Consider the following 137475-nt stretch of genomic DNA (forward strand, 5'->3'; position numbering starts at 1 on the left):
CTGTGTAGCCCTGGCTGTCCTGGACTCACTTTGTAGACCAGGCTGGCCTCGAACTCACAGCAATCCGCCTGCCTCTGCCTCCTGAGTGCTGGGATTAAAGGCGTGCGCCACCACACCTGGCTTGTAACTCCAGTTCTTAGGAAACTGATACCCTTGGGCAAGATATGCATCCGGTGCATAGACAGACATGCAGGCAAAACACTCATACATGTAAAATAATAATGAAATAAACCTGGAAAGAAAGGCAAGCAGGAATGGCTACACTAATATTACAAAGTAGACTGGGCCAGATGAAGTTACCAGTATGCTGAGGAGCTCTGGGTAACCATTAAAGGCTCAGTGCACCACAAGCAGCAACTGTGACTAAGCAGGGCCAGAGGGCGTGGCTTCTTCAGCAACTGTAAATATGCAGGGAGAGGGCGTGGCTTCTTTACTATGAAGCCCAAGCAGCACAGGTGCTCAATCCTCCTAGCCCAGCCTCCCGAGCCTGCCTTAAAACACAACAAAAACGAGAGACATGGAGAAAGAGGAATACCTACCACAAAATACCCGCAGAAGCCCAGTAAAGTTTTATTGGGGGTGGGGTCAGCAAAATGACTCAGTGGGAGGCAGGGTTTGCCCTCAAGTCTGCTGATCTGGATTTGACCCGAGGGACCCATTTGGTGGAGGAGAAAACTGACTCCAGCAAGTTGAACTCTGACCTTTATATATGTAAGCACATGCATGGGTGCACAGTGGCAACTTTGACTTTAGTTACATACATGTAATCATTGCAGGAGACGGCGTAAAAAGTGCACTGGATCTCTGCCTCCTGTATAATATGCACCATGCTATAGCTACAATTAGCCACAGAATTGTTTGGAAAGGACTCACATATAACCAGAGAATTATCTTTTTGTATCCCGAGCCCTGAAATAGTTAGAAAACCTGTCAAATCGGTTGAGGAGGGGGACATTTTTTTTAATGTGCAATGATGAATACCACTCCCTCCCTCGGATCTCAGTCCGAATCACACCAGCTCTGCTAAGACATAGACTGCAGCTGAGACCTTAAACAGCAGGCGCTGGCTGTGCCTGGCACCAGCCCTGCTGCAGAGTGTGCTCACTTATCCACTCATTGCTTTTCCCAGACAGGGTCTCTCTGTGTAGCCCTGGCTGTCCTAGACTCACTTTATAGACCAGGCTGGCCTCGAACTCACAGCGATCCACCTGCCTCTGCCTCCCAAGTGCTGGGATTAAAGGTGTGTGCCACCTTGCCTGTCAAGACAGGGTTTCTCTGTGTAGCCCTGGCTGTCCTGGGCTAGCCCTCTAGACCAGGCTGAACTCAGAGATCCACCTGCCTCTGCTGCCTGAGTGCTGGCACCACCACTGCCCAGTGCAAATTGTACTTATAAGAACCCCAGTTTTATCCAAGGCTTCAAAGCAGTCCTTCATAGAGATTAATGGAAAGGAATGTATTACAGGCTGTTTTGTTTTGTAATTATTAAAGTGTAGGGAAGCCAGGTGCCATGAACAAGAGTCAGCAGAGAAAGACCTTAAAGAGTTCAGATACTGCCTTCCGGAAACAGAAAGCATTCAAGAGATGAAGTGCCAGGCATGCTGGTGCACGCCTGTAATCCCAGAACTCAGAAGACAGAAGCAGGTGGATCGCTGTGAGTTTGAGGCCAGCCTGGTCTACAAAGTGAGTCCAGGACAGTCAAGGCTACACAGCGAGACCCTGTCTCGAAAAACCAAAAAAAAAAAAAAAAAAAAAAAAAAAAAGAAAGAAAGAAAATACAGGATACATATAAACTGTAGAAGAGGCTGAGGGGTAAGAGACTGGGGTAAAAGCTGGGTTTTTTCCCACTCTGTCATCCCAGCACTCAGGAAGTAAAGATGGGAAGCCTCAGCTACATAATTTGGGACCAGCCTGAGCTACATGAGTTCTTGTCTTATAAAGGGGGAGGTGAGCCAGGGGGTGGCGCACGCCTGTAATCCCAGCACTCGGGAGGCAGAGGCAGGTCGATCGCTGTGAGTTCGAGGCCAGCCTGGTCTACAAAGTTCATCCAGGACAGCCAGGGCTACACAGAGAGACACTGTCTTAAAAAAAAAAAAAAAGGGAAAAAAAGGGCAGGGGAGTGGTGCAAGTGGTGGAATGTAAATTAATAAGAGAACACTTAGAAAAAATAAATCAACCTAAGGCTGTGAAAATGGCTCAGTGCGTAAGAGCACTTGCTGTGCACCCATTTGGAAAACCTAACGTGGCTTTTAGCAAGGACAAAGCCCAGGGGAACTCTACTTCAGGGGACATCCTCAGCCCCTCCCCCCTCAGCCTCTGAATCAAATGGTTTGATGGCCCCCTCCTTCCCTCCCTCCCTCTGGCCCTCTCTCTCTCTCACACACACACACCCCAGATGTCTATAGCCCTGGTGCTATGTGAGTGTCAAAGGACTAAACTAGAAAACAATAGAGCAGGCCCTCCGTGTCCTGTGGCCACTGTACACTGACAGGTGGTGCTCTGCCCCTGTCCATACTCTGTTTTGTTTTGTTTTGAGCATAAATATAATATATATACTTGTCAAAATGTAAAACATATGCTCTTAGATGCCTCAGGGATAAGAGCACTTGCTGTTCTTGCAGAGGACCTGGTTCGATTCCCAGAATTTACAGGGTGGCTCAAACTATAACTGTAGCTCCAGGGGACCACTGCTGTCTTCTGACCTTCACAGGCACTGGCACACATGGTGCACAGACATACATACATGCAGGCACAACACTCATGCTCATGAAATATGTGCATGCTGGTCTTCAAAAGGCACAGCTAAGAGAATGGGAGGGCCAGGCTGCTGACTAGGAAGCTGCTTCGATACAGACATCCTGTGAGAGCTGTGAAGGGCTCGCATAGCTCAGTGCTGCCTGAGCTGACGTGAACCGACCTCTCACCAAAGAAGGCATATATAGGCAGCTGACACTAGGTGAGAGGATGTTGACATCACAGTGAGCTACTAAAATGGTCACAACCCAAAAATGGGCAGAACCAGGACTTGGCAAAGATGTGGAAAAACTGGACCGAGCAGAGGTTAGTAAAACGGCCGGACATAAGACCAATACATACAAGTATCTTTCATTTCATTTCTATGTACTGGCAAAAATTAGCGCATGTGATTTTAAAAGTCAGGGCTGGGGATGTGTCTCAGTGAGAGAGCCTGTCCCAGCGTGGTCTGGACGAGCTCCCCTACACTACAAAAAGTGAGTATGTAAATAACGCGTAATCCAGTGCCACACACACACACACACACACACACACACACACACACACAAATGCGTGTGCCTTGATGATAGTGAAACTTGGGAAATAAGCATGAGGAGGAGCTGCAGCTATCGGAGCCCCCCCGTCGTGCTGCTGGGAGCACAGAATGGGGACGCTGCTCTGGAGGACAGTTGCAGGTTGGGAGTTCCTCCAAAAGTGATCAGCTTTGAGATGTGCACAGAATCCACACAAGAACCTCCCACAGGTGTTTATAGCAGTAAAAGATGGTAGCCACTGATCATATTTTAGCTTTGACATACAGTCTGACAATACAGCCCTGGAATTCTCTGTAGAGTATGCTAGACTTGAACTCAGAGACCGGCCTGCCTCTGCTCCTCAGTGCTAGGATTTAATTACATGCCACTCACTATACCTAGCATTTGTTTATTCAAAAAAGGTATGAACCATCATGTCCAGCTTTTTATTATTTTTATTTTATTTTATTGTGGTTTTGAGCAGGGTCTCTCTACACAGCCCTGGCTGTTCTGGAACTTCCTATGCAGATAGTCTGGCTTTAAACTTACAGAGGTCTGCCTGCCTCTGCCTCCCGAGTACCGGGATTAAAATGGTGCCACTGTACCCAGCATTTTTATTATGTTTAATTATGTGTACACGTGTGTCCATGGTGGGCGTGTGCAGTGTCCCAGAAGACCAAAAGAGAGTGCCAGGTCCCCTGGAGCTGGAGTTACAGGAGGTTGGGAGTCACATGCTGCGAGTGAGAGACTCAAACTCAGGTCCTCTGGAAGAGCAGCAAGTGCTCCTAACCCGCAGTAGACTGCTATACAAAGGATAGGCTACTGGCACATAACTCAACATTACCCTGAGTGAAATAAGCTGGACAGACAATGCAGTATGTCTACAGTTCCATTTATATAGGAAAGGCCTCAGGCAAACCATAGCAAGTAGGTGATTAGCAAGCAGCCAGGGACATTGTGGGAAAACAGACCTTGACTCAATAATACAGAAATAAAGGCACACCGTCCTATCCCTTTATTTTTCTTTTCTTTTTTTTTTTTTTTTTTTAAGATTTATTTATTATGTATACATCGCTCTGCCCACATGCCAGAAGAGGGCACCAGTTCACACTATAGATGGTTGTGAGCCACCATGTGGTTGTTGGGAATTGAACTCAGGGCCTCTGGAAAAGCAGTCAGTGCTTTTAACCTCTGAGCCATCTCTCTAGGCCCCCTTTCTTAGTAAAGAACATGTTAGGTCTTGTTAAACACTCACACCCTTACTTTTTCAGATGTCCTAAGTTTTAAAGACAAGGTCTCGCGTAGCCCAGCCTGACCTTAACCTTGCGTTGTAGCGGAGGAAGGCCTTGACTGTATGATCCCACCTCTCCCTCCTGTGTGCTGGGGCTCACACCACTGTGGGGCCAACCCCAGGCCTTTGCACATGCTAGGCAAGCACTCCCCAGGTGAGCTACACACCACTGGCTACTGTTTTGGTTTTTTTTTTGAGTCTGAGTCTCACTTTGTGGCCCAGGCTAACCTTGAACCAATAGTAACCCTCCTGCCTCAGTTTTCTTTCAGAGTGCTGGAGTTGTGTGTGAGTCACCACACATGGACAGCACACCAACATTTTAAATCACTGTCCAAGTGCCTGCGATTATGACAGGTAAGCTGAAGGCTTTGTCTGTTCTGCGGCTGACAGGCAATGGCACGAGCATTCTACAAGAAGCAAGAGTGCACTTCATCCCCCGGGACATCTGTAACTCCAACAGGAGCTATGGAGGAGTGGTTCCTAACACCTCCTTCTGTGCAGGACACGAAAATGGCACCTTTGACACGTGCAGGGTAAGACCAAAGCCAGGAGGGACCCGGGCAAAGGCCGTGGCTCTGTGGACCTATCGGGCCCAATGCGAGCAGACGTCTCCTACTCTTCACTTCAACAACCCAAACCTTAGATCGCATTCCCTGGTCCTTATCCCTGTCAGGGGCAAATGCAGGCAACACCCATCTCAAACCTGTCCTCTTCCTGTTCCTCCTCTTCTCCTCTTTAAAACATCATCGTGTGTGTGTGTGTGTGTGTGTGTGTGTGTGTGTGTGTGTGTGTGTGTGAGAGAGAGAGAGAGAGAGAGAGAGAGAGAGAGAGAGAGAGAGAGAGAAAGAGAGAGAGAGAGAGAGAGAGAGATGGCATACCTCCTGTGTAAGTTGGAACATCAGGCTGAAAGTAACCCGATTTCCCAAAGCGTTACATTAATACGTTAAGGGGGCATCCCAGCGAAGCCCCAGCTCCCTGCCCTTCCTTCCCTGCTCCAGCCTGAGAGCAAGTGTACAGAGAAGCCCTGTGCCGCCGGGGAGGGTGCGGGGGAGGGTGCCGGGAGGACCACCTGCCAGAGCAGCTACAGTGTAGCCAGGTTGTCTCAGCTCTGATGACATACAAAGTAAGCAGACCTTGTTGGGGTTTCCGACAGGGAGACAGCGGTGGGCCCCTAATGTGCTACCTGCCGGAACACAGACGGTACTTCGCTATGGGAGTCACCAGTTACGGCCACGGCTGCGGGCAGAGGCATTTCCCAGGCGTCTACAGCAGCCCAGCCTTCTTCCAGCAGTGGCTGACAGATCACTTATCACAAGGGAGCGCTAGGTGTGTTTTTGATATGAACACGGTGCTGAGCCAGGTCCTCCTGGCCCTAGGCTGCACCATCCTTCTAGGAGTGACATAAGGAGGCTGAAGGCTGAAAGGCTGTCACTCCATCCCCTGCTGTCCTACACAAGATCTTTCTTCCCGTGGCTCACTTTAGTGTTCTCACGCCAACATTGTGACAGATACACTGCTGTGAATTCTGGCACCAGATAACAAGCTTTCTTGTTAGAGCCTGGTTGTTTTGTGGTTTAATCATAATTCTGCATTTGCGGTACTTTCCTAGAGTTTGTATAAAATATTCAGTTTACTCTGTACTTTATATGTATAAATGCCAGTAGACAGTTTACAATTTAACTGAAAAAATATTTTGTTAAACTAATTAAAATACATTTTAAGTGGGATTTCATTTCACCTCCTTATTCGTTTGGATGTGGTGGCAGAGGGTGCAAGGTCACTTGGCCCCACTGTCTGGGCCTGGGTCAAGGCAGAACCCAATGGTGGAGCAAGGTGGTGAGCAACAGCACCCCCTCATGACAGCCACAAGCAGAGACCAAAGCAACACACTCAGGGATTAAGGTCCAGCTTTAGAACAGCTGAATTTTTCATAGCTGCAAACTGGAAATAACTCGGCTGTGCAGTCGCTACCTGGGTAAATGGGTGTCCTGTACCCTGAATTCCAGCCCTCCTCAGGGACATGGGAAGCGAAGAAGACAGAACTGCCTCAAAGCCTCTGGGCCAACTGGTCTGTGGAAACAGGACAGCCCTCACAAAGTGGGACAGCAGAAGCCATGGCTAGAGCCCGACCTCGGCATGGGCGTGTGTGCTCCTGTGCTGTTGTTTTATTATTACTTGTGTTATCAGTATGCCCGGCTAGCAGTCAATTAGGACACTGACACTTGTTATATTTAAAGATAGCCTTAGTTAGCCTGGGGCAGGGCAGACATTAATGCTCTAATCTACTTCCCATAGTGGGGCAGGTAGGGGATCCCTGCTCCAATCCCATGCCATCTGCTTCTAATAACTTCTATCAAGCTACCTCCCATCTGTAATCCCAAATACTTGCTCATGTTCTTCATCTGGGCCAAGTCTCCATCCATCTAACCCATGGCGGCTTTCTCCTCCTTGGGACCCCCCCCCCTTTTTTTGTTTTGTTTTGTTTTGTGTTTTGTTTTTTTGAGACAGGGCTTCTCTGTAGATCAGCCCTGGCTGTCCTGGAAGTCCCTCTAGACCAGGTTGGCTTCAAACTCACAGAGATCCACCTGCCTCCCCAGTGCTGGGGTTAAAGGCATGTGCCACCACAACCTGACCTGCTTTCTTTTTCTTTTTCATCTTTTTTCTTCCCAGGATTCCTCTCTCTCCAAGCCCCACCTATCTCTTTCGCCCTAGCCAAGTGGGATGGCTTTTTATTAATCAAAAGGTGGGTCACAAAAAAAAAAAAGTGGGTCACAGAGACAGCAAGCAGTAATTAGCATCAAAATACATTAGACCATCCCCCAACAGTGTGTACACACAATTTTTTTTCTTCTTTTTGGTATTTTGAGACAGGGTTTCTCTGTGTAGCCCTGGCTGTCCTGGACTCCCTTTGTAGACCAGGCTGGCCTTGAACTCACAGCAATCCGCCTGCCTCTGCCTCCCGAGTGCTGGGATTAAAAGCATGGGCCACCACGCCCGGCTTGTGTACACACAATTTAAGACAAATGTGACCACTACTTAAGTTTTCTTCTGTGGTCATGCTACAGAAACCTCTCTTCCATGTGTGGCAGGGGTCACAGTAACAGTAGCAAGGCAGTCTTGCTGAGGGAGGGAATCGGGCAGTTCCTGCAGCAGGGCCTACTCAGGTGAAGTCAGTTTCAAGTGAGAGGAAACAGGCCATGGTGGCTCTGGGAGGAGGAAGTCTCAGGAGAGCAGGGTCATGAAGAGCTGAGAGGATGACCTCTCCATGGAGCTGCCCCTCAGTGCAGTCACACCTCCAGTGTTAACTAAACGTCTACTTCTTCCGGAAATCTCTTCTGAACATGTGGCCTGTTGGGCCTGGAGAAACCCTTGAGTGGCTAAGGGCATCTGCCACTCTTGCCAAGGCTCACGGCTGCCTGTAACTCCAGTCCTAGGGGCCTGATGCCCTTGTCTGGCGCTGCAGGCACCAGGCACACACGTGGTGCACACACACAGGCAAAACGCTCAAATGTATAAAACTCAAAAATAATAATTAGGGACAAGGTGTGGTGGCACACACCTCTAATCCCAGTGCTGGGGAGGCAGAGGCAGGCAGACCTCTGAGAGTCCAAAACCAGCCTAGTCTCCATAGCGAAGTCCAGGACAGCCAGGGCTATGCAGTGGGAGCCTTTCTCAAAATACCAAAAACCAAATAGAAAATCAATAACAGCTCTCAACAGCCACTGAGCGCCATGGAGACAGCGCTGGGGAAAGTGAGAGCTGGCCAGGCGCTGGGTGACTCTGAGCCTCGAAGAGGAAAACCAATTAAACATAGGCAAAGAAGCCTAGAGGCAAAATGTCCTCACAGGCATCACTGTGCAAACCTGCCGTGAGGAGCACAAGAGGTAACACCCGGTGTTTCTGCCAGCTCCTCGGCTCCTCGGCTCGCTGTAAGGAGAGCTCAGGGAAGGGGCGGGAACCATGGCTGGTGAGGAAAAGGAGAAATCTGAAGACACTGCAGAGGTTGACAAGCCTTGTTATAAAAGAGAAATTGTTAGGACTCTGCTTTAGTCTGCCCACCTGTGATGTCATTGCTTACCTGCCATGGGGGCATGGCCCTGCCAGGGCCATCCATATAAAAGGACAAAAAAAGCCTAACTGGACAAATTGGACACCCAGAGAGTCATTGTCTCACATTGCTGAATACAAGGTGAGGTCAGTCTCTTCCATGCTCACCTTCCACAGAAACAGCCTCTCATCCTCTGTGCCTGATACCAGACTGTCTCTGCCCATCATGCCATGCTGCCACAGGAGACAACTGGGACACGGTCTATTTACTGAGATATGACTTAACTAGTCATCTCTATCATTTTTATTAATACATAGATTCCTTTAGGTTACAATTTATCCTCCTCAGGTCTCTGATCCCATTGAGGGCTAAGCTGATGTTAGCTTGAAAGCTAGAAAACAATGATCTCCTTAGCCCAAAGTAATCTGCCGTGTTAGTTCATTGTTCAACTCATTAGCTAGTTAAGACTACTAGATACTAAACCTCTTATTTAAAAGACAAACAGGTTTGTCTTACAGACCTCAGGTTAAAGATAAACAGGCTTCAAATACCTTCCCAGCCCTCTTCCTATGCAGGAGATCAAACTTTTAAAACTGTCAGGTCTATATACAAGAAAGTAGGGCTGGAGGGATGGCTCAGAGGTTAAGAGCACCGGCTGCCCTTCCAAAGGTCCTGAGTTCAATTCCCAGCAACCACATGGTGGCTCACAACCATCTGTAATGAGATCTGGTGCCCTCCCTCTGTACATGCAGACAGAACACTGTATACATAATAAATAAATAAATATTTTTTTAAAAAGTATTGAAGGATCCAAGAAGGAGTTTTAAGGTTTGATACATACATGAATTTTAGAAGGCCTAAGAATGTGTTTTAAGTTGGTAAATGCAGGGCTGGAAAGATGGCTCAGAGGTTAAGAGCACTTCTAGAGGTCCTGAGTTCAATTCCCAGCAACCACATGGTGGCTCACAACCATCTATAATGTAATCTGGTGCCCTCTTGTGGCCTGCAGGTGTACATGCAGGCAGAACACTATATATAATAAATATATTTTTTTCAAAAGTTGGTAAATGCAGGTTATAAAGGTCAACATAGCTAAAAGGATGCTTTCTTCCTGCTGCTGTGCTATTGTGCTAACTGTTCAGAGCGCTGACACTGATCGGTGAAGCTCTAGTCTAGTAATCTAACTATGGCAAACATTCCCCTATATGGTCCCTATCATAGTTCCAAGCTCAAGGTGTTAAATTTCCTTTTGTTTGTCTTTTTCTTAAAATGTCTCTCATTGTGCTTAAATTATCTAGTCTTCTGAGCAGAGGGCAGAAGCCCTGCTTTCATGATGTTCACTGATGCTAAGTGAGCTTTTGCCTTCTGCTCTACAGGAGATTTCTGTCCTCCCCTTGTTACTGTTCCCCAGAGGCCAGAAAGGCTTCTGCCTTCCCTGTGCCCACCTCAGAGTATCCCCAAGCCTCTACCATGCTATATACTGCCTTTTCTTACAAGGTGTTTACTGCAGAGGAAATCCATCTCTAAGGGAAATGGAGTCCAGATAAGCACTGTCAATCCAAAGCCTGAGTTTCTCACCTGTCTCCTATCTCTCATGGTGGGGCTCCTCCCCCTTTTTACTGGTTTTGGGGACTCCCGTCTCCCTAACTACCTGATTGCCACCTTTCTGCACCCAACACCAGCTGACAACCCCGGTCTGCATGACTGGCTGTTTCTAACCTACAACTAGGACTATTTTCACTGGGTGAAACCGCTGCTCCTGCTACCGCTGCCAGCACTGCCGCTGCCAGCACTGCCGCTGCCCATGAAAAACAGTCCATCTGCCACTTCTCCAGGCTCCTCTGGGATGCCTTCTGAGAATTTCAAATCCCTACACCTTTGCATGTACAGATCCAAAACTAAACTGTTTTAATTATTGCCAGCAATCGGGTAAAAATGGAAGGAAGCTCCCTATTTTTCTTTGCTCTTCCAAAAATTTCACGCATTGTCAACACTGTCTCTTGCCTTTTCTCTGTGCTCTCCCAAGAGTTTCAAATGCACACCAAAGGGGAATTTTCTCCCTGACCCACTAACTCTGTCTTCTGCCCACATATATGTTCCAGATCCTGCGCGACCGCCTACATCTGGGGCATCGTCAAAGCAGCTGCCCGCAAGCGCTCCCGCCCAACCTCAGAAACCGTGCCAGCTGGACCTGCATTGCCCTTCCCAGCTGCAGATGTTCTCAGACCCCGGACAGCAAATACAACAGCCTGTTCTTCCGGAACCTGGCCAACATTTCAGCCTTTTAGGCCCCCATTGCCGCCCTACGGTCAGCAGGAAGTAGTTAAGGCGATTACTTCGCCCCTTATCCATTTGCAAAAGGCTGAGATGGTGTGCTCCAGGCCCGGGACAAACAGCTCCAGGTTCCCCCAGCATCCTCCGTCCCTGTCTGCTGCAGGACATGCTGACACAGCCTGCCCTCCACCTTAAACTTTCAGGGCGGAGCTTTCCTTCCTCTTCACCGTATAATCTGGACATTTGTTGCTACTGCTTTTTTTCTATCTTTTCTCCCTTACCTACATTTATATGCTTTAACTTAACTTATATAAAAACAATCCGGTGTTCCTCATTTTTTTTTTTTTTTTTTTTTTTTTTTTGGTTTTTCGAGACAGGGTTTCTCTGTGTAGCCTTGGCCATCCTGGACTCACTTTGTAGATCAGGCTGGCCTCGAACTCACAGCGATCCACCTGCCTCTGCCTCCCGAGTGCTGGGATTAAAGGCGTGTGCCACCACGCCCGGCTCATTTTTTAATTATAGGAAAAGGTAGGAATGTTAGGATTCTGTTTCAGTCTGCCTTCCTGTGATGTCATTGCTTACCTACCACGGGGGCGTGGCCTGCCCAGGGCCATATAAAAGGACTAACTGTCCACGTGGCACCCGTCTCTACTCTCACCTCCTCTCTCTTCCTCCACCCCTTCTCTCTCCTCTCTCCCTCTCCCTCTCTCTCTCCCTCTCTCCCTCTCTCTCTTTCTCTCTCCTTACTCTTCCTGTCTCTGTCTTTCTCTGGGGCACCCCTCCCCCAATCCTTCCCTCCCCCCTCCCCCACTCATTTAATAAACTCTGTGTAACATAATATCTGGTGCCTTAAATCTATCATTATCTTATTTTTATATATAAAAGAAATGAAAACCTACATTCCACCTGCCTCTGCCTCCCGAGTGCTGGGATTAAAGGCATGAGCCGCTGCCACCACCACCGCCACCGCCACGCAGCTTCTGGTGGGATTTTCAACAGCTACTAACCTTGCCTGGTACAGTCCGGGGGTTGTAACATGGCGTTAACATTTAGTTATATATGGGGATGGTTGTGTGTATGTGTGGGTTTTTGAAATTTTTTTTTTCATCTTTGGTTGCATATGATGCAGTTTATCTGAAGATCACCGTGTTCTGCTAACTGTGTACCATTCTGTGATTGCAGAAACAAAAACCCAGAACAAAACCAAAAAGTCCTGCAACTCTTTTGTTGATATTTTGAATGCTTCTAAGTGAATACAATTTTTTTTATTAAAAAATAATTAAGATGGAGAGATTAAACTAGTTAACACCCTCCTCTGGCCTCTACACATATATGCATAAACTCCAGCACGCACACATGGGATAATTGTCAGAATACTCTTGTTTGTTTGAGACAGGTCTCTCCATTCTATGGTCCTGAGAGGTAAGCTGTAGAACTCACTCTGTAGCCTATGCTGGCCCCGAACTCATGGAGGTCTGTCTGCCGCTGCCTGGCCAGTGCTGGGATTAAGGTGTGTGCCACCAGGCCCGGCTGTTGTATTTGTAAAGTATGTGTAGTGTAGGGCATAGGAAATGTGAGTAGACTTTAAAACACACACACACACACACACACACACACACACACACACACACACACACACACACACACACACACATACACACACATACACACACATACACACACACATACACACACACATACACACACACATACACACACACACACACACACACACACACACACACACACACACACACACACACACACACACACACACACACACACACACACACACACACCCTACCTGGATTAGGGATTAGTGACAGAGTAGTTCTCTGGCATCAGAGAGGCCCTGGCTCAGTCCTCTGTACCACCCACCTCTCACCTGCTCAGCCAGTGCCCACCACTCTTAGGCCTTAGGATGCGAGTATCCTGTCCGCCGCCCCAGACGCATCATCAGATGCCCTGGCTGTGCTCTGCCTCAGGCCATTTGATCACTTTCTTGATCGACTTGCTGGACCGTGCAGGCATATTAATTTCATAAGTCTCCTGGTCATGCCTGCCCTGTTGTCATCCACATAGCAGGTTTACTTAGAATTGCTTAAACAGTTCCCTTCGTTTAAGATCAAGAGCACACAGAAAAAATGGCGGCAAACGACTTAAAAGCAGTTTATCTTCTTGTGAGTTTATGACTCAAAAAATAATGGAGAAATCAATGCAGCGGGGCATTGTGGCAGAGACCTGCGACCTCAGTGCTTGAGGGATCAAAGCGGAATCAAGGCCAGCTTGGATTCAAAGAAGTGAGACCGTCCCTTTGGCAAAACTCCAAACAAACCCCAAACCACCAGACAGGTTCGGCAACTATTCCATAAAACCCACCAGGCTCCAACTGTAACTGTTCCCCGGGCACTACTGCCCCGAGTGAGCTGAGTTACATAATAACCAAGTATAATGAACGCGAAGATCGACAGTTGCACTTTAAATTGATAGGTGGCTCAAAGCAGTGACTTAGCAAGGAGCCTGAACTAACTTCCGACCGCCACAGTTTAGAATGGAATCTGAGCAATTGTTGACTGAGGCTTCGGCGAGGTTTCCTTCCACTTCCTTTATTAAAACAAAACAAAACAAAACAAAAACTGAGTTTGGGGTGAGTGCAGCGGGAAGAGGAAAGAGGAGGGGCCTCAGCTGCCTGGTACTGTGATGCGCTCCACGCGGTGACTCTTCCTAGAAAAGGCTTGGACGGGTGGTGTGGAAGTACGCACAGCAGCACACAGCCATTCGCAGCCGGAGACCAGCAGCAGCCTCCACACCCAAACAAGTGCAGGCAGGACCAGAGTCGGAGCCGAGGCTGTAACCTTCCGAAGAGATGCGGGGGTCCAGTCTAGGGACACTGCGCCTGCCGGGAGCTGCGCCAGCTTCGGCTGGTGGGCCTGGTGGGGGTGGGGAGGGATGGGGCGGGGTGGGGGGGCTGCCCCGGGTCTGGATTTTGTTGTTCGGCTCGGCCGGCGCCTCCTTCCTCTCTGATTGGCTCTGGAGCGCGGCCAGGAGCCTGCGCCCTGCTTCTCCTCGAGACCGTTCCAGGCGGTGGCCTTTTCTCCTCTCCCCGCCAAGATGAGGCTCGCCGTCCGGGCCCTCCGGCTTGTGGTCGGCATCCTGTCGCTGCCCATGTTCCTGCTGAACCTCCTGGGCGTGTGGAGCTGGATATGCAAAAAGTGGTTTCCCTACTTCCTGACGCGCTTCACCGTGATGTACAACGAGCAGATGGCCAGCAGGAAGCGGGAGCTCTTCGGCAACCTGCCGGAGTTCGCCGGCCCCTCCGGGAAGCTGTCGCTGCTGGAGGTGGGCTGCGGCACCGGGGCCAACTTCAAGTTCTACCCTGCGGGGTGCAGAGTGACTTGCATCGACCCCAACCCCAATTTCGAGAAGTTCTTGTTCAAGAGCGTCGCGGAGAACCGGCAGCTGCAGTTCGAGCGCTTTGTGGTGGCGGCCGGGGAGAACATGCACCAGGTGGCCGATGGCTCGGTGGACGTGGTGGTCTGCACCCTGGTGCTGTGCTCGGTGGAGAACCAGGAGAAGCTTCTGCGTGAGGTGTGCCGAGTGCTGAGGCCGGTGAGTGACAGATGTGGGGACTGGCTAGTCCCATCTATGTGAGCAAAGGTGGCCCCATCAGTTTCAGGTGAATTCTAAACCAAAGGGAAACCGACTAGGGAAGAATTTTGTACGCTGGGCACAGTGGCGCACGCCTTTAATCCCAGCCCTCGGGAGGCAGAGGCAGGAGGGTCGCTGTGAGTTCGAGGCCAGCCTGGTCTACAAAGCGAGTCCAGGACATCCAGGGCTACACAGAGAAACCCTGTCTCAAAACAAAACAAAACAAACAAAAATTTTGTGAAAGAAAAATAGTGGCAGAGAGCTACCAAGGTAAGTGAGGGCGCAAAAACCAGAATATATAAAATTCTAAACTGCTTCAGAGGGAAGAGCCTGCAGGCGGCTCAAACGTCACACGTGGTAACTGGCGCTCCCAGGAACCGCTGAAGGGTTTGTGCCACTGATTTAAATAAGTTACAAGTCCCATCCCTGGGGAGGCAGAAGCAGACGGATCTCTATGAGTTCGATGCTAGCCTGGTTGCCGTAGCGAGGTTCAGGCCTACCAGAGCTACACAGAGACCGTGTCTCAAAAACAAAAACAAAAAACAAAAAACAAACAAACAAAAATTTACAGGTCACTAAGAATATTGATTTTGTTTTTTAAAACTGGTAAGAAAAAACAAAAAGGATGAGAAACTGGGCAGGAACAGGAATATAAGTTAAAACACGAGTATATGAGAAAGACATAAATCCTGGCTAGGGGCCATTTTTGGTCATAGACTTACTGGCTATATGTTCTGGGGTAGGCCTGGGACGGGCCCTCTCACACAGGAAGGGTTTTTGAGAGCTCATTTATTAATATTAAAATGTCAAGTAAACGTACTTTCTCTACTAGAAATGTCTCTATAGCTACACATGTGCAAAGCCTTGTCCATCCTAAGATGTTCCGTAAAGGAGCATTTGCAAACTGGAAAGAACCTGTCTGTGCATGAAAGCTTGCCACTATCAGCAACTCTGTAGGATTGTAAAGGTCAAGAGCTGGGTGTTGGTCCACACATATAAACCCCATGATGTCTCAGTCTCTCAGAGGCTGCAAAGGATGGGAAGGCAAGCCTCCGCTATGTAGCAAGTTCAAGGCCCGCCTGAATTATATAGTGAAATTCTATCAAAAAACAAAACAAACTTAAAAAACAAAAAACCCACAGGGGCATGGAGGCACACTCAGAATGCAGAGGCAGTCGATCTCTGTGAGTTCAAGGCTAGCCTGGTCTATAAAGGGAGCCCAGGATAGCCAGGGCTACACAGAGAGACCCTGTCTTGGAAAACAAAAAACAAAACAAAACACCAACAACAAACGGTAGTCATGCGGTGGTGGCTCCTACCTTTAATCCCAGCTCTTGGGAGGCAGAGGCAGGTGAATCTCTTATAAATTGGAGGCCAGTCTGGACTATAAAGTGGTCCAGGACAGCCAAAGCTACACAGAGAAACCTTGTCTCAAAAAACCAAACCAAACCAAAAACAAAAACAAAATAGCCAGCAGGTGAAGACCCTTAGCCAGGCTGAAGGACACAAACCCACAGCCCTAGTGCTGAGCACACACCCACAGCCCTAGTGCTGGGGTAGGGGCGCAAACGGAGCATCCTCAAGTATGAATCCCACCTGGCTGATAAGACCTCGTCTTTAAAACACAAACAATAGAGCCGGGCATCGTGGCGCACACCTTTAATCCCAGCACTTGGGAAGCAGAAACAGGCGGATCATTGTAAATTCAAGGCCAACCTGGTCTACAAAGTGAGTCCAGGACAGCTAAGGCTAACACAGAGAAACCCTGTCTCAAAAAACAAAAACAAAAAACTCAAATAAATAAATAAATAAATAAATAAATAAAATGTACCCAAACTTACACATGATCTATCTTTTTTGTTGTTGTTGTTTTTTGTTTTTTGTTTTTTTTGAGACCAGGTCTCTCACAAAATAAGGAGTCTTGATTAGCCTGACACTTTGTATGTTTACCAGGCTTGAACTCACAGAGCTCTGCCTGCTTCTGCCTCCCAAGTACTGGATTAAAGACACGCACCACTACACCCTGCCCAGGTCTAGCTCTTTAGTGAGGACACTGCTGCCAAATGGTGCTGGTCATCTTCAACAACACTTGCTTCCTCGACCCTGAGGGTCCTTCCCCGGCTCTCATTACATAGTCCATGCATATACCCCTGCCAGAAGGCTCATGGGCCCCCAGACCCTAACTCTGTGGAGCTCGCCCCGCCCCTGCCCTGTGAGGCCCCTGAATCCACAGGCCTTTAGCTCCTAGCTGGTCTCTCAGCTTTTGTCTCCTGTCTCCTGCCGTAGCCTGAGGGAATGGCATGGTTTTGTTTTTTATTAGGAAATTCTGTTTTCTATTACTTGAATTTACCTGTTGAACTTGGGGTGACTACGTTCCTACACTCTGAATTCGTCTGGAAAGTCTTGCCTTTGCGTAGCCAGGACTAGTGTAGTTTGAAAAGTGGCGGACAAAAGGGAGACGGGTTTCTTTCTTTGCAGCTGGTTAATAACGTGCAGTTGCATCTAGGTGACCTATGTGGGCTGCAGTGACAGTCAAAGGGCAGCAGGGCCCACCATCCCTGGCCGAATAAAAGCCCCGAACGCTGCCCCGAGTTCAGGAACGCTTGGCGATGGCTCAGCGCCTCCGCAGCGTTATTTTCATATTGATGAAGTAGTACGGCCTTTAAAGCAGCACGGTTGAGTCTGGGAAGCTTCTTTTGTAGACTCCTACTGTCCTTCTAGGCGTCCACCTTGCAGCCAGTGCCTGGGACCCGTTCTGCCCACGTGTGAGCCTGCACACCAGAAGAGGGCACCAGATCTCATTGTAGATGGTCACGAGCCCCTGTAGTTGCTGGGAATTGAACTCAGGACCTTTGGAAGAACAGACAGTGCCCTTAACCTTTGAGCCATCTCTCCAGCCCCCGCCTTACTTCATCTTAATTTACCCGCACCTTCTCAAAGCTGGCGTCAGGCCACTGGAATTTGACACTTCGGGCATCTTGTAGAGCATCTTCCCTTAAGCCAGTATCTTTAAAGTCCGCGTCTGTGTCTGTGTGTCTTCCTCAGGGAGGGGCGTTTTACTTCATGGAGCATGTGGCAGATGAACGGTCCACCTGGAATTACTTCTGGCAACAGGTCCTGGATCCCGCCTGGTACCTTCTGTTTGACGGATGCAATCTCACGAGGGAGAGCTGGAAGACGCTGGAGCAGGCCGGCTTCTCTAAGCTGAAGTTGCAGCACATCCAGGCACCACTGTCCTGGGCTGTGGTGCGGCCCCACGTTTACGGGTACGGCGTGAAATAGTGCGCCGTGGCAGGACAGATCCGAGTGGCTCTCACAGTTCAGGGCTTCCGATTTAGATGTAAAATTCACTGGGAAAGGTGAAGGCAAACTCACCCTTACAGGTTTCTGTTTAGTCATTTCCATATTGTCTCCCACCAAATCAAAACCAAATCAAAGTAGCTTTGAGTCTCGCTCCAAAGAGGTCAATGGTCTTTCACAGGCATTTGACAATGCAGCAGCGTGGGGGACTAACAGCGTGCAAACTGAATACATACATACCAGCTGCGGGAAAATCCACGCCTGACTAACACAGGAACACCCCCCACCTCGCCCCCTCCCACTCCGGCAGAGAGGAAATATGGACACGCTTGCTATCCCGGGGTCACGGTCTGGCTTCTGCACTGCACATGCTCTGGCTGGCGGCATCTCACCAGAGCCTGTTGCCCCACACTGCACACCCCAGAGCTCCTGAGAGCAGTGTCCTCACAGAGCAGGCGTGATTCTACGGCTAATCTCTTCTTAGCTAGCACATACTTTGGGGAGCATAGCAGACTATAGGTAGTCAAAGGGCCCAGTGTAGTTAGGGATAATGGGCACATGTGTGGGGGACCCTAAAAGTAGTCTGTGAGAGTGGCCAACAAGGACGGAGGGATTCTTCTGATCAAATTCCACTGGTCTTGAGCCAGGCAGCGGTGGCGCAGGCCTCCATTCCCAGCACTCGGGAGACAGAGGCAGGCAGATCTCTGAGTTTGAGGCCAGCCTGGTCTACATAGCAAGTACCAGAAACAGGCAGGGCTACACAGGGAAACCCTGCCTTGAAGAAAAAAGTTCCACTGGTCCTGAAATGAAACCATGGTCATCACTGCACACATTGAGAGAGGGTCTGGGTGGGCCCATCCATCGCTGTCAGCTGTAGCTTTATGTATCTAAATAAGTATATGTTTTCTGAGATGATTTTGCAGAAGTCCTATTTTAAATATCAATCAATAAACTCATATTCGCTTAAGAAATGGAAATAGTAAAAAAAAAAAAAAAAAAAGAAATGGAAATAGTTTCTACATCAGCCCTTTTGGCTTCATTTGTGTCTTAGTGTCTCTGAGAAGGAAAACTTTCCCTTGGAAAATTGAGGTGTTAGCTGGGCAGTGGTAGCACACGCCTTTAATCCCAGCCCTCAGGAGGCAGAGGCAGGTGGATCGCTGTAAGTTTGAGGCCAGCCTGGTCTACAAAGTGAGTCCAGGACAGCCAAGGCTACACAGAGAAACTCTGTCTAAAAAAAAAAAAAAAAAAAAAAAGAGAAAACTGAGGTGTTTAATGTTGAGATGTTCTGCTCTTTTGCAGCGAGGTGTCATGTACGACATACGAGGGCTGGCTCCGGATGCTTTGGCTTACAGTTTGAAAGGCTATAGTCCACCTGGGAGGGGACTGCTTATCTCCTTCAGCAAGGCCACAAAAGGCCTCACAGCCTTCCAGAACAGCTGGCTGGGAGCCAAGTGCTCAGCCTCAGAAGCCTGCTGGGTGGGAGAGTTTGGGGGGCGGCCTGCTGGGTGGGAGGGTTGAGGGGGTGGCACATTTAGCATCCAAATGACTGTAGGACGCTACTAGATTTTAACCACTTTGGAAGGATCAGAGTGTGGTGTGCGTGTGTAGCTGTGACCTTTTTATCTTTTTTGGTTTTGATTTTGGTGGTGCCATGCTAGGGGTTGAACCCAAGACTTGTAAGCAAGCTAGGCAAGACCATACCATGAGGCCCCAACCCTTTAATAAGAATTTTGTGTTGGGGGTTTTGTTTTGAGACAGGGTCTCTCTGTGGAGCCTTGGCTGTTCTCAAACTCACAAAGATCCACCTGCCTCTGCCTGCTGTGTGCTGTTCAAAGCCATGTGCCACCACAGCCATCCAGAGTGCGTTTTGAAATGTTTAGGTTCAAGGATTCTATTTGTGAATGCCCAAAGCAGGAAGGCAGGTGGCCCACTGCGCTGCCTCAGAGCACAAGTTCAGTGTTGCTGGGGCTCGGAAGATAAGTGGCCTCATCCCTGAACGTCAGAGACTCCTTTACACAGCATGTTACCTCTGGGTCCTGCTGGTCTGATCTTTGTCACAAAGGCACAGGCACCTCATGAAGTCTACTCATCGCACTGGAAAGTAACAGCCCTCTGCCGAGAGGACGAGCCAACCCCTTGTCTGCACGGAGTGGCAAACAGCCCACTTCTACTAGAGAGCATCCAGAGAAACAACTTTTAAGAAGCAAACACAGGATTTTCTTGCTTACATGTTACCGAGAAAGTTTCGGAGGCCCCAGCTTCCAAAACTGCACCGTCTGTTTGACAGCCATGTCTGCCATATTATACATATTTCTCCTCAGTCTCAGAGAATGCACATTTAAAAACCACTTTGAGCCGGGCGTGGTGGTGCACGCCGTTAATCCCAGCACTCTGAGAGGCAGAGGCAGGAGGATCTCTGAGTTCGAGGCCAGCCTGGTCTACAGAGCGAGTCCAGGACATTAAGGGCTACACAGAGAAACCCTGTCTCCAAAAACCAAAAGTAAGCAAAATAAATGAATGGATGAATAAAATCACTTTGAACAGGGCTGGAGAGCTCACTCAGCAGTGAAGAGCACTTCCTGCTCTTGCAGGAGACCTGGGTTAGGGTCCCAATACCCACAGGCCAGCTCAGAGCCACGTGTAACTCCAGCTGCACAGATGTGATGCCCTTTTCTGGCTTCCATGGGCAGCTGTAGCTGCTTCTGCTCCATGGCAGCCATGGTTAATATGTGCCACGGTCAGGCCTGCCGGTTAAGTGGATGCTGAGAGTTAAGACTCAGCTGGTCGCGCTTCCATGGCATCTCCAGCCCAGGTCTGCACCTCCTTACGAAGCCTGAATTGTGCTTTTCTTTTGTTAATCTATGTTGTATCCGTTTAATTCTGAGCTTCACCGGGACCTCAGGAGGGTGGAGATGGGACTCTCAAACCCTGTAGTGTTTTGTTGACTTGGACCCCGGGTGACCTGCTCCTGAAGGCTTTGTTTCTACCAGCGTATGGGCTTCATCTACCATCGGACGAGGACAGAAAGGATGAAGTGCAGGGCACACTTGGGAGGCAGACAGAGTTTGAGGCCAGCCTCGCTACACAGTGAGTTTTTCTTTTTCAAAAGAATAGCAAAACAATGAAGTAATAAACCGTGAGGTCTTGTTTTAGATAGGGCCTCACTGTGTAGACCGGGCCTAGAACTCTTGATCCTCTTACTGCAGCAACCTAAGTGTTGGAATCGCACGCACGCACGCACGCACGCACGCACGCACGCACGCACGCACGCACGCACGCACGCACGCAGGCACGCACGCACGCACGCAGGCACGCACGCACGCACGCACGCACGCACGCGCACATCCCCTTGATTTTTTTTCTTGTGGTGCTGGGGTTGAACCCTGGGCCTAGTACATGAGGCAGGTACTCTTGACTGTACTATAGGCTTTCTCTGCCAATGAAGTAAGCCAATTCAAGCTGAATTAAAAGTAAAAAAACAACTGTGAGTTCGAGGCCAGCCTGGTCTACAAAGTGAGTGCAGGACAGCCAAGGCTACACAGAGGAACCCTGTCTCGGAAAAAAAAAAAAAAAACAAGTAAAAAAACAAAACAAAATCAGATTTATTGGAGCACCCCTCGGGCGGGTTCATGTGCTAGGGAAACTGCTCTGCAGACAGGGAAGGGGGCAGAGACAAAGTGTCTGTGTGGGAAGAGAGAAATGCGGAGGGGGAGGTGGGAGGGAGAGGGAGAGGACAAAATGTCTAAATTATATAGGGAAGAGCCTATTGGGGAGGAGAAGCCCAGCCCCTAGCCTGAAAAGTTGGAAGGGCGGGGTTATGCCAGCCACACCTTGCAACAAGGACGCTGAGAGAAAACCGGGAGGCCAGGTCGGCTCTGCTGTTCAACAGGTGCCTCAGCCCTTTCTCCTGCGTCTGCCTTACTTTTTGTTTAACTGGTGATGCTTATTGACTCCCTAGGGTCTGTTCTTCTCCCAGATAAGCCATAGAAAGGTTGTCTCTTCAGCCATCTCTGAAGAAAGTGCATAGATGCCAGAAAATGCTATCCCATCAGCCCTGGGGAACAACCGCGGCTTCTGTGAGCTGAATTCCAAAGGATGGAGTGTTTCAGCTGCGTGCAGCAGCTTGGCCTACAGTGGAATGAAAGGAAGAAATTCCTGTTCAAGGCAGTGAAGGCAGGCCAGGCAAGATGGTTCGGTGGGTGGGGCTCGCTGCCAAGCCTGGAGACCTGAGTCAGTCCCCAGAATCCACACTGTCGAAGGAGAGAGCCAACTTCAAAAAGTTGTCCTCTGACCTTTGCATACGCACCACGTCAGGCGTGCACGCCCCTGCACAGATAAGTAAGAACTCTCAGAAGGCATTGAGGCATGTGGCACCATCTATAATCCCAGCACTCAGGGGCAGAGGTAATATGGCTAGCCAGGGCTACAGAGTGAGGCCCTGTCTCAAATTAAACAAAACAAAGGCGGGAGAGCAGAGCAAGGCCCCAGGGCCTGAATGAAGGGCAGGTTCCTGGTCAGGTCCTTAGCCTCTTAAGTGCTTGGGGCTGAGGCCCCCACAAGTGTTCCCATGGATTACCTACCTCCCAGTCCCACTCAAAGGTCTCATATTTATTCCCAGGATCTCAGATGTTCTGTGTCCTCTGAGTATAAAGGGAAGCAAACATTGCATAATTGTTCCTTTGCGCTCTTGGCCGCAGAGCAAACCCTTTTCTCTTGGTGTTGTTTTGAGAAGGCACAGCACTTAGCTGAAATCCAATTCCTGTTTGTCAGTTAAGGCAACGGACAGTGCAGTGGGCCCTGGCACGCTGATACCAACAAAAGAAAGAGAGGGCTAATCACTTAATCTCAACATTTAAAACCAACCCAGGTTGCATTAAAGAATCATAGGAATTTCCTAATGAGCTGTTGAGCCACTGGCTCTGGGCCATGCAAGAGAGCATGCTGAGGTCATGGCGACCAAGAGCAAAGAGCCAGCACCGGTCACTGTACCCAATTCCTTGGGTTAAAAACAATAGTAACAGTGACTAAGCAAGATAGAATTACCCTCTTCTGCAGATAAAGCACTTATATGCAATAAATAAAATAAATAAATAAATAAATAAATTTTTAAAAGAAGTTTTCTTCTAAAGGAAAGTATGTGAGAGACTGGAAACTTATACTCTGTGTGTAAACTACAAAAATTACTGGTCAAAATGTATCATTCCTAAAAGTCAAAAACAAAAAACAAGTAAACAACACCAAAAAGTAACCCCATATGGTGGCACAGTCCTGAAGTGTTAGAACTGGGGAGGCAGAGGGGGAAAGATGGAGAGGCAAAGCTAGCTCAGGGTACAGTGGACAGTTTAAGGCTAGACTGGCTACACAGCAAGACTGCCTAAAAAGCAACCCCTAACCCACAAGGATCTTCCTTCTGTCAGGGCTCCTGGTCCGGAAGCAGGTCCCTGACGTCCAGCGTCTCCATGGACAGACCCTTTCATACCGTGCCTCTAAAAACGAATACAGACTTCGATTCTAAAGTGCCTTTAGTCCAGACACAGTGGCACACGCCTGTAATCTCAGCAGTGTTCAGGAAGTAGAGACAGGAGAATGGCAGCTTTGAGGCTAGTCTGGGCTACATGTACCCTCTTTGCCTGAAAACGTAAAGTCCCCTTTTCTACGTCACACAGTGACGTTAACAACTTGCTGATTTCCTGTCTCCAAGGCAGGCAGGCTCCCCTCCATCTGATACAAGGGAAACTTGTTTGGGAGGATTCCCAAGGCTGTGCCCACTTCCCCAGGAGCCTCTCAAGAGCCCCAGGTGTCGCGTATTTTCCCCTTCCTCCCTCATTTCACCGTGAATGGCCACTGGGACTCCTCTGTTCTACTCTGTCCCTTTAGCCTTTATTCTGCCATCAAGCTGCGTGTCAGGAAGAAGTCTCACACCATCCCTGTTCGAGACCCCACTCTAGCACACTCAGGTCAGTGAGCTGCAGTCACCTTGGGCGAGAGGAGGAGTAGAGCCTTCGGGGCCAACAGAAGACAGCTGTCTCTAAGGCCAGGCTGTATCTCAGTAAAAGCAAAGCTCCCACCGGCCAGCTGTGGTGGCACACGTCTTTAATCCCAGCCCAGGCAGAGGCAGGCGGATCAATGTGAGTTCAAGGCCAGCCTGGTCTACAAAGGACAGCTAAGGCTGCACAGAGAAACCTTGTCTCAATAAAAAAAAAAAAAAAAAAAGAGTGAAGTTTCCAGAGAACCAACTTGTCCCCTGCCCCAGGTGGCAAAGAGCATCTGTCACTCTGCAGAACGGACTGGGACAGATGCAGAGCCTGACTGGGACTGTTTCATGATACACACCTCGGTTCCCCTCCCCCAGCTCTTCCTCTACTTGGCTTTTTAAATTTTGTCTTATGTATTTATGTGTATGGTGTTTCGTATGTCTGTGTGCTACATGCATGTGTGGTGCCCAAGGCAGCCAGGAGATGGCACCGGGACCTCTGGAAGTGAAATTACAGACGGTTGTGGTGGGAATCAGACCTGGGTCCTCTGGAAGAGCAGCCAGTGCTCTTAACCTCTGAGCCGTCTCTCCAGCCCCATTCTTTCTCTATTTAAATTGCCAGTCTGAGGGGCTGGAGAGATGGCTCAGAGGTTAAGAGCACTGGCTGCTCTTCCAAAGGTCCCGAGTTCAATTCCCAGCAACCACGCAGTGGCTCTATCTATAATGAGATCTGGTGCCCTCTTCTGGTGTGCAAGCTCACATGCAGACAGAACATGCCTGTTGGACCGTGGTCACGGAACCCCTTTATCTGTGCTTCTGATGTGTCCACACAGTAATCTTTCTCTGCCTTTCACCAGCACCCTCTTTAACTGGGCTCACTGTGTGGCTCAGCTTTGTGCTTTTGCACTCCTGGACCCACACCGCCACAAATACAGCAGGACAAAAGTTCAGCCAACAGACAGTCCGTGGGAGGTGGGGGGGGGGCGCCAGCGAAGCTTCGGGTTGTGCAGTGAGCTGTGCACTCCTGCACACAGGCTGGTGCAGGGCTCCAGCACCAGCTGGCGCAGGACAGCAGACTGACCAGCCGCTGCCTGGCTAGAGGAAACAGGAAAACAGCCGGGAGCCCCCCCAAAACTGTCAAGTGAAATATAACATGGTACCATTTGTGCTTTGTGGCTGGAGAGAGAAAATGACACAGGGAGCCAGATGATCCACAGTGTCTGTGCATCTGACGCTGCGCATGAGACGGAGAATCAGCTTTAGGAGCTGGAGCGGGTAGTCAGGAGTTGAGGGGGGCACAGTGCGCCCACTCCCCGCATGCAGATCGCCGCACTGCAGGGAACCTGCAGAGAGGCTGCTAATGGAGTGGCTGCTGGGGCGGCCTCTTCTAGAAAGGATTTATGAAAGGAAGAGAGGAAAACAAACTATCAGATGACATGGCACAGGGGTGTGTGTGTGTGTGTTAGAGAAACCGAGTGATTATATAAAGCTTTTCTTGGGAACGTAAAAAAGATGACTCCATTTTTACAATTGCTGCTCACAAGTTGGCAGGCCACGGGGGCAATAGACATTTGAGTTTGTTTGGTTTGGTTTGTTTGGTTCTTTCAAAACAGAGTTTCTCTGTGTAGCCCCGGCCGACCTGGAACTCACTGTAGACCAGGCTGGCCTCGAACTCATGGAGAGCCACCAGCCTCTGCCTCCCGAGTCCTGGAATTAAAGGCAAGCGCTACCACGCCCAGCAGCAGACATTCAGTTTTATAAAAACGCCCCCGAATGAATGAATGAATCTACGGAGTCTCTCTGCGGCGGAAATGCTCTAGGTAACACGGCTGCAGTGGAAGGCCTGCCACTCCCACACGCCCACCGCCAGCGTCTCCCCAAACACCACTTCCAGGAACAGATCCGTTTAATGAGTTACTTATTATTTTTTACGACAGGCCCTCGCTGGCCTGAGACCCACTGTGTTACTTTACTGCGCAGCGGCTCTGGTGCACAGGGGCGGCCATAGGCCGCTTCTCTCCTGCCACCTAGTGGCGGGGTCTGGAGTCGGCACTCATCAGGCTTGACCGCCTCTACAGGCTGAGCAGTCGCCGAGGCTCTTACACAGTCTCACTTGGCGCTTCCTACACTCAAAATTACAGACACCTACTCATCCGTCCTGAAATTGAATTTAAGTCGCTGAACTTGGCATTTCAGGCCATCTGTCAACTGATTGTTCAACGCTTTTCCCAGCTTTGTGGGTGCGGGGTGGGTGGGTGGACAACAGTATCTGAACTCAAGCCCAAACACTATGTTATTATTTTATCTGTCTGTCTGTCTGTCATCTACCTATCTTTTGTTTTGTTTTTTGGGTTTTCAAGCCAGGGTTTCTCTATGTTATCTTGGCTGTCCTGGACTCACTCTGTAGATCAGGCTGGCCTCAAACTCACAGAGATCCACCTGCCTCTGCCTCCCCGAGTGCTGGGATGAAAAGCATGCGCCACCGCACCCAGCTCACCAGATTATTTTTGAGGCAGCATCGCTCACCGAGCCTGGAGCATACCGGTTCAGCTAGACTGACTGGCCAGAAAGCCGCCTTCACTGCACGGCACTGGGATTACAGAAATGTGTCACCACGCCCGGCTCTTACTAGCAGTTTGTTGACCAGTGAAAGAGAACATTATGATCTACAGGAGAGGACGTGAGAGTGGAATGGGACAGAGCCAAGAGCACTTTGTAAACTCTCAAATTACGAATGCTGAGTGCTGGGCAGCTCGCAGGCCGCACCTTCACTGCTTCAGCACACACGAGAAGAATAGAACGAAATTGCTTTTCACACCAGAAAATATATCTTTCTTCTATAAATGTAGCTTAGGAATCCAAACTTGTGAGTTATGCATTACAATGTTTCCCAAAGCTTCAGGTTTTTATTCGGACATTTTAAAATATGCTTTTTATTTTTCATTGAAATATAGCGATTGTGAATACATACGTCCTGGTGTGGCATTCAACACATGGGTACAATATGTAGTATTAGTGTATTTTAAATATATATTCATATATATATATTCTAGCCGGGTGGTGGTGGCGCACGCCTTTAATCCCAGCATCAGGAGGCAGAGGCAGGCGGATCGCTGTGAGTTCGAGGCCAGCCTGGTCTACAAAGCGAGTCTAGGACAGCCAAGGCTACACGGAGAAACCCTGTCTCAAAACACACGTGTGCGCACACACACACACACACACACACACACACACACACATATATATTAGAATATATGTCTTTGCCTGTGTGTCTGTGCACCACATGTGTCCCTGGTGCCTGTGTAGGTCTGAAGTAGGCATGGGATCCCCTGGAACTGGAGTTACAGATGGTTGTGAGCCTCCATGTAGGTGAACCCAGGTCCTCTGCAGGAGCAACAGGAGCTCTTACAACTGGTATTTAACCACTGATCCATGCTCTACCTGATGACAGACGCTCCAAATGCAGAGTGCTGGAGCCGCGCCGGCCTGCGTGGGTTAGGCAGGAGGATAAAGCAAGTTACTAACAAGCCAGTGAAATGCCAGACGTTGTCACACCCCTTTAGTGCCAGTACTTCAGAGGCAGATGCAGGGGGATTTCTGTGAGTTGGAGGCCAGCCTGGTCTACGTAGTGAGTTGCAGGGCAGCCAGGGCTACATAGTAAGACCCTGTCTCAAAAAACAAAACAAAACAAAAACCTACCAGTCCACATATTTTCTGTGTTGCCTTTATTTTATTTTCTTATTTTCATATTCTTGGGAAGATTTAGAATATTCTAGACTCCTAGGAAAAGTTCTTTCTTTTTTTTGGGGGGGGGAAGTTCTAAAAAGAAACATTTGCCATATGTTGCCATATGTTCAGACACACATGACAAGTGTGTAGAAAAATATAAGAATGGTAAAAACTGGGTTCATCCTTAACTTTTAAATTTTATTTTATTGTTTTTAGTTTTTCAACACAGGGTATTTCTGTGTAACCTTGGCTGTCTTGGACTCACTTTGTAGACCAGGCTGGCCTCGAACTCACAATGATCCACCTGCCTCTGCCTCCCAAGTGCTGGGATTAAAGGCGTGTGGCACCACCACCAGACTAACTTTCACCTTTTTTTGGTTTTGTTTTTACCTTTTTTTTTTTTCTTTTTTTCTTTTAGTTTTTTGAGACAGGATCTCTCTGTGTTAGCCTTGGCTGTCCCGGACTCACCTTGTACAGGGTCTCACTGTGTAGCCTTGGCTGTCTCGGACTCACTTTGTAGACCAGGCTGGTCTTGAACTCACATCGATCCACCTGCCTCTGCCTCCCAAGTGCTGGGATTAAAGGCGTGTGCCGCCACCACCACCCAGCTAGTCCTTAACTTTTAAGGAGAGAACACAGGTGACCTTGGGAATTTGAGGGAGAAATAAGTAGGTATTTTCTTTAAAAACAACAGCAACAGCCAAGTGGCCAGAGAGATGGCTCAGTAGCTAAGAGCACTTCCTGTTCTTCCAGAGGATCTGGGTCAGTTCCCAGCTCCCTCAGAGCAGCTCACCGCCATTGGTAACTTCAGTTCCAGGGGCTCTGACACTCTCTTTTGGTGTCCAAGGCACTGCACGCACATGTGCACCGAATACATGCATGCAAAACATACACATAAAATAAAATAATTAAAAAAAAAAAACTGTTCCTGCAGGTGGAGATGCTTCTTTGTGGCACAGTGCTTGCCTGGCGTGTGAAAAGCCTACAATAAACACACCACTCCAGGAGGAAAACACACACCAAACATTTGTGTAAGCATTGTGCCAACACCTCCCAATGCCACGGGTAAAACATTAAACTCAGAAGTCCCCCTCCCCCCAGCGCCTCTTGGTCTTTGACCTTTCCCACTAGGCCTGTTCTCAACTTAGAAGCGACTCTCTCACCAGGTGTGGTGGCGCGCGCCTTTCATCTCAGCACTGGGGAGGCAGAGGCAGGTGGATCGCTGTGAGTTCGAGGCCAGCCTGGTCTACAAAGCGAGTCCAGGACAGCCAAGGCTACACAGAGAAACCCTGTCTCAAAAAAATTTTTTTAATTAAATAAATAAATAAAATAAAATGTAAAAATCCCTGGGCAATGTTACAAGATATTTGATCACGCTGTGAACCCTGAGATTGTAAATGTAAAAAACAAAAATGTTTTTTGTAACCCAAGAGCTTTCTGCAAACAAGAGCTAAATAAAGTCAACCATAGGTCAAGAGGCCGAGCAAGCAACAAGCTGACATAAGAAAACACAGGAAGGGGGGACACTGAGAAAGGGTATTTACAGCCTGGAGAAGGAAAAGGGCTTTTTTCTTCGGGACCTCAGCTGAGGAGGAAGGTCAGCTGGGCGCTTTCACTACCTCTCTGAGCCAGCATGTTTTCAACCCAGCAACTGCCTCCTGAGTGTTTATTGGTAAAATTGAATATTTGGGATTTTGTTTAAAAAAACAGGCATGGGCCGGGTGTGGTGGTGCATGCCTTTTTTTTTTTTACCCCGAGACAGGGTTTCTCTGTGTAGCCTTGACTGTCCTGCACTTGCTTTGTAGACCAGGCTGGCCTCGAACTCACAGCGATCCACCTACCTCTGCCTCCCAAGTCTTGGGATTAAAGGCATGTGCCACCATGCCTTTTGTAACATTTTAAACATCAGAAAGCTGTGAATTTTTCCAGGCTGCCCACTAATTGTCTCTGAAAAGGTGGTGCCTAATTACAGCATTAAGAGCTTATTTATTAGGCTGTTGACCAAACTTCTCCTCAGTGGAGTTCAATGACATCATCAATAACTTATCAAGTTCCAGGTCTGCCTGAGTTACACAAGACTATCTCAAAAAAGCTAAAAGACAGAAAGAAGGAAAGAAAGAAAGGAAAAGAAAAGAATGTGAGCTAGTAATCCAAAGGCGTGACGACTTCAGGGGGAACCACCACTCTGATTTTGTTTTTTTGTTTTGTTTTGTTTTTTCTTTTGGTTTTTTGAGACAGGATTTCTCTGTGTAGCCCTGGCTGTCTAGGACTCACTTTGTAGACCAGGCTGGCCTGGAACTCACAGCAATCCACCTGCCTCTGCCTCCCGAGTGCTGGGATGAAAGGCGTGCGCCACCACCATTCTGAAAACAGGGAATTAACCGGTCCAGGCAACATTCAAGCACTGAAAGTATAATCAAGATCAGGACACTTATATAACACGAGATTATCAATTAAAGTGCTTTTTAATTACAAGAGGAAACATAGTAACGTTATGGTGGAGAAGCTGCGCTGACTCACTGTAACTGACAGGGTGTGGCAGTCTGAGGAGTCCATGACACTTTGGTCCCCTAAGGCAAAGCCAGGTCATTCAATTTGCCCCAGAAAAGAATTTACTGATGAGCCGGTGTAGAGCAGAGCTGGAGTTTATTAATATTCCTAGCAGAGACTTAAGCCTGGAAGTTAATAGTGAGGGTTGTGGGGAGAGTAAGTCACACCGGAGAGTCTGGGCCCGGGCTCCGCAAAGGACTCCCGCTTAGGCATCTTCACAGTAGCCACGTAATCACCTGGGGGCGGGGCAGCTCTGAGTTACAGTGCCAGTGTCCCTGAGGAACTGAAGTGAGATTAGAAAGTGCTTCTGACAGTAAAGGTGCAGGAGACCCCTTCCCCCTGGGAAAGGGGCACAGCCACGCATGGAGGTCTCGGTGCTCAGGTCTTGTGCCTGCTTCCCTGATTTAACATTCTCGACTGAAAACGACTCCGTGTGAGGAGTACGGCCTCTGTGTGAGGAATACGGCCTCCCTGTGAGGAGAGAAACACTTCTCTACTTCACGTGAAGTGCTGGCAGACACTAGCCTGAACTTGGCCGGGGTCACAGGTTAGTTCCCGACCACAGCCAGTCAGTAAACAGAGCACACTGCAGGGAAGGCACATTGCTTTCAGCTGGTATCGACCGATTGGCAGTCTGCAACACCACACAGGTGGTCTGCCTGAGACGCATGCTCTCAGCCTAACCAGAAACCACCAGGGAACACTATGCCAGTAAAATACCAGTTATGAAAGTCAAAAGCAAGTACAGCATTCTTTCCGATCACCAGGACTGAAGGCACACGACAAGCGACGTGGGATCCGAGACAAAACAAAACCCGCACACATTTGGAAAAAAGGAAACTCTGATGGGCCTGCACAAAGCGCCTGCTGCCAAGCCTGATGGTCCGAGTTCGATTCCTGGGATCCACAGGATGGAAGCGGACCCGATTCCCACAGGCTGTCCGCTAACCTCTAGAAGATGTGCTCCCCACCCCCAGCAAAATAAATAAATGCATCAAAAAAGTGTAAACACCTCCCCCCTTTTGTTTTTTCTAGACATGGTTTAGACAAATGTTAATTTCTTCTATTGCACGACAGTACAGTCAATGTTTATTTTCCTGATTCTGATGAACATATTATGGTTACGCAAGAGAACACCCCAAACACACAGGAAAAGCACAGCCAGGGAAATCCTCTGCAGCTTACCAGAGGCAGGGGAGAGGACAGAGCAGGGGTGACTGACACAGGCCAGAGTTCTTTTCATGAGAATCATTTAAAATCTCAAAGGTATAAAGGAAAAAACAAAAACCCATGAACTCTACCTGGTCTTCGGCCTTCACCGTGAGATGGGTACAGCTGGAGGCGGAGCAAGGTTCCAGCAGGAAGGAAGATCTCTGAAGACCCAAGAGCACCAGGGCTGACAGTCACAACAGGACAGGCCGAACACACAGCTCAAGGCCTAGAGCGCCATGTCACCCTCCATCCGGCTTTCAGCGCCTCCCTGCTGCCCACTCTGCCTTGGATTGGCCAAAGGGCACTGATGCGTGGTGCTTTTTAAGGGATGATTGCAGGCCGGGGTAGCTACAGGTGTGAGGACACCTGGCAGGTGCCTCTGCTCTGAAACAAAGAAGTCAGAGTAATTGGCATCCGTCCTTTTCTGTTGTCTATTGGTTATCAGGAGACATTTTGGCTGTGTATCATTCATCTTTTCCCATTAGGCGCCTTTTTATTTAGTAGTGGGGATTGGACCTAGGCCTTCATGTATGGGAGGCCAGCACTGCACTACTGAGCGACAAGGCCGGCCACACTGCGCTCAGTGCCAGCACTGCACTACTGAGCGACAAGGCCGGCCACACTGCGCTCAGTGCCAGCACTGCACTACTGAGCGACAAGGCTGCCACACTGCGCTCAGTGCCAGCACTGCACTACTGAGCGACAAGGCCGGCCACACTGCGCTCAGTGCCAGCACTGCACTACTGAGCGACAAGGCCGGCCACACTGCGCTCAGTGCCAGCACTGCACTACTGAGCGACAAGGCCGGCCACACTGCGCTCAGTGCCAGCACTGCACTACTGAGCGACAAGGCCGGCCACACTGCGCTCAGTGCCAGCACTGCACTACTGAGCGACAAGGCCGGCCACACTGCGCTCAGTGCCAGCACTGCACTACTGAGCGACAAGGCCGGCCACACTGCGCTCAGTGCTCTTTTGTTTATATTCACGTGTGTCTGTGTCATTCATGTAGCCCAGGGTCTGTACTGTGCCACATTACTAAAGGACAAGTTGGATATTAGCCTTGGATGGCATTTCCTCAATGGTAACCCTGCACCCTTCCTCCCTCAGTCCTGGGCAGATATATCTAAGTGTTGCAGTCTAAGTTCGAGGCCAGACAGGTCTACATGGTGAGCTCCAGGACAGCCAGGGCTACACAGAGAGACCCTGTGATAACACAAACCGAACCAAAAAAACCACACCAACAACAAAAGGCATATCTTCTAGCCCTGCGGAGGCGGCACATGACTTTTTTTTTGGGTTTTTTTTGTTTGTTTGTTTTGAGACAGGCTTTCCCGGAACTCACTCTATAGACCAGCCCGGCCTTGAACTCTCAGAGATCTGCCTGTGTCTGTCTCCCCAGTGTTGGGAGGTGGCACAAGACATTAATGCCAGCACTTGGGAGGCAGAGGCAGGCAGATCTCTGAGTTCAAGGCCAGCCTGGGCTACAGAGTGAGCTTCATGACACTCAGAGCTACACAATGAGACCCTGTCTCAGAAAAGCAAACAAAACACACTCTTCCCAAGCTTGCTGTTAGAGCCCTTCAGCAAGCAAACCAGCCAATGGCAGTTGGCCACGCCCTCAGGGTTGTCTCTCAGCTCTCACTTTAGCAGGGAACTGTGACAACCTTGAACCCATGCTGATCAGAGACCGGCAGGAGACAGTCAGCCTGAGATCGTGTGTAGTGTGTGCAAGGTATGGGCCTCTCACTGGGTTTGGTTTTCTGTGAAAATCTCATCCGTAAGGTGAAGCTACTGTGTTTGAATACTGTGCACCTGCACATTTTCACGTGCACTAGGGTGGGGCGGGCGGGGGGGATGCATGTACAGACCGGAGAGCCTGTTGCAACTATTTGTGTGTTCACTATCTCGGTGTATAGCCTGTCCTGTCCCACAGGGTGCTCGCTCAGTGGATGCCTGAACAACTTAAAAGGCCCTGAGCACCCTGCACACAGTTTCCCATCACTCGTACACCACAAAATATGTTGCCTGCATTGGCTCTATCACTCAAAGAGAAACCCTATAGTCATTGTCTGGGGGCGAAATCTAAGGGCCCAGGTAGGAAAGGGGACCGGGTGGGGATAGAGTGGGTGGTATTCGAGGGCTCTGGTGGCTGGTTTCTCTCTCCACATATATTAATATATCTTAATAATAATTAATAATATGTGTGTACTATAAAACACACACACACACACACACACACACACACACTTTAGTGCCGAGTGGGATTCTGTATGAAAAGTGTGACAGAGGGAAAGGCAAGTTGCCTGTTTCAGTTGGGCAGACAGACACAGCAGGCGGTGCAGCAAAGAGCACTTAGCAGTGTAGGGAGGAGAGGACCGGCTCTTGGGACGATGACAGCAGCCACACAGGTCTCCTGTTGTCACCAGGGAGAAGCATGTCTTCAGATGAGTGGTCAGCAGCCGAGGACGAAGGCCAGTTGTCCAGACTCCTCAGGAAATCAAGAGACGCCCCCTTCGTCCCCGCGGGTAAGTGCAGGCCCTGGTGGTTGAAGGAAACCACTCCGGAAAAGAACTGGGTATCCCAGAGTGTGACACACCCTGCAAGGGGGGGTTCTTCGATTCTCCGAAGCTCCCTGAGCCCCCGGGAACCGCAGCCGCAGGGACTGTCTAGCTCAGATGCTGATGGAGTTTAGCTCCCCGTTTGTTCAGCTTTACACATCTCCTTAGAGGGCTGCCTATATTCCCTACGTCTGCTTGTTTATTCTGATGCACGTGGAGGTCAGAGGACTTCGGGTTTTCTTCTTCCACTGTGTGGGTTCCAGGGGTCGACCGTAGGTCATCCGGCTTGGCGGCAAACAAAGCCTGCTTTGCCTGCTGGGCCATCCAGCCAGCCCTACGGGTCTAAATGATTAGTTCGCCATCGCTCACGCAGAATGCGAGGAGTGGACTCGTGTGTTTCTGACTGAGGATTGGAGCAGCAGCTTAGCATCCTGAGATCCGGCCAGAACCGGATGTCTCTGTTCTGGGCATCGTTTGGTGTTACGGATGCAGGCAGGTGTGATGGAAAATTTTACTTCTTGGGGGCTGTAGCTCAGTGGTTAGAGTTAGCCTAGCAGGAGCAGAGCACTGGGTTCAAGGCTCCTTACGGAATAAACCAGGTGAGGCAGGTCATGTCTATAACCCTGGCACCCAGGAAGACCTGGAGTTCAAGGTCATTGTCACCTCAGAGTGACAGCAGCGTACCTCAGAAGAGAAACGACCAGAAGACAAGCTGCTCAGCGGCAGTTGAACAGACCCCAGAGATGAACAGATTAGCCACTGTGTCTGTGACACATTAAGTTGGTGTCCCTGCAGAACTAGCATTCATTAAAGCACAAAGACGAAAGTGTCCTAGCTAAACTCAATTAATTACCTGCAGACACGAGGACACTGCAAACCCGGAGGGCGCTGGCTTTCATCTCCAGAGGGACAGAGCAGGGAGCCTGGCCCTGGTCAAGCACAGAGACTCAGGTTTTTGCTAGAAAACAAACAAGTATAAGATCTGTATGTACTGTTGATGCTTCGTTTAGCTTTTGTGATTTTTAACAATGCCACAGGACACACCATCTCATACAGATAATTTACAAAGTACTTTTATTGATGATCTGAAATCACTTCTATCGTTACAAATATGATTTATTGGGATGGGACACAGAACCAGAGTGTTTGCCTGGCACACCTTAGGACCCGGAGGTTCAATCCAGAGCCCTGTGAGATAAAAAAAAAAATTAAATCTATGACTCTTCTTTGTTGTTTTGTTTTTTGAGACAGGGCCTTGGCTGACCTGGAACTTCCTTTGTAAACCAGATTGGCCTTGAACTAACAGATCTCTCTCTCTCTCTCCCTCTCTCTCCCTCTCTCTTTCTCTCTCTCTTTCTCTCTTTCTCTGAGACAGGGTTTCTCTATGTAGACCAGGCTGGCCTCAAACTCACATTTACAAAGATCCACCTGCCTCTGCCTCCCCGGTGCTGGGATTAAAGGTGTGCACCACCCATCACCCCTGACTATACATACATTTTAACTTAAAATATATGTAATAATATTAAATTGCTTATGCTTCTAATCTGGTAATTCTACTTTTAGAATATACACCAAGAAAATAAGCAAAAGTACAGAATGTGCCAGGCGTGGTGGTGCACGCCTTTAATCCCAACACTCAGGAGGCAGAGGCAGGTGGATCACTATGAGTTTGAAGCCAGCCTGGTCTACAAAATGAGTCTAGGACAGCCAAGGCTACACCGAGAAACCCTGTCTTGAAAAAAAAGCTAATAAAATAAATAAATAAATAAATGTATGTATAAAGCATTACAATCTTATTTGTCTCTCTGTGTGTGTGTGTGTGTGTGTGTGTATGCACATGTGAGAGCAAGTGCAGGAGGCAGCCAGAAGGGTGTCACATGCTCTGCAGCTGGAGTTTCAGGTGGTCACCAGCTGCCTAACATGGGTTACGGGAACCAAACTGGTTCTCTGGAGAGCAGCAAGGGTCCTTAGCTGCTGGGCTCCCCTTAAATCATGTGTGTGTATGTCTGCATATGTGAGTGTGTGCCTGTGTGTGCATCAGTGTGTGTGTGCGTGTGTGCATGCATGTGTGCATGTGTGCGTATATGCATGAGTGTGCATGTGTGTGCACGAGTGTGTGCATGTATGTGATAAGACAGTGTTGCTGAGTCAGCTCTCTTCGTCCACCTTTGGATGGGACTCGGGTGGAGCCCAGGTTGTCAGGCTCACACACATGCCCGCTACCCACCGAGCCATCTGACGGACCCCATCACACTCTCTTACTGCATGCATCTTGCTGTCTGTGTGTCTTCATTACTGTTTTGCTCAGCTGCGTTTACTAACAAGCCAATAGGACACAGAATGGTGGGCACTTCCCTGGTTCTTTTCTCTAACCCGCCAAACAGACCGCGAAGGCTGCTGTCTGTCCTGGGAACACCTGTCCCAACGCAGGTAACCGGGACGTCTCATCCCGCATACAGATGAGCTGCTTCCTTAAACTATGAGCAAACTAAGAACCTGCAGTACACTGGATGGTGGTGGCGCACGCCTTTAATCTCAGCACTCGGGAGGCAGAGGCAGGTGGGTCTCTGTGAGTTCGAGGCCAGCCTGGTCTACACAGTGAGTCCAGGACAGCCAAGGCTACACAGAGAGACCCTGTCTCAAAAAAACAGAGAGAGAGAGGGAGAGGAGAGAATCCATTTATAGGCATTATAGAAAATGAATATGTAGGCACAAACAATACATGTATGTTGACAATTACAAAATTCTAATCCCAGCACTGGGGAGGTGGAGTCAGGCCCATGAGGACTGACACCCTTAGGCTGTCCACAGGCTGATATACATTGTGTACACAGGGCATGCACACCTGCACACCTGCACACCTGCACACATGCACACCTGCACACATGCACACCTGCACACATGCACACCTGCACACATACACACATGCACACCTGTACACATGCACACCTGCACACCTGCACACCTGTATACCTGCACACCTGCACACTTGAACACATGCACACATACACACATGCACACCTGTACACATGCACACCTCTACACATGCACACCTGCACACATGCACACCTGTACACATGCACACATACACACATGCACACATACACACATGCACACCTGTACACATGCACACCTGAACACATGCACACCTCTACACCTGCACACCTGCACACATGCACACCTGCACACCTGCACACATGCACATCTGTACACATGCACACATACACACATGCACACCTGAACACATGCACACCTCTACACATGCACACCTGCACACCTGCACACATGCACACCTGCACACCTGCACATCTGTACACATGCACACATACACACATGCACACCTGAACACATGCACACCTCTACACATGCACACCTCTACACATGCACACAACAACAGAAGGCATGCTTATCCTAAGAAATAGTTTGTGAGCATCAGGAGTTCTCCAAGAGCTAAAACAGTGTTTCTTTTCCAGTGCTTGAGACCAGTCTAGCCCACGGTAGGCAAATGCTAACACCAAGCCTCTGGGTTTCTTGTGTTCTGAGGTAGTCGCCCTGTCCTGCTTAGGCTGGCCTCTAACTCTCGGATCCTCCCACTTAAACCTAAGTGCTGGATCACAGGCATGTGCACCGTGTTCTGTTTTGGGAATTTTTGCTGGTTGCTTAAGGTAAAGCAGGAGGAAGCACTCTGCCTCTGAGCTACGGCACTCCAGCACTGCGGCTGCTGATGGAGCCACACACGAGTCAGAAAGTGACCAGAGAATCCCAAAGTAGAACAGCATTACATCAAAAACATCTTTACTAGGACATTTTTAGATCTATTTTTCACTTTTTATATGTACTGGAGTTTTCACAGATATGCATGTTTGTACCATGTGTGCCTGGTGCCCTGGGAGGTCAGAAGGTGCAGTCACAGTGGTGGCTGGAAAACCAGCCCGGGGCATCTGCAAGAGCAGGGAGTGCTCTTAACCCCTGAGCATTGCTTCAGCTTCCAACACTTTTTGTTTGTTTGTTTTCCAAGACAGGGTTCCTCTGTGTAGCCCTGGCTGTCCTGGACTCACTCTGTAGACCAGGCTGGCCTCAAACTCACAGAGATCTGCTGGGATTAAAGGTGTGAGCATCACGCCTGGCTACACCTTTTTTAAAAAGTTCTTTCTTTCTTCCTTTCTTTTTCCAAGACAAGGTTCCTCTGTGTAGCCCTGGCTGTCCTGGACTCACTATGTAGACCAGGCTGGCCTTGAACTTTTAAGTTCTATCTCTGATAACCTTTTTGGAGTGTCTTCGACAGCTTCACACACGTACAAGCTGCATTCTGGTTACGACACTGCTAATCTAACCCTCTCCCCCCACAGCGTCCCTTTCCTTCTCATGGTCATAGCTTTTGTTATTGTATTAAAAAGCATTTGTTACATTTTAAACTATTTAGTGTGGGTGCATTGGTGCCACCGCATATGAGTGCAGGTCTGAGGACAGCATACAGGGTCCCACTCTCTCCTGCCATCATCTGGGCTAACAGCCAGGGTGCAACTCAGGTGCAACAGCCAGGGCGTGTGTGTGTGTGTGTGTGTGTGTGTGTGTGTGTGTGTGTGTGTGTGTGTGCGCGTGCATGCGAGTGTGCGTATGTGTGTGTCTCTGTGTGTGGTGTGTATGTGTGTGGTGTGTGTGTGTGGTATGTGTGTGTGGTGTGTGTCTGTGTGTGTACGTGTGTGCACACTCATGCCACAGCACAGGACAACCTTCAGGAGTCAGTTCCCTCCTTCCACCATGTGTGTCCTACGGACTGAACTCAGCCTGTCAGATTGGGCAAATGTCATTACCTGTTGAGCTATGTCATCTGCTCCTTGCTTTGCTTTTTGAGAGCCTCTGACTTCAGTCAGGATCGTCTGTGCGGCCAGGGGCTTGGAACTATGCACTGGGCGCTGTGGGCTCCTCAGTAGGAGACCCACACTTCCACTAGTCAAGTGTTTTCCAGTCTCATGTCTCTGTGCAGTATCTTGTCCTTGCCAGGCCACCGTTCACTTTAGCCTTCCCAGTGCTATGAATATGCGGTTGTATTTTCTTCTGATTTTGTTGTTGTTGTTGTTGTATTTTATATCTTACCATCTCTTTGTCTCTCTGTCTGTCTCTGTCTCTGTCTCTCCCTCTGTGTGTGTGTGTACAGCATCTGATGTGATATACAAATTCAAGGTTGCTCTCCAAATCAATCACTTATACTGTTGATATTTACCAAATAATTATCCCTTTATCTGTTACATGGTTGTTCTTTCTAAGGTGGTTTAGATTCTCCTAGTCTTTTTACTCTCTCAGGACCTGAAGCCTTGCCCATTTAGTTGAGGCCTCTGTGTTAAAGGTGGTTGCATAGGCTGTCCGAGCAGTCACAGCCTTTGGTACTTGCAGGAACACGGAAGCGTGTGGTCCTAGGAACCTCTGTAGACTCAGTTCTTCCCAGGGCCAGACACTTCCCGGTCACACATTCAGATGCTTTCAATTCATACTCAAGTTTATGCTGTCACTTTAAGGCAGAGACATTTACATAGTCCTGGGTGGCCTGAAACTTGCAGCAATCCCACTGCCTCAGCTTCTCAAAGCTGGATTTACAGGTGTTTGGCACAACACTAATCTTTGTGTTACTTTTTTTTTTTTTTTTTTACAAGAACAATGTTTTGATCCTCTTACTAGGATTTAGTCTTTATTGATGATGGAGAGTCAAAGCCAAAGCCACGTGTGCTAGGTCCATACAGATACAAGAAGCAAAGCTAAAGCCATGTGCACTAGGATGCTGCGCTGGTCCATACAGAGGCAAGAGGCAAAGCCAAGGCCATGTGCGCTAGGATGCTGTGCTGGTCCATACCGTAGCAAGGGGCCTGACCAAGATGAGAGCCTTGACACGCTTGCAGTTCAGACGCCCACCTCAGCAAAATCACAAACAACTTACTATACCATCAGGCTCAGGTCTTCTGGTAAAAGTCCAAACTACAAACACTGAAGCTGGAACTAATTTGTTTGGTTCAGGCTACCAAGCTTAGTGTTGTAGTCAGGGTTTCATGTAGCCCACCGTGCCCAAGTAGCTGGCACTAGTGTTGAACCCCTGGTCCTATCTCTCACATGGGGGAGTAAAAGGCGTGGGCTACCAAACCTAGCTTAAGGACCCAGCTTAAAAGGTGTCATGTCAGCCAGGCTCAGTGGCAAATGTCTGTAATCCCAGCACTCTGGGAGGCAGAAGGAAGCAAATCTCTGTGAGTTCAAGGACAGCCTGGCCTACAATCAGAGTGCAGGACAGCCAGGACTATACAGAGAAACCCTGTCTCAAAAAACCCAAAACCAACCAACCAAGCAAACAAAAAGCTGACATGTCAGGGCTAAAGAGACGGCTCAGAGGCAAAGAGCACTGCCCGCTCTTCCAAAGGTCCTGACTTCAATTCCCAGCAACCACATGGTAACTCACAACTATTTGTAATAAGATCTGGTGCCCATACATGCAGAAAAAGTACTGTGTACATAATAAATAAATAAAACTTAAAAAAAAAAAAAAAAGAGCCAAGTTCAGTCCCCCAGTACCACATGGCAGTCAGTTCACAACTCCAGTTCCAGAAGATCTGGCACTGTCACACACATACAAGCAGGCAGAACACCAATGGACATAAGATATAAACAAATCATTTTTAAAAAGCTGCCATGTCTAGAGATGGCCCCGTGGGTAACAGTGACAACTGTGCAAGCCTGCCGCCCTGAGTTCAATGCCTGGAACCCACATAAACAAGTCGCTACAAGCTGAGCAGCCACTTTGGCTGTGTCTGTCTGTCTTTCAGATGCTGGCTGGGACCTGTGAGTGCTTTTTTTCTCCTTTTAATGCCCCTTCGGTATAGGCTGAGCATCTGAAAGCCCAAAATTCAATATATTCTAAAAGCTGAGTCATCATGATGCCCTGAGTGGGAAGTTGCACCCTGGTGTGGTGTGATGAGCCTGGTGTGGTGTGATGAGCCTGGTGTGGTGTGATGAGCCTGGTGTGGTGGGATGAACCTGGTGTGGTGGGATGAGCCTGGTGTGGTGGGATGAGCCTGGTGTGGTGGGATGAGCCTGGTGTGGTGGGATGAGCCTGGTGTGGTGTGATGAGCCTGGTGTGGTGTGATGAGCCTGGTGTGGTGTGATGAGCCTGGTGTGGTGTGATGAGCCTGGTGTGGTGGGATGAGCCTGGTGTGGTGTGATGAGCCTGGTGTGGTGTGATGAGCCTGGTGTGGTGTGATGAGCCTGGTGTGGTGTGATGAGCCTGGTGTGGTGTGATGAGCCTGGTGTGGTGTGATGAGCCTGGTGTGGTGGGATGAGCCTGGTGTGGTGTGATGAGCCTGGTGTGGTGGGATGAGCCTGGTGTGGTGGGATGAGCCTGGTGTGGTGGGATGAGCCTGGTGTGGTGGGATGAGCCGTAATCAAAACACAGGTACCCTGGAAACATGAGCCCACCTACAGTCCAAGTGAGTAGGTTGTGCAACACACACGGGTTTGCTCTTGAGACCCAGGTACCACCCACATGGTATCCTGTAACACCGACGTTCCAAATCCTACAACACCGCCACCCTCACTTCTGACCGCAAGCATGTCAGATGATGGTTACTCAGCCTGCATCCTAACTGCCCGTCTCCGCTTACTCATCCTTTACACAGCCCTTCACTTGCCTAAGGGAGTTCTTGCCGCTGCTTTATCTAGTCCGTGTTTTGTTTTTATAGCCCATGAGCTTTGTTGTAATGTTCTCATTTTAAGAAATGAGCTTCTTTGTTCTTGTTTTGTTGGTTGGGTTTTTTTTTTTCTTCCCCCGAGACAGGGTTTCTCTGTGTAGCTTTGGTTGTCCTGGACTCACTTTGTAGACCAGGATGGCCTCGATCTCGCAGCAATCCACCTGCCTCTGCCTCCTGAGTGCTAGGATTAAAGGCGTGCGCCACCATACCGGGCTAGAAATGAGCTTCTTCTTCTTCTTCTTCTTCTTCTTCTTCTTCTTCTTCTTCTTCTTCTTCTTCTTCTTCTTCTTCTTCTTTGGTTTTTGTTTTTGTTTTTTTGGTTTTTCAAGACAGGGTTTCTCTGTGTTGGCCTTGGCTGTCCAGGACTCACTTTGTGGACCAGGCTAGAAATGAGCATCTTTTTAAAGATATATAATTTATTTTTATTTTATGTTTACTGGTGTTTTGCCTGTATGCATATCCATGTGGGAGGTTCCAGATCCCCTGGAACTGAGTTACAGACATTTGTGAGCTGCCATGTGGTTGCTGGGAATTGAACCCAGGTCCTCTGGAGGAACAGCCTATGTTCTTAACCACTGAGCCATCTCTCCAGGCCTCTAATCCATTCTTTAAATCCACAGGAGTGGCAGGCTTCGTGGCTGTGCTGTCCTACGGTCTTTACAGGCTAAAATCCAGAGGAGGTCAGAAGATGTCCCTCCATCTCATCCACGCGCGGGTCGCTGCCCAAGGGTGTGCTGTGGGAGCGGTGACTCTAGGTAAGCGGCTGCCTTTCTTTCTTTTGCTTTTGTTCAAGTTTTCTGCAAATTTACTTTTTTTCTCTTATTTTATTTTTTAAATTACTTCATTATGTTTCTTTTTTAATGTATATATTTACATTATTACACATAAGTAAAATAAACTACACACAGCAGGAAGAACCATGAGACAATCCTGAGTTCTATAAATGTTACATCCATAGTGACTTGGCTATTTGTATTTGTTAAACCTGAAGTAAACATCTTTCCTATCTTGTTGGGTCTACATTTCTGAATGACAATCAATATCTATTGTATCTCATCTCTACTAACTTAAATCTTCTATCTTGATCTAAAAACATCTTATCCGAGAGCCCTGTGGCCCGAGGTTGGGACCTGTATCTATACAATGAGGCAGGCTTGAATACCTAGGTGTCTCGGGATTCTAGGAACGGTGCGAGGTCGCACGAGCTAACTGGTCTCCAGACTTGTAAATGCACTGGACCTCCTGATGCTCCCCTGTACCCCACCAAAGGCTGCTGTATTTTGTTGGTCTGCCTTGGCCTAGGATCACAACACCCACCCCACTCCCCAATCCCCAGAGATGGCTGGCCACCCCAGCTTTACATACAGGGTATCTGACCAAATCAAGGAGGTTAATTTTATTCAAGCTCCCAAAACACTTTCAGTGGCGGAAGCAAACCTTAGCAGTCTGGCTCCTGAAGCCCCAGAGCCTAATCTGCTACTATGTCTCAAGTGAACTGGAGAGAAAATAAAATACTGTATGTGCAAGTGCCATGAAACAAAACAAAACAAAACATCTTATCCCCTAACCAACAAAACTTGATTGTAAAACCAAACTATCTGGTCTTCAACCCCGTCAGAGACTTGATAAGGAATAAGACTTAAGTGCCTGAGTGAACTGATAGTGCAGGGTAGCAGCTTCCAACATGAAAAAATGGCTGAGACAGTTTATGGCTTGAACAGTCACCCAACACTCTCTATAACATTGGGGCATCATCTTCTGCCTTCTAGGCCAATATCTTTGTCAGACATATTTGTGAGGCAGGACCTATTGAGGACTTGCTTACCCTGTCTTGACATAGTTCAGCCGCCGACTCTGCCTGCATCTAAGCTTGCCCATTTTTAGGCAGAATTCTGTCTGTGGCAGAAACAACATTTTGTCTAGTGGCTGGTTTGCCACATTTGAAGCCAACTCCATAAGGAGGTTCTTTGATGTTGATCATCTTCTTTGAGGCAGGCTGGGTGTTACCAGGAGTTGGCTCGTCTTGTTGTCAAAGAATCTTTAAAATAATAAAAACATCTTTAGATGCCATATTCTGTAGGTCTCTGAGGCTTTTGAAGACCTTATTTAACTATTTTACCTTATATATCCATAGAGTCATATCTATCTGTTAGATTTTGGATATATATTCTTGTGCTAAATCAGACTAGTATTTAACATGACCATGATTTGCATCAATATACAAAATTCTATACCAATGACTTAGAGATAACCTTCTTTGTGAGTAACATTAAGGACTGGAGTTAAGGAGTAGGTTCACTCATCTACCTTTTGTTCTATCCTCCCTCTATATTTCTATATCTCCCTTTCTTTCTTTTCAGCTCCTATCTCCTTGTCTATGGATGAAAGATAAAGGAAAAGAGAGCTGTCCCTGAGTCCAACCTAGTTTTCTCTCTGTATAAGACCAATAATAACTTATAACCACCTCCTGATGAAAATAAGCATCTGTAGACCAAGAGAGCAAACAGAAACCTACTCGACCCCACTTGGAGGGAATGGGACGTCGTTCTCTTAAGGTTTCTTCAGGCTGATTTGGGGTGAATAATACCTTAGAAGGGGCCTCCCAAAATAGGGGGAAACGGTTAAGCAATCCAGGGATTGCATTTGTGGTCCAGTTTCTAAATGTTCAGAGATTTCGGGCTTAATAGGAGTCCTGTGTGGGACAGACTGAAATGTTGGACCAATTGGGTTCTATTCTACAATGCTGTCCAGGAAGCTGTCCAGTTCTGATGGGTAACAGCAACTGAGGTGCCTGGGGCTGCTTTGCTGTGCTGTTGCTGCTGCCACCACCACAGCAGACCCTCTGTTCCCCAGGGGATCCGTGCTCTTTCCCGTGTTTGGAGGAGCACAGGGTGTTCAGAGTTTGTACCTGCTGAACTGCGAGTTGTCCAGTTGCAATGAGGGGGAGCTTGGTACTTATGATTAGATCCTCTCAGTCTGTTTCCCAGCCTCAGCAGCTCTGCATACTAGACATGGTCCATACTGTGCGCTGCCATCTTGTTCCCCCCCAAACCTCACCAGCCCCCCTCGTTTCTTAGGGCCTGATGTCCTTCACAGATATTTAGGGTGTGTACACGGCCCTTGAGGCATGGTGTTTGTGTGTGTGTGTGTGTGTGTGTGTTTTGTTTTGTCTTACTTATTGTTAATTATTGGTAGAAGATAAGTATTGGATTGAAGTGATCTAAGGACAGAGGTAAAAAGATTCACTCTGGGGGCTGAGAGGCAGGCAAAAGGCAGTTAGGAGCACTGGCTGCTCTCACAGAGAATACAGGCTCAGTTCCCAGCACCCATATGGCAGCTCACACCATGCCTAACTCTAATTCTGAGGGTTCTGGCACCTTCTTTTGGCCTCTTTGGGTGTCAGGCCGTACACATCCATACATTCAGGTACACGTAAGACAAAGCTAAACCTTTATGAAAGCAAGATAACTGAGGCGAGGCTTTTTGTTTGTTTGTTTTGGTTTTTCGAGACAGGGTTTCTCTGTGTAGCCTTGGCTGTCCTGGACTCACTTTGTAGACCAGGCTGGCCTCAAACTCACAGAGACCCACCTGCCTCTGCCTCCCGAGTGCTGGGATTAAAAGCGTGCGCCACCACCACCGGGCTGAGGTGAGGCTTCTTAATTTCTTAGGATTTTCACCTGATAAAACCCAACAAACCTGCCAGACCTAACGCAGAGGGGGCATATCCTCCAGCACAGTGGTTCTCACCCTTCCTGACGCTGCCACCCTTTAATGCAGTTCCCTGCGTTGTGCTGACCCCCAGCCATAAAATTATTTTTCCTTGCTATTTAATCACTGTGATTTTGCCACTGTTATGAGTTGCAATGTAAATATTTGATGTGCAGGAAACTTGATATGATGGCCCTTCAGCTTCAAAGGGGTCGCGACCCACAGGTTGAGAACCACTGCTCTAAGCAAGGCACTGGCCTGGCTTTGACTCCATACAGCTCTGTTAACAGCCATGGTCATGTCTCACAGCCTATCTAATCAGCAGAGCTGGTTATTCAGGACTGTCCTTGGGAGGAACCTTTTTAGAGGAAAGATCTGAACACTGTTTCCTTTCACCCCGGCTGTGACGCTTTTTGCCCAGTGGACAAAATACTTGGCAAGAAAAGACAGGACCACGCCTTAGTCAGGGTTTCTATTGCTGTGATGAAACACCGTGACCAACAGGCAAGATGGGGAGAAAGGATTTCTATGGCTTACACTTCCACATTGCTGTTCATCACTGAAGGAAGTCAGGGCAGGAACTCAGAGGGCAGGAACCTGGAGGCAGGAGCTGATGCGGAGGTCGTGGAGGGGTACTGCTTACTGGCTTGCTCCTCATGGCTTGCTCAGCTTGCTTTCTTATAGAACCCAGGACCACCAGCCCAGGGACAGCCCCGCCCACAATGGGCCGGGCTCCTCCCCCATCAATCTCTAGTTAAGAAAATGCTTACCTACCTCATCTTCTGAAGGCGCTTTCTCAATTGAGGTTTCCTCCTCTCAGATGACGTTAGCTTGTGTCAAGCTGAAGTAACACTACCCAGCACAGACCATCTGGGTGGCGGTAAGCTCACTGTTTAGCAGCCCTTGGCTGGCCTAGAGCTTACCGTGATCTTCCTGAGGTGGCCTCTCAAGTGCTGGGACTACAGTGGTGCACCACCATGCCTGGCCTGGGAGCCTCAGAACAACTCTAGGCAGTCTAGGCTGGCCTCAAACATCACTACCTATTTCAGGTCAGACTCAACAATCCTCCTGAGTTCTGGACTACAGTGCAGCTAACTACGCCTGGCAAAGATGGCTGTAAGACAGGGTAAGCAAGGACAATTCAGAACTTTAAACATGAGCCACAGTACACAGGACAGAGCAGGTTTGACAGGGGTTCCGGTTAGCTCTTTGCCTGTGGAGAAGAGCTGCTCACAGGGAGTGGAGCCAGCTCAAGAGAAAGGAACCTGTTGCAGTCAACAAAGCTCAAAGGAGCTGGAGACCTGAAGAGCGTGTTGACATTGGACATGGAGAGGCAGAGTCTGGAGCACAGTGTCTCCTCACAGTGTCTGCCCACAGTGTCTCCTCGCAGTGTCTCCTCACAGTGTCCTCTCACAGTGTCCCTCACAGTGTCCCCTCAGTGTCTCCTCACAGTGTCTCCTCACAGTGTCCTCTCACAGTGTCTCCTCACAGTGTCCCCTCACAGTGTCCCCTCTCAGTGTCCCCTCTCAGTGTCCCCTCACAGTGTCTCCTCACAGTGTCTCCTCACAGTGTCTCCTCACAGTGTCCCCTCACAGTGTCTCCTCACAGTGTCTCCTCACAGTGTCCCCTCACAGTATCTGCCCACAGTGTCTCCTCACAGTGTCTCCTCTCAGTGTCTCCTCACAGTGTCCCCTCACAGTATCTCCTCTCAGTGTCCCCTCACAGTGTCTCTTCTCAGTGTCTCCTCACAGTGTCTCCTCACAGCGTCTGCTCAGTGTCCGCTCACAGTGTCTCCTCACAGTATCTCCTCACAGTGTCTGCTCACAGTGTCCACTCACAGTATCTCCTCACAGTGTCCGCTCACAGTATCTGCCCACAGTGTCCCCTCACAGTGTCCGCTCACTGTGTCCCCTCACAGTGTCCGCTCACTGTATCTCCTCACAGTGTCCACTCACAGTATCTCCTCACAGTGTCCCCTCACAGTATCTCCTCACAGTGTCCGCTCACAGTGTCTCCTCTCAGTGTCCCCTCACAGTGTCCGCTCACTGTGTCTCCTCACAGTGTCCCCTCACAGTATCTCCTCACAGTGTCTCCTCACAGTGTCCCCTCACAGTGTCTCCTCACAGTGTCTGCTCACAGTGTCCCCTCACAGTGTCTCCTCACAGTGTCCGCTCACAGTGTCTCCTCACAGTGTCCCCTCACAGTGTCCGCTCACAGTGTCTCCTCACAGTGTCCACTCACAGTGTCTCCTCACAGTGTCTGCTCACAGTGTCCGCTCACAGTGTCCCCTCACAGTGTCCCCTCACAGTGTCCACTCACAGTGTCTCCTCACTGTGCTCTCTTCCCTGTGTTTTGGAACAGTAATGTATATCCTGTACCATGATGTCTGCTTTCTGCTTTTGGTAATATAGGGCATTACAGTTAAGAGATTTCAGGAACCTCAGAAGAGACTTTCAACTTTAGACTTTTAAACATTGTGGAAACCGTGATAGACTATGGGGACTTTTTTTTCTTGGTTTTTTCAAGACAGTGTTTCTCTGTGTAGCCTTGGCTGTCCTGGACTCACTTTGTAGACCAGGCTTGGCCTTGAACTCACAGTGACCCACCTGCCTCTGCTTCCCCAGTGCTGAGATTAAAGGTGTGTGCCACCTCGCCTGGCTGACTCCGGGGACTTTTAAAGTTGGACTGAATGCATTTGTACTATGTTATGGCTACAAGCCTGAGGGTCAGTCAGGGTGTGGGGTGTGGTGGTTTGAACAGGTGTGGCCCCCGAAGACTCATGTATTTGACTGCTTGGCCATGGGGAGCATGGCCTTGTGGGATAGGTGCAGCCTTGCTGGAGGAAGCTTGTCACTGTGGAGGCCGGCTTTGAGGTCTTAAATGCTCATGCCACACCCAGAGCAGACAGTCTTCTTCTGCCTGTAATGTAGAACTCTAGGCTCTTCCAAGCAGCCATGCTTCCTACCGCGGTGATAATGGACTGAACCTCTGACACTGTGAGCCAGCCCCAACTGAATGTGTTCTTTACAAGAGCTGCCGTGGTCATGGTGCCTCCTCACAGCAATAAAACCCTAGCAAGACAGTACCATTATAGTGGAAATAATGTAGCATCAACTGGCACCCGCCTTGAGGCTGGTACCCTGCCACAGAGGCAGGCAGCAGGAGGGGCACTGCCCATGTACAAGGAGCCCTGGCACCCTTCGAGTTCTGATAGTCCTCCCTTTAATCTGAAAATGATGCCGTGAGCTGGTGGCTTCCCTGGGTGCCATTAGGACAGTAAGACCCTGATCTGAACAAGGTCACTGGCGGCATCTGACTGGCAAAGGCGAGGGGAGCTTGGTTGCTGTGACTAGCAGCAGTCCACACAATGACCAGCATGGTCTAAGCCACAGATCTCGGGCCCTGCTACGGCGGCCCTGGAACTGTAAGTGGGGGCAGCACAGAAGCAGAAAAGGCTGAGCTGGAGCTCAGAGCCACAGAGGGAGCTCTGGCCCCGTGACAGTCCTGCACTTGCATTAGCTCACACCCCAAGTCCCAAATGCACCAGAGGCCAGGACCCCAAAAAGAAAGAATTTGCACATATCCTCCCAACATTTACGTCTCACACACACACCACAGCACATGTATGTACATACGTGTCTACTCATAAGCATATGTGCTGTAATCACCTCTCTAGCTTTCCCCAAAGGGACCTGTAGCCATTTGCCAGGAAGCCTGTGCACCAAAGAGAAGATAACCACGTTTATGGGGAGTTCTATTTTATTTTATTTTTGGTTTTTTGAGACAGGGTTTCTCTGTGTAGCCAGGCTGGCCTGGAACTCACAGAGATCCGCTTGCCTCTGCCTCTCAAGTGTTGGGATTACAGGCGTGCACCACCACCGCCCAGCTGAGTACTGGCTGTAAACTGACAGGTTCTTGCTCTAGTACAAATGCAGTGAAGTGTCACGTGGAGTTCATATTGGTCAGTGTGTTCTTCAGAGGGTCTATTTCACACACAGCCTGCTGTTTCCTGCCCTGACCACGCTGTTCTCTAACTTTGGAACGTGTGATTGGAGTACATACACTCAGCAGCTTTCCTAAGCGTACTGTGATTGTGTGCGGTGTGCGCATTGGTGTACACATGCACGGCACACGTGTGGAGGTCAGAGGACAACCCTCAGAGTGGCTCTGTCTACCTTTCATGATTTCTAAGGATCGTCTGGCTCATCAGGTGGGCGTTTCCCAACACATCTACATGCAGTTAATTCGGCAGAAAACACCGCTGTGGAGCATGAAGCCGGACTTCCGTAGAGCAGAAGCTCCAGCGCTAGCCACTGAGCGACCCAGAGGAAGAAAGGGTCCGATTACCGAATCCAGTCTGATTCCCAAGCAGGCAAGATGGCCCAGCAGCTCAAGCAAGATGGCTTGAGTTCAACTCCCGAGAGCCTGGCGGTGGAAGGAGCGGTCCCACTGTTCTCTGACCTCTGCAAGTGCCCTGTGGCACACACATGAACACACAAACGGAATGGTAGCCAAGCTCCTGGCTTGTCTCTCACTCGTACAGAGAATGAAGAGCAAAGGTGGAAGCTGAGGCGGGAATGAGTGCTGAGCCAGACAGAACAGCACAGCTAGCACTTACGGAGCGTACCCCCATGCCAGTCACCCTAACTTAAGGATAACTACCCCAGTTCGTTTTCACGCTTCAAACGTGGATATATTGTACACTGAGCACAGACTTCCTAGGCCCCGCATTTTTCCCTGTGTAGTCTCCGTGTGTGTGTGTGTGTGTGTGTGTGTGTGTGTGTGTGTGTGTGTGTGTGTGTGAGAGAGAGAGAGAGAGAGAGAGAGAGAGAGATTTTATATAAAACCTAAGAACCAGAAATGAGAGGAAACGGTTGTTTGTCTTCTGAGCGCCCCATCGTGTTTAACACACCATCTCCAGCTGCATCCATTTCCTGCAAACAACAGAACTTCATTCTTTTGGCTGAAAAACCCCTCCTTTGTATAAACGCATCACATTTCCCACACCTGTTCAATTGTTACCACTAATGCTTTAATCTTAGTAAGGGCCTGCTCGGATCCCACCTGCTCTGCTGGAAGGCAGCACAACCCTGCTGCTGACTGAAGGGTGTGGTCCCCTACAGAGCCACTCTGACCACCCCCACCCCCCATGCCAGCTGTATTCCCACTGGTGTGACCCAGAAGGCTTCTTAGTAACAGACCTTGTTTTTTATTTCTCTGGCGGCAGCAAGCTTTCTAGAAGCTCTGTGCCATTCCTGGGACAAGGACCAGACAATCCTCAGTCTACAACAGCACAAGTGTAGCCTCAGACAGGAGCTGTTCTCTCATTGTATGGAGGAGGAAGGCGAGGCTTAGAGAGGAGAAACCGTGCCCACGGTCACAGGGCAATCACTCTGCACCCACACCATGAACCCCACACTACAGCCACTGTTTCCCCGGCTGTTTCCCCCCCGCAAGGGTTAGAGGGCGGCTGGTAGAGCGTGGTTGGTGGAGCGCTTGCCTAGAATGTAGGAAGCCCTCGGCTTAACCATAACATGGCATAAACACCAGGCATAGGGGGCTGGAGAGATGGCTCAGCGGTTAAGAGCACAGGCTGCTCTTCCTAGAGGACCCGGGTTCAATTCCCAGTAGCCACATGGCAGCTCACAACTGTCTGTAACTTCTGTTGCAGGGGGTCCAACACCCTCATACAGATATGTGCAGCAAAACACCAATATACATAAAATAAAAAATAGATAAATTATTTTTTTAAAAAACAGGCATAGTGGCACATACCTGTAATCCTACTGCTGGGGAGGTGGAGGCAGTTATCTGATGTTCTTTTTTTTTTTTTTTTAACTGTATCCAGCTTTATTAAAGATACTTTTCATAAACAATCATGGTATTTCAGGCAGGAAATGGGCAGACAATCAGTAACAGTATACAAGAACTTCCAAACTCCCTTCTTGTATAGACTACCAAAATCTGAAAGCCACTATAAAACCCAATGAAATCTCCATTCAATGCTTTGAAAAGGGGGGAAGTGGCTTAGCGTGAGGGTTGACATTTCACATTAAGGATGTTGTTTAACAGCTTTTCACAAGCCGACCCTGACTTTCAGGAAATGAAATGGAAATGGCATTATTATCAATCTGAAGATCCACAGTCTTTTATAAAAGGAACCACCGCCCTTCTGAGGACACTCAATGACGTCACTGCAAAGTCCAGATTGCTCAATAGACTGGAAAAACAATTTTGGGGGTCAGGTTCCAACAGGTCTCTGGTTTTAAGGGAGTTAGGTCGATGTTGATGGTATGGGGAAGGAGGATACAAAAGTGAATTTAGTTTTCCCACATCACGAGGCATTTTGTGGCCACATATGTCAACACCAGGATGCCTCTTGGGAGCCAACAGGAGCCTTTGAGAATTATCAGGGGAAGAAGTTTTTCATCATCAATCAAGCGTGGGGGACATTATGTTAGTGACACATATTCCTTCCCCCCCAAACAATGAAGTGTTCTGTGTGCTAACATCATAGCTTAAAAAAAAAAAAAAAAAGTAAAACAAAATTCTGCTTTTATAAAACTTGATAAAAAAATAGTATTTCAAACTGTACAGTCACCAGAACTACACAGTTATCAAAAGTGCACACACGTCACTTGGCATCTCCAGCACCTCGGCTTTCTGGGCCTGGTCTGTTTTGGCATCTCCATTTTCTGCGGGATTATTTGCATCCTTACTGGTATCAGCTTTCCCTTTCTTCCCCTTGGGCACCTTCTCTCCCGTCTCTGCAGGGGTCTTAGCCTTGGGCGCTGGCTTTGGGGGAGCAGGTTTAGCAGACAACCGTGCAGCTCTTCTCTGTGGCTCGTCCTTCACCTTGGCTTTATCCCCTTTAATCCCCTTCGGCCTTTCTTTTGGGCGTGGCGGCGGTGGCGGAACGTCGGCGCTGAACGCGGGGGATACAGCTGCGCGTGGGTTTGGTCCGTCGGGGGTTGCTCTCAATGCTTCTTCACACTGCTCCAGTTACCTGATGTTCAGTGTTATTTTCTTCTCTTTTTTTCTTTCTTTCCTTTCCTTTTCTTTTCTCTTCTTGGTTTTGGTTTTTTGAGACAGGGTTTCTCTGTCTAGCTCTAGCTGACAGCTCTAGCTGTCCTGGAACTTGCTCTGTAGACCAGGCTGACCTTGAGCTCATAGAGATCCACCTGCATCTGCCTCCCAAGTGCTGGGATTAAAGGTGTGTTCCACCATTACCAGGTGTTCAAGGTCATTTTCACCTGCACAGTGAGTTCAAGGCCGGTCTGGGTTATGTGAGACCCTGACAAACCATCTGAATTATAGAACTCACAATCTATGTATAAGAAGGTCCTCAGGGGCATGGGAAGAAAATACTGTGTCCTGAAAAGGAAAACACCATCCAGATGTGTCAGCTCCCACTGCAGTCCCAGCTAGGAGAGAGCAATGTGGGACCATCCAGATGTGTTAGCTCCCACTGCTGTCCCAGCTAGGAGAGAACAATGTGGGACCATCCAGATGTGTTAGCTCCCCACTGCTGTCCCAGCTAGGAGAGAACAATGTGGGACCATCCAGATGTGTTAGCTCCCCACTGCTGTCCCAGCTAGGAGAGAATGATATGGGACCATCCAGATGTGTCAGCTCCCACTGCAGTACCAGCTAGGAGAGAACAATGTGGGACCATCCAGATGTGTCAGCTCCCACTGCAGTCCCAGCTAGGAGAGAGCGATGTGGGACCATCCAGATGTGTCAGCTCCCACTGCAGTGCCAGCTGGGAGAGAACAATGTGGGGCCATCCAGATGTGTTAGCTCCCCACTGCAGTCCCAGCTGGGAGAGAGCGATGTGGGACCATCCAGATGTGTTAGCTCCCACTGCAGTCCCAGCTAGGAGAGAACAATGTGGGGCCATCCAGATGTGTCAGCTCCCACTGCAGTCCCAGCTGGGAAAGAACAATGCGGGGCCATCCAGATGTGTTAGCTCCCCACTGCAGTCCCAGCTGGGAGAGAGCGATGTGGGACCATCCAGATGTGTTAGCTCCCACTGCAGTCCCAGCTAGGAGAGAGCGATGTGGGGCCATCCAGATGTGTTAGCTCCCACTGCAGTCCCAGCTAGGAGAGAGCGATGTGGGACCATCCAGATGTGTTAGCTCCCACTGCAGTCCCAGATAGGAGAGAGCAATGTTGGAGGACCACTTAAATCCAGAGACCACACTAGGCCAGACAGCCAGATCCTATCTAAAAAGTAAATAGGTTAAAATAAATAAATAACAATGCTTTGGTAATATGTGCGCTGCTTATATTAAATTTATAATTGAAAAGTAAATGCACATACCTCTAATACCAGCTGAGGCAGGAGGCTATCAGATTGAGGTCAGTGGGAGTCGGGTTGCCTATCAAAGCCTTGTCTTGAAAAAGACACAGTTTGAGCCCGGCGTGGTGGCACACTCCTGTAATCTCAGCACTCAGGGGGGCAGAGGCAGGTGGATCTCTGTGAGTTTGAGGCCAGCCTGGTCAACAAAGTGAGTCCAGGACAGCCAGGACTACACAGAGAAACCCTGTCTTAGAAATAGTAAAGTGGGGCCAGGTGTGGTGGTGCATGCCTTTAGTCCCAGCACTCAGGAGGCAGAGGCAGGTGGATCACTGTGAGTTCGAGGCCAGCCTGGTCTACAAAGTGAGTCCAGGACAGTCAAGGCTACACAGAGAAACCCTGTCTCAAAAAAAAACAAAAAAACAACAACAACAACAACAAAAGAAATAGTAAAGTGCTCGCTACACAAGTGTGAGAACTGGGTTCAGATTCCCAGAACTCACATAAAGCTGAGTGCAGCGTGCACAGCTGTCACCCACTGTGCCTGTGGTGCAGTGTGCACAGCTGTCACCCACTGTGCTGAAGAGAGGAGACCCCTGGGAAGCTGGACGGCCAGCCAGCCCGGTGCATGCAGGGTCTGACAATGGACAGACCCTGTCTCAGAACAGACGGGGAAAACCGACAGTCAGGGCTGCCGTATCCTCCACAGGCATGCTGCAGCAGGGCATGCCCACGCTCACACACAAGACAATTAAATGTAATTAACAGCATGGGGTCACTGTTAATATGGAGATGTTCAACAGTGCAGATTCGAGAAGCCCACTCTCAGGTCTCGCTTAGACATCTCAGTGAGTAACGCATGCCGGTGAGCTGAGGAAACAGGTCACATGCCCGGGAACACCAACCTTTACATGGCTGGCAAGAGGCCAGGCTTCTAACAAGGCAGAACCCGCTCTGAACCTCAGACTTTGTTCACTTACATGCTGAACGTGTTGAGACATGACGTTCTCACCACCCAATGCCGGCCTCAACACCCGACCCAAGCCACCCATGGCTACATTCAAACTTCTGACACTCCTGCCTCTGCCGTCTGCATGCCACCATGCCTGGCTTACATGGTTTATGTGGCTCTGGGGACCAAACCCAGGGCTTTGTGGATGCTTGGCAGACATTCTGCCAACTAAGCTACCTCACCAGCTCTGAGAATGCCATTTCAGTTAGGGTGATTTCGGCTAAAAGAAAACAGTTTGACTTGAAGTCTATGCACCAATTCTAGTTATTTTACTCTAAAAGTTTTGCGGCTTCTGCCTCAATTCACTATCGTGAGGAGCTACAAGGAGAGTCAAAGAGCCTTTACCCTCTGTGGCGCCTAGGGAGACAACAGCGGGCAGTTCTGGGGAGGTGAACAGTTCAGAGAACTCAGTACCTGATGCTGTGACAAGGGAGATAGGATGGCAGAGAGTCCGGCTGGGTGTCGCTTTTGTACTTGAGGATTTATTCACCACTGCTAAGAATTCATGAATTACCGCCCCTCACTTCCTGTCTGCTTCCCTCTTCCAACCACTGCGCAGTCAAAGAAGACCACACTGAACTCTGACTCTCCTGTCTCTACTTTCCAAGTACTACAACTGCTGGCATGTGTCACCAACTTCAGCCAACTTGGACTTAGGCAGCCATGGTGGCCCACGCCTTTAATGCCAGCGCTCAGAAGGCAGAGGCTCGAGGATCTCTAAGTTCAAAGCCAGCCTGGTCTACATGGTGGGTTGCAGGACAACCAGGCTAACAAGGAGAGGCTTGCTCTCTCTCAGGGGACTTGGTCCCATTGTGATCCCTGAGATTGTGATCTGTGAAAACCTTGTCTTTTGGTTGGCGTGGTTGAGCCCTAGCACACACCTTTAATCCAAGAGCTTCTGTACACAGGATTTGATAAAATTCACCCTAGGCCAAGAGGCCGAACAAGAACAGACCAGCTGACAGGGATTAAGCAGCAGGAGGGACTTTAGTTGTGGGGTATTTAAGAGCGTCTAGAAGCAGAAGGGGATTTAGCTCTTGCACTCCTCAGCTCCTTGGCTTTTGGCTTTTTTGGGCTTTGAGGCAGCAAGACTTTGGCCTTGTGTTTTTTGGCCTTTTCCTCCAGGGCAGTCAGCTGAGCAAGTAGTGAGCCTTTTGGGCTTTTTTCCATCAGATGTGATCTGAGTAGGCAGGTCAGCTGGGTGCTTTCTCTGCCTCTCTGAGCTAACAGGTTTTCACCCCAGCATCTGGCTCCTGAGTCTTTATTGGTAAAATTAAAGGATCGGGATTTTCTTTTATAACAACCTTTCCTTCTTCCTTCCTTCCTTTCCTTTCTTCCCTCCCTCCCTCCCTTCGTTCTTTCATTTTTTGAGACAGGGTTTCTCTGTGTAGCCTTGGCTGTCCTGGACTCACTTTGTAGACCAGGCTGGCCTTGAACTCACAGCGATCCGCCTGCCTCTGGCCCCCGAGTGCTGGGATTAAAGGCGTGCACCACGGAGCCCGGCTGAGAGACCCTGTTTCAAAGAACAAACAAAACAAAATCTTAAACTTGAGGATACTGTGGTAACACCTTAAGTTCAGAATAATATGGGTTTTTTTTTCTTGTAAAATTAGATTTGAATTTTATATTTTACATTAATAATATGGTTTTTAACTTTAAAAAATTACAAAATTTTCCAGGCGTGGTGGTGCATGCGTTTAGTCCCAGCACTCAGGAGGCAGAGGCAGGCAAATCGCTGTGAGTTCGAGGCCAGCCTGGTCTGCAAAGTAAGTCCAGGACAGCCAAGGCTACACAGAGAAACCCTGTCTTGGGAAAAAAAAAAAAAAAAAGAAAGAAAGAAAAAGAAAAGAAGTAGAAAAAATTACAAAAGTTGCATTTTTATGAAAGTTTATTTTGTGTCTGTGTATGCGCACATAAACGCCCCTGTAAATACGGATCTAAGAGACTTAAGAGCTGTTTGATTCTGCGGCGGCTGCATGAGCCAAGCTAAAGCTCACCATGAGGGGTTTTGTTTGTCCCCCCCCCCCCCCTTGCAACAGTGTGATGGTTTTAGAAAAGCGTGTGGGGAAATGTCAGTGTTTGCCTCTCACGGACACTACTGATGCGTGGACGCCTCTGTGTTCCAGGTGTCCTGTACTCTATGTATAAAGACTACATTAGACCTCGGTTCTTCAGCGCACCCAAAAAGTAAAGCCGGAAGCTGGAGGCCAGGAAGACCAGCTCCTGGTGAGTGCTGGCCACCAGGAAAAGGAAGTCTCACCACTGCAGAAGCGTCACTCGCACAGTCCCTTGTACAGTCTCTGCGTTATGTCTCAAGCGTTGTTAAGAAGTTGTTTTCTAAATCCATGAGCACTTAGCCGAAAATTACTCCTGCTGATTCTTCCTGACGTAAGTCCCTGGAGCTCAGGACCTTGTGCACACAGGCAGCAGCTGTGCCTGCACCAACAGCGCACTGACAGATTTCTAACCAGGCTCTTAGGGAAAGTGTGGCTGCTGTCCACTCAGCGAGCAGTGCAGAGCTTAGGAAAGGATTGTGGTGGAGGCAAGATGGCTCAGGGAGGTCAGGCTCAGCCTGGCCTCAGTTTGATCCCTGGAACCCATGTAGTGGAAGAAGAGAATAAACTCCCAGGGCCATCCTCTGACCCCCACAAGTGTGTGCACCCACACACACAAACAAACAACTGAAGAAAAGGGTGGGGCTTGCTCTTGCAGAGGACCAGGCTCCCTAACACCCACATGGACACTCACAATCAGCTGACCCAGGTGTGCATGCTCGGACACAGAAAACTACATCTTAAAAAAAAAAAGAAAAGAAAATGGCTTTTCAAAACACTGGGGGCATGGCGGCAGGCTATAAGTCTGGGAGTCAGAGGCAGGAGGATCACAAGTGCCAGGCTAGTGAAAAGGGGTGGGGCACGGTTTTACTATGCAGCAGTCTGCTCAGAACTGCAATCCTCCTGCCTCAGCCCTCCAGCGTGAAAGATACCTTCTCTTGCAAAGCCTACTTTGTAATGTTAACTGAGTTAATGGAAAGAATACATTTACTGCTTAGAAAGCAATGCCAAGAATTAATCTATTAACGGCAGCGACCCAAGCCAACTTACAACCTCAGATGTCGCTGAGTGGTAGAGCCACACAGAGAAGGAGGCAGGAGGCAGGATGCTCACTTGTTCCCCTCAGCTGGGTAAAGCGGGAGATCTCCCGCAGGAAGGGTCTATGAAGAGATCTGTAAAATGCTTCCGTGGACTAATGCCACGTATGAAACACGGTGTCTTCACTGGCTATGACGTCACGAGCACGCATCTCCTCTTCCTGTCCTTCACAGCGAGGTGACAATACAACTATGTAGCAGAACTCAGTGAGAGCCATTTAGCCGCACGGTCGCTGACACTCTAGTGCACACTGTTAGAGCCTTTTTCGTAATTAAACTTCATAGTGTTTGATCCCAGGAATGTAGATTGACTATGCTAACCCTTGGATGCTATCACTTCAGTGTGTCCCCTAAATGTTCACGGGCTGGACGTCTGGTCCCAGTGTGCAGGGTTGAGGAGGGAGGAGTCTCTGAAGAGGTGGAGCCTAGCAAGAAATGGTTAGGTCAAGGAAAGGGATTGGCTGTTCTCAGGGAGCTAAGGGAGCTAAGATAACCATGGGTCTGAGGGTCTGAGGTCAGCCAGGAGGGAAGGGGTAGAGACAACATGAATGAATGAATGAATGAACGAACGAACGAACGAACGAACAGACGCACTATCTCCTGGCTCTTGGTCTCCTGGTATGTCCTCTTCCACTCGCTAGTGGCCTCCCCTGGGGCTGTCCACCATGGGACACAGACAAGGGCGCCTCAGTAAAGAGAAGTGCTGGCCCCATGCCTCTGAACTGGACTGCGAGCTAAATAAATCTCCTTTCTGGTGAAGTGTCCTGTTCTCGGGTATTTTATTATGAAACACAGATGAACGCTGCTGTATCATGCCACTACATACAGAAACACAGATGAACCCTGCTGGATCATGCCACTACATACAGAAACACAGATGAACGCTGCTGTATCATGCCGCCACATACAGAAACACAGATGAACCCTGCTGTATCATGCCGCCACATACAGAAACACAGATGAACCCTGCTGTATCATGCCACCACATACAGAAACACAGATGAACGCTGCTGGATCATGCCACCACATACAGAAACACAGATGAACGCTGCTGTATCATGCCGCCACATACAGAAACACAGATGAACCCTGCTGTATCATGCCACCACATACAGAAACACAGATGAACCCTGCTGTATCATGCCACCACATACAGAAACAACAGATGACCCTGCTGTATCATGCCGCCACATACAGAAACACAGATGAACCCTGCTGTATCATGCCCCCACATACAGAAACACAGATGAACCCTGCTGTATCATGCCACCACATACAGAAACACAGATGAACCCTGCTGTATCATGCCGCCACATACAGAAACACAGATGAACCCTGCTGTATCATGCCGCCACATACAGAAACACAGATGAACCCTGCTGTATCATGTGCCACCTACATACAGAAACACAGATGAACCCTGCTGTATCATGCCGCCACATACAGAAACACAGATGAACGCTGCTTATCATGCCACCACATACAGAAACACAGATGAACGCTTCTGTATCATGCTGCCACATACAGAACACAGATGAACGCTGCTGTATCATGCCACCACATACAGAAACACAGATGAACCCTGCTGTATCATGCTGCCACATACAGAAACACAGATGAACGCTGCTGTATCATGCCACCACATACAGAAACACAGATGAACCCTGCTGTATCATGCCGCCACATACAGAAACACAGATGAACGCTGCTGGATCATGCCACCACATACAGAACACAGATGAACCCTGCTGTATCATTGCCGCCACATACAGAAACACAGATGAACGCTGCTGTATCATGCCACCACATACAGAAACACAGATGAACCCTGCTGTATCATGCCACCACATACAGAAACACAGATGAAGGCTGCTGTATCATGCCACACAATACAGAAACACAGATGAACCCTGCTGTATCATGCCACCACATACAGAAACACAGATGAACGCTGCTGGATCATGCCGCCACATACAGAAACACAGATGAACGCTGCTGTATCATGCCACCACATACAGAAACACAGATGAACCCTGCTGTATCATGCCGCCACATACAGAAACACAGATGAACGCTGCTGTATCATGCCACCACATACAGAAACACAGATGAACCCTGCTGTATCATGCCGCCACATACAGAAACACAGATGAACCCTGCTGTATCATGCCGCCACATACAGAAACACAGATGAACCCTGCTGTATCATGCCGCCACATACAGAAACACAGATGAACGCTGCTGTATCATGCCGCCACATACAGAAACACAGATGAACGCTGCTGTATCATGCCACCACATACAGAAACACAGATGAACCCTGCTGGATCATGCCACCACATACAGAAACACAGATGAACCCTGCTGTATCATGCCGCCACATACAGAAACACAGATGAACGCTGCTGTATCATGCCGCCACATACAGAAACACAGATGAACACTGCTGTATCATGCCACCACATACAGAAACCCAGACTTGTTACCAGACAGTAGAAAGTGACAGATGTTACTGGTTTACTTGTTTTTAAATTTATTTTGTTATTTTATGTCTCGGGGTTTTTTTCTCTGTGTGCGCAGGCACGTGTGTGCGTGTGCGTGTGTGTGTGTGTGTGTGTGTGTGTGCACGAATATGTGCAGTACCCTAGGAAGCTAGAAGAGGGTATTGTGTTCCCTGGCCTGTAGTGACAGACTGCTGTAGGCTGCAAGAGAGGCCAGTGCCCTTGGCCACTGAGTGGTCTCTCTAGTCCCCTGTCTTCTGAGGCAAGGTCTTGGAGTGGAGCCCAAACTGGCCTTGAATTTGAGAATCTCCTGGCATAGTCTCCTATGGTCTGAGATTATAGGCACAGATCACCATGTACAGCCAAATGTTTCATGTGTTTTTGGGTTTGTTGTTGTTGTTTTGTTTGGTTGTTTTTGTTTTTGGGTTTTTGTTGTTGTTGTTTTTTCGAGACAAGGTTTCTCTGTGTAGCCTTGGCTGTCCTAGACTCCCTTTGTAGAACTTGCAGAGATCCACCTGCCTCTGCCTCGCCAGTGCTGGGATTAAAAGCATACGCCACCATGCCTCACTGTGTTTTTGTTATTTTTAAGTTGTACTTTTATTTGTGTGTATATGTGTGGGTGTGCAGGAGCCATGGCACGAGTGTGGGGATCTTGTGAGAGCCTGTCTCCTCCCACGCTGTGGGTCTCCAGAAAGGAACTCAGGCCATCAGGCACGGTGCCAAGTGTCTTTACCTTCTGAGCTGTCTTGCTAGCACCATTTAAAACTTTTTGATTAGTCGGGCGTGGTGGTGCACGCCTTTAGTCCCAGCACTTGGGAGGCAGAGGCAGGTGGATCTCTGCGAGTTTGAGGCCAGCCTGGTCTACAAAGCGAGTCCAGGACAGCCAAGGCTACACAGAGAAACCCTGTCTCAAAAAACAATAAAACAAAACAAAACAAACTTTGATTTAATTGCTTTTAGGGTTTTTTTTAATGTGTATCTTTTACCTAGGTGCATTGTTTGTACACCATACGCATGCCCAGTGCCTGAGGAGTTCAGAAGAGGGTGCTGGATCCCCTGGGATGCAGTTAGGGATGGTGTGAGCCACCTGTGGGTGCTGGGAACCAGATCGAGACCCTCTACAAGAGCAATAAATGCTCCTAACCAGCAGGTTCTCTCTCCAGTAGCCCCCACCCCCACCCTAAAACAAAACAACCAATCCCAGGATTTGGAGCTCGATACAAAGGCCGGGCTGAGCCTGACCTGAGCCTCTTGCCTCTCTCTCCAGAGTGTGACAATTGCAGGCCTGGGGTCTTTTCAGTGCTGGGTTGCACTGAGGGCTTCGCGGGTGCCAGCCAAGCACTCTCCCTTGTACATTTCTAGTTCCTACACGTTCCTAGTGGCACAGGGCTCCACCGAGGCTCGCTCTGAGCACCAATCTTCACATGGACCTGGTATGTATTATATTTTCTGCTGACAAGCGCGGTGTGCCTCGGGGCGATACTTGAGAACTTGTGGCAACTCCTCTTTATCCCCGCTAGCACAGTGAAAGCTCAGAAGAGAGCTACAGAAATCCTCAAGAGCTCCTGACCTCTGCTCAGCCACCTCACCTTTCTGTGAACTGCAAAACAAGACGCTTCTATTTTCAACCTTTCTTCTGCAAAATTATCTACCAATGAAAGTACCGAGAAAAAGAACAGGAGGGCAGGGGCTGGTATGCAGAAATCAGTTCATCTAGGATTGCAATAGGCGGATACAAAACTGAAATACAGCAGGGCGTGGTGGCACACGCCTGTGACCCCAGCACTCGGGGGAAGCAGAGGCAGGCAGATCTCTGCGAGCTCAACACCAGCCTGGTCTACAGAGGGAGTCCAGGACAGCCAGAGGTACAAAGAGAAACCCTGTCTTGGAAAAACCACCACCACCACCACCACCAAACAAAAAACAAACACACAAAACACCAACCCTGTGTGGAAGTGAAGAAACTATATAAAGTGTCAACCTAGAACACTCTCTGGCTGGCCTGGTCTACAGAGTGAGTTCTAGGACAGCCAGAGGTACACAGAGAAACCCGGCTGGCCTGGTCTACAGGGTGAGTTCTAGGACAGCCAGAGGTACACAGAGAAACCCGGTCTTGGAGAGGAAAAAAAAAAAAAAAGTAAATGTCTGGTCTCTCTGCGTTTACATTTCATGCTGAAAGATGAATGTGGTGCTTAGAGTCATGCGAAGTCTACGTGTTTGTAGACTCAGAAGCTGGGAAGCAGAGGGGGCAATGCGGGTGTGACAGCTCTGGTGCCACAGGTGGCAATGACAGTGGAAGCTACGGTTTAGGTCCAGCTCGCTGCCTTGTAGGAGTGTGGGCGCAGTGCTGTAACTCACTCCTCAGAAGAGTCGTGATACAAGTGTGTGTGTGTGTGTGTGTGTGAGTGTGTGCTGGTGGGGACACCTCAGGCCTTGCCTAAGGTGAACAAGAGCTCTACAAGCGAGCAACACCCCTAGACAAAAACTTTTAGTAATTAAATATGAATTTTATTATAAAAAGTTTAAGAAAAATTTCTGGTTAGCAACTGAGATGTAAAAAAAGTCTACAACCTGCACAAGGCAGGCAGTGGTGACGTGTGGACAGGGACAGGCAGTGGTGACGTGTGGACACAGGCAGGCAGTGGTGACATGTGGACACAGGCAGGCAGTGGTGACATGTGGACACAGGCAGGCAGTGGTGACGTGTGCACACGGGCAGGCAGTGGTGACATGTGCACATGGGCAGGCAGTGGTGACGTGTGGACAGGGGCAGGCAGTGGTGACGTGTGGACAGGGGCAGGCAGTGGTGACGTGTGGACAGGGGCAGGCAGTGGTGACGTGTGGACAGGGGCAGGGAGTGGTGACGTGTGGACTACGCGTCTCGGTTCCCATCTACTACAGGGCTCAGACCACACCTCACACACACACCTTAAAATGCTTAGAATTCCCTGGACTGTATGAGTGACCCTTAGAATCTACGGTACGCGGAGTGGCAGTGCTTAAAGTTGAAAGAAAGGACACCGTGGACTACCACAAACAGGACAACAGCAACAAACAGGATCAGTATGAAAACAGGGAAGAATGGTTCCTTTCACCCTGACGTGCCAGGGGCTGCGTCCAAGAAGACCTGAACTGGGTCCCCAGCACTGCTCAAGTCTGGGCGTAGTAGCAACTCTGTGACCCCAGTGTTGGGGGACCCCAGTTCAGGAGGATCCCTGAATTCTCTGGTCAGCCAGCCTAGCCAACCAGCAAGCTCCACGCTCAGAGACCGAGGAGACATGTGACGTCAACCAGTGGCCTCTACAAGTACGCGCAGGCACAGGTGAGCACACACACAGGCACAGGTGAGCACACGCATACACATGCACACACACAGGCACAGGTGAGCACACGCATACACATGCACACACACAGGCACAGGTGAGCACACGCATACACATGCACACACACAGGCACAGGTGAGCACACGCATACACATGCACACACACAGGCACAGGTGAGCACACGCACACACACACACACAGGCACAGGTGAGCACACGCATACACATGCACACACACAGGCACAGGTGAGCACACGCATACACATGCACACACACAGGCACAGGTGAGCACACGCATACACATGCACACACACACTTTTAGGTGATGTGCCAGTGTTAGTAGCTGCTAAAGAAGCACTCTTGGGAGACAATGAACTAAAGCAACAGTGTAGTAAAATAGCACTTTAAAGGGTAGGAATTTGCAGAGTTCACAGTGAAGAGAGCCTCACTTCCTTTCTCACTTATGATCAGATAAAACAAATACCTAATTCATCTCAACTTTTAAAAAAAAATCTATCAATTTTTACAACCTTAAAATCTTACCCAAACTGGCACGTTCGGGTTTACATAAATACACATCCATACACTTTAGATCCCAGAAGTGCAGACACAAGTCTGAGGTACCGCGTGCGTGCGTGTGCGGCTGCAGGCCCACGGTTGGCCTCTGGTTGCTCTGTGACTGCTGGAGGCGAGCGCGTCTGTGGCCCATGCCCAGCTGTCAGCTCCTACACCTGACCCCGTGAGGAGACCTCTGCCTTTGCTCTGACTCACCTCTGAACTAATGGATTTGCTAACAGACACTGGGCACAAAAGGGCTTAGAGAAAGTGTTCGTAAGTTCTCCCGGGCTGTCACTCATCTAGACACGAATGAGTCCGAATCCATGGTGTTCAGCAGGTAGAGCTCAGGGCGAGCGGTCAGTCCCAGGTGGCACTGAGGACAAAAGCACAAGGGAGAGAGAGACTTAGTATTATTTTGGTTCCTTTTCTTAGTACTTCTAAGTTTTACTTCAGAAGAGAAAATGGCTTATGCATACATGAGGTTTTATTATTTACTTGTTTAAAATTAAGGACACTTAAACATTTTTTAAAAAATTTTATGTGCATCAGTATCTACCTTCATGTATATAGTGTACATGTGTGCCTGCTGCCCACAGATGTCAGGAGGCATTGGATCCCCTGGAACTGTGAGCCACGCTGGGGGCGCTGGGAACTGAACCGGTACAAGAGCAGTGCTCTAACCACTGAACCATCTCTCTAGCCCATCCAGGGCAACTTGATTAGAGTTTAAAAAAAAAGTCTAAATGAGAGACGCATGGGAGAACAGCAAAATAAAAGGATACAGAGGGTCCTAGAAATCTACAAGTAGAACAATATGATAGGCAGATTTGGGCCCAGGGGTCCCGCTTAAACTAAGGCACCAGCCAAGGACAATACAGGAGGTAAACTTTAAACCCCTTCCCAGATCTAGCCAATGGTCAGAATATTCTCCACAGTTGAGTGGAGAGTGTGATACGACTTTCTCACATACTCTGGTGCCTCACATTTGACCATGTCCCCTGGAGGGGGAGACCTGGTGGCACTCAGAGGAAGGACAGCAAGTAGCCAAGAAGAGACTTGATACCCTATGAGAATATATAGGGGGACGTAATCCCCCTCAGGAACAGTCATAGGGGAGGGGAATAATGGGAAAATGGGGGGGAGGAATGGGAGGATACAAGGGATGGGATAAACATTGAGATGTAACAAGAATAAATTAATAAAAAAAAAAAAAAGGAAGAAAAAAAAAAAAGAAAAGTCCCAGGGCACATAAGCCGCCGGGTGGAGAAACATGGAGAAGCAGAAAGAGCCATGCTGCTGGGGTTAAGCCGGCAGAGAGGTTGGCCACACAGCAGTAAGGAACCATGAGGTGAGGAAGGCGCGTTAGGGAAGGGGCGAAGCCCAGAGTGTGAGGCAGCATGGACAGGAGGTGGACTGCTTCCATGCCTGCCCACTGTGGCTGCCTGAGCAGCTGCCAATATTTAACAAATAGCTGAGGAGGAGGAGGCTGCGCACATGCGCTCCGAAACCTGGTGACAGAGCCAAGCTGGGGAACAACCGTAGGACAGTGTAAGCGAACACCACAGCGCCTTTGAGTCTTAGCACAGAGACCGAACCCCTGAGCCCACTAATTCTGGTCCTGTTGTCTGCTGACACCCGAGAAACGCCCTTCCTAAGTTGAAAGGAGTATGCTGAGAGACCAGTGTTTGCCAGGCTGAGTGGGGAACCCCAGCTGTCTTTCTGTCAGGCACTTTTTGGGTTTTGGAAGCAGGATTCATATAGCTCAGGCCTCAGACATACCATGTAGCTGAAGATGATCCCAGCCCCCACAGCCCTCACCTTCCCTCAGATTTCTCCCCCGAAACAGGGCTTCACTCTGTAGCCTTGGCTGTCCCAGACTCTCTATATAGACCAGGCGGGCCTCCAACTCACAGAGATCCGCCTGCCTCTGTCTCTTCCAAGGGCTGGGATTACAGGCATGCGCCACCATGCCTGGCTCGCCTCAGATGTTTTAAAGACAGGGTCTCACTAAGCAACCGTCTAGCCTAGAACTTGCTATGTAAATCAAGCTGGCCTCAAGCTCAGAGATCTGCCCACCTCTGCCTCCCAAGTGCTGAAACTAAAGGTGTACTCTGCCATACCTGGCAAATAAATTGTATTTCTCTGTCCAGTGATAACATTTTGGGACAAGGACTGGCTTCCATGTCAGTCAGGGTATCAGTGATACAGTTGGTCTTGGTACCAACAGTCCATGTATTAGTGTTGAGTGGAGACTACAAATCTGTATGAAGGAACTACACCCATACCCCGTAGCAGAAGCAGCACTGAGGTGTGTGTGTGAGTGTGTGAGTGTGAGAGTGTGTGTCAAGGCCCAGCTTTAGTCCTCCCGATGTGTCCTTTGAAGACCAAACCCAGGGCCATATGCAAGACAGGCGAGTGCTTTACCACTGAGCTAATCCTCACCTTTGTTTAGAGTCTCATTCTGCAGCCCTGGCTGGCCTGAAACTCACAGGGATTCCAGTCATGCACCACCACACAAGCTGTGTCTATAGCTTCCGAACCTTATCTTTGTGTGTAAAAATGGAAATGTGTTATATCTGGAGATGCTAAGCACACTGATATGATAATTCACCAAGCCCTCCATAAGTTTTAAAAACAGATTTATTTATATGTATGAGTGCTCTACCTGCATGTACGCCTGCACACTAGAAGAAGGCACCAGATCACATTACAGATGGCTGTGAGCCACCACGTGGGTGCTGGGAATTGAACTCAGGGCCTCTGGAGGAGCAGTCAGCGCTCTTGCCCTCTGAGCCATCTCTCCAGCCCACCTTCAGTAAGTTTATCCTGAGCACATTATACTTTGTCACCTCACAGGAATGCTGGGTGACTGTGTAAAGACAACACCGTCCACACAATGCCAGGGTCAGAGTGTTCCCAGTGGTGTGTTAGGAAGACACTGATACCTCAGGTCTGACATCGAGGCTTGAGGAAGACAGACTCACCGACAACTCATGGAAACTTCTGCCAGGTGAGCAAAGATGGCGGTCCCCATGGTGTTACAGTGCTATCACTTAGCTATCTTGATTAGAGAATTTTGTTGCCTAGTTCTGAGAAGTGTGGCTAAGTATAGGTCACAATACTCTGGGGTGCAGACAGGTGACACACACGTGTGTCGACTCTTGGATCCTCGCTACAGAGAGCCTGTTCTCTAACCCTGACACGAGCAGCCAGAGTTGCTCCCAAGCGCTGGAGCAGGTTTCCCTGTGCACCCCTGGCTGGCCTTCCAGCTGCATCCTCCGGCTGTGCCTCTCAAGGGCCGAGGGCACAGGTGAGTGTCGCTGCTCCTGGTGACGGTGGAGAGTGCTTGGGGGTCTTAGCTTGAGCTGCTGCACAGCATGCACGGCAGCGTGAGAACTCACAGACAGCCTCTGGCTGTGAGCTACTCAGTGTCTCCCGACAACCAAGCACTGGCAAGGTGGATCAGATCAGCGTTTAGGCTGCTCAGTCGCCTCTCAGGATAGAGGGTGCCTTGTTATAAAAGTTTTAAGCTGGGTGGAGGCCCATGTCTTTAAACCCAGCAGGTAGATCTCTCTGAGTTCGAGATCAGCCTGGTCTACAGAGTGAGTTCTAGGACAGTCAGGGCTACACAAAGAGAAAGCCTATCTTGAAAAACAAAGAAAGAAAGAAAAAAAGAGAAAAAGTAACTGTAAGAGTGAGAGAGAGAGAGAGAGAGAGAGCGCGCGCGCGTGTATGTGGGTGTGTGTACACGTAGGTACCTACGAAGGCCACAAGAAAGCATTGGATCCCCTGAAACTGGACTGCAAGTGGCTGTGACCCACCAGAAGTGGGTGCTGGGAACTGAGCCTATGTCTGTCCTCTGCAAGAGCAGCAAGTGCTCTCAACCACTGAGCCATCTCAGCAGCCCTCTGTTTTAAGAACTTTCAGGATTACCACTCCTTTACATCGGGGTCAGCCAGTATGTCCACCTGGTTTTAAGCTAAGTGACTTTTGTTTCTCTCATGACATTTTCTGGCAGCAAATACACACTGTAAAATCCTTCCTGGAGGGCAGGCAAGACTACAGAAAGGCAAATACTCAGGGTGGAAGAAGACGCCTTTCATCTCACAAAACGCTAAAGTTATGGCCTTAACCACAACAAAACTACTTAACTAGGTGGGAAAATTAAAATTTAATTTAAACAAAAAATAATTTATTGTTTATTTGTTGTGTATATATTTGGGGCAGGAATGCAAGAGCCACATAGCATCTGTGGGGAGCAGAAACAGCTTTCAAGAGCCGGCCCTCTCGTCTCCATGTGGGTCCAGGCATCTGACACTCCCTGAGAGGCTTGGCGTTGTCCACATCTTAGAAGTCACCTCTCCACCCCTAAAGTGAAATTAGTATCTTGGTGTCTACAACTAACCCAGACCTTCTGGAAGACTAAATCCATTTATTCCTCCTCTGTCCCTTCAGGAGCCACGCACTGACACAGGGTGCTTAAAGTAGGCCACTCATGACTGACATGTCTGTTTTTCAAAGTTGTTGAGACCCTATCAATAAAGTGTTTTCAAGTTAAAAAAAAAGCCAGGAAGCCAAACAGGAAAAAGGAAAGTTTTTGTTTTGTTTTAATTATAAATCAAGTTTACAAGCTGTTAGAGGCTCACTAAAAGCCCCACTGTAGCCACTTGCTACACCCTGGCAGGTCCCACACAGCAAGCTGTGCACCCCAGCCTGTCAAGTTCCAGTGCACTGACAAGTACAATTATTTCATATCACATGAGAACAAGGACCGATTTAGAGGAGGGACAAAGACGGCTCACAAACGCGCTGCCAGACCATACGGTGTGGAGGGCTTGCAATGTGCACACACTGTGACGGTGAGACAAGACTACAGAAAGGTGAATACTTAGTTTAGAGTAGAGGAAGGCAGGACAAATTTCATCTCACAACATGGTAGAGTGCTGGACGGAGACCTGTGGGAAGTACACGTTCCTGGGGACAACCACGCCAACAGGGAACTTTTTTTTTTTTTTTTTTTTTTTGACGCCATAGAATACTATAGTTGTAGAGTGAGAAAAGAGCCTCTGACAGGATGAGCCCTTCTATCACTGTAAACAAATATAACACAAAGCATCTGGGCAGGAAGTGAGGTCTGCATCAGAGCCTCACCAGCACACGAGGCCCCTAGCAGCCCTGGGCTCACTTTGGTCTGTGAATCTAGACCCCACGCCCACCCTGACAAACGTAAGCGTTCCTGGAGCATCTGTGCACGGAATTCTGCTGCCATCAATCTGGCCTTTGGGTACCACAGCAAGACAGTTCCCGAAGGTCAGTCCCCAGTGTATTCAGAGCTCCACTCTGATCTGTTTTGGAAACAATGAGGGCAGAAGGGGCAGGTCTGCCAGGGCCCTGGAGGGCAGTGTCTCAACCTCCTACAACAGTTCATGCTGCAGTGACCCCATCACAAAACTATTTCGTCACTACTTCATAACTGTAATTTTGCTACTGTTATGAATTGTGCTATAAGTATTTTTTGGAGACAGAGGTTTGCAAATGGGTCGAGACCCACAGGTTGAGAAGGGCTGCTACTGGGGCGCTGTCACCTGTGTTGTATGAGCGGAGGGGCTAAGGTCAACGTGGGGTGAGAGACACACAGCAGCTTATCTTTCACGCCTCATAAAGAACCTATACAGGCTGAGCTTTTGACTTGCGTGTAAAACGCTAGTGATGATGCCACAGGGGCACGTACAACAAAGGGATTTGTCAGTCAGCTCGCCAGAGGGAAAGCTTCAAAGACGAGGGCGGCCTTCAAAGCCACTCCCGTTCCTGCAGCGACCAAGAGTGACGACTTGCACTTATTCGTCATCAGCAGAGAGGACTTGACTTGACAGCCATGTTAGGCTCCCGTGTGAAGTGTTAGACGTGGCTGGCGTGAGAGCTGCAGTCCGTGCTGAGCTTCGCCATCCGCTCTCCACAGGCTTTCTGAGGGAACAGCTGTGGGGACTCCGCCTGGCCCCACCTCGCAGAAGAACGTCACAACCACAGTGACACCCACGACTTTGCACAGGTGAGGTCCAGAGCACCTGAGGTCGCCTTGTGAGTCATCTTGGACGTCACAGAGTGGAGTGTCAGAGATGTGGTTTGAGGAACGGTACCTTCTCAGTCCAGAGTCTCACGAGAATGTCAGTTCAAGAGCAAGCGCTGCGACCTTCTGCCAGTCAGATCCCATGACTGTGTGTTCTCAAGATAAAACACTATCAGGACTCTTGGTATTAACATGAAAGTGACTAAGCTCAGGTCAGACAAGCCCTGCTGAGCTCACCTTGTCGGCTGAGAAATTAAAAATTGAAATAAAAACACTGAAGCTAGCAGGGTGGTTGGTGGCGCATGCCTTTAATCCCAGCACTTGGGAGGCAGAGGCAGGAGGATCTCTGTGAGTTCGAGGCCAGCCTGGTCTACAAAGTGAACAGCCGGGAAGAAATCTTATGTCGAAAAACAAAACCAACCAAAGAAGCAAACAACATTCCTGATTGTAAAGAAGGTAGCTGTCTCTAATTTTGTAATTAAACAGATGACATCACTCTAGTTGGGTTTCATAACTAAAATAATTTGAAGGGGAGCGTAAAGCACGTCTCGGCTTTCAGCGTCCACGATCTTCTGATACAGTTTATAAGCCTGGAGCGTGAAGAGACATAGCTGCCATGCTTGGCTTTAGAGAGCACACAGAGTGATTAATATCCACATAGAGACTGGCTCTCAAAGTCACAGAAACAAGCCATTAGCCTTGGGGCAGCTACCGAGGGATTTAGTGTTTTAAACAGCTAAAGTGTAGCCCAAGGCTCCAGGGTGAGACCCACTCCTGCCAAAACTAATCCTCTGTGAACACCCATGGGAAAGCCAGGAGCGGTGGACATGCCTGCAGTCCCAGCACTCAGGAGGTGGAGGCAGAAGGATTGCTGTGCAGGTGAGGGCAGCCTCGGCTACATAGTGAGTTTTAAGCCCCCTAGTGTTACATAGCAAGATCCTATTTCACAAAAGCAAAACAAAACAAAGACATCAAAACACACAAAAGTGTTTCCCAACTGACAGTTGAGTCCTAAGTGCAGCCTGTGCAACAGCACATACTTGAGGCTATGTTCACACAGTAAACCATAGGAACACACTGGCTCTGATGGCTCCCTGCAAAGACAGACAGACTGACCCAGTGCTTATTTAGTGTTGCCACCGCTGGTGTCTTCGCTCAGCAGGACGTTAGAAATGCTTACCGAGCGCCCACAGTCCAGGAAAGACAAGCCCAACGCGATCAGACACTGCCAACCCTGGAAGACAAAGCGCAGCGGTCACTTACCCACCAACATGGCACGTGCAGTGCTGTGCAGGAGCACGCCTGCTTCCCGCCCCAACATGCAAGGTGTCCATTTTTCCCTACCAAGGGCTGTCCCAGCCAGGTTCCCTGACCCTCTCCAGCTTCACAGCACCCTGGAGTCCTCCCACCAAAGCCCTTCAAAGCTCGGTTCTCTTTGTTGCCAGGGCTTTGCTTGTGGGAACTCTCTGGTGGCCGTTTTCATCAGTTTCCCAAGGACACAGAGAACAGCCACAGACTAACAGTGGGACGGCTACTCCATGAAAGTCGTGGGTTTGCCCTGAACGGCAGGAACCCAGCTGCAGGCTACAGCCAGGGCTTGGGCAGTCTCACTAGTCCTTAGGGCCCAACTCAACTCAGCACCTTCACACCTAATTTACAAGAAAGAACATTGGCTCAACTTCTTTGTTCTTTTTCTGAGACAGGGTCTCTCTGTGCAGCCTTCCTGGACTCGCTTTGTACACCAGGCTGGCCTTGAATTCACAGCGATTCTCCTGCCTCTGCCTCCTGAATGCTGGAATTAAAGGCGTGCAGCACAGTGCCTGGCTTTGGCTGAACTTCTGAGAATTTTAAAGCCATTCCTGCCAAGGGTACATGAAATTACCAGGTTTCCAAGGTCTTTCGGTGAGTAGCATAGCCTTGTATGCTTATTGGAAAGGGAAAAGATACACTGACCCAGGGCACGCATTAAAAAATGCATGGAGTCTAGTTTGTGGCAGCCACAGCATGTGTAGCGTGAAGCACTTTAGAGAGCAGCATGCTCCACAGCAGAGACGGGGCACCGTCTGCTATTTATTGCCAACCTCCGTATTTTTCAGAGAACTCTGTATCAGACTGGTAAAGTGGGAACAACTGGGAGACAACTGCAGCTGAGTCTGCATGTGTGTGCAGCCATGCACCTGCAGAGACCACAGGGGCCACCCTGTGTCCTGTTCTGTCACTTATTCCCTTGAGACAGGGTCTCTTGCTGAATCTGCAGTGAGGCTGACAGGCCTCAGAGAGTCTGCGGTTGCTGCCTCCCCTGCTGCAGTGCTGGGTCACAGGCACACACAGCCACTGCAGTCTATGTGCGTCCTGGGGATTTGAACTCAGGTCCTTATGCTTGTTGTGTAACCACTGAGCCATCTTGCTTCTCAAACATACCACAACATTCTCTTTAGGAATTAAATACTGGATCCTTATAAAATGACAGAAATAGAAAAATGGTAGGTATTAAAAACTAAAATAGTCCAGGTGTGATGGCCCATGACTCTAATCCCAGCACTCAGGACACAGAGGCAGGAGGATCTCTCTGAGCTCAAGCCCAACCTGGTTTCCAGGACAGCCAGGACTACAAGAGAAACCCTGTCTCAATAAACACTCCCCCATACTAAAATAAATTTGGTGATTCAAAATATAAATATCTGGTTGAGACTAATTGCAATATTAGCATGCTTGCCTGGCATCGTATAAGCCTTACATTTAATCTCTAGTATCAAAAACAACAAAAAATAAATGTAATTCCAGAAATAGTTGATTTGACAGTGCCATATAAACTGCCTTAGTAAATTGCTGAGTTCCTTGGGGACCATTTGTTTCTGAAGGACTGTCAGCCCCACCTGTGCCATACTCAGGTACCAGTGCCCCTGCTCCCTTCACAGTGGACTTACCAAGTAGAATACAAAGCCCAGATAAGCCACGCTAACCACTGCAGCCACCACATACAGTGCCACATGCCCTAGTTCCTGGACATAAACCACTACAAAGTACATGTTGATGGAGCAGACGATAAGGACCAAGATTCCACCTGCGATCCTCCAGCCTCTGTAAAAGAAAGGGCGCAGTGAGTGGGCGGCCATCCAGCTCACCAGACAGAAAACAGTCTCATGGTAAACGGGACATGAGCTGAGGGAAACATAAAAGAGGGTCAGATGAGTGACGAAGCACAAAGGGGCCACAGTAAACAACCTCGCATTTGTCTCTTACTAATGTGTGCATAGCACGTGTGCATGTGTGGGCACACGTCTGCTAGAGCATGCATGGGAAGGTGTGAGGGCCACCTCTGTGGAGTCATTTTTCTCCTTCCTCCTTTATATGAGTCCAGGGACCAAACTCAGGTCGTCAGGCCTGTGTGGCAAGCATGCTTATCCGCTGAGCCATCTCTCTGGCACAAAAACCTAGCATTTAAAAACTCAGGTCAGCCGGATGTGGTGACGTACGCCTTTAATCCCAGCACTAGGGAGGCAGAGGAGGTGGATCGCTGTGAGTTTGAGGCCAGCCTGGTCTACAAAGTGAATCCAGGACAGCCAAGGATACACAGAGAAACCCTGTCTTGAAAAACCAAAAAATAAAAAGTAAAAATAAAGACTCAGAAGGTCTTAGAAATGTACTGAGCCATTTCACTAGAAGCTGGAACACGGTCCAGGACCGGTGAGGAGAAATGTGAGCGCAGGGAGGACACCCCAAGAGTCTTGTGACCTCAGTTCCTTTAGAACATGGACTGTTCTGGTGAAGCCAGAACACGTGTGTGTGCTCCTCCCGTGTCAGTGGGCAGGAGTGAGCTCACTGTCACTTCAGGCTGCTCACTATGGCTTGCTGCTGCTTAGATGTTCGCACTCCCCTTTATCTGCCTCTATGGAAAACACGGTCTCACTGCGTGCGCTGTCCTTGTGAGTCTATCCAGCTGGAACTCATGAGAGCCTTACTCAGTGTCTCTCTCCACGCCCCCCCTTTCTCTCTCAGTTTCTTTTCTTTTTCTTTTTTTCTTTCTTTCTTTCTTTCTTTTTTTTTTTAAAGGCAGGGTTTCTCTGTGTATCCTTGGCTGTCCTGGACTCGCTTTGTAGACAAGGCTAGCCTCGAACTCACAGCAATCCACCTGCTTCTTGGCTCCAAGTGCTGGGTTCACAAGCGTGGGCCTGGCTCTCTGTGACTCTGAATAACAGTGGTGTCACTCTGCCTCATTTATTGGCCAACTCTCCCAAGCCCCACCTCCTCTAAAGTGGTGACAATCAGACCCTTGAAGCCTAACAGGTCACACGAACACCTGTACGGACTAGTTTCAATTGCCAACCTAGCAGTCAAGAGCCACTTAGGAAGTGAGCCTTACGGGAGGCAGCACGTACATCAGGCTGGCTTGTGGGTGCATCTGTAGGGGTCTGACGTGGAACACCCAACTCTCTTTGAGAGCACCACTGCCTGGCCTGCGCATCCTGAACAGTACAGGAAGGCAGCGAGCTGGCCTGGAGCAACCATCAAGCCAGGGTGTGCACCTTCCCTTTGCTCTTGACTGTGGCTGGGGTGGGGTCAGCTGCTGGCACTCTGCCTGATCTCAACAGACTTCCCACCCTGGGCTGCTTGTTGGCAGGGTGTCCGTCACAGAGGCAGAAATGAGACCCCATCGGGGTGTGCACAGAAGCTGCCTCTAGCTTGTGCCTCTCTTGGGTAACTTAACACAAAATCGAAACTCGAGCAGCCAGAGCTGGGCGCTCAGGTCTGAGGAAGTGCTCTCTTCTCCTTCCCCGTAACTCGCACTCGGCGTTTTATTTCTAAGGCAAAGAGGAAGTAGATAACAATTGTTCTGGGAAAACACAGGTCTTCTAGGACACGATTCTGAGTGTCTGCTGGGTAAGGCTCCCCCTCCCATGCCCTCTTAGAGAAGGATGGCAAGTGCACTTACATTCCATTGGAGAACTCGCTCATGACTGGCCGCAGGCTTGTGAACGTGAGGATGGGTATGAGAGCAAAGGGAAGCTGGAAAACAGAGTCAGATGGGACTCAGTGGGTGGACCAGATAGGACCACACAGGCATATCAGATAGATGGGGGTTATCAGATGGGGTTATGTGGTTATATCAGATGATTATGTGGGCATATTAGTTCTATCTCTGAAGCTGTGATAAAACACTGTGATGAAACCTGGGAGCGGAGGGGTTATTGGGGGAGGGAGGACCTGGCTTACAGGTCACAAGCCATCACAGAGAGGTCAGGGCAGGGCCTGAACAGAAACTCTGGAGGAATGGTGCCTACTGGCACTGGCTCTGGCACTCCCTCCCCTGCCACATCAATCATGGAAACGATTCTTCTTGAGGCTCCTGCTTCTCAGAGTCCACGTGGCTACTGGGCCACCACAGACACCAGCACGGTTCACAAGAAGAAATTACAAACCCTGCCTCACCCATCCCATGGGTAACAGTTATTCCTGTCGCCTTGCTGTGGCCAAACATTGCTTCTGACCCAGCACTGACCATGATCTTAAGTGCCTGAAACACACTGGGGGCTAGAGCTGGCTGAGTGGTTAAGAGCACTTGCTTGGCTGTTCGTGCAGAGGGCCCATGCAGCTCCCCGCACCCACAGCACAGCTCACAACTGTCTGTCACACCAACTCCAGCCGATCTGAGTCCCTGCTTAGAGCTCTTCAGGCTCCAGGCACACGCACTGTGCACATATATACACGTAGGTAAACCACTGGTACACACAGAGAAAAACAATCATTAGATGTGACTTCATTTGTAAGCGCCACAGGCATGAGCGGTATTCTTAGAATTCACTTAGTGGTTTGCACTTGCTGCATTACTGAGCTCCAATGCTATGGATTTTATGTATCACTTATTTACTAAGTTCGTACGTGTGTTTCAGAGGTAGAGACTGAGTGGGGAGAGAGGAGCTAGAGAGCTGGAGAGCGCTGGGTGGATGAACATGGCCGCGCCAGGCTGGATGTGGAGGTCAGAGGCCACCTCTGTGGAGACAGGTCTTTGCTTCTCCTGTGGCTTCAGGGAATCAAATTTAGGTCTTTAGGCTTGTGCAGCTGCACAGCCAGCACTTTATCCACTGAGCCATCTCATGGCCTGCTTTTGTGTTTCATATGTTAAGCACAGCTTGTGATTTTTATTTAATGACCTCCTGTGCCTTTCCCTTCCCCTCAATCACCCCTAGGATCCAGCCTCCAGCAAGCGGCTTGGCACTCAAGGCTAAAGGCAGCATGAGCTCCCTGCTCACCTGTAAGCTCTGCAGAACGTTCAGGAAATCGTTCATTCCTGTCAGATGCTCCACATCTTGGAAGACAGCGACAAGCAGGGTGGGGATGATGGCGATAGAGCGCGTCAGAATCACTCGGGCAAAACGTGACCATTTCAGGTTCAGGAATCCCTGGAAGGAAGTATGGAGGGCTGGCGACCGCGTGTGACACCAGAGAGAGAAATGCCTGGGGAGTCGGGGAACCCTCAGAAGCATGGGCCAGACCCTGCACAGCTGTGCCCTGTCCCTCAGGTCAAGCCCTGCACAAACCTCCATGACAAACTGGCCAGAGTAGGTTCCCGTCATGGTGGAGCTCTGCCCTGCAGCCAGGATCCCCACTGCCCAGATGTAGAGTGTCGCAGGCCCAAAGTAACATCCCAGCACCACACCCTGGACAGGGAAGGAGACAGGCTTGTCAGTGACCTGCTGAGATAACATCTCTACCTGCCCAGCGCTGCGCACAGTGAGGCTCAGCCCTGGACCTGACTTAGACGCTTCTAGTTTTGCTCTGCTGAAGCCCCTCATCCTTCAGCAGTCCTCCACCTCCTCCTTCTCTCTGCACTCCCATGCCTTCCTCTCTAACCTGTGCTTTAAGTGCCAAAAAGGGAGAACCCTATACTTCCCAAAGCATGCTCCTTGGTGCACTTCTCTGAAAAATGGGGGGGGGGGCAGACGGTGAACTGTGGAGGGGGGGTGCAGACAGTGAACTGTGGAGGGGGGAGTGCAGACAGTGAACTGTGGAGGGGGGAGTGCAGACAGTGAACTGTGGAGGGGGGAGGGCAGACAGTGAACTGTGGAGGGGGGAGGGCAGACAGTGAACTGTGGAGGGGGGAGGGCAGACAGTGAACTGTGGAGGGGGGAGCGCAGACAGTGAACTGTGGAGGGGGGAGGGCAGACAGTGAACTGTGGAGTGGGAGGGCAGACAGTGAACTGTGGAGGGGGGCAGACAGTGAACTGTGGAGTGGGAGGGCAGACAGTGAGCTGTGGAGGGGGGCAGACAGTGAACTGTGGAGTGGGGAGCGCAGACAGTGAACTGTGGAGGGGGGAGGGCAGACAGTGAACTGTGGAGTGGGAGGGCAGACAGTGAACTGTGGAGGGGGGAGGGCAGACAGTGAACTGTGTAGGGGGAATGCAGACAGTGAACTGTGGATGGGGGAGTGCAGACAGTGAACTGTGGAGGGGGATACAGTGCAGCACACTGTGTGTCGGGGAGTGCAGTGCAGCACACTTTGTGTGTGTAGATGCAGTGCAGCACACTGTCAGGGGGATATAGTGCAGTACACTCTGTGTGTGTGAGATGAGGTGCCGCGCACTCTGTGTGTGGGGGTGCAGTGCAGCACACTGTGTGGGTGGGTACAGTGCAGCGCCCTGTGTGGGGGATGCAGTGCAGCACACTGCTTGTGGGGTGCAGTGCAGCACATTGTGTGTGGGGTGCAGTGCAGCACATACTGTGTATGGGGGATGCAGTGCAGCACACTCTATGCTTGGGCAGTCACAAACAGAATCCATGATGGGCTGAGAGAGCCTAAGGAGGAGCATGGCTCCACGCTCCTCTTCTGTCACTCCAGTCAACACACGTACAACTTTAGAGTCCTCCCGAGTTTAGGCAGCCTGTCAGCCATCTTCTACCACCCCCACCCCTAACCCCAAATGTATACCTAGCATGCGGGCCTCAGAAATAAAAGACACTTGGGAGCTATGCTCAGATCTGAAATGAACTCACAAAAAGGCCGGAGAAGTCGCTAACATTTCCCCAAAAGTAGACTGCAGAGCAGTGTGCTTACCCCTTTGTAGATGTCCACAGCCAGAGTGGAGTTGTCGTTAGGAAAGAGGTCAGTATGGGGGCTGCTGTTATTTCTACAGACATCGACCTAAAGCGCAAAGCAGTTTGTTTAAAGACTGATTTAGACATAAGAGGCAGATGAGTGCTCCCCTATCCATCTCTCCAAACTGCTCTGCACGAGATGAGCTGCAGGAAGCATGCACGTCATGAGGCCATGATGCAGGTGCAGCTGGTGCACTGCTACCCGCAGCCCTCCCCCAGGCTTTAATACCCGATACTGTCCGAATGCTGAGACAGTCTGCATGGCAACACAGATGTTGGAGCATTATGAATGAGAACACAAGAACAAGCTCTGGGAGGGATTCTACAGCAGCATTCAGGAGGCTGAGACAAAAGAAACCCAACCTGAGGCCAGCCTGGGCTGTCTAGAGGACAACCTATCAGAAAAGAAAGAAAGAAAGAAAGAAAGAAAGAAAGAAAGAAAGAAAGAAAGAAAGAAAGAAAGAAAAGAAAAGAAAAGAAAAGAAAGAAAAGAAAAGAGAAGAAATACCAGGTGTGGTGGCTCACACCTTTAATCTCAGTAATTAGGAGGCAGACACAGGTGGATTTGTGAGTTCCAGACCAGCCTGGTCTATATAGTTTGTTTCAAGTCTCCAGGCAGGCCTATACAATTAAGACTCTTTTTAAAAAACCAAAACCAAACTCCAAACAAAAAAGAGAAAACAAAATGGAAGGCCTCAAATGTGAGAGGACCAGGGATCAGGAGCCTCAGTCACACAGGACCTGGAGCCTCAGTCACACAGAACCAGGAGCCTCAGTCACACAGGACCTGGAGCCTCAGTCACACAGGACCTGGAGCCTCAGTCACACAGGACCTGGAGCCTCAGTCACACAGGACCTGGAGCCTCAATCACACAGGACCAGGAGCCTCAATCACACAGGACCAGGAGCCTCAGTCACACAGGACCTGGAGTCTCAGTCACACAGGACCTGGAGCCTCAATCACACAGGACCTGGAGCCTCAATCACACAGGACCTGGAGCCTCAGTCACACAGGACCTGGAGCCTCAGTCACACAGGACCTGGAGCCTCAATCACACAGGACCTGGAGCCTCAGTCACACAGAACCTGGAGCCTCAATCACACAGGACCTGGAGCCTCAGTCACACAGGACCTGGAGCCTCAATCACACAGGACCTGGAGCCTCAGTCACACAGAACCAGGAGCCTCAGTCACACAGGACCTGGAGCCTCAATCACACAGGACCTGGAGCCTCAGTCACACAGGACCTGGAGCCTCAGTCACACAGGACCTGGAGCCTCAATCACACAGGACCAGGAGCCTCAATCACACAGGACCTGGAGCCTCAGTCACACAGGACCAGGAGCCTCAATCACACAGGACCAGGAGCCTCAATCACACAGGACCAGGAGCCTCAGTCACACAGAACCAGGAGCCTCAGTCACACAGGACCAGGAGCCTCAGTCACACAGAACCAGGAGCCTCAGTCACACAGGACCAGGAGCCTCAGTCACACAGAACCAGGAGCCTCAGTCACACAGGACCTGGAGCCTCAATCACACAGGACCAGGAGCCTCAGTCACACAGGACCTGGAGCCTCAGTCACACAGGACCTGGAGTCCTGTAGAAATAAATGATGACGGCGAACTCGACAGGAATCTGGGCGAGTAGCTCTGTGGTGGGACGACTGCTTACATCATGCACAGGGTCCTGGGTTCAACCCTGGCATTTTAGAAGAAATCCAAACAAACCAAAACCTCCCCAAGAAACCAACTAAACACAACACACAGGCAGTGGGAGCTAAGGGGACAGGGAACTCAAGATGACCCCGTCTTCCCTGCCACAGTGTGTGCCTCCTGTTTGCTGATTCCTCAACTATCCTCAGCTCAGCCATGAGGACTAGCTCATGGGTGGGCAGAAGCTAATACAAAGGAAACAGAAACAAGAGCCAAACAGTCAAGATGCTTGTCTGGGGCAGCACGAGGCAGGTGTGAGTTAGGAGTCCTCCCATAGGCTTCCTCAGCCCCACCCCACAGACTGGAGGGGAGGGGCCAGGCTTCAGGTGCACTTCCTCAGGTTCCCGCCAAGGCTCTTTTCTGCCCCACTCCAGCATGCAGCTCACCCTGTGTTCCCCACCACAGCTCAACCTGTGTTCCCCACCACAGCTCACCCTGTATTCACAACCACAGCTCACCCTGTGTTCCCCACCACAGCTCACCCTGCGTTCACAACCACAGCTCACCCTGGTATTCACAACCACAGCTCACCCTGGCGTTCACAACCACAGCTCACCCTGCACTCACAACCACAGCTCACCCTGCACTCACAACCACAGCTCACCCTGCACTCACAACCACAGCTCACCCTGTGTTCCCCACCACAGCTCACCCTGTGTTCCCCACCACAGCTCACCCTGCGTTCACAACCACAGCTCACCCTGGTATTCACAACCACAGCTCACCCTGGTATTCACAACCACAGCTCACCCTGCACTCACAACCACAGCTCACCCTGCGCTCACAACCACAGCTCACCCTGGCGTTCACAACCACAGCTCACCCTGGCGCTCACAACCACAGCTCACCCCGCGCTCACAACCACAGCTCACCCCGCGTTCACAACCACAGCTCACCCCGCGCTCACAACCACAGCTCACCCCGCGTTCACCACCACAGCTCACCCTGCGCTCACAACCACAGCTCACCCTGTGTCCCCACCACAGCTCACCCTGCGCTCACAACCACAGCTCACCCTGCGCTCCCCACCACAGCTCACCCTGTGTCCCCACCACAGCTCACCCTGGTTCACAAGCACACTGCTTACTCACCACCTGCTCGTTGGTTTTCCCAAAAAATGCTTCAGCAAAGACCGAGACGACAAAGACATTGATGATGAAGGAAACAAAGAGCGCGATGCAGGACTCGATGAAAAAGTACTTATTGGCTTCTCGGACTTCCTGCTTATTGGCCCGGTTTACCTGTCTAGACTAGAGAGAAAGCGCAGCAGTCATTTTGCCACCAGTTGCAGAAAGTTTCTCTGTAACAACTCAGACCTTTGGCGGCAGCTGAAGGTGAAGAGGCAAAGGCCGAGTTGACGCAGAAGGAGAGACCGCAGCTCCTTAAGCACCAGGGACTCCGCACCTTTGGCAACACTGCACAACCCCAAAATACGGGAGCCAGGGACCTGGTGACCACAGACGGATCTCAGCCCTAAGGCTACTGGCTACCTCAGCAAAGGGCCTGCTGACGCGCTGCTGAGGCCTCTTTCCTCCCGAGTTCAAGGCCCGCAGGCCTTTCATGAAGAACATTAGCCCGACATTTTATGGGTCACTTTTCCTGGTCAGTTTAGGCAGGAAAACAGCCTGGGCCGCCTTGGAAACAGCACCGTCAGAGCTCAAACAGTCACACCCCTTGTATTTAAAGATCCTCCCGCAGACGATACAGAAAGGCTCTGCTCACCTTGACCAGGGCAGAATGCAGGTACATGTTGTGTGGCATGATGACAGCGCCCACGATGCCCACAGCCTGCTCCACCTGTGGGGTGCGGCACCCTGAACAGGACGGCACGAACATGCCCCTGAGTACTTGGCTTTGGCTGGGCTTCACTGTAACATACTACACAGCAACACAACACCCGTTAGCCTTGACTGCAACATGGAACAGGGGCAACAGCACCAGGGAATGCTGGCACCCTTCGCTCCTCACCGCCCTCTGTGACAACCACCTGGGCAACGAGGACTGTGCCATCACCATCAAGTGCTGCCTGACATGCGCAAGGCCCTAAGCTTGACCTCAGCATTGTCAACTTGAAGGGCTAAAGGGCTGATGTGGCCTGACATACTCCCGGCCACTGGCTCATGATGGACTCGAGCCCATCTGCCTGTGATGCTGACAGCGGGGACCTGCTTGGAAGAAGTAGGTCACGGGGGCAAGTCTGCCCAGCCAGCCCCGCCCTGCCCCTCTGTGCTGCCTGTCGGCACTGAGGTAGAGAGGATCCACAGGCATCTCCTGCCACCAGGGTACTCTGCCCGAGGAACCATGGGCCGCACTGAGCCCTCTGACACCTCAGCTAAGTAGACGTTTCATCCTCCTGTTATTTTCCACAAGCATTTTGGTTACAACTACACAAAGACAACTAACATCGGGGCTTGGTGCAGGGATCAGAGGACGCCGGGCTGTATGTTCTGAATCTTACATTACACATCAAATGTACAATACAGGTACACAGGGAACAGGGTTCTAGTGACAAACTGGCAGCAGCTATTATTTGTGCCACCATGAACCACTGACACACCCAGCTCCTCACACTGTTGTTCAGCTGTTAACCCAAAAGTCCCCTACACTTGTCTCTAGTGTGCACAGGGAGCAGGTCAGCCCTTAGCTACACTTGTGTCTAGTGTGCACAGAGAGCAGGTCAGCCCTTAGCACTGCTCACTCAGACTTCCTCCTGTGTCAGGGTTTCTCTTGCAGGCCTTGGGACAACCTGGAAAAATCGACTCACTGACTAGACATGTGTTCACTGTTTAGGCAGGCCTCTGAGTAGAGACCACTTCATACCAACTAGACGTAAGAAAGTGCAAATAGGGATGGGTAATGCACAAGCCAGGAAAATAATCAATCGCCTATATTTCATCTACAGACTCTTGTCTTACTCTGTGGGCCTGGCTGCCAGGGTGGATGGAGCCGGCCGCACACTCTGAGACCATCGTGCATCTGTCTCCTCAGTAGCTAGGGTTAGAGGCATGCACCAGCACAGCCAGCTCACCATCAACTGTTTTAACACAGAACTCACTAATCTCAGGCCTGATGAGCACAAAGCCAGCAGTGCACAGTAACCCTGCCCCCATCAGCCAGCAGCGCACAGTAACCCTGCGACTTCCTCTACCCCAAGCCAATACTCTTCTGCTGTCAGGGTGGGACCAAAAATGATGGTCCCTAAATGTCCTGTAGAGTCTAGTCATCTCTAACGGACCCCTCCCCAATCTCTACAGGCCTTCCTATACATAACTGACTATAGTCTTTCAAAAGCAGCCCAGAAGTGCCCTGGCTTTTTGTTGATTTAATACAATTAAACTATTCGGCCACTATTACTGCTTTTTATAATAAAAGATTACAAACAAGACAAAACGAAACTTTGCTTTAGGTAGCTAACCACCAGCCTGAAGCACTTGCCTCATATCCAAACGTGAGGGCCATAATAGTGATGAGAAAGCCAAAGAACGCTTCCAGTTTCCGCAGGCCTAAAGGGGAAATGCAGCACTGAGCCCCAGGAGGCTCACCTCCCCACAGCCACGCACCTGCAGCGGTGAGCCCCAGGAGGCATGCCTCCCCACAGCCACGCGCCTGCAGCGGTAAGCCCCAGGAGGCATGCCTCCCCACAGCCACGCGCCTGCAGCGGTGAGCCCCAGGAGGCATGCCTCCCCACAGCCACGAGCCTGCAGCGGTGAGCCCCAGGAGGCATGCCTCCCCACAGCCACGCGCCTGCAGCAGTGAGCCCCAGGAGGCATGCCTCCCCACAGCCACGAGCCTGCAGCGGTGAGCCCCAGGAGGCATGCCTCCCCACAGCCACGCGCCTGCAGCGGTGAGCCCCAGGAGGCATGCCTCCCCACAGCCACGAGCCTGCAACGATGAGCCCCAGGAGGCATGCCTCCCCACAGCCACGCGCCTGCAGCGGTGAGCCCCAGGAGGCATGCCTCCCCACAGCCACGCGCCTGCAGCGGTGAGCCCCAGGAGGCATGCCTCCCCACAGCCATGCGCCTGCAGCTGGGCTTTCGTTCACCCCACCAGTCCACTGTCCTTACCGTATTTGTCCAAAAAGAGAAATACAAAAGTATCTGCAATGGTGATGAGGACGCCGCCCCACAGGGGAACCCTAGGTTAGAAGTGAGATCATGATTAAAGACCCACTGAAGACACTTTCCTCACATCCTGTGCAGTGCCTGGAAAAGCTGGGCCCTGGGGCAGGAGCAACAGTGGCAGGAGGCCCCCCCGCCCCCCGCTGGAACTCTCCTAGAGAGCTTGCTATGTCAGACGTGGGACCAAAAGCTTGGGTCCTATGCAGAGGAATAAGCAGCCTTACAAACAAGTAACTGTGCTATAAAGGGCACACACTCCATCTAACAGGAGCATGTGCACCCCAGGATGGAATGGGAGAAGCACACTGTCTGCTGCGGCAGGCAAGATGGCTCCAGACAGCTGGATCTTCAACATTGAAAATAAGCTGGGTTTTCACTCCCACTCAGGCTCTCGAATCCAGCTTAATATTGACAGTGTTCTAGAGGGAACCCCACCTTCCTGTACACACACAGGACAGGGACTGACAGTGTTCTAGAGAGGACCCCACCTTCCTGTACACACACAGGACAGGGACTGACAGTGTTCTAGAGAGGACCCCACCTTCCTGCACACACACAGGACAGGGACTGACAGTGTTCTAGAGAGGACCCCACCTTCCTGCACACACACACAGGACAGGGACTGACAGTGTTCTAGAGGGGACCCCACCTTCCTGCACACACACACAGGACAGGGACTGACAGTGTTCTAGAGGGGACCCCACCTTCCTGCACACACACAGGACAGGGACTGACAGTGTTCTAGAGGGGACCCCACCTTCCTGCACACACACACAGGACAGGGACTGACAGTGTTCTAGAGGGGACCCCATCTTCCTGCACACACACAGGACAGGGACTGACAGTGTTCTAGAGAGGACCCCATCTTCCTGCACACACACAGGACAGGGACTGACAGTGTTCTAGAGAGGACCCCATCTTCCTGCACACACACAGGACAGGGACTGACAGTGTTCTAGAGGGGACCCCACCTTCCTGCACACACACACAGGACAGGGACTGACAGTGTTCTAGAGAGGACCCCACCTTCCTGCACACACACACAGGACAGGGACTGACAGTGTTCTAGAGGGGGACCCCACCTTCCTGCACACACACAGGACAGGGACTGACAGTGTTCTAGAGGGGACCCCACCTTCCTGCACACACACACAGGACAGGGACTGACAGTGTTCTAGAGGGGACCCCACCTTCCTGCACACACACAGGACAGGGACTGACAGTGTTCTAGAGAGGACCCCATCTTCCTGCACACACACAGGACAGGGACTGACAGTGTTCTAGAGAGGACCCCACCTTCCTGCACACACACAGGACAGGGACTGACAGTGTTCTAGAGAGGACCCCATCTTCCTGCACACACACAGGACAGGGACTGACAGTGTTCTAGAGAGGACCCCACCTTCCTGCACACACACAGGACAGGGACTGACAGTGTTCTAGAGAGGACCCCATCTTCCTGCACACACACAGGACAGGGACTGACAGTGTTCTAGAGGGGACCCCACCTTCCTGCACACACACAGGACAGGGACTGACAGTGTTCTAGAGAGGACCCCACCTTCCTGCACACACACAGGACAGGGACTGACAGTGTTCTAGAGAGGACCCCACCTTCCTGCACACACACAGGACAGGGACTGACAGTGTTCTAGAGAGGACCCCACCTTCCTGCACACACACAGGACAGGGACTGACAGTGTTCTAGAGAGGACCCCACCTTCCTGCACACACACAGGACAGGGACTGACAGTGTTCTAGAGAGGACCCCATCTTCCTGCACACACACAGGACAGGGACTGACAGTGTTCTAGAGAGGACCCCATCTTCCTGCACACACACAGGACAGGGACTGACAGTGTTCTAGAGGGAACCCCATCTTCCTGCACACACACAGGACAGGGACTGACAGTGTTCTAGAGGGGACCCCACCTTCCTGCACACACACAGGACAGGGACTGACAGTGTTCTAGAGAGGACCCCACCTTCCTGTACACACACAGGACAGGGACTGACAGTGTTCTAGAGAGGACCCCACCTTCCTGTACACACACAGGACAGGGACTGACAGTGTTCTAGAGGGGACCCCACCTTCCTGCACACACACAGGACAGGGACTGACAGTGTTCTAGAGGGGACCCCACCTTCCTGTACACACACAGGACAGGGACTGACAGTGTTCTAGAGGGGACCCCACCTTCCTGCACACACACAGGACAGGACTGACAGTGTTCTAGAGGGGACCCACCTTCTTGCACACACACACAGGACAGGGACTGACAGTGTTCTAGAGGGGACCCCACCTTCTTGCACACACACAGGACAGGGACTGACAGTGTTCTAGAGGGGACCCCACCTTCTTGCACACACACAGGACAGGGACTGACAGTGTTCTAGAGGGAACCCCACCTTCCTGCACACACACACAGGACAGGGACTGACAGTGTTCTAGAGAGGACCCCACCTTCCTGCACACACACAGGACAGGGACTGACAGTGTTCTAGAGGGAACCCCACCTTCCTGCACACACACAGGACAGGGACTGACAGTGTTCTAGAGGGGACTCCACCTTCCTGCACACACACAGGACAGGGACTGACAGTGTTCTAGAGGGGACCCCACCTTCCTGCACACACACACAGGACAGGGACTGACAGTGTTCTAGAGGGAACCCCACCTTCCTGCACACACACACAGGACAGGGACTGACAGTGTTCTAGAGGGAACCCCACCTTCCTGCACACACACAGGACAGGGACTGACAGTGTTCTAGAGGGGACCCCACCTTCCTGCACACACACAGGACAGGGACTGACAGTGTTCTAGAGAGGACCCCATCTTCCTGCACACACACACAGGACAGGGACTGACAGTGTTCTAGAGAGGGCCCCACCTTCCTGCACACACACACAGGACAGGGACTGACAGTGTTCTAGAGGGGACCCCACCTTCCTGCACACACACACAGGACAGGGACTGACAGTGTTCTAGAGAGGACCCCACCTTCCTGCACACACACACAGGACAGGGACTGACAGTGTTCTAGAGGGGACCCCACCTTCCTGCAGACAGGAGATTGATGGCGATGGCTGAGCCAATGACTTCCTGCATATCAGAACCAATGATCGCCAACTCCACCATCAGCCACAGGATGATCCTTGGGACCTACAAAGCAAGGGCGGCTCTGATCATCCGTCTCTAACGACTTCCTTCAGTTGGAATCCAGATTCTGTCACAGACCCAGGGACAGCTTCACATAAGCCCCCAGGCTGGAGAAGTACCAAAATCAACCCTACCCAGCGCCCACAGCATAGGAAACTATTTCCTGTGGGAGACTGTGACCTGAGGTAAGGGCAGCAACCCAGCCCTGTGTTCTCCTTAATCCTTCTTGGAGAAGAATGGAATTTCTACCCATAACTTACCACTCACTCTCTTGCCTAAAACAATTTAAAAAGTTACAGGGGAAAATAAATATACAAATATGGTCAAAATGGGAGTCAAGAGAGAACATGACTCTCGGGCTGGAGAGATGGCTCAGAGGTTAAAAGGTTAAGACCTCTTCCAGAGGTCCAGAGTTCAATTCCCAGCAATCACATGGTGGCTCACAACCATCTATAATAAGATCTGGTGCCCTCTTCTGGCCTGCAGGTGTAGATACATGTAGGCAGAACACTATGTACATTAAAACAAACAAACAAACAAAAATCTATCAAGCTGGGTGTGGTGGCACTCGGGAGATGGAGACAGGTGGATCACTTGAGTTCGAGGCCAGCCTGGTCTACAAAGCAAGTCCAGGACAGCTAGGGCTACAGAGAGCCCTGGCTATCTCAAAACAAATAAACAAACAAAAACAAAAAAGAAAGAAAGAAAGAAAAGAAAAGCTTTATTTTGTCCATAGCTAAGGTTACAAAACAAGCATGGGATGGACTTTATTATCTTGAATTAAACAATATTAATAATATGCAAGCAAGTGAAAAAGACAGATGCAGAAGTGTCAAGGGCTAGAAAGATGGTTCAGTGGCTAAAAGCACACACTACTCTTGCAGAAAACCCAGGATTAAGTCTCACTCCCAGCACCCCTGTCAAGAGCTCAACTCCACACCTACACATTAAATTTCTTTTTTAAAGTGTTCAAGGCAAATTAGTTGCAAACAGATGGAATATAGCAAACAAAGAAACTAAATCTGGGCCAACAGATAAGTGGCAATAGATTTAGTTAACGCTGGCTTCTGATCCTGGAAAGCCATTTCCTGTCAAAAACACCTATTAATGTGCACAAAGAGAAAGAAACTAAAGGCAGTTATTAAACAGCAACATTTTCTGAAGTTGGTAAAAATAATTTATGTTTATCACATATGGGAGTGCATGCCTATGAAACCAAGACTCAGGAATTCCAGCAGGATGATCAAGAAAGAGTTCAAGAACATCCTAAGCTACAGAGAGACAGAGACTGACCAACCGACCATCACAGGAGCACAAAAAAGAAAAACAACACGAAACTCTATGCTTACAGTCAGAAGTGAGATCAAACATTAGGGCACCCTCAAGTGAGGCCTATTTCATATCTAAAATGAAACTAACTTTAAAATGTTTTTCAAGTCGGGCGGTGGTGGCGCACACCTTTGATCCCAGCACTCGGGAGGCAGAGGCAGGCGGATCGCTGTAAGTTCAAGGCCAGCATGGTCTGCAGAGAAAGAGTTCCAGGGCAGCCAGAGCTGTTACACAGAGAAAGCCTGTCTCAAAAAACAAACAAAAACAAAAACACAAAAATGTTTGTCGCTGTGAGGAGTGGCTCAGACTCTAGGGTGCCTGTGAAGACTGTGAAGGCCGGAGTTTTGTTCTCAGCCCCATGCCAAGCTGTCACACACAGTTCCTTTCCACTTTAGAAGGCAGTAAGAAAGGTAAGATAGCTATAGCGACAGAGTAAATTGGAAATAATCAGCAAATCCAAACATCCTACAACATACACACTGTAAAAAACATCTTTTTCAAACCGATGATAACATTAAACAGTAAAAGGAGACTGACTGGTAGGTGCTCACTCATGCAAACAGACAACAGGCGCCCAAGGTCATGCTGGCCAAACACTGAGTTCAACACAGCCTGGTCTACATGAGTGTCTCAAAACAACAACAAAAAGTGAGTCCATACGAGACCCTGAAGGGTTCCCTCAGTACTACTAGTTTCAGGGACACTGACCCAGCTCCTCCACTGGCTCAGTGCAGACTGGGGCGAGCACACACCATCAGACACACAGATCCCTCTACGGGTCCCAGCAGGGCAGCATGCTGCTCACCTTGGGGTACTGACGGTGACACACTTCAGCGAGATGCAAGCCGGTGACCACTCCAAGTCGAGCAGCGAGGCGCTGGAGCAGCAGCCCCACGATGGTAGCCAGCAGCAGCACCCAGAGCAGCTGGGGAGAAAGGCAGACGCGTCAGCATGGAAGGGCCTTCCGCCCGGCTGTCAGCGCAAGCGAACCGGAAAGCGCTGTGAGGACAAAGCCAGGTCATGAGGGTGGCCCCAAGCTCCACACATCTGTTGTTCCTCCTGCAGAAATTAGGTAGACGAAACGACAGACCGCACGGCACTTTTCATGCAGGGGTCACTGCCAACGAAGACCTGTGCGCCCTGGGACAGAGGCAGGCTGCGGTGCCTTGAGTGAGGGTGGCCGGGCTCATATGCAGGGATACAGTTGGCGGGACTGTTTGGGAAGAACCAGAGCGTGCGCTTGTTGGAGGAGGTGTGTCCCCATCATTCCCAGTGTCCTTTCTGCTCCTGGTTTGGTGATGAGATGTCTCTCAGCTGTCCCTGCTGCCACACCTCTGCTCCACCATTATGGACTCTAACACTCTGAAACTGTAAGCCCAATTACACTGCTTTGTCACAGTTAAAGTGACAAGGATGGGAGGTTGGAGGCATCGATCTCCCCATTCTTCTGCCACCCATCCCCCAAAACTTCCCAAGAGCCCGTTTACCAGAACCCAGACCAGAGTACAGCCAACGAGCACCCACTTTACACCCGAGCTCGGCCAGAGGCCAAGAAGCGACTTGCATGAATAATACGTGTGGTGAACACTACCCAGCAGCCATGAACCACTTCTTACTGGAGAGAAAAGCTGCTCACAGCATCGTCAGCATCACAACCAGAGCTCACAAGAGCGTCAGGTAGAGATGCAGAAGCACAGCACAGGCTACAGCCGACTGAACAGCACTTCCTACACTCGCCTTTACTTCTCTCAACTGAGGATAGCTCCACCGTGAGCTATGTGCAAGCAGATGGGATACACTTTAACTATTTGTGGTAGATCTTTGTATATCGTGGGGTAAATTATGAAAGATTATGATCTGAGCCTGGCACAGCTGTGCCTGCATTTTATTCCAGCACTTGGAAGACAGAGGCCAGCCTGGTCTACAGAGTGAGTTCCAGGACAGCCAGGGCTATTATAACAAACAAACAAAAACAAAAAACAAAACAAAAAACCAAAAAAGAGCAAGAGGGCTGAGGAGTGTAGTGCAGCAAGCGCCCACCAGGACGGGCAGCATGGGGAGGCCTTGAGTCCCTTCTCTGCTCTGCAAAAATAGTCCCAGAAACAACCATGACAACTTGTTTTTCAGGCAAGGGCAAAACTGGAGCTCACCTTAAATCCAGCCACTGCTCCAGACTGCAAATCAGACTCGATGTTTCCTGGATCCAGGTAGGCGATGCTCATGAGAAAACCAGGTCCCGTGAATGCCCAGAGTTTGCGGAAGCTAAAACAGGAGTACTGTAAAAGACAGGAAAAGGGGCCTGAGGGCCTGTCACCTGCTCTAGTGTCTCTACTGTGTCATCCTGTGTCAAGGAGCGAGCCAGCGGCACAGGGTCAGGGCGGCCCTGCACCAGCCCAGCTTCACATCCGCTGCACTTCTCTCACTGACGGCCCCTTCCCTTTACCTGCGCCCCATCAGCAGCTCGGTCTAAACCCAAGTAACACAGCACCTTTGTGCTCACCGGCGACCCACACACAGCAGAACCACATTTGAAGAGGGAAAATACAAAATCCACACTTTCAGCACTAGGGAGGCAGAGGCAGATGGACCTTTGTGAGTTCTAGGCCAGCCTGGTCTACAAAACAAGTCCAGGACAGCCAGGGCTACACAGAGAAACCCTGTCTCAAAACAACAACAAAAAACAAAACAAACAAATCTCACTAATGCCACTTAGCACCATGTCTGAGGAGACCAGCGCCAAAGCGAGCCCTGAGGATGCTGAACGGCCTGCATGGCGAACATATCCTCCCCTTGCAGGCTTCCCCAGTCCGTCCCCAGCTGCAGCCCTGCAATTTTCTGAGAATTGTCAAGGGAAAAGTCAAAACACCAGTGTAGACACTCTCTACAAAGAGAGAAAGAGAATTTCCAGGCTTGTTTTTAAAGGCTTTTTTTCTGGTTTTAATACTTAATAGATGATCCAGTTTCCTATGGAGTGAACAAAGGAGATTTTACCCCTGACTGGCCTTGGAGTAAAGTCACAAATGTTTAAGTCAGCTGAAAATCTGGAACAAAGACAGTGCTAAAACCTCAGATACAAGCTTCTGGAAGCTTGTTGTTCCTAGAAGCTGTTAAGGACCAACCTGAAGCCGTACAAAGGGGACGAGAGGTCAGTCTAAGCCTGTCAGACTCCTCATGTGAACAGCCAGGCACAGCTTCCTGAAACCGTGACATTTCGTACCAGACAGGAGCGCACACGAGGGTGTGGACCGGGTTTTATCCTATTCTGTGGGTTCGCTCCCACAGTGGAGGACCAGGAACGAATCTTAAGTGGCAACCTGATCTCTGAACTCACAGACTCGGGCAGTTTGTTAAGTGGACGGTGGAAGCAGACAGCAGAACCAGCTTCCTGTAGCCACAGACCACCGGCCTTAAATACAGCTAAGCAAACATCAACAACTGTCCAAAGTCACAGCTCACTGTATAAAACAGTAAAGCCCAAACAAATCATGCTGATGGGACTGCACCCAGCTACACCTGGCTCTACAGAGCAGGAAGCCTGGCCTGTGTGAGTCTCTATTAACAAGGGCAGAGCGAGGGAAGCAAAGAGCTGCTGGAACACTTAGTGCCCCGGCAGCGCTGGACAGCTGTCCCGGCGGGGCACGCTCCACCGCAGCCACACTGCTCGGTTTGCTGGAGGCGCTGGATTATCTCCCTTTTGCAATGTACTTCAAACTGACTCCACGCTGGCTCCATCTGGGAAGCAACAATGGAGTCCCCGCACGGACTGTCACTAACCTCCTCTTCCGGAATGGGGATCTTCTCATCAAAGTAGGTGGTAAAGGGCTCCTCAGAATCCCCGGTGGACAGTGGGAGGGATGAACTGCTGTAGGCAGGGTTGATGGAGCCAAGGCTGGCAGAGTCTCCATGGTCCCCAGAAGCGCCATCTAGGTCAACATGACAAAGCCCACTGATGAGCAGCACTCTCAGTGACGCTGAAACCAAAGCGCTTCATCCTGATGGAAAACCACCCCTCATCTGGTACCCACACCCCCACTGAGCAGCAGCGTTAGGCCCAAAGTTAAACTACCTTACATCTTGCACACAAGAGACCAGCCTGGCTTTAGTACAGTGTGTCCTAAACAGTTTACTAATCTACATTTTATGTGTACACATATATATATTTTCTAAGTGACAGGGTCTAATAAGAGACCAGCCTGAAGCCCAGGATGACTCTGAACTTAACGCTCTTACTCCACCTCCCAAGGGCTGGGATCACAGCCATGTGCCACCACACCTGGTTTATGTAGCGCTGATGACGGAACCCAGGGTTTCATGCGTGCTAGGCAAGCACTCTGTAACCCCCCAGACCAATACACTGACTTTTTAAAAAGGTCCCGTGTACACATGGTTGGACAAGGACGGACATGCAGGCTGTGGTGTACGTCTGTAACCCTAACAATCAGGACGCTCGAGAAGGAAGGTTGAGATTTCAAGGTCAAAGCAGGCTGCACAGCTAGACCCCATCTCAAAGAGAAAGAAGTGCAAAGCCTCCAACAGGGCTCTCACCTCAGGCTCAGACCAGTTTACTATAACATTTTATTAAACCTTTGAGAATTTCATACTGTGTATTTTGACCATAGTCACCCCACCTCCTACTCATCCCTTCAGCTCCTCAGACCCATGTCCTACCTCCTCCCAACTTTGTGTCCTCTCTCTATCCGTTTTACTAACTTCACAGGACTTTTCCTATTCTACACTTCAGTTTTCTCTAAGAACACTGCCATGCTTCAGAGGCTAAATCAAGAGGACCACAAGTTCAAGGTCAGCCTGGGCAAAAACTTAACAAGACTCTGACTTAAAACAAACATATAACTCATATCTAAGATTCAATATTAACAAACTAGCTCCTAACTAGTAACCAGAATCCTAAGTTTTTAAGAGAAAATTAGTCAACTGGACATCCTCCCATCCCAAAATTCATTAGGACTCACTCTAAGAACTGGAAACCCTGAATGAGTTCAGGCTCAAGCTGACACTAAAAAACCCATCAAACAGCCAGGCGTGGTGGCGCACGCCTGTGATCCCAGCACTCAGGAGGCAGAGGCAGGAGGATTGCTGTGAGTTCAAGGCCAGCCTGGTCTACAAAGTGAGTCCAGGACAGCCAGGACTACACAGAGAAACCCTGTTTCAAAAAACAAACAACAACAAAAAGGAAGCCATGAGCAGGAAGACTGGGAATCCTGACTAAGGCACAGGCCCTGCGGGCTGGTAGTCACAGGTGCTGGTCCTGCAGGCTGGTGGTCACGGGTGCTGGCACCCTTGTGACTAAGCTGGGCTCACAGGAACCTGATAGCAGCGTCACGTTTCCCTGAGGCCTGCATTTACAGTTAGTCATAAACACAGGGATAGATGGAAGGCCTAGCAGAAAAGGCTAATCCACCAGAAGTACAAGAAGTCCACTCAGCTGCAAGCACAAGATGAGCAGGTGGAACCACAAAGCTTTCCTCTCTTTCCCAGAAATCCCACAGCTAACTTTAAAAAAAGAAAAAAGAAATCGGAGCTCTGATATCTATACAAAGCAGGAAGGAAAGGAGATTCTACAGGGCGAGCTCAGACCCCTGAGGGACCCAGAGTAAAGCAGAGCCTGGCTCAGCATAAAACTCAGCTACATACACTACAACACTGGCAGATCCAGTGGGCACAGCAGGGGGTGGGGGAGGGTAGGGGTCCCCATCAAGCCTGGGAGTGGCACTGTCCTTGCAGGCACCGCTGCTCTAGAAACCAAATTAGCTAGTCACAACCCAGCTGGCAATTAGAAATAAGAATGAGGCAGAATTCTATGATTGCAAATTCACTTTCATTCATAACCAGTGACCAGAAGACTCCTGACTAAGGCAGGGTCAAGAGAGCCAGCCTGTCGCTGTCCAAAGCCCAATCCCACGTCGATGACGGCGTAAAGCTGTAAGTTACCGTCTGGCATCTTCTCTTCTGGATCCAACACCATGGTCGATACCTGAGTGTCTGTGTTCTTAGAATAGGATTCTATAGGAGAAAAGAGGGTGCAGAATTAGCAAGAACAGAACTAACACTTTGTCACTAGATGAAAGGAACAGACCCTCTACTCAGTTAGCTAATCCCAAATAATCACAGCTTTCAGGATGATGGACATTCACAAAAACAATAAAAGTTGAGGCCAGGAAGATGGGGAGGGAGGCTGGGAGCCTGCGGAGTGTGCAGTCGCCTCCGTGCTGGGGTCCAGACAATACCAAAACCACACTCGGCTCTCCTGGCTCCCACGTAGGTGCTGGGTCCACTCACGTGGGCTCCAGTGCAAGCACAGCAGATGCGCACTCCAGCCAGCCAGTCTGTCTTAATATGCACCAACAGGCTGCCAGTCAACAGCCTTTGCCCTTGCCTCAGCGTCATCCCAAATAGCTGATGCCTGAATAGTCTCCTTCAGTGTCACAACTTCCAAGAACAGAAAGCAGCCAGGTTTGCCATGACAAAACTTGGGAGACAGAGGCTGAGGATGGGGAACTCAGATCAGCAGCAGCTCTATGAGGTCAGGCCAGAACACACGAGACCCTGTCTCAAAACAAAGCAAAGCAAACTACAACTGCCCGCCTGCCCAATGACTTAAACGCACGGCTCGGGTTCTGGGAGGGCATGGAAGGCACCTCTCAAGAGGGAAAACTGCACAAACTTCCAGCCTCACTCCCAAAACTCTGAAGCTCAGGAGAAGCTCCTCACCCAAAGACAAGCCTGCCCTCAGTGCACAGCACCAGCAAACTAACACAGCCCACCCACAGCCCACTCTCCACTGGGCCTCACCAAAAAGGCAACATTTTTTTTTTTTTTTAGTTTTTTGAGACAAGGTTTCTCTATGTTATCCTGACTGTCCTGGACTCGCTTTGCAGATCAGGCTGGCCTTGAACTCACAGTGATCCGCCCGCCTCTGGAGTACTGGGGCAGAACTTTTTTTTCCTTAACATTTGTTTGTTTGTTTATTTATTTATTTATTTATTTATTTTGCGGGGATGGGGGGGCTTGGGAGTTGGCTCTTTTCTTCCACTGTTTGGGTCCCTGGGATGGAATTTGGGTCTCTAGGCTAGGCAGCAGGTGCCTTTACCATCTCAGAGCTGTCTGACTAGCCCTAAAAATGCTCAACTTTTTTTTTTTTTAAAGATTTATTTACTTATTATTTATACAGTGTTCTTCCTGCAGGCGAGCTTGCATGCCAGAAGAGGCACCAGATCTCAGTATAGGTGGTTGTGAGCCACCGTGTGGTTGCTGGGAATTGAACTCAGGACCTTTGGAAGAGCAGACAGAGCCCTTAACCACTGAGCCATCTCTCCAGCCCCAAAAGGCTGAACTTTTAAACCCTGGACCTACTTACTATGTAGTCTTTGTCTCCGTTGATTCACATAAATCCCCAAAGCACTTACTCTACTTAAGAGGGGATAAGCCTCTTCCCCATGAGTCACTTTTCTCCTCTTCTCCAGTAGATCGCTTCCATCCGAACCACCCCTCCACCTTACGTTTTAGATAATCTTTGTTTGCTTATTTTTTCAAGACAGGGTCTTTCTGTGTAGCCCTGGCTGTCTTGGACTCACTTTGTAGACCAGGCTGGCCTCGAACTCACAGCGATCCACCTGACTCTGCCTCCCAAGTGCTTGGATTACAGGCATGCACCACCATGTCTGGCTAAATTGTAAATATTTTGGGATATGTATTGTGGGGTGGTTCTTGGGTTTTGTTTGTTTGTTTGTTTTTCTTTTTTAGTTTTTTTGAGACAGGGTTTCTCTGTGTAGCCTTGACTGTCCTGGACTCACTTTGTAGACCAGGCTGGCCTCAAACTCACAACGATCCTCCTGCCTCTGCCTCCCAAGTGCAGGGATTAAAGGCGTGCACCACCACGCCCGGCCATGTGGGGTGTTTCATGCTGTGGCCCCCAAGTTGGCCTGGAACATGAGGCAATGTCACACACACACACACAGCCTCATTACTCACAAGGTTTCTAGCAGCAGTCTAAGTGACGTTCCGACACCAAGTACACAGCAGCCAACAGAAGACAAGGCACTGGTCTTTCTGGAAGTCTCCAGAACATACTCAAAACAGATTCTACAGCACAGTTTACCCCTCATGTCTTCCAGAGATCAAGCCACACCTTTGTGGTTTACACCACCTGAGGGCCCAGCAGGGCAGAGACGCTTAGTGCTGCAGAAACACACACACACACACACACACACACACCACGTATTTCAGCAGCTCGGCCCTCTACGACCATTTCACCACCCTGTTTCAGTCACCCTGCTGCATCTAGGTCACAGGAAGACAGATTGAACCCAGCAGTGCTTAACTACCACAGGCACCATGAGGCAGGTGGACCTCTGTGAGCTCACTGCCAGCCTGGTCTACATGTGAGACCTTGCCTAAAAAATAAATAATGAAAGATGTAAGGCTGTTTTTACAAGTAAAGACAATTATCAACTTACTTATGTATTACAAATTTTTACTTAAAAATTCAAAGCTGGCATATTCGTTGATATAGAGATGAGCACTACGGTACACATGGAGAAATCCACACAAGCATCTGTTCTACGACACTGTTTAAACCGCAGACTGTGAGAGCCTGGTATCAGTAAGGAGCTGCAAGAAAGCTGTGCACATGCACGGGGCAGAAATGTCCTGCAGCCACAGTAAGTAGAGCAGGTCTACACATCCTGACAGCCCGTCACGGCAGATGGATCTTGCCAGGTGAAAATACCAAAAATCGGTAACACTGCCTGTGCATTTAAAAAGGCAGCTGGGGGCTGATGAGGTGGCTCAGAGATTAAGAGCACAGGCTGTTCTTCCAAATCCAAAGGTCCTGAGTTCAATTCCCTGAACCACATGGTGGCTCACAACCATCTATACTGAGATCTGGTGCCCTCTTCTGGCCTCCTGGCTCACATGCAGGCAGAATATTGTATACATAATAAATAAATCTTTAGAAAAATGAAATTTGGGATTGGAGAGAGAGCTCAGTGGTTAAGAGCACTGTCTGAGCCAGGCGGTGGTGGCGCACGCCTTTAATACCAGCAATTGGGAGGCAGAGGCAGGTGGTTCACTGTGAGTTTGAGGCCAGCCTGGTCTACAAAGTTAGTCCAGGACAACCAAGGCTACACAGAGAAACCCTGTCTCGAAAAACCAAAACAAACAAAACAAAACAAACAAACAAAGAGTACTGTCTGCTCTCCCAGAGATCCTGAGTTCAATTCCCAGCACCCACATGGAGGCTCACAGGCATCTGTAACAGAATCTTCTGCGAACACTGCACACTCATATACATAAATAAATAAATAAATCTTTTTAAAAAATGGAAATTAAGAGTATGCCTTTGATCCCAGCACTCTAAAGGTTGAGGCAAGAGGATCTCTGTGAGTTGGAGGCCAACTTGATCTATAGATCAAGTTCTAGGACAGCCAGGAATTAAAAAAAAAAACAAAACAAAACCCTAGGGAAAGAAAGAAAAGGCAGCTGGGAGCCAGGCTTAGAGCTTCGCACCTACAGCCCAGGTCTTGGGAAGGGGAAGCAGGAAGCCAGAAGGGGCAGGGAAAGAGGGCAGCATGGAACAAGGGCGGGTGAGGTGAAGCATGGGGCTCACACAAGCAGGTGAGGTGAAGGGCTGGGCTCACACAAGCAGGTGAGGTGAAGCATGGGGCTCACACAAGCAGGTGAGGTGAAGGGCTGGGCTCACACAAGCTGCTGAGGTGAAGCGCTGGCTCACACAAGCTGGTGAGGTGAAGGGCTGGGCTCACACAAGCTGCTGAGGTGAAGCGCTGGCTCACACAAGCTGCTGAGGTGAAGCGCTGGCTCACACAAGCAGGTGAGGTGAAGGGCTGGGCTCACACAAGCTGCTGAGGTGAAGGGCTGGCTCACACAAGCTTTCTGGCAATAGAAACTCCTCACTAGTCCTCGCATTAGTCTTCGCCATTGTACGTAGCACTAAAGCGCAAGCCGGGTGTCCCAGTGACATACAATGGCAGGCTTTGTTTGATTTTAAATTTAAATCTTCTATAGATTGTCACAGCTTTTCAGAAACCCTCTCCCCGGGGTCCTTCTGCCAAACTGTCTGACAGAAGCTTCCAAGAAGACAGCGAGCTCTGCTCGGCAGGCAGGAGGCACTGCTGGCCTAGAGCACCCAGGAGCCCTCAGCGCCTGCCCACTGCCCAGCCCTAGCTTGTCATCTGTGCTCAGGAGAACACCGACTCCCTGGATTTTCCTTGCAACTCTCCTCAGAGAATTTGATTAGGGTAAAACCGCAGCCAGGACAGCGTCCTCCGGGGTGGAAGAAACATGGCGTCCACAACTGCAATTATTCAGAAGCTGCAGTGCTACCCAGAGCCCTGTGGAAGGCTCTGAGAAGGCAGTGACACCTGCTCCACCCATAAAGAGGTGGGAGCTGTCCTGGGGCCAGCCATACCCGTGACCCTGCCCTAGGCTACCTGGCCATGTGACTGGTTTTCCTCCCTGGACTCCCTAAGGGAGAACATGACCTAATATATAACACAAACACAGAGCACCACATTACTTAGACACACACACACACACACACACACACACACACACACACCCAGAGTCAGGTGTGGTGATACATGCCTGTAATCCCAGCATTCAGGAGGCAGAGACAGGAAGATTGCCAAAAGTCTGAGGCTGTCTACCTAGCAAGTTCCAGCCTAGCTGGGGCTACACAGTCATATCCTAAAGACACAACGTATGAAATACTGACTGCATGTACAATCTAACTTAAACTATTTTCTCCAGCACTCGGGAGGCAGAGGCAGGTGGATCGCTGTGAGTTTGAGGCCAGCTTGGTCTACAAAGGGAGTCCAGGACAGCCAGGGCTACACAGAGAGACCCTGTCTCAAAAAAAAACAAAAAAACCAAAAAAAACTATTTTCTTATGTTGAAGAAAATGTCTAAGTTTAAAATAATGATCTCTTATAACCAAAGGCATTCAAAGCCACGTCATTAATTTGAAGGTATCAAGAAGAAAGTTTTTGTCAACCCCGCCTTCACCCTGGGGAGAGCAGGGTGCGGTTGTTTGTACCCAGTCCCTAGTAGACCCCCATCTCCCAACCCTCTTTTTTTCTGTGCAGCCCAGAGGACAAGTTCAGGGGGTTCTGTCCTTCTACCTTGGGGGCCTTGGGGGTCAGACTCAGACTGGCGGCACCGCTCCAGCTCAAATACTAACAGGAGATAAGGGGCCGTCACCTCAGCTTTTAGGAGGATGAGGCAGGTGCACCACACGTCCAAAGCCAGCTGCTATCAAGTTACTACCTCAAACAGGTGAGTAGGGCACCAACAGAAGAGAACATAAAGGTTTTCAAATCCTGCTCAAATTCTCTTTCCCCTCCAAGTCTATTTCAGGCTAACGCGACAGTCCTAGCACACCACCGCCTACTTCCCACGAGATGAACTTCATAAACTGAACTCTTTCCACCTGTATGACTGAAACCCAACTGTTCTCGCTGGTGATATTTTCAAACAGAGCTAATTAAGAGATTGCTAGTGTCAGCCAGACGGTGGTGGCGCACACCTTTAATCCCAGCAAGCGGGAGGCAGAGGCAGGTGGATCTCTGTGAGTACAAAGCCAGCCTGCCTGGTCTATAAGACCCTGCTTTAAATAATGACCTTGGTTTTGGAGAGATGGCTCAGTGGTTAAGAGGACTGACTGGTCTTCTAGAGATCCTGAGTTCAATTCTCAGCACCCACACATGCAGACAAAGCATTCTAATACATTTTTTTTTTAAATCAATAAATCTTAAAGAAGTAAAAAGAAGAAGAGAAGAAAAGAAGAGGAAAGAAGAAAGAAGAAGAAAAAGAAAGAAAGAAGAAAGAAAGAAAGAGAGAAAGAAAGAAAGAAAAAAGGCCTTAAAGTCAGGTGTGGGAGAGCACGCACGCCTTTAATCCCAGCACTCAGGGAGGCAGAGGCAGGCAGATCTCTGTGAGTTCAAGGCCAGCCTGGTCTACAAATCAAGTCCAGGACAGTCAAGGATACACAGAGAAACCCTGTCTCAAAAAAAAAAAAAAAAACCCAATAAATAAATAAATAAAATGGCCTTAAAACCATAACCCACATGCCGGGCCGTGGTGGCGCACACCTTTAATCCCAGCACTCGGGAGGCAGAGGCAGGTGGATCGCTGTGAGTTTGAGGCCAGCCTGGTCTACAAAGTGAGTCCAGGACAGCCAAGGATACACAGAAAAACCCTGTCTCAGAAAACCAAAACCAAAAAAAAAAAAAAAAAAAAAAAAAAAAAAAAAACCATAACCCACTCTACCCGCCTGGCTTCTGCTATTAACACCTTTAGTTCCACACAACACACCCAGCTCACAACACTCACACAGGGCTCCTATACACAACGCCACTACACAGGATCAGGGCCAGCTCTCTGACATGACAGCCTCTGAGACACTAACTGAGACTGACATTTTATTAACCTTGAAACACCAACGTAATAATTAATCTCTCCTCCTACTTTGTCCTACTCTACACCCAGTATGTCTGATTTTTCTCTTTGAGATTGAAAGAAAAGCTCTGTGTGTGGGGGGCGGTGGGGTAAGGCCACCAATGTCAGGTTTCTTCTTCAGTTGCTCTTTATCTTCTTGTTTTGTTTTGTCCTGAGATGGTGTTTCTCTGTGTTTCTCAGAAAGCCTTTAATCCCAGCGATCTCGAGACCAGCAGGAGGTTAAGAACTCCAGGCCAGTCTAAGTGTGACAGTCAGATCCTGTCTAGAAATGCACAGGCACAAACCACAGACAGAGAAGGGAGAGGAGGGGAGGAGGGGAGGGAAGGGAGGGAAGGGAGGACGGAGGGGAGGGAGGGAGGGGAGGGGAGGGGCGGGGAGAGGAGAACAGAGATCTGGGCAGAGGAATACAGTTGATAAAGAAACTGCCTGCTTGAGAGTCAAAGATAAGAACAGAGAAAAATGTGGCCCAGCTGTCAAGTACTGATCTGTTAGAAGTATTATTTATCAGCCATGACTTTAGAAATACAGGCCTGAGCTCGAGAGATGGCTTAGGGGTTAAAAGCATCCATTGCTCTTCCAGAGTTCAATTCCCAGCACCTATGTCAGATGGCCTATAACTCTGGCTCCTGGAGATCTGACATCTCCAGCCTTGGTGGGCATCTGCACTCTTGTGCATGTACCCACACACACACCACCACCACCACAGGAACACACATACACATAATTAAAAATAATAAAATAAAATAAATCTCTTCAGAAAAAAAAAAAAAAAAAAAAAAAAAAGGAAGGGCAGGCCATCAGCTAGTGAGCCAGTTGAGAACACTGCCCTGGCTGCTGCTGTCAGGACCACTCACGGTCACCCTGAGGGATCCCTTGGTCTTTGTTCCTCTGAGAGGGCAAGCTTCCTGCAAAGTTCTCTAGCCAAAGCAGCAGTGTTTCCTGGGGGGGGGGGGGGGGGGGGGGCGCGTGCCTGTGCTGGTCACCTGGCCTGACTCCTCCATCCTGTCAACAACATCAAAGGACCTGTCTATAGGAAGAAAAAAAGAAACCTACTAAACACATATTACCAACCTCTTGACAATGAAAAATATTTTGCCTGGTTTTTTTTTTTCTGCTTGTGTTGTTTTTCTCCAGAAAATCTGAAGAATGTTGTTCGTTAGATCCCACCCAACCCACTTACCCTAACAGGTGTGTTACCTTCAAATTTTACCTTCTTTGCTTAACAGAAATAGTATATGTCAAGTCAGACAAACGTACAATAAGAGATACCCCGGCTTTAGTTGCTTCCTTCTGCTCTTTGGAACCTGATAAAATTTTAATAATTAACTTGTGGCCTTCTCCTCTCATTACATATGAATTTTAATACATTTCAACCTAAAGAAGTATTAAACTGTTTTAATACAAAGACAAGCAAGTCAGCCTGCCCTGCCACAAATGGACCACTTGCTACCATAACTGTTCTTTTCCATAAACAAAGTTTCTCACCCAACAATTATTTCCTAACAGTGTTGCGGGTGCATGAGCAACTGGGGCTGGGGTCTCCCAGCCACGCCAGAAGGACCTGAGACGCAAAGACCGGCTTGCACAGCAGAAAATAAAGACATTTGACAAACAGCATCCAGCCAAGTTCTTGGCTTCAAAGCCAGACAGAAAAGGACCCCACTGCGTGGAGACAATTCTCTAACCACGGCGCACTGAGTCACACCTGAACCAAAGCCCCTCGCTAGCTCAGCTGAGTCACACAAGGAACCTCGGAGACTCACATCCAGATTCCCCATTCCTCAACAAGAGGTGCTGGCTGCATGCTCAGGAATTCCCCTTCTGAGTCCCACGCGCCTTCCCAGAACACGAGAAACCATGTGTGCTGCAGTCTGTGTCCAAAATAAACTCTTAGCCCAAGCAAGACTGAGAATGAAATACCTAATTTAAAAAAAAAAAATCATCAGTGAAATCTCAAGGTTACGTTTACCAACAGAGCGACTGCAGGAAGCGACCTACAACGTTACTTTCCAACCGCATTTAGCGAGCTCCGCAGAAGCCAAGGTTGAGTGGTAAATACTCGTGTCTCCACGGAGGCAGGAGGATAGCTGCCAGCTGGAGGGCTACACGTCAAGTTCCAGGCCAGTTAAAGATACACAACAGGATCTAGGCTCAAAGACAGGCATCACAACGCCTCGCTCCTGTAATTGACCGCACTTGCAGACTAATAATATGGCTAGAAAGCACTAGCCTGGAGGGTCTTTGGCAGCTGCCCAAGGGATTCTGAGCAAGGACTAGTGAGAAGGTCAAAGCCTTTGGAAGCAACAGGCACCTGCAGGCAATCATACAAACTCCTGGCTGCAGGGGACTGGCCTAAGCACTCTACCTGTATTAACGCCGCCAGCCCTGTGAGATGCCCCCGTCCTCCCCCCCCCCCCCCCCGTCACCCTCACTCTAAGTGTGTGGGACACAGGAAAGCCTAAGGACCCTGAGCAAAGTTACCACAGCCAAGAAGTGACGGGCCTAGGTCAGGCTGGAGGTGCCACGGTGCACAAGAAGGACAGTTTTCCGTGGCTGCCCCACGGGTCACAGGGACGCTCCTAGATGGCCCTCGCCACCTCCCCTTCCATATGTTTGTTTTCGCTGCCTAAAATCACACCGTCGTCGACAAGCAAAGGACAACAGTGTCTCCAGTCTACCCAGAGGAAACGGGACTTCTGTCCTGAGGATGCCCTTAGCCGAAAAGGACAAGTAATCCGAAGGTGGGGTAGCAAGTGAGTTTTAAAAGTACAGGGCCTTGGGGACCGCAGAGGAGGGACGCATCCATTGCGTGCAAGGTGTCCCTGAACGAGGCCTGGAAGACGCAGGGACTCGGGCTGCAAGCACAGCCGGGAAACCGAGCAGCACTCAACCCCGAGGCCTGAGGCCTTCGGGCGGACCGCGCAGCTGACAGGGCGCTGCGGGAGGCGGCGGGCGGACCGACCCCGGGGCTCCGGGAGGAGACTGCGGCGCGGACCTCCGCGCCTCCCCTCCCCGCGTCGCGCCCCTACGGTCTGCGCACTCCCAAACCCCGGGTCCCGCTTCCCGTCCGGCCAGCCGGGGGAGGGGCGGCGGCCCCGGTGTCCTAGGTCTCCGGGAAGGGCCGAGGCCCGTGACCGTCGGCGCCTGCGCTGACCGGGGAGCCCTGCGCGTCCCCTGGGGATACCGGACGCCCCCGCCGGCCGCGCCCACTCGCCCGCTAGCCCGCCCACACAAAGCGGAACGCCGTAACCCGGAGCCCGCCAGCACTTCGGCTTACCGGCTCCGCCGCCACCTGACACGCCGCGCCGGCGACTCCATATCCCAGGAGCCAGCGCCGAGCGAGTCAGCCTCCTGCCCTCCCACGATTGGTCGGCAGGAAGGAGCCCCGCTGCCCTGATTGGCTGGACTCCTGCCGTGGGCGGGACTATGTGGCCGGCGGACTGGGAGCGGAGGCTCCGCCTACCAATCCCGGGCCTGGGGCGTGGCCTCAGTGGGGGCGGGTCCGAGCCGGAGGCGTGGTCCGGCTTCAGCCCAGCGCGCCACGGTCCCCGCAGTTCAAACCTACGCGTTTCTCTAGTTGGTAACTCCCATCGCGGGAATGCTCGGGACATAAATTTTTGTCATAGTTCCCGCCACCTCTTTTTAGGCAATTACAAGCCTAAGAGATAACGACCACGAAGTACAGCTACACCGGATAATAAGGGACCATGGCAGTCCCTCTTTTTCTGGCTTTTTGGGCCACATCAGAGTATCCACTGACACGCCAAGAACACCCCACGTCTGGGAGGAATTGAGAAACTTCGACCAGTGGAGCCAGTTCGGCTGCATCAGTCAGTCGTCCAACTCCCAAGCCTCACGGTGAGTTGGTCTCCATCCCGGCTGTCTGTCTGTCTCTCTTCTCCCCACACTTTATCCCGCCTGCCCCCAAAGCAGTCCTCCACACCATCCCCAGCCTCAGCCTCACACTTCAGTCTTATGGCCTGACAAGTCCCCCGGCGTGTCACGAAGTCCTTAAGGGCCACCAAAAAATGTTGGTTGTTTTCCCCTTCGGATGTCCTCGACTGGCTACAACTGTAGAGATAACAGTGCCGTTTTCGTGTAGAGACTGCCCGGAGAAGTGTTCATTATTTGGTACGAACAGGGATTGGAAAGAAAGGGTAAACGCGCCCCCCCCCCCGAAAAAGGAAAAAAATATGACAACAAAAGCAAACTCGGAACACAAAGAAAAAGCCGCACATCCACACTCTGGCAGGGGCCGCTGCTCTCCTGAAAGAAGAGAAAGTGCACATGTTAGCTCTGGTCGCTCCAGCTCATCTGTGGCGTTGGAGAAAGGTTTCTCGAATGTCTTCCAGGCCAGAACCTTTTCTCTGGGACCCTCCGCTGCATCTAGAAGAGAAAAAGGGTGGGAGCTGTTCGGGGCAGCTTCCAGGTGCGCTCGCTCGGCTGGCCAGAGTCCCTGGGCTGCTGCTGCTAGCTGCCCACTTACTTAGCTCACAGTTGGGGGCAGCGGCGGCTGCTGACCTCTGTTGCTTCTTCCCCATGGCGCAGAACTGGTCTGACTTTTTTCCAGAGCAGCGCAGCCTCTATATATGCAGACTAGTGCGCCTCCCTTGGTTAGAGAGGACGCTAGAGGTAGGTCAAGACTGAGGGAAAAAATTCAAAATCCAAACCGCACCCTCCCTTCAAAGCGTAATCAAATTTCATCTTTGACCGGCCATGAAAAGGAAGCATTGTATTTCTGCCACTCCTAGTTATTAATAAAAATTAATTGAGTTAAAAGTTTTCTTCTGAGATTTCGTTTCTGTGCCATTCGGCAGGGCAGGACCTGGAGGCGGGCAATGGGTGCTGGTGACTGAGACGTGTGGAGTAAAAGGAAATGCTTTCTTCTGGAGGCCACGCCCCTGGGAGTGCGGCTGCTTCAGGGACTTCTACCGGAGAGCTCACACACTAGGACTCTGCCCCTCTGAGACAGGAGGTGAAACCAATTAACCCAAAGCCTGACAGCCGGCATGTATTTTCCACATAGTACGTGCTATTCTGATGCAATCATGGGGCAGCTCAAAGTATAGGAGAAAATGCCGCCCGGCCCATCTGTCTGGATCTGAAGGAGCCGAGGGTATTAGCTGGTCAATCAGTGATCTGCAGGCAGACAACAAAGTAGGCAAGCCAGAATTTAGCAACCTGATGCAGAAGAAAAAGTCCTGAGGCAGCAATACAGAAACCCAGGCAAGACTGCCTCAGTGTGGGGTGAACAAAGCATGGGGGGGGGGGGGGCGGGACACGACCGTGCCTCCTGGGAACAGCTGAGAAGAAAAAGGACAAGAAGCTGCGATTCGAATCCCTGAGGCAGGCTGCACGGTTAGGCATCCTGTCAAGGCTGGGAATAGTGGATTCTCTGAGCAGCGGCCCAGAGGAAAGCCTTAGTGCCCGGCTCACTCAACCTCAGAAAGTTAAGATGGGATCTGCTTCCAGCCCTTGTCCGTATCAGACAGTTCCCTGAGGCAAAGCTGCCTCTGCAGATTAAGCTGGGGACAACTTGTCCTCCTCAGAAAATAGAAGTTTCCCATAAAACCGTCCATGAAATAAAGTCTGGCAGAGAAAAGATTTAAACTTATGAGCTCTAAAAGCAGAAGTGAGCTGAGGATGAAGGTGAGTGGTAAAGTGTGGGGCTCATTACACACCACACACACAACACACATACACCATCCATCACACATATAACATACACACAACACACATACACAAACACCACACATACACCACACACACACACCACATACATACATAACACATAAACCATACAATACACAACACATACAAGACACACACAAACACACACAGATACATCGCACATACACACCACACATTCATTACACACATCATACACACAAACTGAAATAAAAATCATGCCAGGTATGGTAGCGCACACCTTAATCCCAGCACTCGAGAAGCAGGAGCAGGCGGATCGCTGTGAGTCTGAGGCCAGCCTGGTCTACAAAGAGAGCACAGGACAGGGTTTCCAAGACAGAAAGCAAAACAAAGAAAAAAAATCACAAAAGTAGGAATGGATTTTACATAACCATCTTTAGGTGTTCTCCAACACACACACTCTCTCTCTCTCTCTCTCTCTCTCTCTCTCTCTCTCTCTCTCTCTCTCTCTCTCTCCCTCTCTTTCTCTCCAGTGAGTACAGCACAGGACAGGGCCTGTGGAGGGCTCCTGACTCCAAGCTGCCATGTGGGTGCTGGGAATTAAACCAGGTTCCTCTGCAAGGGCCGTGCATGCCCCCAGCCATGCCCATCTTATTACATGCATCTTTCATGGAAGAGGTCCTTCCTAAGGTTCCCATCCACTCACTGGAAGTGGATTTTTTATGCTTTTATTTTCTCTGCAACTACTACTTCTATGGACCATCTTTACCTGGAAAATTATTCGTCTGGGCTTCTCACAATACCTGCAGGGCCAAGGAGATAATAGCCCAGCAAGAAAAGTGTGTGCAATGCAAGTCTGGTGACCTGAGTCGGAGCCTAGGAACCCATATAAAGGTGCTGCTCCCCTCCACACAAGCACAGCGCACTCTCACCTGATACAACAGAAACCCCTAAGTTAAAAAAGCTCCCCTGTGATCATGCTCTGACTCCTTTGGTAAGGTCTCCAGGGCCTCAGACCCATGGGAGTTGGCAAAGCTCCCTCTGGTCCCTGTGGGAATGTTGACGGAATTTACAGAAAGCGAAGACTGAGCTTCCTGCTAGACTGTAGCCTGGGACTGCCCCCCTGCAGAGACAGCCCTGGGGCGCTAACCTTTCCTCCTCTGTGCTCCACAAAAGAGCTCTGGGCAGCTGCACAGCTGGTGGACACAGCTGGTGGCCTCCCCCAACACTCCCCAGGCCCACTCAACCCAGCTTTTCTGTACCTGTGCCTGTTGGTCTTTCACTCCCTGGGGCCCAAGTCAGGTTTCCAGGGCCAAGCATGCAGGACTTCCAAGCACTTCTCAGTCTGCTGAGCAAATTAACTCCTTTCATACACATTACTGAGACTCTATGCAGTTCACAGCACAGGCTGGACGCTGCACAGACAATTAGTAATAATAAAGCACAAAACTATCATTATTGTTTTTGTGCTTTTTCTCCCACTAAATTGAGCTTTCAATCAAACAGGTGGTGCTCACCTTTGATCTCAGCCCTTGGGAGGCAAAGGCAGGGGCAGGGGCAGGCCAATGTCTTTGAGAGCCAGGCTAGCCAAGACTACAAGTCCTGGGGGCTGGGGTGGGGCTGCCCTACCTTTGTATAGCTGAATCGGGCAAAAGTCAGGTATACAGGGGTATCCTACTGAATAGATAAATGGATGGATGCCTTATAACATGTAAAACGTGTGTAGCTGTTAGGCCATAAGGAGTGCTAGCATATGCCTAGTTACGTACTTATTTCCAAAGTTAGATTTTTATCTGTGCCGAAACTATTCTACCCTAGATGCTGCTAGCCTTAGAGGCTATGCCTGTGAAAAATGCTGAGGTGTAGCTCAGATGCCCTTTGATAATGAAGAATTTTGGGGGGGAGGAGTTGAAACAAGGGCCTCACGTAGCCGAGACTGGCCCTCAACTTGCCATGTAGTCCAAGCTCACCTGTGATGTCCCACCCTGTCCTGCTATGAACAACTTTGGTTTTGGTGTTTTTTTTTTCCAGACAGGGTCTGCAACTCATTTTTCAGAAGCCCGTTGTGTAGAGCAGGCCGGCCTCCAACTCCCAGAGATCCGCCCACCTGCCTCCGCCTCCTGAGCACTGCCGCACAATTTATTATTCCAGCTGTTGGGCAGCTGTGCTGCTGCGGCTGCTGCTGCCAGATGGCCGTGGGGTGTCTGGTCACACCCCAGTCCTTGCAGCCTACACCCAGTGGGAAGGGTCCTACGTCACCGTTCTGCCTAGCTCTGCTTCCTTCCGATCCCTCAGCGTCAATCCCGAGTTTTCTTCCTAACAAACTTCCTGCGGGTACAGTCTTGGGGGTGGCTTTCCCTGCTACTTTTTCCAGTGACTCAAGGTCACCTTGAGTTATCTGGAAAAGTGGCCTGTGCTCATGCTGCCGCCTGACTCCCCACCTCCATCCCTGTGACGCCCTAGCAACTGGTTCCTGAAGGGATACCCTCCAGACCATCGATAGCAGAAAACTTCTGCCACCTGTGCATCCAACATGGCTGCTCCTCTTCTACCTGTGCCTCTGGCTGAGCCTCCTCCCCACCCCTGCCCCCCCCTCCTCCAGCCCCCCCATTCCCCCACTCCCCTCCCCCACCTCCCCCACTCCTCCACCGCCCCCCCACCCCCACCCCGGCTCCCTACTTCTCTTCCGCTCCTCACACAGGGGCCCACCCGAGTCCACTTTAATTCCCACAGACTCTACACCATCACTAGCGACACTCCAGGCGAAGCACGATGCTGTGGAGGAACCCGTCTCAGGATAGCATGTAACCCTGAGCTGAACTGCTGAGTTCCAGGCCATCTCTTCCCAAAAACAAACAAACAAATAAATGAACCAGGATACAGTGTGGCTTCAATGCCAGCACTTGGGAGCAGGAATATCAAGTTCAAGGTCATCCTCAGCACACAGGGAGTGCCAGCCACGGGCTGGAGAAGCTGTCTCAGAATAGACAAAACCCTAAAACCTTCTGCCTTTGTCACTCGCAACCTTGTTACAGTGAAGTTCTGTGTACATAAGATTATTTTGTGAGGTACTGAGACCCTGCGGGCAAGCAAACAAATAAAAACTGATGACCATCAGTCATACAAATGGGCACCCCCATTGAGTCTTGACAGTGAGTTTTGGTTTTCTTTCTTTCTTTTTTTTTTTTTGGTTTTTCGAGACAAGGTTTCTCTGTGTAGCCTTGGCCATCCTGGACTCATTTTGTAAACTAGCCTGGCCTCGAACTCACAGCGATCCGCCTGCCTCTGCCTCCCGAGTGCTGGGATTAAAGGCGTGTACCACCACGCCCGTCGAGTTTTGGTATTAAAAGACTGGTTCTCAGCCGGGTGTGGTGGTGCACGCCTTTAATCCCGGCACTCGGGAGGCAGAGGCGGGCGGATCACTGTGAGTTCGAGGCCAGCCTGGTCTACAGAGTGAGTCTAGGACGGCCAAGGCTACACAGAGAAACCCTCTCTTGGGGGGGGGGGGAGACAGGTTCTCCCCGAGGAGCCCAAGCCAGCTTCTCCTTACTGTCTATTTCTGACTTGATTGTCCTCAGCAGAAACCCAGTTCATCCTGGCTGTGCTGGAAAAGGAACTGAGTCACTGGCAGGATTGGGAAACACTGAGAGGAGGAGTTCAGGGCAGGGCTTGTCTGGGGTGCCGATGCCCTACGCCACTCTCCGCCTCTCAGCTTCCATCTCTGCCTCAGAACCATCACGGCCTTAGCTCAGGCTTCCGGAAGCCAAGGAAACAGGCTGCCACCTGCTCTAGGCTGGCTCGTCTTTTCGAGATAGTTTGTAAAGAGTATTTCACTTCCTGCAGCCCGGGCGAAGTCCTAAGAGGGATTTGTCTGATGCCTCTCTTGGTCATAAGTCAAACGCCAACCCAAAAGCTGCTAGGGGTGCCTGGGACACAAGCTGACCCCTGGACATAGAGTAGGGGTGCCTGGGACACAAGCTGACTCCTGGACATAGTGTAGGGGTGCCTGGGACACAAGCTGACTCCTGGACATAGAGTAGGGGTGCCTGGGACACAAGCTGACCCCTGGACATAGTGTAGGGGTGCCTGGGACACAAGCTGACCCCTGGACATAGAGTAGGGGTGCCTGGGACACAAGCTGACCCCTGGACATAGAGTAGGGGTGCCTGGGACACAAGCTGACCCCTGGACATAGTGTAGGGGTGCCTGGGACACAAGCTGACCCCTGGACATAGAGTAGGGGTGCCTGGGACACAAGCTGACTCCTGGACATAGAGTAGGGGTGCCTGGGATACAAGCTGACTCCTGGACATAGAGTAGGGGTGCCTGGGACACAAGCTGACCCCTGGACATAGAAGAGGGGTCACAGACTGAGCAGAGGCCCTGTAGAGTCTTCTCAAAGAGGACGGGCAGAGATTTGGCATGTCTGTCAAGATGCCTAATACTGACTAAAGCTGGTTGTTTAGAAAGACTCATAGCCTGTAATCCCAGCACTCGAGAGAGGCAGGTGGATATCTACAAGTTTTAGACCAGCCTGGTCTACGTGGGGAGTTCCAGTCCAGCCAGGCTACACACTGGAGCCTCCATCATCTCAAAACCAAACCAGGGCTAGCGAGGTGGTTCAGCAGGGAGAGGTGCCGATCTCCAAACTGGATAACCTGAGCTGAACCCTGGGAACCCACATGCTAGCGAGAACCGACCCCCTCAAGTTATCTTCCAACCTCTGTACTCACACTACGGTGTGTGACACACACACACACACACACATAAAATCACTAAAAGGGGGTGTCTAGGTAGCAGAGCTCACAGAAGGAATCTCTTTATACACAGAGGATCTGTTGGAGTTACTCACTGACTGCGGCCCTGCTCACCCGACGGCGGCTAGCTGTGAGCAGGACGTCCAAGAATCCAGTCGTGGCTCAGTCCACGGGGCTGGATGTCTCCGCTGGTCTTCAGTTTACGCTGGGATCCTGAAGAAATAGGCTCTGATGCCAGCCAAGGAACGGACTTGCCCGCAGGGCGAGAGGAGACTGACAAAAAGCAGAAGCTCCCTTCCTCCACATGCTGGCTTCCTGCAGATGGCGTGTCAGATTCAGGCTGTGTCTTCCTGTCTCAAGACCCAGATTAAGGGTACATGTGGATTAGAAGTGGATCTTTTTGTTTTGTTTTGTTTTGTTGTTTTTCAAGACAGGGTTTCTCTGTGTAGCCTTGGCTGTCCTAGACTCACTTTGTAGACCAGGCTGGCCTCGAACTTAGAGAGATCCACCTGCCTCTGCCTCCCGAGTGCTGGGATTAAAGGCATGTGCCACCACTACCCATCCGTGAATCAATTTAAAAATTTTTAAAAAATTTATTTTATGTATGAATATTTTATCTTCATGTACACCCTGCAGGCCAGAAGAGGGCATCAGATCTCATTACAGATGGTTGTGAGCCACCATGTGGCTGCTGGGAATTGAACTCAGGACCTCTGGAAGAGCAGCGCTGTCATCCACTGAGCCATCCCTCCAGCCCTGGAAGTGAATTTTACTACTTCAAACTAAGCAATAAAAACCCTCACTGGCCTGCCCTTCATTTTGGGATTTTAACTAATTCCAGGTGTAGTCAAGTTGACAACCAAGAACAGCCTTCACAGGGAGGGCAGCAAAGCTGTAGGCAGAGACAAAGGTATTTTAAAGGGGACAGAGGGAAGACCTCACTAATTTGTGTGTGCACATGTATGTTCATGTGTGTGGGGGTGTGGAGTGGTGTACATGTACTGCTGTACATATGGATGCCAAAGGTTGATATCTGCTGTCTCCCTCCATCACTCCTCACAGTGTGTATTATATGTGCATATATGTCTATTTTTTCCCGTTTTATATTTTTGGGTTTTTTGGGAGGGGCAGGGTTTCTCTGTGTAGCCCTGTCTGTCCTGCAACTCCATAGACTAGGCTCACCTTGAACTCACAGAGATCTGCCTGCGGAGTGCTGGGGTCAAAAGTGTGTGCTACCACAACCGGCTTCACCATAGTATTTTTGAGACACCATCTCTCACCGAACTTGGAGCTCACCAGTTCAGCTGGACTGACTGGCCAGTAGGCTGTCTTCACTTCACAGCACTGGGACTACAGGGATGTGTCACCACACTGCCCAGCTCTCACAGGGGACTTCGAGCTTAAGTTCCTGTGCTGCCTGGCAGGCTTTTGCCAGCGGGGGCATCTCTCGGCCTCAGCAGGTGATTTAGAAGTAGCCAAGAGCGAAGCTGCAGGTAGAGAGATCAGCAAGTGAAATACTTTAGAAGAGGCTAGGCGTGGTGGCGCACGCCTGTAATCCCAGCACTTGGGAGGCAGAGGCAGGCGGATCTCTGTGAGTTCGAGGCCAGCCTGGTCTATAAGTGAGTCCAGTACAGCCAAGGCTACACAGAGAAACCCTGTTTTGAAAAAAGCAAAAACACAAACACAAAAAAGAATGTTGCTCAGTGTGTAAGGCCTTGAGTTTAACCCTCAGCAAAGGAAAAACAAATACCTGAGTTTGTTTTAATAATGACTCACCTCAGCAGGTTTAAGAATCTTGCTGGAAAAAAAAAAATCTTGCTGGGTATGCAAAAGTGTCCATGTGGAGAGCGCTCTGAAGCAGGAGCTCCCTGACTTTTGTGTTTTTCTTTATATATATATATATATATATATATTATATATATATATATATATATATATATATATGTTAATATTATTACACATATAACAATAAACTACCTATAGCAAGAAGAACCATGAAACAATCAGGAATTATATAATCGTTACATTCATAGTGTTTTGGCTCTTTGTATTTGGCAGCCTTGAACACATCTTTTCTGTCATGGTGCATCTAAAATCCTGAATCAGTATCTAACACATCTCATCTCTATCAACTTAAAGCATCTATTTAGACCTAAAAACATCTTAACCCCAAAACAACTAAGCTTAATTATAAAACTAAACTATCTGGTCTTCAACCTCATCAGAGACTTGAGAAGGAACAGAACGATTATCTGAGTAAACAGGAAGTGCAGGTTAGCGGCTTCCAAAATGAGAAAATGACAGAGACAGTTTGCTGCCTGAACAGTCACTCAAAACTCTCTGTAACATTGGGGCATCATCTTCAGCCTTCTGGCCCAATATATCTGACAGACATATTTGCGAGGCAGGAACTATTGAGGACTTGCTTACCCTGTCTTAGCAGTTTGGCTGTCGACTCTGCCTGCTTCCACACTTGCCCATTTTTAGGCTGAATTCTGTCTGTGGCAGAAATGAGGGCATTTTGCCCAGTGGCTGGTTTGCCACATTTGAAGCCATCTCTGTAAGGAGGTTCTTTGATGCTCATCATCTTCTTTGAGGTAGGCTGGGTGTTGCCAGGAGTTAACCTGTCTTATTGCCAAAGAATCTTTAAAATAATAAAAACGGCCAGCCTGGTCTACAAAGTGAGTCCAGGATGGCCAAGGCTACACAGAGAAACCCTGTCTCGAAAAAACAAAACAAAACAGAACAAAAAATAATAATAATAAAAACATCTTTAAATGCCATATTCTGTAGGTCTCTGACGTTTTTGAAGACCATATCTAACTATTTTACCTTATCTATCTGTAGAATCATATCTATCTGTTGCACCTAAGACGTATATTCTTGTGGTAAAAATAGACTAGTAATTGACATGACCATGATTTGATCAACTAACAATTAACTTGTGTCACTGAATTATCCTAAGCAGCCTGCAATAGCTCTTTCAAAGTATTGGAAGTGACCCTGGGATTACAGTTGAGCTATATGGGGACACTACTTCACATTAGAGCACAAATATAGATACATGTATGATGCGTGTGGAGAAGAAGTCTCAAATTTGAATTCTATACCAAGGTATCAAAATTAAACTTATTTTGCATCAATATGCAAAATTCTATGCCAGTGAATTAAAAAATAACCTTGTGGGTAACAATGAAGGCCTTAAGTAGAGGAGCAGGCTCAAAGCTCTCTGTCTGGTCTCCTACAGGAGCTGAATCTAGGAGCAGCTCACTGCACCCGCCCTGAGTGGGGCCCACACTGGCTCAGGAGAGTGTTCCTCAGAGGGACATTCTGAACTCTGTCCCTTTGCTCTAAGTGCTGCGGACGTGCCAGGCAGCACTAAGTAGCTCCCAAGGGTGGTTCCTGCTGCTGCCGGGTAAAGGTCCCCTTATTTAGTGCCAAGGACTACACAAAGTAAAAATTCCTCTGATCTCAAGCCTTAGCAAAGGTTACATTTCCTGGGAGAGGAAAAGCTCAGGGTGGCGCACATGTGTGTGTGCGGCAGAGGGAGACGGGAGAAGTCAGAGGCAACAGTCACGGCCTCCCAACTAAACAGTCACAGCTCCCGTAACCAGCCTTAGCCAGCGCTGTCTTCCCCAGCCACACACTCGCCCGCGTACACACCGACTTCTGAAAGGTTTGTCTATTATTATGTTTTAACTATTAAATTCATTTATTTGTGGGGGTGCGGTGTCCATGTGACGTGGCCCAAGTCTGATGATATTCAGAAGGCATCTTTCGGAGCTGCTCTTTCTTCCCACACTGTAGGACTCACTCACCGTCAAACACAGGTCATCAGGCTTGCCGGCCATTCGCACCTTTACCTGCTGAGCCATCTCTCTTAGGGTTTCTATGGCTGTGATGAACTTGGAAAGGAAAGGATTTATTTGGCATATTCAATGAACTCAAACCAGGCAGGAGGCAGGAGCTGACGCAGAGGCCAGGGAGGGGTGCTGCCTACTGGCTTGCTCCCCACGGCTTGCTTGGCCCGTTTTCTTTCAGAACTCAGAACTACCCCTGGGCAGCAATGGTAGTGCACACCTTTAATCCAAGCACCAGGGAAGCAGAGACCGGCAGATCTCTGAGTTCAAGGTAAGACTGGTCTACAGAGTGAGTTCAAACAGCAAGGGCTACACAGAGAAACCCTGTCTTAAGACACACACACACACACACACAGCCGGGCATGGTGGTGCACGCCTTTAATCCCAGCACTCAGGAGGCAGAGGCAGGTGGATCACTGTGAGTTCAAGGCCAGCCTGGTCTACAAAGTGAGTCCAGGATGGCCAAGGCTACACAGAGAAACCCTGTCTCAAAAAAAAAAAAAAAAAAAAAAAAAGACACACACACACACACACACACACACACACACACACACACACACACACACCTCATAACCACCCAGGGGTGCATCCAACCACAACAGGCTTCTCACATCAATCACTGATTAAGAAAACGCGCAGCTTGGTGTGGTGGCACACACAGCTCCACAAAATCAGAAAAAATAAACAAACAAAAATCATAAAGACTTGGTGATAAAGATTATGACCACAGGGAGTTTTAGAGAGAGCTCACTCACCGGTTCACAGCAGTTGCTGTCCTTCCAGGGAACGTGGGCTCAGTTCCCATCACCCATGCCAGGCGGCTCACAACCATCTGTAGCTCTTGTGCCCTTGTGGTGTATAGGCACACACGTAAATAAAAGAAAAATAAAAAATTAAAAACACAGTGATTAGGCTGGGCAGTGGTGGCACACGCCTTCAATCCCAGCACTCGGGAGGCAGAGGCAGGTGGACCTCTGTGAGTTCAAGGCCAGCCTGGTCTACAAAACTGAGTGCAGGACAGCCAAGGCTACACAGAGAGACCCTGTCTCGAAAAACAAGACAAAACAAAAACACCACAGTGATTGAAGTTGAAAACTACTTCTTGTTATGTTGGTCCTTTAGAATCAAACCTTATTCTGTCTCTTACTGGTGTTTGACCCAAACAAACTGTGTCACTTTTCTTCCCTGAATTGTGGAGTCATTAACAAGGCCAAACACCACTGAGCAGTGAGGGGGACTTTTATTCTTGGCTAACAGACTTAGCTAGTAACCCGGCAGATCTGCCTGTCGGCTCTTGGGCTCTGAGGACTGTTAAGAATGAGAGGAAGCTGATGGGTTAGTGGTTACAGGGATATTTGTGGTTTTCTGGGAATTTGACAGACACTGCATTTCACAACCTTTATGGTTTCTTTAGCCTTAACTACCTGGTGGGTATGTAGTTTGGCATACAAGTGGTAATGAAGCCCCCAGCTGTCCGTGGCCACTCCAGTGACTATATCTGCAGCCCTGCCCCTTGGAATACTGTACTCCCGGCGCAGGCAGGCCCTGGGAATGCTGGGAGTGAAGGGAGCAGCAGCTCGGGCCTCATTCCTTTGCAGATTGCTCTCTTAGCCCATTCCAGAAGGCTTGCTCACCTGGCTTCTCCACCTGCTTCGTCCTTCCGCGCCTCCCGCCCAGGAGCTCCTTCACGTTCCTGCTCTCTCCCTGACAAAGCCCCAAGGTTGATAAGCAAAGATGCTTACAATAAGACGGGTGGTGAAGAGTCACACACTGAATGAAGCCCTGAAGCTTCGAGAACCGATAGTAACGGGCAAAAATAAACTCTGGCTACGCTTTGTGGGGCACGACTATAATCCCAGCATATGGTCTATCTTTTTCTCTTTTTGGCTTTTTTTTTTTTTCTTCAAGACAGGATTTCGAAAGCAGGCGTGGTGACGCACGCCTTTAATCCCAGGGCTCAGGAGGCAAAGGCAGGCGAATCTCTGCAAATTCCAGGCCAGCCTGGTCTACAGTGTGTGTCCAGGACAGCCAAGGCTACACAGAGAAACGCTGTCTCAAAACAAAACAATAATCAAGACAGGATTTCTCTGTGTAGCCCTTGCTGTCCTGGAACTCACTTGTAGTCCAGGCTGGTCACAAACCGCCTGCCTCTGCCTCCCAAGTGCCGGGATTAAAGGCGTGGCCACTGCCTGGTTTACAGTACAGTTCTTGACTGCCAGGCTTTTCCATGAGGCTCCAAGATGTTTTGAGGGAAGTAGGAGACAGTTTGACATGTAGTATCCTAGGTTGTCCTCAGAGTCACCACGTGGCCAAGAACAACCTTGAGTTTGTGACCCTGCTGTGTCCTCTCAGTGTTTGCCGGTGTGGACCTGCAAGATGGAGATGAGACAGGAGAAGCATCGGGAAGCCAACAATGCCCTGGAACCCATGGACTGGATCTCAGGCGGCTTTTCTCGGGGAGCGTTAACTAGTGTGCTGATCCCTCGGGCTGACGATGCTGTGAAAGCTTCATTCCTATCAGTTCTCATGGTCTGATTATTCGGGGGGGGGGTGAGATGGGAGCAGTTAAGAGCACTGTCTGCTTTTGCACAGGACCTGGGTTCAGTTCCCAGCTCCCACATGGTGGCTCACACACCCTCTAACTCCAGTTCCAGAGGATGCGATTCCCTCTCCTGGCTTCCTCAGGCACCAGACACACGCATGGTGCACAGACGTGCACGCAGGCAAAGCACCCGTATGCATTAAGGAAAACTGTCCTATTGCATAGGAGGTAGCAACAACTTCTGCTGTGGAACTTACTGTAGTGGAGTTTGAACCTAGGGCCTCACAGAGGGCAGGCAAGTGCTCTACCACTGAGACTGTGACCATCCTTTTAATTCTTTACTTTATGACAGGATCTCATCGAGTGGCCGAGACTGTCCTGAAATTCCTCATCCTGATTACTGCTGGCACCAATAGCCCAGCATAGTAGTCACTTTAAAAAACAAGTATATTTTTCGTTTGTTTTGATACAGGCTCTCATATAGCCCAGGTTAGCCTTGAACTCACTATATGGCCAAGAAAAACCTTGAGCACATTCAATCCTTCAAGTGCTAGGACTGCAAGTGTGTGTGTGTGTGTGTGTGTGTGTGTGTGTGTGTGTGTGTGCAAATTTCTGTGTATGAATGCAGGAGGGCTGGAGATACTTCAGGTATCTGTCTATACCTTCCATCTTGACCTTTTTGTTTGTTTTTGATATTTTGGTTTTTCTTGTTTTTCAAAACAGGGTTTCTCTGTGTAGCCCTGGCTGTCCTAGACTCGCTTTGTAGACCAGGCTGGCCTCAAACTCACAGCGATCTGCCTGCCTCTGCCTCCCGAGTGCTGGGATCCTGTGCCAGCACATCCGCTGTTTATTTGTTTTTGAGACAGGGTCCTCTCTATGTATCCCCTGGCTGACCTGAAACTATGTAGACCAGGCTGGCCCCAAATTCACAGAGATCCACCTGACTCAGCCTCCTAAATGCTGAGATTAAAATAGTGCCCTCTGTGATCTTGAGGGTAGCCTGATCTACATAGTGAGTTTCAAGCCAGCCAGGAATACATAGTGACACCCATTCTAAAAAAAAAAAAAAAAAAGTGCATATGCTGGAAGTGATGGTGCACGCCTTTAATCCCAGCACTTGGGAGGCAGAGGCAGAAGGATCTCTGAGTTTGGGACCAGCCTGGTCTACAAAGAGAGTTCTAGAACAGCCAGGGCTGTTATAAAGAGTAGCTCTGTCTTTAAAAACCAGAAATAACAACAAAAAGAACAATGGAGCCGGGCGTGGTGGCGCAATCCCAGCACTCGGGAGGCAGAGGCAGGCGGATCACTGTGAGTTCGAGGCCAGCCTGGTCTACAAAGTGAATCGAGGACAGCCAGAATTACAAGAGAAACCCTGTCTCGAAAAGCCAAAAAGCAAAAACCAAAGAATTTTTGGTTGAATATGGTGGTACGCACCTTTAATCCCAGCATTTACATAGAGGGGCCCCATCCCAAACAAACAAAATTGGGTTCCAGGCCAGCCTGGTCTACACACAGAGTTACAGGACAGCCTGGACTACACAGAAAAACCCTGTCTGAAAACAAAACAGAGAGGCTGAGCCTTTGGTCTTCACACATGTGTAGTCACACCTGTACAGCCATGTGGACACCTACACTAACAAGTGCATACATAATCTACACCCACACATCGAATCACATCTGCTCCCCAAAAACCCAAGGACACCGTGTGGGTAGGATGAGGAGAGCTCAGCCAGTGAAACGCCTGCCTGGTAAACCTAAGTGTCAGATTAATCCCTAGAACCCACATTACATACGATGTGGGCACAGTGGCACATGCTTGCAGCCCCTGCACTGGGGAGGCAGAGAGGGCTCACTGGACAGCCAGCCCGGCCTTCTTTGTGAGCCCCAGGTCAGTGAGAGGTCCTCTCTGAAAAAACAAGACGAATGGTGAGTCAGCTACTTTCAGATTACCGTGATAAAACACCGTGACCAAGGCAGATCTTAGAAAAGCTCATTTTGGCTTGTGGTTCCAGAGGATCAGAGTCCAGCACGTGGGGAAGTGTGGCAGCGAGTGGCAGGCCTGGGGCCAGGGCAGGAAGCTGGGAGGTCAGATCCTCAGCTGCAATCCCAAGAGAGCAAACTGGGAAGAGGCAAGGCCGTTTACTTCCAAACCTGCCCCCAGGGACAAACTTCCCCAGCAACCCCTGTGCTAGGAAGGAAGTGGAAGTTCCTGGACTCCAGAGGCAGGTGGAGCTCTGTGAGTTTGAGGCCAGCCTGGTCTACGGAGTGAGTTCAAGGACAGGCAGGGCTACACAGAGGAACCCTGCCTCAAAAAAGCAAAACAAGACCCCCAAATCCTCAGTTGTGTCATGCGATGCTTTGCTGACAACAGACACGTGAGAGGGTCATGTTGTTTAGGAAAAATATAAATAGAGGCCTACAGGCAGTTGAGAGGACACTTTTGATTTCTGTGCCCTGCAGCGGGTTATGTCGTCGCCTTGCTGTTTCTGCTGGATTGTGGACCTGCTACCGAGTCGTGTTGCTGTTTGGTGTTGGCTATTGGACTGGACTGCTGGTGTGCTGACAACGCAGGGTGGAACTGGCCCAAGGAACTACGTCTCAACAGGTCCACACCGCCTTTTCATTAACATTCTTCCCTACTTCAGGTCGGTATGTTAGAGAGGAGGCAGAAGCGCTTAAGAACTCAAAATAAAGTAAATTTTGATAAATCTAAGCCTACACCACCACAGATGGCTTCTGAGGAATGACAGCTCGGTTTGTGATCTGGCTTCACACACACACACATACACACACACGCACAAATGCACAAAATAACCGTTGCTTAGTATGACATCAGCTTTTGTTTTGTCCTTGACATAATTCGCAGCACCTGGGAAGAGTCTCGCTGGGCGACTGTCCCGAGCGAGTCTGCGGGGACGTACCTTGATTACGTTGACTGACTGAGGTGGGAAGACACGTCCATCGTGGGAGGTGCAGTGGATCCTGAACTAAATGAGAGTGCAGGGAGTGAGCTGTGTGCTGGATGAACTCTCCACCATGGACTGTGGGCGTAGCCAGCTGCTTCGTGCTTCCACCACATTGACATCCCAGAATAATCTGGGGCTCAAATGAGCCCAGTCACCCCTAAGTTGCTTTTTGTCAGTTTTTACCCTCTAGGACAGGGTCTCTCTGTGTACTGGATGTTCTGGAACTCACTATGTAGACCAGACCAGCCTGCCTCTGCCACCTGAGTGCTGAGTTTAAAGGCGCGTGCCACCAACACCCGACTTTTGTCAGGTATTTCCTCAGAGCAGTGGAAATGAGGCCGGAACAGTTGGAACAACCTATGCTTTCCAAAGAACAGAAACTTTTAAAACCTGCTATACAAGTCAGCCTAAACAAAGGGTTGGGTTTTGTTGTGTTTTGGCCCATAAATGAGTATTGTCTGGTAAGACACGTCTGCTGTGTGACACTGAGCTTGGCTGGATTTACAAGTTCATGGCTCCCTGCCGTGTAATGACCTCGGCCACCTTGGATTCACGGTTTGGCAATACTAGCCTGGACTGCCAAGGGGACCAGAGATTTTTGACTCCAAAGTTCTTCCTTTTCCTGGGTTCAAAAGGTGAGGGCTGATTGTATAGTTGCCAAAACCATTGTGGCTTCTGCTTAGAAAGTTGTCTCCATCATTATCAGAGCCAGTTAGCGACTCCCACTCCACCATGGCCAGCACCACGCTGCCCCCAGTCACCATGGCCGCTGAAGTTTCCTCCGCCCTTATCACCAGCACCAAAATTCCCAGAACCATTTTGGTTCCAGAACCTTCCAACCATCTTGTGAGTCCTTACGTTCACAGTTGCTTCCGGCTGCTCCACTGTGGCTTCAGTGACCGGCCCAAAGCCCTTGGACAGTTTTTGGTTTTGTTTTTTGGTTCTGTGTAGCCTTGCCTGTCCTGGAACTCGATATGTAGACCAGGCAGGCCTTGAACTCAGAGATCCGCCTGCCTCTGCCTCCCGCGTGCTGGGATAAAGGTGTGCACCATTGCTGCGTCACTCTCTTATTACCCTTTAAAACCTGGAATCTAGCTGGTAAGGTCCTCTCAGGGGAAGAAACTACCTAGAACCCTCCAGGAGTGGTGAAGTTTTGTTCCTTCTACTTTCTAGAAATGAGACTGCTTCTTTCTTTCTTTCTTTCTTTCTTTCTTTCTTTCTTTCTTTCTTTTAAAATTTATTTATTATGCATATATGTTCTGCCTGCTTGTACCCCTGAAGGCCAGAAGAGGGCACCAGATCTCATTACAGGTGGTTGTGAGCCACCATGTGGGTGCTGGGAACTGAACTCAGGACCTCTGGAAGAGTAGTCTGTGCTCCTAACCGGTGAGCCATCTCTCCAGCCCCGAGACTGCTTATTTCTTTCTTGTTTTTGTTTTTGTTTTTCGAGACAGGGTTTCTCTGTGTAGCCTTGGCCATCCTGGACTCACTTTGTAGACCAGGCTGGCCTCGAACTCACAGCGATCCGCCTGCCTCTGCCTCCCGAGTGCTGGGATTAAAGGCATGCGCCACCACACCCGGCATGACTGCTTATTTCTTATGCTATCAACCTTATGCTATCTACAGAATAGCGAGTAAACAGCAAAGGTTGTGTTGAATTGTTGTTCCTATGGCAATGAAACTATGTCCCAATAGCATGTGACAATTAGAGTGATCAGATTAGCAATCTTCATATGTTTCTTAATCTCCATAGTCCTTCTAGAAAATGATGACAACTGGTTGGCTGTTTTGGTTGAGAGAGGATGTCATCCCCTGGGTTCCTCTTCCATAAGGAATGGAAGAAAAATGTGTAAAAAACAGGACCTGCCTCTAGGTGGAGACATGGCCTTGTCTCCTTTCTTTTTCTTTTCTTTTCTTTTTTTTCCAGACAGGGTTTCTCTGTGTAGTCCTGGCTGTCCTAGACTAGCTTTGTAGACCAGGCTGCCCTCGAACTCACAGCGACCCGCCTGCCTCTGCCTCCCATGTGCTGGGATTAAAGGCGTGTGCTACCACCCCCAGCCTTGTCTCCTTTCTTAACAGTTAAACCAATGAGAGAGGTCAGGCACCTGACTAGGTGACACCCCTAAAGGAAGAGGGGTTCACCTTGAGATAATGTGTTTTGCCTTTGCTGAATTCTGGCTCCGTAATGTCCCTTCAAGACCAGCTGCCATGAGATGTGGCTGGCTCTGCTGCCCTTCACCTTTCTGTAGCCTAGGGAAGGGGTCACCCCTTCTTTTTTTTATCTAAATGATGGACAGAGCATGTGTTTCCCCCATTTTTATTTTTGTTTTATAACAGAGGGTTCCTGCCTGTCCTGGAACTCACCCTGTAGACCAGGCTGGCCTTGATCTCACAGAGATTGGCCTGCTTCTGCCTCCCAAGCCCTGGGACTAAGTGTGACCAGTTGTAAGTATGCTTCATACTCCCTTGTGGGCCTGGCTTCCTCACACTCTTTCTAAAGCTCCCCTCCCTGCTGCGTGTCTACATGCCAATGGGCGGCTGACCTCCATGCTACCTCACCTCTGACAGAACAGTTTTGTTCTCTCTCTTGCCCCGTCTTCACCTCCTTGTCAGCCATAAGGTCTATAGCTTGCTTGCCCTAGGGCTTTTCTTTCAAACTCAAAGTTGTTCTCACGTTTGCTTCCATCTGTAATTGCTGTTGAATTATTTTTTGGTTTTGGTTTTTCAAAACAGGGTTTCTCTGTGTAGCCTAGGCTATCATGGAACTCATTCTGTAGACCAGGCCGGCCTTGAACTCACAGAGATCTGCCTGCTTCTGTTTCCCAAGTCCTGGGATTAAAGGTGTGCGCCACCACTGCGTGGCTGCAAGTTCTTAACAAATTAAAAAGCCCCAAGAGAGGGCCCCAATTTCCCAGGCAGCATGTGATGGCTCTGCTGAGGCTCTGTAGAGAATTCTTAGTTTCCTTAAAAACACAGAAATGTTATGCGGGTACATGATTAATCTCAGGTGTGGGATATGGGGCTGCTTCAGGTTGTCCACAGCAGCTGACCATGATTTGTCTCCTGCCCTGGCAGGGTTGTGATTTTGCCAGCTGTGGAAAGTTTACATTTGGAATTCTGGGGGCTCTGCAGCGGACAGATAAATGCAAGAGCCCTGAAAGAGGCTGAGGCTGCTTCCCCTGCTGCTGCTGCTGTTGCTGTTGCTGTTTGTTGCTGTTGCTGGATTGCTGGTTGCTGGTTGGAGATATCCTTAGGACAAAAATCAAACTCCCCCCAAGGACCTCAATGTCCCCTAGTCAGCAGGAAGTAATCTGATGATATTGATGCCCCCTCTCCCCTCTAACCTTCTTTGTCTCCTACCTAGTGTCGGAGGACCGGAAGGGACAGGGGTGGTGTAGGGAGGTAGGAAAAGGAACCCAATCAAAGTAGCCAAAAAGTCCGGCTATGGGACTCCCCAAGACTTCCAGTATTGTTTCTTTCCTACCTTTTAATTCTTTAATTAGCAAAGAATATGAATCTCTTTCTGCATCCCTCGGTGCCATCAATGGCATCTTTTGCTTCAGAGGCCAGCATAAGAATCTTGACAGGGGCTGGAGAGATGGCTCAGAGGTTAAGAACCCTGACTGCTGTTCCAAAGGTCCTGCGTTCAATTCCCAGCAACCACACAGTGGCTCATGAGCGTCTATATTGAGATCTGGTGCCCTCTTCTGGCCTTCAGGTGTATATGCAGACAGAGCACTGTATACATAAATAAATAAATAAATAAATAAATAAAGCCGCACATGTATTGATTGTACATTCCTGAATGGGGAAGACGCTGTGTGCTGTACACTGCGACGCTGTGCTGTACACTGCGCTAGCGTTAGACACTGGCTCCTCGGTTCTGCCCTCACTGTTTATATTTAATATGGTTTATAACAACAAGTCAGCTTCCAGACTTGTTTCCAAAGTCTTGGTATTTATATTCTTTTTTTTTTTTTTTTTTTTTTTTTTGGTTTTTTGAGACAGGGTTTCTCTGTGTAGCCTTGGCCATCCTGGACTCACTTTGTAGAACAGGCTGGCCTGGAACTCACAGCGATCCGCCTGCCTCTGCCTCCCGAGTGCTGGGATTAAAGGCGTGCACCACTACGCCCGGCTGGTATTTATATTCTTATTCCTCAAATGAAAAGAGATTTATGTTCATGTTGTGCAGGTTGTTTTTCAAGCCAACAGACCACAAAGGCCTCCTGCGTACCAGGTTGACTTGGCCTGAAAAAGGAGGCTCTCCGAAACAGGCTGACTACAATGACCTTAAAAACTTGTAACAGTGTGTTTATGCTAAATGCTAATCGCAAAAGTTCCACTTCTGCTAATGGCTGCTGGCGAAGGCCACGAGAGACCTATACAAGATTGTCCCCGTGGCGGCTCGGGTGGCTGCTCACTCCTGAGCTGCAGGAGAGCAGGTGGCCCGGAGGCTAATTAGAATTCTCTGTGAATGTTTGGATCTCCACTCTGACACTACAACATACAGAGAGACAGACTCTGCAAAACATACTGCTTTGCGTTGCCTTTGTTAAAGGCAGGTCCAGCTGGGTGGTGGCGGTGCACCCCAGTGATCCCAGCCTCATCAACACAGTGAGTTCCATGCCAGCTGGGGCTATGCAGAGATGCCTTGACTCAAACAAATAAACAAAAGATTTGTGTTTGTGTGTATATCTATGTAGAATGTGTAAGCACACGAATGTGTTATGTGTATTTACATCCATACGTGTGCATGTGCAACAGAATCTTCCTTTTAAGGGCCAGAAGCTCATTATATTCCCTCCCACGGCAGCAAACTCCCGCTTACCCCAAAGCTGGCTCTCTGTAACCTGGCCAAAGTATCTACCTGATTACAGTATCTCCAAATGATAACATTTTGCTCCTGCATGCCATGGCTTGGCAGCAGTCGCCTTACCACTGTGCAAGGGTGTGGGTGTGTGGGTGTGTGTGCGCTCATGAGCACTCGGGGAAGGGGAAGGGAGGAAGGGGGAGGGGTGGAGGCAACAGCGCTAAATGCCTTTGAGTTTAATCTGATCAATAACCCAATTGCAGCTAAGGCAAAGGCACTTGGGGTTACCTGCCCTGCGCTCCTCCGGAAGCCCTGCCAAACAATAGCCATGTCAGCGTGGCCTGCGTCTGAGAAGAAAAAGGACCAGTAGTGATGTGTAAAGGGGGCCTATGTCAGAGCTGTGACCTTACACAATGCGGAAGCCGACAAATGGCCCTTGTGGAGCTGCTGCTTGTGTGTGTGTGTGTGTGAGTGTGTGTGTGTGAGTGTATATGTATGTGTGTGAGTGTGTATGTGTGTGTGAGTGTGCACATGTGTGAGTGTGTGTGTGCGTGTGTGTGTGTGAGGAGTCTATGACGCGTGGTACATGTGTAACAGGCAAAGGACAGAGGAGGATGCCAGCCTCATGCCCTAGCGCCCTCTTGCCTTTTTTCTTTAAGACAGTCTCTCGTTGAACCTGGGCATTGGCTGACAAGCAGCAAGCTCAAGCCTTTCTGGTCCCTGAAGCCCCCAGCGCTGGGGCAGCCGTGGCCAGGTGCTGCACACCTGCTGCGTCTCACTGCCCACGTTCACACCAAGCCCTGAGCTATTTTGGTCAGTCCTTGCCTGGAAACACAACACTTTCACATGCACACCCAGAAGCTCAGTGCACTGCCATCTCCCGGGTACTCCTCAATCCTGACTGACTAGTGCAGACTCCAGCTGGGCTCCAGCGGCTCCCCTCGTCTGAGGCCTCAGTTCTCCCCGAGACACCCCTCACTCCAGCGGCTCCCCTCGTCTGAGGCCTCAGTTCTCCCCAAGACGTCCAAAGCTTCAGAGTGTTTTCTACACATTTTATCAAGCACTATGGCGCTTTGAATGACGTGTCCTCATGAGTCTCAGGCCTTTGATGACTTGGTCACCAGTTGATGGCTGTTTGGGGAGGACTGGGAGGTGTGTTCTTGCTGGAGGAAGTGTGTGGTTGGGGGCTTTGAGGCCTCCAAAGCCATGTGTCAGCTTCCGGGGCACTCTCTCTGCTTCCTATGCGGCGTGGACCAAGATGTCTGCCCTCGGCTGTTGCTCCTCAGCCTCGTTGCCTGTTTCCATCTCCGCCCAGTGAGATCGATGAACTCTTGTTTGTGTTTTGAGACAGGGTCTCTCCGTGTAGCCCTGGATGTCCAGGGACTCACTCTATAGACCAGGCTGGCCTTGAATTCTGAGCTCCACCTGCTTTTGCCTCCCAAGTGCTGTGATTAAAGGTGTGCACCACCACCTGACAAACCCTCCCTTCTTCTCTGCCCCCCCCCCCCCACCCGAGACAGGGTCTCTCTGTGTAGCCTTGGCTGTCCTGGACTCACTTTATAGATCAGGCTGGCCTTGAACTAACAGAGATCCACCAGCCTCTGCCTTCTGAGTGCCGGGATTACAGGCGTGCGCCACCATACCCAACTCCCTTTCTTCTTAAGTTGCCTTGGCCATGGTTTTTGTTACATCAACAGAAGAGGAACTAATTACCATTACTAATGAAGTAATTTATACATATTATGAAAATAATTGATGAGTTGTCTTTAATTATCTTCTAAAGCAGGCTGTGATGGTGCATGCCTTTAATGCTAGCCGTCAGGAGGAGGCAGAGGTAGGTGGTCACTGAGTTAAAGGCCAGCTAAGGCTACATAGTGAGACCCTGTTTCTAGATAAATACATACATACATACATACATACATACATACATACATACATGAAGGAAAGGAAAAGATATTATATTGTCTACAACAGCCTTGTCACCTGACTGCTCTTGGAAGCTAATCAGGACTGGGCCCGGCTAGAACTTGGATGAGAGACCACCCAACCCACCTTCCCACCAACATATGCTGTGCCCTGTGTGTGACAAGTACCACACAGGCCTAAGACTAAGACCCCCTCTTTGAGGCTAAGACCCCCCAAAGAGGGCAGAGTCTCCTAAACTGGGCTCGATGTTCCCGCCAACAAAAAAACTATAGTTTCAAAACTCTCGTTGCTGGGAGCTGTTTTCTGTTTCTCTCTAATTTTAACTACACTTCACTCCCAAAGTAAGACTTTTCAAGTGGAGCAATGGTTGCTATATATATACCTGGCCTGGGACTACAGCCAGGGACTGTCCATAGCCAAAGTAGTTCTACTTCACTTCCACTTATTAAAAAACATAACCAAAGATTAATCATTAGTTAATAAGTTATACTATGACCTACAAAAAAAAAAAAAATAGAGTATTTCAAAAGACTCCAGATAGTGACACTCAGATATCAACAAAGAAAACTAAAAAAAAAGAAAAGAAACATCCTGACATACAGGTGCTGGACCCAAGTTTCATTAGAGAGAGGACGTTGGACCTAAAAAAAATATATATTAATATCAAGCCAGTAACTTAAAAGTGATGACGTCTGGGCTGGAGAGATGGCTCAGAGGTTAAGAGCACTGACTGCTCTTCCAAAGGTCCTGAGTTCAGTTCCCAGGGAACCACATGGTGGCTCACAACCATCTATAATGTGATATGGTGCCCTCTCCTGGCCTGCCAGTGTATATGCAGGCCTGTATATATAATAAACGAATAAATACATCTTTTTTAAAAATTTGTAACCAAACCCCAGCTACTTTTAAAAAATGTATATAATGCTAGAGTGCTTGGCTACAAAATACACTCAGATGGTAACTCAAACTTGAGTCGCCTCTGTCAAAGCCTTATCTCTGTTCACAGATGCTCCAAAATCCCCCAGTCTCAAGCATCTATCCCCAACTGAGCTAGTGGTCATTTGTGATGTCTGACAGGACCTCAGATTTACTATCCTAAGTCACAAGAGGGTAACCTTTTGACTGTTAGGGGCCCAGGTCCCTGGCCAAGAGGAAATCAGCTGCTTCAGGAAAATAAAAACTGCATGTTCTGCAGCCTCAGGAATATGGCTCCAGACCATAGCACCCTGCTAGGCTAACTCCTCCTCCACAGCACCCTGCTATCCTAACTCCTCCTCCACAGCACCCCGCTAGGCTAACTCCTCCTCCACAGCACCCCGCTAGGCTAACTCCTCCTCCACAGCACCCCGCTAGGCTAACTCCTCCTCCACAGCACCCTGCTATCCTAACTCCTCCTCCACAGCACCCCGCTATCCTAACTCCTCCTCCACAGCACCCCGCTAGGCTAACTCCTCCTCCACAGCACCCCGCTAGGCTAACTCCTCCTCCACAGCACCCCGCTAGGCTAACTCCTCCTCCACAGCACCCCGCTAGGCTAACTCCTCCTCCACAGCACCCTGCTATCCTAACTCCTCCTCCACAGCACCCCGCTAGGCTAACTCCTCCTCCACAGCACCCCGCTAGGCTAACTCCTCCTCCACAGCACCCTGCTATCCTAACTCCTCCTCCACAGCACCCTGCTATCCTAACTCCTCCTCCACAGCACCCCGCTAGGCTAACTCCTCCTCCACAGCACCCCGCTATCCTAACTCCTCCTCCACAGCACCCCGCTAGGCTAACTCCTCCTCCACAGCACCCCGCTAGGCTAACTCCTCCTCCACAGCACCCCGCTATCCTAACTCCTCCTCCACAGCACCCCGCTAGGCTAACTCCTCCACAGCACCCTGCTATCCTAACTCCTCCTCCACAGCACCCCGCTAGGCTAACTCCTCCTCCACAGCACCCCGCTAGGCTAACTCCTCCTCCCGCAACGGCCAGGGGCCCCTTGTGAACATTTCTGTTTAGTACAGATTCTTTGTTTTCAGTGATTCCCTTCTCCCTAATGCTAGTTTGCCACTCTTGGGCCCAACTTAAACCTTCTATAAAAACCAAAACTCCCTTTGTGAGGCTGTTGTCACTTCTCTCTGAGACATCTGGCAGTTTGTACCTCAATAAAGTTTCCTTCCCTGACATCAGTACTACTCCAGCGGTCTTCCTCACCTGTAAAACTCACACTGACAATGTAAATCAGAAAGATCCAAGGGCCAAAAGTTACAGATGAAAGGAGATCTGAAAAGTATGAACTGAGGAACGGAGGCGCATGCCTGTAGCATTGAAAGGCAGACGGTTGGGGATCTGCAAGCTCTAGGCAAGCCAGGGTTCTTCAGTAAGCTTCAGGCCAGCCTGGGATACAAAGTGAGACCCTTGAAAAAAAAATCAAACCAGCAAACAAAACAAAGCACCAAGGGGAGAAAAAGATTATTGCCGAACGTGGTGGCCCACACCTTTAATCCCAGCATTTGGGAGGCAGAGGCAGCAGGATCACTGCGAGTTTGAGGCCAGCCTGGTCTACAAAGTGAGTCTAGGACAGTCAAGGCTACCCAGAGAAACTCTGTCTCAAAAAACAAAAACAAAACAAAACAAAAAAGATTTAAAAACTAAATTTCTATGTCTTTTCCCCAAGCTGCAAGTCCTTGTATAGACATCATTAAATAATATTATTCACAGAGTCAACACAAGTCAGGTACAGATATATATATATATATATACCATATAAGAAAATGTCATGAGAAAATATATTATTTTATACCAACTAAAGAATTAACAAAAATTATATTGTGCACGCATAAGCTACAATAGCTGAGATTTCCCCCTGGAACACATGAAGAGCCCTGGCTAATGTGATTCCATTTTGTCAACAGGCACCATCTTGAGTCTGTCCCTAAGTTCACCTCTGTTGTTGGAAAACCACAAACTGTTCCAGGAAGGAACCACCACCCTAGGCTAGAACCAAGCAAGTACCTAATGTTCCCAAGTGGTATCGCTAGATTGCTTAAGCATTTTGCCGTCAGGCTTGACCAATCCCCTAGCGCCAATCCAACTTTGCTAAATTTCAACCAGTCTTGTAACTGCCAAACTGGAAACTCCAGGTCCTTCTTGTAACCACAATAAAAACCCCTCCTGACAAGTGAATTCTACAGTTTGGGGCTCTCGCTGCCAATGCGCTCCATTGGTAAGGCTAGAGGGCCTTGGAGCTCAAGCTTGAATAAACACTCCTTGCTTTTGCATAAGGCTTCGGACTCCTGGTGGTCTTGGGGATCTAGCAATGAAACACAACTGTTTCATTGTTTAATTGGTTATTAAAATTCCCCAAGGTACCGGGCATATGGTACCTGAATACCTGTAATCTCAGGACTTTCAAGATGGAGGAAAGAGGACCAGAGTTCAAGGTCCTCCTGGGCTCTATCGCATGTTCAAGGTTGGCCTGGGAGCTCACAAGAGCCTACCTCAGACACGTATAAAACGTCCTAAGGGGGAAGGAGACAAGCACTGGGTTCCATAAGGAAGTGTAACAAGCACCTAGCTTATGCTGGGCAGTGTAGCTCAGGTGGTGGAGTACTTGCCTAGCAGGCACAAAGCCCTGGCCTCAACCCCAGCACCGCAGAAACCAGGGTGCCAATGCACAGCTGCACTCCGGCGCTCAGCACTCGGGAGGTGGAGGCAGGGGGATCAGAAGCTCAAGGTCGTTCTTGGGTTTGTGGCAAGTCTGAGAAAAACTAACGGCTCAGTGCTTTTTCTCCTTAGGGTGAGGCGCCAAGGACCGCAACGCTGAGATTTCCCATCAGCAGCCTTCTTTGAGGGATGTGGGATGGGAGTTTCCACGGGGTTTCTCACGGCCTCAGACCACAGGTTCGGTTCTATTTTATACGCACTGTCACCTTAGGGACACCTCCACACCCAGCACTGGCCCAAACGTAACACATGCCAGGAAATGTATCTGCCGGACGATGTGTGCCGCTCGTTCAGGAAGCCGGGGAGCTCAGAGGCTCCATCCAGGCCCTGTACCAGGCTCCTGTTCACAGGAGGCTGAAGCCAGCAACCGCCACGGAGCCAGCGCTCACCCCGTCTCCACGCCCATGGCACACAGGCAGAAGTTCTGCTGGCCAGGCGGGTACCTCACAGGCGGGGGGATGCGCTGAAGCCCCCTGCAGTGCTAACAAGCCGCAGGAGGGTTGAGCAGGTGATCCCCTCAAATCTTGTAAGTCTTAAACATGAAAAATTCAGGACTGGAGATGGGACGTCATTGGTAAAGTTCTTGCCTCGTCGGCATAAAGCCCTGGGTCAGAGTCCCCTGCTCAAACGAGGTGTGGTGCTAGAAGGGTCAGAAATTCACTGCATAGGTGATTTGAGTCTAGCCTGTGCTACAAGAGACCATGCCTTAAAAAAAAGAGAAAGAAAGAAAGAAGAGAAAAAAGAGGGAGTGGAAAAAGAAAAATGGAAAAAAAAAAACCTTGCGAGATTCTTTAAATTCTTTTTTTTTTTTAAAGAACAATTCATTAAGAAAGGCTCAATTGTCGAGGCCAGCCTGGTCTACAGAGTGGGTCCAGGACAGCCAAGCCTACACAAAGAGACCCTGTCTCAAAAAATAACAAAAAACAAAAAACAAAAAAACAAAAAAAAGAGACTCAATTGTAAGAAATATTTGTATGAGCCGGGCGCGGTGGCGCACACCTTTAATCCCAGCACTCGGGAGGCAGAGGCAGGCGGATCGCTGTGAGTTCGAGGCCAGCCTGGTCTACAAAGTGAGTCCAGGATGGCCAAGGATACACAGAGAAACCCTGTCTCGAAAAACAAACAAACAAAAAAAACAAAAAAAGAAAAGAAAAGAAAGAAAGAAAGAAATATTTGTACGTATATAAATGCTTTGTCTGTGTTTGTGTGTGCGCGTCTGTGTGTAGGAGCCCACAGAGGCCAGAAGAGGGCGCCAGACTCCCTGGAGCTGCCAAGTAGAACAGGGAGTCTCTGCCAGAGACGCAGGTGGTGTCCAGCCTACGATCAACATTCATCACCACCAGGAAATCGAAGTTAAAACTGCTTTAAGATTTCCATTTTATCCCAGTCAGAATAGCTATCTTCAAAGGGGGAAAAAAAAAATACCAACAAGTGCTAGAAGGATGTGGGAGACGTGCAGACTGGTGCGAACAGCTATGGATGTCAATCTAGAGATTTCCAACAAAACTCAGACCAGGAGAGATGGGTCAGCTGACAGGCCCGACACCTGAGGTCACTTCCCAGGACCCACACGTGAAGGCTGTTCTCGCCCTCCCGCGCGCGCGCGCGCTCACACACACACACACACACACACACACACACACACACACACACACACACTTTTAATTAAAATAAAATCTCTAAAAGCAACCTTAAAGGAAAACCTCACTGTGCTCAGCGGCAGCGCTCCTGGGCACAGAGCCAACGGAGTCTACGTCCTACCCGGCAGCGCCGCCCTCTGTGCTCACTGCTTATTATTTCATTATTCACAAAAGCTAGGAAATGGGCCCAGGATACGGAAGTCCCTCAGCAGATGAACGGACAGTGAAAATGTGGTACATGGGCACAACGGAATTCTTCCCAGACATAAGAAGATGAAATAATGAAAAACTCGGGACCTGCAATTTTATTAAATGGAATATCTCAGACTCAAGAGATCAATACATATATTCTCTCTCATCTGCAGGTGCTTTGTTTGAATTCGTTTTTCTTCTTTTTTATTTTTGGTTTTTCGAGACAGGGTTTCTCTGTGTAGCCCTGGCTGTCCTGGACTCCCTTTGTAGACCAGGCTGGCCTCGAACTCACAGGGATCCACCTGCCTCTGCCTCCCGAGTGCTGGGATTAAAGGCGTGCACCACCACGCCCAGCTTATATTTGAATTCTTATATACGTGTATATAAAGGCTTGAGAAAGAAGAAATAGGTTTTAAGGAAGGAAGTGGGGGGAGGGGTAACAAAATGCATGGGACGTTAGAGTGGAAGGGGGACACTTGGGGAGGGTGGGGAGGGCGGAGAGGGTGGGGAGGGTGAAGGAAGACGGTGGGAAGGGTGCCACAGGAGGGTCACCAGACACAGAGTGTGCGTGAAAGGGTGGACTCAAATTCTAGATCTTCCTGCCTCACTGTCCCACGAAGTTGAACTCAACCCTGTGTGCCGCCACATCTGACACTTTGCGCCTCTTTTTCATTGTTATGGTTGTGTTTTGCTTTGCTTTGCTTTGTTTTTTGTTCTTGTTTTGTTTTTGTTTTTGTTTTTTTCTTTCAGGAAAGTGGTGTCTAATGTTTAAGCAAGCAGGAGACTACCCTTGTGACCCAGCTTCAAGATGGGACTCGGGTGACATCACTAAACACAGGACGCATTTCTGTTTTAGCAGGGCCTGTGCTGGAAGTCGGACTTCAAACGGCCAAAGTCCCGAGTCCTGGAATTGAGGCTTCATGATCCGTTGACGGCTGGGTGGGGAAGAGGCCCCCAAAGAGCTGCTGACAGGCGTAGTGGCATGCGACTCTAGTCCAAGCACTCAGGGGGGAGGCAGGGAGATCACTGTGCACTGAAGGTCGGAGTAGTTTATATAGTAAGTTTTAGATCAGCCAGAACTGCAGAGCAAAGCTGTGTTTTAAAAACAAAAAACAAAATCAAAAACAAAAACCCAAGGCAAACAAAACCAGGGCTGGAAAGATGGCTCGGTGAGCATAAGGCCACGAGCTCAGATTTGCAGCACGCGTGTCCAAAGCCAGATAGAGCGGGCATACATCTGCCCATAACCCCAGAGAAGGGGCGATTCCCTGACTTTGTCTCAAGGGAGCAAGATGGAGAGGGATTGAGGAGGGGGTACCTTATACCTCCTGCAGCCTCTGCATATATGCACACATGTGTTACAACTGGCACTTTCTACACTTAACATTTTTTCTATTACATTTTATTATTTTTAATTTTTAGTTTTATTATTATGATTTTTTTTTTTTTTTAGGTTTTTCCAGACAGGGTTTATGTATCCTTGGCTGTCCTGGACTCGCTTTATAGATCAGGCTGGCCTTGAACTCACACGATCTGCCCGCCTCTGCCTCCTGAGTGCTGGGATTAAAGGCGTGTGCCACTACGCCCGGTTTTGTAGAACCAGGCTGGCCTCAAACTCACAGAGATCCTGCGTCTGGCCCCTGAGTGCTGGGATTACAGGCATGCAACACCACACCTGGCTTATTTTTTTTTACTTTTTAAAAGTTCTATATCTTTAAACATTTTACACAAACATACCAGTAAATTTCAGCTTCGGGTGCTGGCACTGGATGGCTTCCGCTTCTGCAAACAGTGTTGTACCCAGAGTTGTCTCTTGGGGAGGACCAGGTGGGACATGGGTCTGTTTTTGATCAAGTCAAGGCTGTACTCAATAGAACAATAAAAGGCCATTAGCTGGGAGGACTTTCCCAACATTATAAATGCTCTCACTGTTGAAGGGCGCAAGTGCCTTTCACCTGGGCTCCCAGTGAGACTCTGAGTGGGGCTGGACCTGCCCAGGTCTAGGGTGGAGGCCAATTCAGCAAAGCCAGACAAAACCTTGAGAAGTCAGTATCCTGCATGCACCTTCAGATCAGCTCAAGGACAGATGCCCGGGTGGGTGGGAGGGGGTGGGGGTGAGGGTAGGTGGGAGGGGGTGGGGGGGTGGGGGTGGGGGTGGTGGGGGGGGGGAGGGGGGGGTGGGGGGAGGTGGGTGGGGGTGGGTGGGAGGGGGTGGGGGTGGGGGTGGCAGGTATGAGTAGGGCCCTGTAGGGACTGCCACATGTTATTGCGTGCTGTCTTAACAGAAGGGCTAAAGACAATGTAGGGTTAATGAAACAGCACACTTACCTTTTAGGACTCATAATCTTTCTGGACTGAGCTTTTGATTTTTGATTTTTTTTGTTTTTTTTTATTTTTTATTTTTTGTTTTCAAGACAGGGTTTCTCTGGCTGTCCTGGAACTCAGAGAAATCCACCTGCCTCTGCCTCCTGAGTGCTGGGTTATTAAAGGCCGTGTGCCACCTCTGCCCTGCCAGGCTGAGTGTTTGTCTGCCTGGGAGACACGCCAGTAAAAATGCCTTTGGGGTGCTGAGGATAGCAGGACGGTCAGCACCCCTTGGGGCTGTCCCTGCTACTACTGGTACCTGAGGCAACAGGTCTGCCAGACTGTGACTCCCTCAGACACACGTGGCTTGATGAGCAAGCTGATCACAGGCTCAGCCTCCCCACCAAGGCTGTGGTTAGGAGCGGCCCTCTGCCCTCGGCCCTCGGTTTCCCTGGAGCTGTGGAGAGACTGCATAGCCACGGGCGCCACCTACCTACCGACCAGAGTGCCCGCCCCTCCCTCATACCACCCTGGGTTTTATCACTGCTCAGGTGCCCCAAAGCAAACATTAGATACGGAGTCGGAAGCTGCTCTCAGCTTATCCGCCAACTTCCAGTACTCTGTAGCAGTCCGATGGTGCCTGGTCTTTTCTTTTCGAGCACATTATTTATCTATGTGCCTACTGTTTGTTTATATTCTGTGTGAGTGTAAGTGGGGCTGTGTGCACATGTTATCCTGCATGGTGGTGGAACTCAGAAGCCAGTCTTTGAGAGTCTCCTTCCGCTAGGTACTGGGGATGAAGCCACGTCTTCAGGCTAGGAGGCACACGCCCTTCCCACTGAGGTATCTCCCGGGTCCTGGCGTCCAGTCTTTCACACGTTCCACATGCACACCGGAGTGTATGCACGCTGCTTACTGGCTAGAACAGCGCTTTTAAGTAGTGAGTGCTAAATGGAAGAGGGGCCTGTCCACACTTCCAGTATTACGAAATGCCATTTCATAGGAAGGAAGCTTAGGGTTGGCAGATGTCGCTCCTCACGACAGGATGAGTGAGCGTTCAGTGCTATTGCCCACCTACAATGAACGCTGGTGAGGAGCTTTTCCGATAGTGCAATCAACTATGAAATTAAAGTCATAGTGAATTCTCCTAAGACCACGGAAGAAAAAGGTGGGCCCCAGAACTGCCTCCATCCATGGGGTGAAACATGCCACAGCACACTATGTCGTCATTATGGATGCTGACCTCACACACCACCCCAAATTTATTCCTGAATTTATCGCTGCAAGGGAAATGGGGGTGTTTATGGCTGAGATTTGAAAAGAAAGATATTGAGCCGTGGGGCCAACTTTATAACTGAGGTTTTGCTGAGACCAGGAGTGTGGGACTTTAACAGGAAGCTTCAGATTACACCGAAAAGAAGTTCTACAGAAATTAATAGAAAAATGTATCTCCAAAGGCTTTGTCCTTCAGATGAAGGTGGTTGTTCAATGCAAGGCAGGTGAACTGCACCACTGGTGGGGCTCCAACGTCATTTGTCATTTGTGGCTTGAGTTTATGGTGAATCCCAGCTGGGAGGAAATGAAACAATCGCTTTCCTGAAAGGGTTATTGACTCTTTGCTGCCACATAAAAGAAATTATTCATTTATGCTTACCATGTTCATTTCAATTAAAAGTAAGAGCATCCTGGGTCACTGGGTCAATGTCCTCTTAACACATGAGCCAAAGGTAAGGTGCATTCCATATGGATCTCTTCTCTGGAGAAACCCCCATTTTATATTCCAATAGAAAATGTAAAGCTCTTGGTTTGATGAGCAATGCCCTCAGTTTTCATGTACATTGTACTGTAGTGATACTTATAAATAAATGTATAGGTTTTGCATTAAAAAAAATAATGCAAATCAAAACAACTCTGAGATTCCATCTTACACCCATCAGAATGGCTAAGATCAAAAATTCAAGTGACACCACATGCTGGCGAGGATGTGGGGAGAGAGGAACACTCCTTCATTGC

The 137475-nt window shown here is 49.6% G+C and overlaps 4 protein-coding genes, 1 long non-coding RNA gene and 1 pseudogene across 10 annotated transcripts in view; 3 read left to right on the forward strand and 3 right to left on the reverse strand.

Moving 5' to 3' along the window:
* The window catches only part of Tmprss12 (transmembrane serine protease 12), a 13415-nt gene extending 7456 nt beyond the window's left edge, over positions 1-5959 (forward strand). The window contains exons 4-5 of the mRNA XM_051159392.1: positions 4945-5087; positions 5708-5959. Coding sequence (XP_051015349.1) covers positions 4945-5087; positions 5708-5959 — 395 coding nt within the window. The remainder of the gene's footprint in view (positions 1-4944; positions 5088-5707) is intronic.
* Positions 5960-13888: 7929 nt separating this feature from the next.
* On the forward strand, positions 13889-18240 carry Tmt1a (thiol methyltransferase 1A). The gene is made up of 2 exons (XM_051160349.1): positions 13889-14485; positions 17570-18240. Exons 1-2 carry the CDS (start codon positions 13988-13990, stop codon positions 17804-17806), a joined length of 735 nt encoding a protein of 244 aa, XP_051016306.1. The 5' UTR covers positions 13889-13987; the 3' UTR covers positions 17807-18240.
* Positions 18241-33660: 15420 nt separating this feature from the next.
* Positions 33661-56883, forward strand: Higd1c (HIG1 hypoxia inducible domain family member 1C). The gene is made up of 3 exons (XM_051160351.1): positions 33661-33816; positions 42197-42331; positions 56722-56883. Exons 1-3 carry the CDS (start codon positions 33726-33728, stop codon positions 56784-56786), a joined length of 291 nt encoding a protein of 96 aa, XP_051016308.1. The 5' UTR covers positions 33661-33725; the 3' UTR covers positions 56787-56883.
* Positions 51639-54635, reverse strand: LOC127201776 (non-histone chromosomal protein HMG-17-like; annotated as a pseudogene).
* A 7005-nt stretch (positions 56884-63888) lies between the features above and the next one.
* Positions 63889-105672, reverse strand: Slc11a2 (solute carrier family 11 member 2). The gene is made up of 17 exons (XM_051160352.1): positions 105592-105672; positions 94563-94634; positions 92388-92536; positions 90764-90889; positions 89419-89538; positions 87181-87287; positions 84068-84138; positions 83439-83506; positions 81726-81881; positions 81095-81253; positions 78248-78334; positions 76734-76853; positions 76446-76595; positions 75128-75201; positions 73122-73275; positions 71375-71428; positions 63889-64500 (listed from the first exon to the last, which is right to left on the reverse strand). Exons 1-17 carry the CDS (start codon positions 105644-105646, stop codon positions 64423-64425), a joined length of 1800 nt encoding a protein of 599 aa, XP_051016309.1. The 5' UTR covers positions 105647-105672; the 3' UTR covers positions 63889-64422.
* LOC127201671 (uncharacterized) lies at positions 78861-79878 on the reverse strand. Of its 6 annotated transcripts, none has more exons than XR_007832207.1 (4): positions 79697-79878; positions 79513-79558; positions 79283-79328; positions 78861-79144 (listed from the first exon to the last, which is right to left on the reverse strand). It is a non-coding gene; the product is annotated as an uncharacterized LOC127201671 (long non-coding RNA). The 6 variants fall into 6 exon arrangements; XR_007832208.1 differs by having other exon boundaries at positions 79674-79878; XR_007832204.1 differs by lacking the exon at positions 79513-79558.
* Positions 105673-137475: the final 31803 nt, after the last annotated feature.

The sequence above is a fragment of the Acomys russatus genome, chromosome 17, assembly GCF_903995435.1.
Source record: "Acomys russatus chromosome 17, mAcoRus1.1, whole genome shotgun sequence".
Taxonomy (NCBI): domain Eukaryota; kingdom Metazoa; phylum Chordata; class Mammalia; order Rodentia; family Muridae; genus Acomys; species Acomys russatus.

What these genes read in the sequence shown, in the direction of transcription:
- Slc11a2 (XM_051160352.1), bottom strand. Translation starts at nt 105,646, where the DNA reads ATGGGGAAGAAGCAACAGAGGTCAGCAGCCGCCGCTGCCCCCAACTGT. An exon ending in ACGTTCTGCAGAGCTTACAG is followed by an intron (nt 75,202 to 76,445) that starts GTGAGCAGGGAG and finishes TCTGTTTTCCAG; the next exon opens with CTTCCCTTTGCTCTCATACC. An exon ending in AGCGAGTTCTCCAATGGAAT is followed by an intron (nt 73,276 to 75,127) that starts GTAAGTGCACTT and finishes TTTCTTTTACAG; the next exon opens with AGGCTGGAGGATCGCAGGTG.
- Higd1c (XM_051160351.1), top strand. Translation starts at nt 33,726, where the DNA reads ATGTCTTCAGATGAGTGGTCAGCAGCCGAGGACGAAGGCCAGTTGTCC. An exon ending in CGCCCCCTTCGTCCCCGCGG is followed by an intron (nt 33,817 to 42,196) that starts GTAAGTGCAGGC and finishes TTAAATCCACAG; the next exon opens with GAGTGGCAGGCTTCGTGGCT. An exon ending in TGTGGGAGCGGTGACTCTAG is followed by an intron (nt 42,332 to 56,721) that starts GTAAGCGGCTGC and finishes TCTGTGTTCCAG; the next exon opens with GTGTCCTGTACTCTATGTAT.
- Tmt1a (XM_051160349.1), top strand. Translation starts at nt 13,988, where the DNA reads ATGAGGCTCGCCGTCCGGGCCCTCCGGCTTGTGGTCGGCATCCTGTCG. An exon ending in TGTGCCGAGTGCTGAGGCCG is followed by an intron (nt 14,486 to 17,569) that starts GTGAGTGACAGA and finishes TGTCTTCCTCAG; the next exon opens with GGAGGGGCGTTTTACTTCAT.